This window comes from Seriola dumerili, unplaced genomic scaffold (assembly GCF_002260705.1).
Source record: "Seriola dumerili isolate Sdu_G_001 unplaced genomic scaffold, Sdu_1.0 BDQW01000024.1, whole genome shotgun sequence".
Lineage (NCBI taxonomy): Eukaryota > Metazoa > Chordata > Actinopteri > Carangiformes > Carangidae > Seriola > Seriola dumerili.
This window is the reverse complement of record NW_019174279.1, coordinates 536,051-678,283: the sequence shown is the minus strand read 5'-3', so window position 1 is coordinate 678,283 and position 142,233 is coordinate 536,051. Positions and strand designations below refer to the sequence as shown.

Genomic DNA, 142,233 nt, shown 5'->3' with positions numbered 1-142,233 from the left:
GACTATTGAAACTTTCCAAAGGGCGCTGATGTTTTCCATAAAGGGTTAGTTCACACAACTCACAAAAACTCAACAGCACTGTGTCATTACATAATGCCGTTCCACAACCTCAACCGCATGTTTGTCATTGTAACCATGACGACAAAGGTCCTCTAACCTTAACGAAGTACTTATTTTAACCCAAACCACGACCTTTTCCTAAATCTAACCAGTAGTGTTTGTGCCTAAACCTAAAACAAGTCGTTTTTTAACCTAAATCCAACCAAAACCTGGACTGTTTACAGCCTTAACTGCATGTTTCCTTTTATTACCATGACTACGAAGGAATAGGTACGCTATACGCTCCCACGAGTTGTATCCGAGAGTAAGGACAAATGACTGGCATGGTTGTTTAGCTTGGAGGACTTGTTGCGTTATATCTTGTTTGTTTGAGTGCAAAAAACAACAGTTCTCTGTTTTACAGGGGGTTATGTACACGTCAGTTTTTCATGGATTAAACAAACTATGTATGGGCTTGCATGAGATTTAGAGTTACTGGTATTGTACTTGTTTCCCACCGTTTCGAGTCGTTATGCTAAGCTCAGCAAAAATACTCTTAAATTTTCATTCCAATTACCTTTCAGTAAAGAAATGGCCAAAGGGTTTCAGAGAATACAATGCTTGTCCCGCACAGTTTATCCCATACCTAATTGCAGCCCAGCCCAAGTGGCACATATCCAGTCTATTTGAATTGTCACTGAATCTGCGTCAGTGCTTCATAGGAAATATTTTCGGGTGTGGTTTTTCACTAGGCATCGAGCAGCCAGAGTGGCAGTGCTTCCCTTGAGGTAAGGAGGTGATCAACAATAGATTACTGAGAGTTGGACAACATCATTAATGCTGTGTGCCAGCTCTCTGAAGCAAAGAGAACATGACCATGCCAGCATTCATAGAAAACTATTTCAACGTTCAGTTATTAACTGTCAAATAGAATGAGAAAGCTGTATTCGATCACACTGAACAAGCACACAAAGTAAAAGAAACATCTGTGTCTCATTTCTCTGGGAGCCAGAAAGTTGTCAGCTTTACTAAAAATATTTTGCATCCAAACAACAGATGCTAGTAAGGTTAAATCAACTGCTTTTTTTACTGGCAATTGTCAGTCAAGCACGTTTCCATGTGAAACAAAGCATTCGAGCTGCTGAGCAGGTGAGACCTCACATGTTGATGTGGTGCAATTGTTCATAAAACAGATCAAGTAATAATAATAAATAGAGTTACATCTTTTTCCTGTTTAAACACAGATTGAAATAGAGAGCTTTTCTTTTTTTGTGTGTGTGGTTGCTCATAGCATATTCACTTTCCTCAGCAAAACAAGAACAAGCTTAAATCATTTCTCATCTTTAAACAGTTTATTTGAAAGCTCTGGCATATGCCCTCTACAAATGAAGACATGAAAAATGACAAAATACTTATTATGTCATCTTCTCTGAACGTCTCTGAAAGATGATGATTCCGTGGTTTCAGATTTAGGTGGCATCAACATTGGGCCCAGAAGATAAAGAAAAAATAAAAAAGAGCTACTGTATATTTTGCCACAAAGCAACAGTTTTTTCTACACAGCTTTCTCCCCCGGTTCGTTTTGGTTGGCAGCACCTCTGTCTCTTGTTGTGTGAGCAGACAGACTTTTCAGATATTCTAACAGAAGGATAAGATATGTTGAAAACAGCCTACAATCATCTGTGATGTGAGTTTCGATACCGGCACAATCATTACCCATGTTTCATGAATCATTTATGTTAAAGGATTTGTATGAATAATTGAAAATTACACAATTAACAAGTTACAAGGAGCATGTTGTTAAATGGGTGCTGAACGGTCATTATCAGATTAGATTTAGGATGATTCTATGTTTAACCAACCCTCATAATTGCTTTATAATTTTGCATAAATGTTTCTGTTTAAAAACAGTTTATTGGACTTAAAGGCCAAAAGTCTCATTATAGAATGAATTTGTGTTTAAGCTCTAAAACTATACTCTCTCTTTGTGCTTGATGAGCTTCTTCCTCTCTGTTTCCTTCAGTGGAAGTCTCTGCACTCTCTTTTTCAAACACCTGATTGTGCTGTAATGTCAAGGGACTGTTAAGATGACGTTAGACCATTTATTTGTGATGAAGTATGCTGACATTGCTGAAAGAAAATGCCCAGAACATTTCCTCATTTCAATGTCACCCTCATTTTTTCCCCCCAATCCACATAAACCACATGCAGCTACAATTTACTGTGGTCTATATCCAAGTTATCTGCCATGAAAGAAAAATGAAGTAAATGACAAATGTCTTAAATATTAAAAATGCATGTGAAATTCTCCAAACATAAAAACTCTAAACTCTAAAAACTTAAGTAAAGCTTAAGTCTTACACATGGTGACAAGTCAAAATAATGATGATCATGCTTTGCTTGATATTGTGCAAATTCTGTCCAAACAAGTGTGCTATTAAACAAATGACCGGTAACCAAGTGACACACTGTGAATGTGGGGTTTTGGAGCCCCACAGAAGTTACCCACATCTCCCACGTCTCACTTCTCTCAATATCTGAAACCAGTAATGTGAATGGAGATGTACCAGAGGCTAACAAATAAATATACAGTAGATTGATTTTTACTTTTGGCAGCTATGTGGCCAGCTTCTTCCGAGAATCCTTTTGTTTACTTTTTGTGAAGAAGTGTTGCATTCTTCTGTTGGTCCCAGTTTTCCTGTTTTTCCTTTACACCATGTATCGCTGTCCTCAGCTAGGAGTTCCCCCTCATGTCCACTCTGAACAGACCCCAGGTCATCACAAACATGTGGCAAGATAACAAGACCCCCATTAACCAGGATCATGGCTCCCCTCAGGATATTACAGAGCAAGGCAGCACTCGTTCTGGACAATAAAAAATGCCCTGACACAGGAAACACAATAGCCTGCGCTGAAAAGTGACAATAAAAATGGCATGACCTCAAGCGCATGCTACTAAACTTAGACTGCAAGCAAATAGTGAATGGGTAGTGGAGTCATGAGGTCTGACATGAGAAAGTTCATTGCTCGCGAAGCTGAGATTAATGATAACCAAGATGACACAAAAAACAACGTAAAAACACCATTGTGTCCCCAACAGAGGACAAATAAAAATGATTCTTTACACAACAAAGAAAGAGCAGGCCTGGGATTCTTCTTATGATGAATGATGTAGGAGTTTTCATGTTGCATCTGACAGTGCAGTGTAATCAAATACGCTTATTCGCTTTCTCACTATGAGTTAGGGAAGAGGATCAACACCACTCTCATGTTTTTGCATTACATACTATATGTAGCTGTTAGCCTGGCTTAAGTGTTCCTGGCTCACATAATAAATGACTCCATTATTTTGACGTTTTAGAGGTGTTGGGAGGTGTTTTCGAACCTCAGCCAGGCTAGCCGTTTCCCCATGCTTCCAGTCTTTATGCTAAGCTAAACTAAACTGAGGTAAAACGTTGACTGACTCTAGTGCATATACTTAACACACTTAACACAGCCAGTAACAGTCAGAATCCGCAACGAACGTCACAGCAGTATGAAGGGTAATACGTTCACTTACTGATACTGAAGGGCAACAGTGATGTGATTGATTAGCTTAGAAGAAAGTGAACATTGTCTCAACTGAACTTAACTGATTCGAATCAGCATAGTGTTTTTGCATCTGTACTTATTCTAAGGTGGATCTGCTGCCCATTTCATCAATTAACAATCCCTGATACAGGAAGACAGCAGAGCTGAGTGACAAGATCCGCTAAGGAAGGACATTTGTGGGTAATGAGAGGAATGGGACATGTATTTTCCATGGCTGGATCCCTTGTATGTATTAAAGTGTGAACTGGCAGTACAAAGGATGGGCTGGAGGAAAGAGGACGCACATAGACACAATAAGTTGGAGAAGAAAAGCAGGCATTTTACGGTTTCTATATTTGTTCATTCCCTTTCTCTCTTCCTGGTCGGATTGCTCCCTTCTGACTTATAGTACGCTACACAGAAAACATTTATTTTACTTCACTGACACGACTCCTTTGCTGATTCTTCGGCCCAGAACTGATATCAGATTGGGTTGCGTAGCGGCTAAGACACTCTTGGCTCTCAGACATGGCACTTTATCTATTCCAGAGTCGGCTTTTCACTTTCCCAGCGATACTCCTCATTTTTCTGGATGTGTCCTTGGTGAATATACATAAATCTGCTATGCTAGAGTCCATTGCACTCCTGGCAAGAGGTGTGGTGTTTCCTCAAACTCTACAATAAAGGGTCAAATGATAGTCACAACCTCAGCTCCTCTCAATCTTGACACAGTACTCTTTGTGCTTACCCAGCTAATTCAGTGTATTTTTTATCCATTGATGGGTCACATAAAACATTTGTAATCAGAGCCTGATGTGCAGTAGATTTGCCAAGTCTTTGTTGAAAGTCTAGAAACCAGAACATACTGGCAGAGAAAGGACTTTATGAGAAAGTGACAGAGCATATTCATTATCAACAAAGAACGTCGCTGCTGAACTGGAATTTGATTGATTCCTGCAAAAAGGATTTGGTGTAGCACTTCATATATTCATCTAATGCACTTGGTTGTTTTACAAGACTGGTCATTGCCTCCCATGATATCTTTGTGCAGCTGGAAATACTTCTGAGTCCGCGATTAAATTTGGTTCTCAGAAGACGTCAGCGTGTTTGCTTTGGTCCATTAAAGAAATCTGATAATCTAGTTCATGCATTTTGTTTCCCTGGTCAGTTTTTCTCATCAGATCATAGACTAAAAATAGGGTTTTCCAATTAAAATTACATACGTGTTTAATTGAAAGTTAAAGTAGCTGAAATTTATTATTGTAAAATCTGAATAAATTCCTGTCCACACCCGCAGCAAACCCCAACAAACGGCAGCATGCCATGAGTGCGAGGAGTGATGCAGTTTGATAAAGTTTATGTGGTTTTTCCTAGGGGCAGCTGTTTAGGCCTCTCTGTTATCGTCCTGTGAGCACAGCCACTGCTACATACCCTGCGGCCCTGTTTGCCCCTGACTGCATGGCATCGGGTCACTTCTAATCATGCTAAGTGAGGACAAGGGCCAAGTCTGTGACAATAAAGGGTAAGTGCAGTAGAGGGGCATGAGCAGAGGAGTTAGCAGTTAACAAAGCTTTTAGCATATTTATGGCCCCCCAGAGCAGATGGGGGCTTGGCCTCAGCTCCTTGGTCATCAAGGGCACCCTGCCTGGGCTCAACACCCTGTGATCCTGCCCTGGAGTAAATCAACCACTCAAAACCCTGACAGACTGAGGGCTGCCCGGGCAGCCCATCGCCCCTGCACGACACACTACAGGCCTGGTGTAAATCAGCTAGACGCCAGAGAGAGGGAGAGGCACATGGAGGGAGTGATGGACAAAGGGCTCCCTTGAGGCCAAGGTCCGCAGAGACACAGAGCTCTCTGCCTCTTATCAATGCATGTTTTTAGTTGAGTTTTCTTGGGCAGACACGCTGGCAGACACAGAAATGTACTGCAGACCATGTTACAACTGGACAATATATTTTAAACACCAGTTTCCAGGCTGAAAAGATCATGACGTCTGACATTCTTTACATCAAATAACCATCAGTCAGTCTTTTTTTTCCCTCAATGAGCCTACCCCTAAAAACAGATATTTCTAGACACTATTTTAAAGTGGAAATCGAATGGATGGGCTGTTTATTTCACAGCTCCTCTTGTCTACAAGTCATGCCAAATTGTCCCTGAACAAGACCTCAAGTTGTGTCTGACAAATGAATGTACTGTGATATTTCTCTTGTTATTGCAAATCCTTACTTTTCCTGTTCTTCTTTTGGTTGTGAATATTTGAATATATGAAACACTGAAACTCATACGTGCATGATATTCATTGTTGTACATCTAAAAAATGAGGCCATGCCACGTTTGTGGCTCCTGAAAAGTTTGGGTATGTTTTCGCCCGGCAGGAACGACAAACTCAATTTTGAAGTGAACGGCATGAGAGGTCCATAACTGTAATAAACCACATATACTTTCGCAGTGGTTTTCTTAAAATATATTAGTGGTGAAATAGCAAATTCCTGTAAAACAGGCAAAAACATTACTGTTGCTGTAAATGATTTATATTCTGTATGTCACTGGGAAACTTTCTTTAACCAACCTTGCTTGACACCATCATTAAATGGTCCTGGGAATCAATCTAAGTGTGGAGTTGGTGAAAAGTGTTGAGCTGCTTCCTGTTCCCAGAACATCCAGACCATGTCTCAATGAGCTGACAGGAAGAAAGAGCTTTGAACTTGGAGCTTGACATAACCTTTGTCTTTCAGCTTGGTCCTACTCACTGATCCTCTTGACCTTGACCTTCTTGTCCCAACTTTGTTTCAGTTCTGGTAAAGAATAAATCATAATCTTTTTATCCTTTTCCCCGAAGTTAGCTTAGACACATCGGATTTTAAATAACAAGTTTATCCCCCTGCATTAATGTTTTTCCCCTAATGCACCTAAGTATGATTACTTCAGCAATGTACTACTTGGTTCAGCACATCATCACCACCGATCCCTGTTGTTGTGCTCTATCATTTGAGTTTACTGCAAATCTGTTTTTATGCCCATGAAGTTAATTGCCCAGTGGGCGAGGTCCCTGGTGTGCAGTGGTCTCCCTCTTATAAAGTTCTGTGTGTTCAGCACACATTTCCGATGATGGTACACATGTTTCAGATTAGAGGGAGAGAACAAACACACAGCAAACAAAGGAGCTGTTCAAATGTCCAAAATATCCCATGTGGGCAAAATAGAATCAAACCTATCTAGGACCGCAGCGCAGTGACACAGAGAAATGTGGAGAATCTGACAGCTAGCATTGAAAGCCATGGAAAATCACTCAGCTCACAGCCAATAAATCATAGAAAATGGAGCACTATTGCATTTGACATTTGGAAACATTTCAGTTATGATAGTGAATAAGTGAATATTATAGGTCCAAATTCGGGTGATGGAATTTGTCAGAATTAATTTACCTTGAGTCTTGCCTCTTGTGTGGTTTAAGACAGACCCCCATGCACACTACTGCAATTTATTACAAGAATAAAGATATCACAGACAGTGCAATGACAGAAAGAGGCCTGGAGAGAAGTGGGATGAGAAGCGGAGGGGGTGAGGATGAGGATTCACTTCGCTATGTTTACAGACGAATGCTAGAGAGCAGCACAGCGTAGAACAGGTGGCCATACATCACTTTGAGTGGATTAAACGTACATAAACACACATTCACACATTCAGACGCACAGAGTTGAGGGAGGTGCTTGGGTTCTGTTTTGATTCCTGAGCACAAAAAGATTTTAACTACTGACTGTAACTTGTTGAACATAAAAGTTGACAGGAGCTGATTTCTCTCCTGCCTGTGAGGTACGAGGACAAGGGAGAGTCATAACTCAGTTTAAACTGTTGGGAGACGAAGCAAAACTTCTTAGACTGAAAGTTTTCCTGTTGTAGGACGTTTATGTTGAACTATTGTCCATTCATCTTCTCTCCAATGGAACCTCCCGAGCTGTTCCCTGTCTTCAAGACTGAACAGATGGACTGCTGTTTTTTCAGGGAGCACCTTTCCAGAGAGCGTGTATCATCAGCTTGGCGGCTGGATATGTATATTTTAACAATTTCTGAACCAAAACTGGAAAACAGGCACCATGAAAAATGAAGTTTTTTTTTTTTTTTGTAAAGTCACTAATCAAACCATTTTCTACATCTGTTGCAGTGTGTTGTCTCTGCTTGTGTCGGCTTGTGTTTCAGTGCATGCTCTGTGTCAGGACACTGCTGCCACTGTATATCACCAACACAGTTCTGATCCCATTGTTGTGGTCTATGGCTATCACTAGCTGGAGTCCCCCAAGCCACATCTAAGAAAAGACTATTTATCACTGGAGAGCAATGCATACCCCAAGTTAGCTCTCACACACTGAAACACAAACACACACACACACACACACACACACACACACACACACACACACACATATAAACACACATGTACACATACAGTAAACTGAGCCTACATTGCGGTGTTCTGGAGGCTTCATGTGACGTGTCACTGTACCACACAGGTCACGTCCTGACTCTCTCTGCTGTGGTTTGTTCCAGCTGTGTTTGAGGTCGGCTAAGTACACAGTTCTGTGTGAACTCGCAGTAATGTGTCGGCACAACCTGACCTGGAGGAGGTAGACATGTGAAACCATGTTTAGTCCTGATCAGAACCAGTTTGCATGCAGGTGGTTTTTCCTGTGCACTCTAGGAATCACTTTAAAAGCTTTTATAGGGAGAGAAATATTAAAACCCATTTCCTTTAGCTCAACGCTTTGGACAGTTCACCTCCGAAACTAATTTTCGTAAAGATCATCAAGACCACAGAAGTGTGCAGTTGCTGTGCGAATATGTGCGCACAAACATGCATAATCACACACTTGCTGCTGGGCGAAATCACAAGCAGATGGATTAGACATCTACTGTAACATGGCAGTGGTCTGATGCACTCAGATGAGAACCCAGCCCACCCCTGTAATTACTATCAGACACACACACACACACAGACATATACTAACTGGGACAGGGGAACACATGGGAGACATTAGCACTGCCAATAGGGCCACACATGTAAAGTACAATATGGCTTGCTTATACAGCAATGTAGACACGATGATGCTTTACTCATGTTGATTTATTAATTCATCTGTGGCTTAAGAAAACACCACAGTTCTCATCTCCTCCCAGTTAGACCCTGAGGCATTCACTAACTCCAAACATAAAACACTTAGTGTTCCACTTAACTGTGCAATACTGCAGACTTCACCTGTAGAAATGCAATGATGTCACTGTGTGTGTGTGTGTGTGTGTGTGTGTGTGTGTGTGTGTGTGTGTGTGTGTGTGTGTGTGTGTGTTTCTACTGTGGCATATAGAACTGTGAAAAGTGTGAAATATAGTATTTCTTCACATCATTACATTGTACACCTACAATTAAATCAAGTTATAATAAAGACAAGGTAATTGTTTGCATGTCATAAAATAATGTAAAAAAATAAGAATTTAATTGTATAGTCTATAGTCTATGGGTTTTTTGGTCTGATCAGTGATATTTAATTTACAGTAATATTAATATTTGTATAGTACATATTTGTTTGGCTGAATTCAGCAAATGACCTACTTGATATTTGACTGAATGAATAATCAGACATAAAAAATAATTGCTGATTATGTTTCTGTCCATTTTTTTTCTTTTTCTTTTTTTTTTTACACATTAGTTTTCCATCAAATTATATCCTTGGAAAAAGATAATTTTGCACATGTGAATGCATTCCTTGAAAACAAAACTCAGTAACTCGGCTCAGTGACAACCTTTTTAAATTCACTTGAAGTGAAATGAAGTGTGATGGAAACAAAATGCCCTTTAGCAGTGGAATGTTTGTGGAGTTTATGCCACAGAAAACAAAACAAATCCAGCATGACCACTCTGAAAAGACTCAGACTGAAATGACACATCAAAATTTTGAGGGAGAAAATGACCACATAAAATCCTCATATTTCTCTTTTTCACCCGGGCACACAAAACACAAGGGTATTTCAGTAAAAAAAAAAAAATCTTCATTACAATGTTAAAAATGCAAATGTGCAAGGAAAAGAAACAAATGAAATTTCACATGGTTCACAAGGACGCGCCTGTCTACATTGAAATCTATTAAAGAAGGCCCAAAACAGTTTACCATAATACAATGTAGTGACAAGACAAGACATGTTTTCATAGACCTATTAAGTAACTGGTTCATCTGAGGTAAGAAAACATCCCTGTGGTACACTGTGAATGTACGGAAAACTTGTTTCTCACAAAATGCTTTGTAAAATGATTGAATCCTTGAGACATTCGTCATGTCCCAGGCAGCTGATGAAGGCCATACAGACTAGAACACCCTTGCAAGGAGGACAGTGTGCAAGCGATAACAAATATAACACAACTTCAACTCCACCAACACAGAGAATATGGAGTATGAAGAATGTATCACCTGTGGAAACGTGCTACAGCATCTTGCGTTACCTCACTTACCCCTTTATGCACATAAACACTCAGCATGTTGTAGAACCATAACTATATATAAAGACTGAACAACAAGCCCACCACGCTTTGCACATGTAAACTTAAACCTGTGATGTTCTCTCTTTAAATCTCACTCCACTTGTTATTCTACTGTCAGGATGCAGAGCGGCACTGAGCAGCAGTGTTAACATCACACCACCGCACCCTCTGGGATTTACACTCTACCTTCCAACAGCCTATAAATCTACAAGCTCCTCACACACAAAGTAGCAAGATTCATTAAACGCTCGTTCTCACATGTGAATACATGCGCACACATAAAGTTAAGATGGACAGCTTTGCCACCCACTAAATCCTGTTAGCCTGGTGTGGTCTGTCAACTAGCTTTACCTAAATTATGATGTGCAGAAAACGCAGCCACATACGTACATATTATATCCTCCTCCTATGTGATAAAAGCTGTCAAGTATTGCTTAAATACACAAAAGATGGAGGGCGAAGACAGACAAGAGGTTTACATTCCTCTCTGCCGCTCAGCCTTATAGTCACAACATTGTGCGAATGCATCGGTTTATTTCCCACCATACATGGTTCATCCGCGGCTTGATAGTTTATCTGACTTTTTTCTGACTCCTATCTGTGAGCCTTTATATCAGCTCTCCAGAAGAAAACCAACAAAGAAAACAGTGTGTCTGTTGGCTACCTGATCAGAGCGGTGCACGCTGCAGGTCTTCTACTCACTAAACTACAAGGCCTGTTTCTTACTGTGACACACTTTCCTTTTTGTTCAGTACTTTTTTAAATTCAAATACCCTCCAGTGTCTCTGGAGAGGTTTCACTCAAGGTGACCCACATTTACTAGTTAAGCAAATAAAATAGACCAGTGTCTGCATCTTCCTTCACTTTCTGTGCCAAGGGTAACAGCAATATCTCTCCCGATATAGATCTGTCTGTTTACACTTATAACACTGTTTGGAAGGATTGCTGGCCTTTGCTCCGTGCAAGGCAGAGATGATATTTTAATTAAGTCCTTTGTGTATTATTGCGTGACACTGGAAATAAACTTCCTCTGAGATGTAAGTATTTGGCACTGCTCACATTTTTGACATCCATCAAGTGCAGCAAAAAAAAGTTACATAAAGGACTGATGCTTTGCAAGAAACAGTAGTTTTGAGACTTTGGAGTGGCTTATTGGACAGTGCCATTATGCAAGGTCTGTCTGAGCTGCACCCTGATTGCAACACAAAAACTCCCAGACGTCTTCAACACATACATCTGACTGGTTCCCAAGCTGATTATGCAAAACACAAAGACAATGGATAACATGTCAAACATGTCAAACTCTGGTCCGGCCAATTTCAACGTTGGTAGGGGTTCAGTGAGTCCCTCCACAGTCTCCATTATAATAAGCGGCTTCGTGGCGCCATCTAGAGGGCGACAGCCCCTGCAGCTGTGAACCAACAGAGGGCGCTATCTAACAATCATTGAACAGAGAGCACGATACCTTCTCTGGCACCGGAAGCCAGGAGGCATGGCAAGCAATATGACATAAACCAAGCCATTGATGTTGTGTAACTGCACGTTTTGTAAGTAATCTCTGTTACTGTCGCTTCGGTTTAATGTAACCGACATCACTGATAGCACAGTCACTGGATGCCGTATGAATCTCCGTCTGTAGCTGCACTGAAGCCGCTGGTCTCTAAAGGATGAACAGCTGATGATGTTCGGCTCACTGTTAGCTTAGCAGGTTAGCCTAGCCACGTAAACAATGGAGCTGTGTGAGAGAGTTTAATGTTTCTGTCTGAACTTCATGTGAATGTTTTAACGAACTATCTAACCGCTTCTTGTAGGACAGTCTTTGTTTAGAAGAGGTATCAGAAATGTGTATTTCCTCGTTTCTACGCTTCGTACACAGCATAATCAGCTTAAAATCAGTCACCCATAGCTAAAAATCAGACGTAACAGGTTAGTGTTTATCAGTTACGTTAACGTCAACTAACTAATTCAGTTCTCAATTAACATAACGTTTTAGGGTGTAAGTCTAAGTTGACCAAAAGTAACGACATAAAGTTAACAGTATGTCTTGTATTAAAGCAGTGCCAGGGGAGAGCATCGGTTTACATCTGGATGACCCACTGACTGACTGACAGCCTGCAGCTGCACCATTATGCCTGTAGAAGGTTCAGAGGAGCAGGTGCCCACCTCTCTCTCTAGCCCGGCCAGTGCTGCGCTCACCCCGGGAGGGACTGAGGAGGATGGAGCCACAGGGGGCTCAGCAGTCAGCTCTTTCCCTGAAAACAGTCAGGGCTCTGAGGCTGCTGCAGCCTATCCTGCCAACACTGGACCTGGGGAGAGCAACAGTGGTGAGCTATGCAACCCCTTTGGACAGATGACAGAGAAGAAATAAAACAGACACACTTAAGGGTCTTTCATGATAGACACAAAGTCAGTTAATGTATTTTCATCTGTTCATGTAGCTGGCAAGAGGTCTGGGGCCTTGTTGCAGATTGACCGACAGCGTATTCAAGCTGCATCTGCCAGTTCTGGAGCAGATGAACTCCAGGGCCTTGGGGTGGCTGTGTATGATCAGGACGTCCTGGAGCAAGGTGTCCTGCAGCAAGTGGATGAGGCAATCCAGGAGGCCAATCAGGCTGCGGCTAAAGCCGAAGCTGAGAAGGAGTACCAGTCTGTGCTCGATGATGTCAGGTGAAGGACAATAACTGCAATAACAATTGGGATATATTTTTTTCTATGACCTTTAAATGAAGATCATACTATTTGTAGCAGTAGTAAAAGTATAATGATCATTCAGTTTCTCCAGGACTTAGAGAAGCATATTTGACTGACTTACTTGACGTTGAATTATATAAAAAACTTAACTTTAAAGTCTTTGGTGACTTTAAGTTTATCACTTAGTAAGCTCGGATGAAGAAAATAAAAGATGAAAAAAATCATTTTCTCCACTATCGTCATAGAAATTTGTTTTTGATTTCAAAATAACACACCTTAATGGCGCTGACAAATCTAACTCTGTTTTTTTAATGGTGTGTGTTTCAGGTCCGTTACAACATCTCTGAAACATATCAACAAGATTATTGAGCAGCTGTCTCCCTATGCTGCTTCCAGCAAAGATATCAGTCGGAAGATTGAATCTGTCAAACGACAGAAAGAAAATAAGGTAAAACACTGCACATGGCAAACTGTTAAAGTAAAATTATACAATTTACATTATAATGTGACATAACTATAATATTGATAGAGACTGTGATGATGATGAAGACACTTTTTAATTCAGGAGAAGCAGCTGAAGAAAGTCAGAGCCAAACAGAAGCGACTTCAGGCCATTTTAGGAGGAGAGGACACCCAACGGGTGGAAGCAGAGCTTTTGGCAGAGGATGATGAAGAGGAAGGTGAGGCGCTTTTCATTTTTGCCCTATGATTTCTTTCTGTTTATTGACAAAACATTGTTCTACCACCCAGTCATTACCACTGGGGGTAATCAACACCGAGTCGCATGAGGCAAATAAAGTGCTGGTACCCTGCTTTCTATAGATAATGTGAAACCAGGGTCATGTCCAGCACTGCCCAACATTTAGCAAAACAAAGCAGAGATGGAAACAATGCAGAGCACTAATACCGTTTGCTGTTATGGTGGCCAAGAAGGCTATTCTGTGACATTCCCTGTTTAGGGAACTGACAGAGAAGATTGTAAGCAAAAGCATACATATTTGGTGTTAAAAAACAGGCTGTTTAGAAAATATCAAAGTTACCACATCTTTGCATCTTTAGTGGATTCCATTACTGACACTTCCACCAAAATATTTGCCAGAGGCTGTTGAAAGATGTGCAGATGTGGCAGCTGAGTTTCTTTTAGTGTTGAAATGTTTTTATTCCCCTAGATTATATGCTGCCACACAGCACTGTTGACCTTTAGAGGTCTGTTCACTCTTAGGAGTAAAAACCAATACATCCGGAGCCAAAATCCACTGTGATGTACAACATCAAACCCTTCCAATCAGCTTTCAATAGACACTTCTTAATTTTCAAAACCGCATTCATTTGCTGCTATAATAACGATTTGTACTAATCATTTGACTGCATGACGTCAGATACATAGCCAGTTATGTTTGATATGTCCATTATGCTTTGTTTTGACAGAGCTGAATTTGAACCAAATGGAAACCACCTCGACATCATTGTGGGTTGTTGCTATTAGGGCAACATATTTGAAAGTTGCAACCTACAAAGAGTAGTGTTGCAGCTGTCTCTTTTCAAATGTGATTCAGTGCTGATTTAACATTCAGTCAGAAATTTCCTGAACACCAGTTGTTTATTATCAGCTTGAACAAGCAAATATAAAAGAAGCTGCACACTTCGAGGTACACTGTAGAGTTTCTCATAAATAAACCGCTATGTTTACGTTCGATCAGTAAAATGTATTGTTGTGTAACCTTGAGGACTAACGAATGTGTTCAGTGTATTTCTTTCCTCCAAAAAACAATCTTTTGAATCCTGCAAAATCTTCTCACACGCACACGTTTGCCCTCATATGCATAGCACTATTAGTGGTTAAAAAAGATAGGTCTGTAACTAAGCCTGTATGTGTGTTCTACCAGAAGCCGGGCCATCCACACTGGGCAGCATGCTCATGCCAGTTCAGGAGACCGAATGGGAGGAGCTTATCCGGAAAGGTCACATGACTCCTTTTGGAACCCGAATCCCTCAGAAGGAGGTAAAGAAGGAACCTCGGAAAGTGATGCTCGCTGAGAATTCCGCCTTTGACGAGTACTTGGCGGACCAGGCAAAGTTGGCTACTGAGAGGAAGAGAGTCCCTCTACTAAAGAAGAAGATGCGCTCTGGACTCAGCCCTGATGGAAAAACTAACAGAACTGTTCTCTCTTCCAAGGATAAAAAAATAAGGAAGCGCATGCGAAAGCTCCAGATAATTGCTCTGAAGGCCCATCCTAAGGCTCGGCCTAAGGCTGAGCCACGGCTTCCTAAATCAAAGAAGAAGCATCACACTGAGGGAGAAGAGACAGACAGCGAAGGGTCAGAGTACCTGCCCTCTGATGAAGGCGTTGATCCTGACCAAGAGGAAAGAGAAGCCATGGAGGAGGGCTTTGGGGAAGATGACGATGATGAAGAGTATGACTTGAAACCATACAAGAGAAAAACTGAGGGAAGAGGGAGGAAGAAAGTAAAGAAAAAGGAGGACAGTGAGGAAGAATACTGTCCTGAGAGTTCAGATGAAGAGGAGCATGGGAAGGGTAAAGATAAAAGATGCAAAGATGATGGAGATGTGGAGTACTACAGACAGAGAATAAGGTATGATCATTGTTCTTGCTGTTTTAAACTTGTATAATTAGTTCATTTTAACCCCCAGATTAACATAGGTTATGTAACTTTAAATATTTTGTAATTTATTTACAGTTTGTAAAGAGCAGATTTGTACTTGGAGTTATGGTTGGATGCAAAGATGCAAAAAGTTTTCATGTGTATGTCTTCTTCTAAAGAGAATGCAGACATCCTGGCCTGTAAATGACATGCTCAACAAACACCAGATTGAGCCTTTAACTTTGCATCACATTTGTAATGGCAGTGGTGCAAATGTGCTATTGTTCTTCCCTTTAGTTAAGGAGAAAGCAGTTGTTTTCTGCTGGCTCCATAGTGCAGAAGGAGAGTTAATCCCAGATGAGATTGGCAGCTGTTTCTTGACTAAGCAAATTCACTCCCTGCTCTTCTTCTCTCTCTGCTCTCACACTGGCCTAATTATCCTCCTGCACATGGTTTTATACACTCACTAACTGTAATGCTCAAATTAATGGAAGAGCAGCCCTAATGAGATTTCATATTTATAGCTGCCAAATAAATTGTGTTGGCATGTGTCCTTTTTCTACACTACAGTGATTGAATGTCAATTCAACAGCATAGACACGGCATGGATGGTGAGGCCAGCTTATATGAGGAATGATATTATTAGAGCGGATGGTATTTGTAGTTGGATGGGGGGTGGAGTGGGGGCAGAAAAGTGTAATTAACTGAACCAATGCTTAGTCTTGACTTAATTAGAGAGTGTGGTCTCCCAGGCCCAGCTAAAGGACCAGTTTTGTGGCAGGGTGACAGGACCAGGCCCAAATGAAGATGGATTCTTATCCTCTGCACCTCACACCTTTCTGGGGAACTCGCACTACTAATTGTCGGTATCAATCTTCATTTGCTCCGCGACGACTGTGCCTCTAACTGCCCTCTCTCCTGCACTATTAAAGCTGTTCTCCTTTACATTTCCCTTTTAGCTATAGATGTTCCACCGCTCAAGGGAAAAACCCACAGCTCAAAACATTTGCTGTCCATACACCTGTGTAGGCAACTCTTAAAATAAATCACTGAGTGCAGAAGGTGCAAATGGAACATCCATCCATCCATCCATCCATCCATCCATCCATCCATCCATCCATCCATCCATCCATCCATCCATTCGCTATACCTGCTTACCCTGTGTAGGGCTACATGTAGCTGGACCTATCCCAGTGTACACAGGGTTGCTGGGTACTTTATACCCTGAACAGGTCGTTATTGTGTCATCGGGCTTATACCCGTAGAAAAAGAAATCTAATCCATCATGAAACAGAATTCCCTTGAAATATCTGACTTTTTCAACTTGGATTATCAAAAACCAAAACCTCAGAGTTTGAACTGACCGTGGGAGCCGTCAGCACTTCAGTGTTGCTTGACAATATTTGAGTTCTTTGTCTAAAGATTAAGCAGGTATTTGATCTTGGACTTCTAGCTTAGCAAGTTACCTTTGTTTTACTAATATTGAATAAATACATTTTACCATTTAGTGTGCTATAACTTCAGCATATAATCGTTGTCTTACTAGGAGATGGAAGCGACAACGTCTTCGAGAAAGGGAGGAGAAGAGAGAAAGAGGTGAGGACCTGACGGACGACAGTGATGCAGAGTTTGATGAAGGGTTCAAAGTGCCAGGTTTCCTCTGGAAAAAACTTTACAAGTAAGTTTGATTTGATGAAATTATAGTTATCTCAAATAGCCACACAGTCGGTTAGAAATGTCATTAAATTATTGTTGTCATGTGAGGAAGTGACTAATAGTTATAAAGATCATCTATGTACTTTGTACATATTCTGATATATTGCGCTACATCAGACCCTTTGCTCATACAGATCTTTATACTGATTAACTAAAGGTCATTTGATCAGGAAACCGTAAATCTTTTTCTTATAATGCTACAATGGGTCACTAGTAGATGTTGGCAGAAGTGAGTTTGTCTGTCTGTTGTTTTAAAATACTTTTAAGAATAACTGTGGCATCACTATCTGTTTAGCTTAGTTGATAAATATAGATTTGCCTAGCCAGAGATCCCAAATTCTTATTGCAGTTTTCATTATAACTTCTATGGATATTCCCAGACGTGTCTTTCTCAAAGCACCATGTTTGTCACAATTTACCCCGACTTGTGCTTTTGTTCTGCCCGAGTATATTAGTAATAATAGTAATCTAATCCATTGTTAATTCCTGTATGAAATTTCCTTTTGGCTTTCAAGATGAGCTATAAACCATTGCTAAATCTGGTAGGGATTATGGAGTTTACTCTGACAGATTTCAGTTGAAATATGGTCTGATTACCAGGCCACCGCGTCATTTATGTACATTTCAGTGTCCATGGTTGATGTTTGTGCATACACCTATATCACATTGTCAGGTACCAGCAGACAGGTGTGCGGTGGATGTGGGAACTCCACTGTCAGCAGGCAGGTGGCATCCTGGGAGATGAGATGGGATTGGGTAAAACCATCCAGGTCATCAGCTTTCTGGCTGGACTGAGCTACAGCAAACTGAGGACCAGAGGTTCCAACTACAGGTACACACACACACACGCAAACACACACACACAAACGCACAAACAAACTGTGGCCAGAGCCTGTGTGTCTGTATGGTATGAATATTTGATCAGGGGGATTTCTGCTTGAGAGTGTTCATCTGAATTATTAAACATGTTTCAATTATCAGACTCTTCACTTTCTTACTGCAGACATCAGAGAAAACACTGACACTGACAGTGTGTGTGTGTGTGTGTGTGTGTGTGTGTGAGTGTGTGTGTGTGTGTGTGAGTGTGTGTGTGTGTGTGTGAGTGTGTGTGTGTGTGTGTGAGTGTGTGTGTGTGTGTGTGAGTGTGTGTGTGTGTGTGTGGGTGTGTGTGTGTGTGTTGGATTGTGTTGTGTGGAGTCAGTGTCTTCATGAACACTTAAAGTGAATCTTGGACTCAAGAAGTGGGAGTCGAGCAGGCATAGGGCAACAAATCAACAGTGGAAAACATGAGGCAGTAATCTGGTTTTACTGCACAAACGACACTCATGCACTTAGGAGGTGGAGCTTCCCTGATGGTCAATACTCTGTCTGCTATAGACGCCCACAAATTGATTGCTTGCAAACTCAATTATGGCCCAGTATCAATAGCTTCCACCAGGCAGAGGTTCATACTAGCCCATTAGTGTCTCTTTGTGCATGTGTGTATGTGTTTGTTTGACAAAGCTCTTGTAAATCTTCACAGAGGAGCTGAGCATGTGGTCATGCACCTTCTTTGATTCATGTATAAAGCACAGAGAATGAATGGAGCAGTAGAGATAGACTGTATAGTCGGGCACTCAACTTCCTCTGTTGTTCACATGCCAGAATGCATCACATCATGTACATGCAAATATAGCACATTACCATACTTTAACCCATCTGGTTTCTATAATTTTGCATAAAAATGATGACTCTAATTTGCTAATGAAATTTGCTGAGGTCGGTGAAAGTTATATGAACCCTGAGATCTCTTGTTTACCCGTTTTAATCCCAGGTTTGGAATTAAACACGTACCTACTGTGTGTTTGGTCTTAGGTATGCTGGTCTGGGTCCCACAGTTATCGTGTGCCCAGCTACAGTCATGCACCAGTGGGTGAAGGAGTTTCACACCTGGTGGCCCGCTTTCAGGGTGGCTGTTCTACATGAAACGGGCTCCTTCACCAGCAACAAGGTAGACGTGTGTTTGTGTTTGTGTGTGTTGGATTTTGATTTTCAGAATTTTAGAAAGTTTTTCTTCCGGGTCTTTTTTCCTCTGGGGGGCACTAGAGGTCTGTTTATGAAACATTACCTCCAAACCGTCTCCCCTCTTCCCCTCTCTGACTCTCTCAGACACCTTCTTCTTGGACACTCTTCAAAGTACAGGATACTAGAGATGGTTCAGACTTGCACTGACTGAAACTTGTACTGATGAGGTTTGTGTCTCCTTCTTTTATTTCTGCTGCAGGAAAGGCTCATTCCAGAGATAGCATCATGTCACGGTATTCTGATAACCTCATATTCCGCTGTGAGGACAATGCAAGATGCCTTGCAGCGGTACGATTGGCACTACATTATACTGGATGAGGGCCATAAGATCAGGAATCCAAATGCTGGAGTTACCACTGCCTGCAAACAGGTATTCACACACGTTCAGTACACACACATTTTAACCACAGCACCTGAAGGGTCCAGTCACTAGTAATGAATGTAAGCTGTGCAGAGTTTAAAGAGTTATAAACCGCTTTTGAAATTGTATTATACATTTTGCTGGTTTAAATACACACAGTTGTCAGTTGTGAGTTTGTTTTTCTACCTTTGAAAGATGTTTTTGCTGCTATTCATTCTTATACTGCAACATACATGTGCACCATATTTTAAATGTGTATGAATGTAAAGGGAACATTGTCTCTTTCCTCTCTGTAGTTTCGCACCCCCCACAGGTTCATCCTGTCAGGCTCTCCCATGCAGAACAATTTGAAGGAGCTGTGGTCTCTGTTTGATTTTGTCTTCCCCGGCAAACTGGGAACATTACCTGTCTTCATGGAGCAGTTCTCTGTGCCGATCACCATGGGGGGATACAGCAATGCTTCACCTGTACAGGTACAAGCATACCCAAATGCAGATTTTGCTCCTTAATACTTCTTCTTACTTTGGGGTACAATAAGGGATATCGGCCCCATTTGAGACTTGGAATATATTTTGAGAAGATTAAAGCAAAGGGAAACAAGGAATATGGCTGACAATAAGAGTGTCTTTGTGTGTTATCTTGTTTTTTGGTACAATTTGATTTACTGACCATTTTCATTAAATGTTAGAAGAAAATACATTTTTAAAGTAACACAGTTACTTTAGAAGTAGAGCAAAAAGCTACATGGCTTATTTCCATTCTAGTCCAAAGTGAATAGGGAGTGGAGGAAGCAGATGCGCATCGTAGAAGTCATCAATTCATACAGCAACCCTTTCGGTAAATCTGTAACTGTAGCATAGGGAGGGTGCAATGAAGGGCTAAAGTGTCACTTGACAACACTAGTCCTACACATGCACATGAGCACAATTTTGGAGAGCCTGGTGGAAGCAGGTTAGAAGGAGCGATAGAGGAACAACAGAGCCATTAAGTGCAGTGCAGGATAATGTAGGTGCATGCAAAGGAACTTCAGTGCATCCCTAGTGTGTGAGAGAGAGAGGGAGAGGCTAAAGTGGAGAGCCAGTGAGCTAAATTGTAGCCCTTTGTCATTAGTGTTCAATCGTTAATAACCCACTGACTGTATGGATTTAATTATTTAAGCCAGCTATTGATGCTTCTTCCGCTGTCGATAATAAAAACCTTTACTAATTATTAATGTTATTAAATGGTCAGAGAGGGCTAAGCCCTGCTGCCTTATCCGCTTCTCCAAATTCTCAGAGCAACAAGCAGGCCCTCGGCTGATGTTCTTGTGTATGTACAAGCAGATTTATGTAAAAATGTGTGTGTTTGGGGTGGGGCTTTGTGAGCATGTGGATGTGGGATCAATTACTGAAGCATGCCCCCCCCCCCCCATGTGAATCCACTCAGCAGCTTGTGCAGGGATACCTGGGTCATCTGCTGCCCTCTGCTTTTTCTTTTCCACTCTAACCTCCATTGAGCCCTAAATCCCACCATCTTATTGTCCCCTCCAGCTCTGCCGAGGGTGTCTTTGATCCCTCTGTGGACCCCTATTGAGTTAATGTTTAAAAGGCTAACTGGCCTTTAGCACTAACTCAGGATAAGGTGTAGCAGGCCATTTGCAGTGGGGCTCCTAGTGTAGGGTGGGGCTGAGTCTTTCTAAAGCTCCCCTTCTGTTTCCAGTGGAGCTGGCCAGTAGTAGTGATGAAAGAGGAGGGCTCTGTCCCTCGAGACCAACAGCACTCTGATCAATGTTTAATGGCTCGTACTGCTGAGAGGGACAGGAACATGAGGGAGGTGATGATAGGAGGAGGGAGAGGGGCTAAACGACAATCACGCCCCAAGAAACACACTGACAGGTGTGAGTGTTTGATTGTTTGACACACTGAACTGCTTTTGTTTTAAGGCAGTTTGTTTGTGCTAAAAGGTTAAACTGTTGTTGACTTTCAGGTCCAGACGGCGTTTAAGTGCGCGTGTGTGCTGAGGGACACTATAAATCCTTACCTGCTCAGAAGAATGAAGGCAGACGTCAAGGCCAACCTCTCTTTACCTGACAAAAATGAACAGGTATTCATCATACTCTTAAGACATTTGACCCTTTTCTGTCTAAGTATTGACCAGCCTCTCATGCCTGGATCTCTTAACTGGGGAGGTGTTTTTCTGATTGGATGTGACTGCATGTGTCACATCTAAGGAGTATTTGATGAATGTGCATGGCCCTTGTCAGGTGAAGCCAGCTAATAAAGTCCTAGTAAAGTAAAAGGAGCAGGTATTCATTAAGGTGGCTGGTCTCTGGTCTGTCCTCGCGGTTGACGCTGGTTGACTCCTCAGTCCACTTCAGCTCATTAAGTCAGTCCCTCAGGACAGCAGTGGCTCCAAAAAACACATTGCTTCCCTCTAATTTCTCTTCTTGCACACTGCACTTCATCAAGGGGCTTTAAAACGGATGGTCACTGCTTATTACACACTTTCACACTGCCCTGTGTGTGTGTGTGTGTGTGTGTGTGTGTGTGTGTGTGTGTGTGTGTGTGTGTATGTGTGTCTGTGTAGGTTCTGTTTTGCAGATTAACAGAGGAACAGCGGCAGGTGTATCAGAGCTTCTTAGATTCCAAAGAGGTCTACCAGATACTAAATGGAGACATGCAGGTAAGTCTCACCTTCATAGTTAAAGCTGGTTCAGTTAAAGCTGTCTCACTCGGCTCACTCTATTCACTCATTTCATTCACAGGCATTTGTGTGTATTTTTATGCACTCCTGTACACTTTAAGATCGTCAGTGGCATTTAAATTTTTTTCGGCATGTAAATTTTGTTTAACTCCTAACAGCTTGACTTTAGTATTCCTTAAGATGCTCTCTGGAAGGAGGTTGTGCAGTTGGTCTTCTCACATTAGCCAGACCCTGGAGAGAGAGATTTGATAATTTATCACCACTGAACAAATGGATGCAGTTGGAGAACCAGGGGTGACCACAGCAGATTGCATGCATACACACACACACACACACACACACACATGCTCTTATAGACATATTCAGTGGTCACTCTCAGTCCATTAACCACCATTACTAATGCAGTGACCGTTGGGCCTTTATTGTCCGTAAATAAATTATGTAACTCTTTCCTGTAGACTAAAGTAAATGTGTTAATTTGTTTAAAGGTGCAATGCTGTATAGTGCAATGACATCTACCAACCTTTTATACCAGTTTTGTCACCTGGCAGAAACACAACCTTTGTTCCCTTTTGTGTGTGTGTTCTGAAGGTATTCTCAGGTTTGATAGCGCTACGTAAAATCTGTAATCACCCTGACCTTCTCTCGGGTGGCCCCCGGATGCTGAGGGGAATCCCAGAGGACCAGCTAACTGAGGAGGAACACTTTGGCTTTTGGAAACGCTCAGGCAAGCTGATAGTGGTGGACTCACTGCTGCGTCTGTGGTTCAAACAGGGCCACAGAGTCCTGCTCTTCACTCAATCTAGACAGGTCAGGAACTCGTTGCTCTGATTCATCTATCAATGACTTTGCTTAAAACGCAGTTAACATATACACATAATAAATATGATCCATTTTTTTTAGAATTGTTTGTAAAAAATGCCCTCAGATGGATTTTTGCATAGGCTTCAAATGCATATCTGAAATTGTCATGTCACTTTATGTAAATGTTATCTGTGTATTTGCTGCTGACTACCTACAGCCCGTGTCCCTGTGTGTGTGTGTGTGTGTGTGTGTGTGTGTGTGTGCGTGCGTGTGCGTGTGCGTGTGTGCATGTGCGAGTGAGCGAGGCCCCAGCTGTTGCAGTCAATACCAATGAGATTATACCTCAGAGGGAACCTGAGACCCTCCCTGTCGGTATCTCTGTCCATGTAATATTAATCTGCTCTAATCCTTTTAGAGATAATCCAAACCTCAGCCCCTCTTTCCCTCTCTCTGTTTCTCTCCCCGTCTTCCTTTGCTCACTGTCTTTCTGTTGTCTTTATTGTCTCCCTCCTTTCCAGATGTTGGACATCTTGGAGGTGTTTACGAGGGAGAACAACTACACGTACCTGAAAATGGACGGCACTACCCCAATAGCTTCCCGACAGCCGCTCATCGCTCGGTACAACGAGGTAAGGATTAGTCATCCCTAATGGCTCTGAGTGGTTCCCCTGAAAATCCCATCCTGAGGGACAAAAATGCTTCAGTGGAACCCTCCTCACCCTGAGGTGAAAACACTAATTGACAGCAATCTGTTGTTCAAAAAGAATGTTTCTTATTGACTCCACTGAAAAATGGACATGTGAAAAATATCACTTAGAATTATAGCAATGAATGTGAATCTTCAAAGAAAGATTTTAAAATTATAACTAATTAACAGTGATCAAAGCCTCTGATTCTGTTCAGATTAATATGTTATTATCGAATCCAAAAATTTCAGATGAATATTTACAATTTATTTTGGCAATTTTAAAAGATTTCAAAAGATGTTTTTTTTTCTCTGTAGGAAGAATCAAGTATACAAAAGCCACGTTTTGTTTAAGCTATTTGATTCTCTTGAAATAGAGTATAACTTGAGAGAACAGGATATTACTGTTCTTATATTACATAAAATTTTAAGTTAACAATTTACCGATGAAATTTATTTATAAGGTATTACTCCAAAGTTATTCTCAAAATGAAAATAAAACGGTGGACATTATTTTTTATTAATCACTGACATTTTTTTTCCCTTGCCTTTCTTTCAGGACAGATCCATTTTTATCTTCTTGTTGACCACTAAAGTCGGAGGCCTGGGAGTCAATCTGACTGGAGCCAACAGAGTCATCATCTATGACCCAGACTGGAACCCCAGTACTGACACACAGGTTAGACACACACACACACACACACACACACACACACACACACACACACACACACACACTCACACACACACACACACAAATAATAATTAAAATAAAACATTTACTAAGTCCATTATTTCTCATGAATTTTCATTTTACTTAACCAGCTTTATTTGTAAAATTAAATTACCTATTTTTTCCAGATAGATACCAGCTTTTTTCACAGTTTTTGTCCCCTTGTTCAATAAAATTAAACTATTCCAACTCTGCGTTTCCTCATGTTTTTTTACTGTGCCTTTTTACCATAATCATTTATTTGAATTTATTGTGTTGTTCAAAGGCACGGGAACGAGCATGGAGGATCGGTCAGAAGCAGCAAGTGACGATCTACAGACTGCTGACTGCAGGGACCATCGAGGAGAAAATCTACCACAGGTCTGACAGCAGTGTTTTTATGTTTGAATTTACACACGTCCGTAAACATGACATTTAATTAGAGAACTTACAAAAAAAAAAAAAAGATTAAAAATCCGGTGCCAGCTTTTGTGCTTTCTCTTACCCAGCCTTCCATATTAGTTATCTTTCCATTGACTTCACACATCCATGAATATTGGTAATGCCATGACTAATTGCTCACATCACTGCTGTATTACTACTTGCACTATCCCAGTTCTCAGTAATTGAAAAGCTTTCCTGCATTATTAAATGGCCAATCTAGGACTTCTAAACCGTTGCTCTGTTTGGTTTGTGTCTGTAAAGTGCTTTCAAACAGCAAGTTTGAAGAACTGCAGGGATTCTATTTTGATACCTACAGTAGAGCGGTTAACTAATTTTCTCATCCATCAGCCAAACTACTCTGTGGTGACAGAGGATCGGGGTTGCCTGCTGAGGTAAAATGGTAAATTATACACAAGTATCTAATTCTGTATTTTTATCTGTTGTAATTCAGGCAAATCTTCAAACAGTTTCTGACCAATCGTGTTCTGAAGGACCCCAAACAAAGACGGTTCTTCAAGTCTAACGACATCTATGAACTCTTCACCCTGTCTGACCCTGATGGAGCTCACGGAACAGAGACCAGCGCCATATTTGCAGGTTAGTATGTTTTTCTTTTGTCCTTACCGGAGAAGCATTTTATTGTACAAATATTAGATCATATAAATCTCTCCCTGAAATAAGTTTGAAAGAATTCACTTGATAAGTTTTGTTTTTTACCCTCAAACAGGTACAGGCTCTGATGTTAAGGCTCCCAAGAAACCTGAGAGGCCAAGGCCATCTCACACGGTAAACCATGGCAGCCATGCACATAAACACTCCTCAGCAAATCAGAATAAAACCGGTGCAGAAAGCAGACATTCCTCAACAAACATTCCTGCATTAAAAGATGGTAATACCTCTCTGTGCAGTAACAACTCTCAGGGTAAACCAAATGTTGCGACGGACAGTGAAAGCACCAACCAAAATGGGGTGGATGTAGAGCCAAATATTTCACCAAATATGCAGCGTACAGGACAAAATAACAGAGAATGGGATGCGACCAAACCATCAGTCAAAAACTCAAACTCGCCCAGTTCTCACCAACACGGAGACAAAGAGTCCGCTCTGACTAGCCCACAGAAACACAGGGAAAAGAGGAAGCACTGCGACTCAGCGCAGTCGGATAAACAGAAACATAAGAAACGCAAACACTCCCACGATGCTCGGTTTGAAGGCCACCGCATCTCTCACTTGGTGAAGAAAAAGACCTTTAAGAAAGCGGAGAATGAAGACAATGAGACAGAGGACCAGAAGAAATCAGATGATTATGTCTTGGCAAAGCTCTTCAAGAAATCTGGTAAGCTTCTTTTACACAAACTCCATCTGTCGTATCAGATATGGTTTATTTAGTAAATCTCACAAATGGTGCGCCTCGTTTTTTTCTTATTCATCTTCCTTGGTCTTCTTCAGGTATCCACAGCGTGATGCAGCATGACACCATCATGGAGTCCTCCAACCCTGACTATGTTCTTGTGGAGGCAGAAGCCAACAGAGTGGCCAAAGATGCCCTGAAAGCGCTTAAGGTTTCTCGCCAGCAGTGCAGACTGTCCTACAATAGACCCCCTCCTCCACCTGCAAGGTACACAGTCTCACGCTCACACGGTGGCATTGTCCAGAGCTTCACTAATCTCACTTAAAAGAAACATATTTCAGTTTTTCCCTCGTTTGCTCACTCAGGAAACGGTTTGGACAAAAGAAGAATTCTCTCCTGGTGGCACCTTCGGTTCAGTCTGTCCCTACTCCGAGCAAATGCAAGGTAACAGCAGTGTTATTATGAAAGGATGTACAGTATATTTCTGCCAGTTATTTTTTATTTGTGAAGCTACGTGTAAATTCATAAATTTTTCTCTTCAGGATGCTGCTATTGTAAAGAAGTCTGCGTCAAAGAAGCCTGGTTCAGGAGCTCATTTTAGCGGGGAGGTGGCAGAAAGTGACTCAAACTCCGCCCCACTCTCCTCCTCTTCCCTGCTGGCTAAGATGAAAGCACGTAATCACCTCAGTGTGCCCTCCAGCCAAGGAGAAGAAGCAGAGGAGGAGGACAGCTCAGGAGCTCCAGCAAGTAGTTCCACCCCAGTTCCGCCCACTGAGCATGACGAGCTGTTGGTGGATCTGCGCAACTTTGTAGCCTTCCAGGCGAATGTGGACGGACAGGCCACCACCCAGGAAGTGCTGGAGTATTTCAAACCAAGACTGACCCAAAAACAGGCACCTGTCTTCAGAGAGCTGCTCAGGAGCATCTGTGACTTCCATAGGAGCTCTGGTCAGGAGGGCATGTGGAGACTCAAGGAGCACTTCCGCTGAAACACAGATGAAACCGGAGTAAAGGACTGAACTGTGATGCATACTTGAGTACTTCTAGCCTGAAGAGTTCTGTTTCTTTGTCAGTCAAAATGCAGAAATACATCGGTCACACTGTATAAAAATGGATAACTTCATATTATTACAGTTTGTTATGAAAGGACCATATCGTAGGAAAGTCATTTTACAGTACCATGGACTGTTGGGTTATCTGATAAACTCATCTGATTTTACTCATCAGTTGATTATCAGTTAACTAAGTCCTGAAGCTAAAGTCTGTTGCAATGTTTAATTTATTTCAGCTGCAGTATGGGTTGGTTTGGGTTTTTTGCTTGTTCAGACAGTATTTCTGTTGTTTTTGTTGATTGTTGTCCGTACCTGCTTATACTTGAATCCACTTTGTATTTGCCTCGAAGTTAAAACTGTATTACCTAATGATTTCCTCAATAATGATATTTTTTGTTCACTTTCAATATTTGTACCTCAACGGTGTCATATCTTGTAATATGTTTCTGTAAAATGTAACAGGGGAGTAGTGTCTCATTTTATAAATATAACCTAATCACCATAGGATTTGGTAGATTTTATAATGACTAACTTTTCATAAACTGTACACAGACATGGTGGGTGAGGTGGGCTGGGGTGGGGGCTTCAAAGTAATATTCAATTGGCCTACCTCCAATTATTTATGAAACATTGGCAAAAAGAAGAGTCATTTAAACGCCATGTTTTATAAAAAAAAAAAAAGAAAAAAACGATGCACTGTTTACATACATTGTATGTAATAAGCATCTGTAGCTGCTTGCATTTTTCTATTTGGGTAAAGGAGGACTGGTTGAATTAGTCCAAAACGAAAAAAGTACTGTATTTTGAAGCCTTTAAATAAAGTTTACAGAGCAAAAATAATGGACGGTTTTGGACCCATTTTCTCAGTTTGTGGTAAATTTCAATATTTACCACAGTAATAGTGGAAAATATGGAAATGGTGATTTTAATTTGATACATCAAAATTGGATATAAATTAAGGTCATTCTCCCAGAAAGATCATTTGAGAGTTTTACTGGAGTGTGGAAGTGTGGTGCTGACCAAGGTGCTGAAATGTATCCGGTAGATAAACCTGTAATTGTGTAGAGATGGGACCCAAAATCTGCAAAACTTACTGAAAGTTTACTTGTAAAACAGTTTGTAACCAGCGGAGATGAGAGTTTAATTTCATTTAGTCATTTAAGCAATCATCAGAGGCTAGAGAGGAAAGGCGCTGACAGGAAGTACGCGCGCGCACACACACACACACACACACACACACACACACTTTGGGCCTGCACTCTTGTCAGAGTTGTCTAGACCAAATATTGGGATAAAGTTATCAACCGTTATTTGATTTCAATTTTCTCCACGCACCTCGCCGAGGTCATAATAACAACTTTATTTTCAGTGGTGCATAAATTAATTACGCGCATTTAATAACTAAAATATCATTATATTCCCCCTTTAATAACATAAACGCTGCACGCCAGGGAAACCCTTAATAGCGCGGGGCCCTGTAACTGGCCATTATCCGCCTGTAATGATATTACAGAACCAATTACGCGCCATTAGAAGGGATTTTCTGCACTTTATGTGGTTTAGTCCAATCCCGCACTCCTCTTCTAAATTTCAGCTGCTTCTCGAAGCCTCATTTTGCCTCCACCTCAGAGACGCATGGCGTCTGCGCTCTGCCGTCCCTGATGCGCTTTAAAACTAATTGAAAGGGTCCCGCAGCAGATCATTTATCTGAGGAAGCGTAATAAATCGCAGGACCCCTTGCTGTGAACAAAATCAAAAATTTGGCCTTGTGAGTGTTCTACACGCGCAACCCCTTGTAAAGTGGACCCCCTAACACACCCTGACGAGCAATTAACCCACCCGACAGTCAATCTAAAACCCAAAAGCAGTCATCCTCCTTTTTTTAATATATGAAAGAACCAAATAAAAAGTGCAGCGGGTATGTGTGCATGTTTATGGTTAGGGAATATGCTTGACTCTGGAATAACAATCACTTGTGATGAATTTTTTTGGCACCAGAGCAGAGCTGCCGTTTGCCACCCTGGGTATATCTCCCCTGCTCTCCCCCTCTGTCTTTCTATCTTTCTCTGACACACACACACACACACACACAGACGCACACACACACCAGGAGTTGGGGGTGAGAGAGACAAAGCCGTGATAATCCGATTAGGACCAATTAGGCGTGAGATTCTGCGACACTAGCTGAAAGCCTTAACACTCTGTAGACAGTTATACAGTTATAGAGACATCTGGACACTCCCAGAGAGAGAGAGAGAGATGTGAGTGTGTGTGTGTGTGTGTGTGTGTGTGTGTAGGAGAGAGAAAGAGACAGGGGGAGAGAGAGAGCGAGAGAGATCTGGACACTCCCAGGCAGAGTCAGAGAGTCAGCGGAGGTGCAGCAGCCACTTCTCTCCAGAGCGGGAACTCACTCGCATCAGCATCCTCACTGCAGGTAGGACGCGCTGCATCTTCAACTTTGAATCTGCTGAAGGTCCCGCACGGTGGCTCCTCTTCTTAGGACGATTTCATGTGTTCATTTTTTTTCCACCACAGATCTGATCTCGCACTGTAGCAGCTTCTGCAGCCGATCTGACAGTCCGGGTTGAAACTTTTCCTCTCTATTCCAGGTTCAGTTTTGCGGCTCAGAGACGCGCGCCAGGATGTTCTACTTCCACTGTCCGCCTCAGCTGGACGGAGAGTGCTGCCGCTCCAACACATGTAAGTTTCCCTTCCTTGTTTTCAGTCGATCCCACACAGGTGCGAGTTTTTTCTAATGTCTCTCTTAAAGCCGGAGTCTGTAAAGTTTTGTGATGTTTCGGCTGCGTATTTACGCGCACAAAGTGTGTGTTGTTGTAGGAGAACCGAGTCAGGCCTCTCTTTCTTTCATTTTTTTTTTTAAATTAAGATGAACATCTTCAATTAATAATGACAATAAAATGACACAGGCCTATAAAAGAAAAACATATTTTATCCAGTAACAAATTAAAAGATTTTCATCCTCTAATCCGCAGCCAGCTGATCGTCAGAACAACATTGTAAAAAAAAACGATATTTCCCCTCTTTAAAAATTAAAAGTGAAACAGGTCGGAAGCTTAATGCATCTCTATAAACATTTCTGTCATTTTCTCTTTGCCACAAATTCAAAGGTGGATGTAAAGGGTTAAGTCTGATATTCCCTCTGCCATGTCAATCTGCTGCGTGTTTCGGTGAGAAGCGCTGGTGGTTTGGCCCCGGGGCAGAGGGGGCGTTTTGTCCCGGGCACAGATGTTGAGTGTCATGGCTCTTAGTCCGTCATGGTTCCCCTCAGACACCCACAACATCAGTGTTTCATGCAACTAATGGAAATACCAAATGTGCCAGAGAATAAATTCCCTGTGTATTTGGCCTATATACAGAGTTCTTTTTTCTGCATCCCTTTTTTTATTGACACATGGAATCCAAGTTTTCTTTTTAACACATTTGAATTAATTTAAACACAAACACGGAATTATAAACCTCAGTTTTATTAAGACAAAATTCTCTTTTTTGGACTTTTTTTCCAGTGAATTCCAGCGGTTTTGCCAACCACGCCGCGGCTGATTTTGATGATGGATTTCTCCGCAGAAAACAGCGCAGAAACAGAACAACATTTACTTTGCAACAGGTAATTATTTTCCAGGACAAAAATACAGAGAACAAGAAATATGTGAAACTTTACTCAGAGCGAAACAGTCACGTGGAACTGGATGGAATGAATAAAACACCAGACAAAGTGTTTTCAAAATTAAGGACTTTGTCAGAGACTTTCCAGTTATCTATCACACACCAAATAATAATAATAGTAAGGCCTTTACAATTGTTTTTGATACGGTAACAGCATAAAAGAAAATAACATAATTGCTTCACACATATGAAAATAAAAACACAAGGTTAGGAAACCTTTAGAAACAAGGCCTAATATTTGTGCTTTTAAGGATCATGCATGGGCATATCTGTAAACCACTCACTGTGTGTATGCAGGCAATTTGATATTAGGCCAAGATTAAGCCTGCATTAGACTACTTTACTTTTTCCATCTCATAGTATGTTAAGCTTATGGGTTTTATATTTTTCACCAGCATGGACCTGGTGAGGATAACATTAAGGAAGAGAAAGAAAGAAAGAAAGAAAGAAAGAAAGAAAGAAAGAAAGAAAGAAAGAAAGAAAGAAAGAAAGAAAGAAATCAATTAATAGAAAATAAACTAAACAGCTTAAACTGGTGTTTTGCAGTTGGAGGCTTTGGAGGCTGTCTTCGCTCAGACTCACTACCCGGACGTGTTCACCCGAGAGGAGCTTGCCATGAAGATCAACCTGACCGAGGCCAGGGTGCAGGTATGGCTGCAGCACTGTGCGCACTGTGTCCTGGGCACGTTTGACCATGCGAGAGAGGGTAAATTAAGCCACTCTGTCATTCCGGCGATGCACTTTAATAACATCAACATAATGGTGAATATTAGATTAGCTTGATTAATCGGTCATTCATAATTAACCAGCGATAATGGTCCTCACTAATTTGTCCGCGTCTCAAAGGTAGGAATACATCATCCATGCAAGATCCCTTTTCCCGTAACGCAGAAAGAAAACGATATGTGCTTTAAAAGAGGGAGAAGCCTGCAGCCTCTAAAACTCTCTTTCTCTCTCTATCTTTCTCTCTCGCTCTCTCTCTCTCTGTCACACACACACACACACACACACACACACACACACACACACACACACACACACACACACACTTCAAAACACAAACACACACCAGGAGGAGAAAAAAAAAAGCCTTAAATTTGGTAATTTATATTCCGCTCCTGCCCTGCACATATGCGCGGTTATAAACTTGGCCAGATGTAATTAAGTTATGTGTCCTGTATGTAATTTCCTGCATTCCAGATTTGCTTTTGGGTTTTGTTGTGCGCGCAGATCTAATTGTGGGAAATATAATAGTTTGCCTTTTGTTCCCCAGGGTCATCTTACTATCGCTTAAACCCAATGGCGGGGTTGATAATGGAATCCAGCGCTGTAAATTAGGGATTGTAAACAAATTATTCCCCTCCTAATCCGATTACCACATTCCTATTATTAAATCTGAACATGAATCCACCGCAGTATGCAGGGATATTAAACTTACATTATTATTAGAAAATAAATTTCCTTTCTGTTGTAGTGTTGTTGCCCCCCTTTTTGTAAAGTGTCAATGGGCCTCCCCCGCATTAAGAGCATGCAGCAAATTGAGATTAATGGAGCAATTATAGCCCATTCAGAGATGGGTGTGTGTGGGGGGGCGCGACTTCTAGCTGGAAGGTGCAGGGGTGAGATAAGTCCATTGGTTGTATTGTTGTCCTGCCACCAAAAATGTTGTCCTTTCTTTATGCCGAATGAATGCATGTGTTTTGTTTGGCTGTTGACACCATTTATACCTCCCATACAATGGGAGGGATGCAGAGCACATGCACACGACTCTAACCTCCATTCACACATCATGATTAATGCCTGCTAGAACCAAGTCCTAATCGAATCTGATGTTGTCAAACAATCACTAAATAGGGAAATAAACGACTTCATCATAGCTGCCTCTCTCTCGGGCAGCACAACTGTCAGTGGGAAGTCATTAAAATATGATAATGAAAAATTGCTCAATTAAATGTTGTTATAGGCAGTGACCTTCATTCGATTAAGATACCAGAACTTGGCGAGCCTATATCTTCTCAGCTGTGTGGATGGTGAAGTTTCAGAGATAAGTCAGGGACTGTGGGAAAATTAGAGCGCTGGCGTGACACATTCAAACACCTCTTGATGTACAAGACAAAACGAAGCAAATAGAGCATTTGTTTCAACTTAGCTAGACCTGTTAAGCAGACAGAAAAAAAAACACAGATATGAGTGAATATGTGTGCTCGGAGTTTGCATTTGTTTGTCTGTGATATGTCAAAAGAGCGTACAAGAAGAAATTAAGAACTTGATGAGAACAACTTTGGTATGGATATAAAGCTACACTCAATAAAAAAAATTAATGGATGCAAATGTGTCAGGACGTGCAGCGATATTCTAGTTTTAATTAGTAATTTAATTTAATTGTTTTGCTTTTTGTCTTCCCTTTCTTTTCTTTTTCTTTTTTTTTTTTATCATAGGTTTGGTTTCAGAATCGCAGAGCAAAGTGGAGGAAGACGGAGCGAGGGAGCACAGACCCTGAAGGAGGGAAAGAGCAGATGAGTGAGGGCACTCCTCCATCTCGCAGCATCAACTCTCAGTCCCCAGTGGACCAGAGCAGAAAACAGAAAGAACCACTGGAGATGCAGCAGAGGTAAGAAAAAAAACAAAAACAGATGATTGTTGTGGCTATTACTGTTGTGAAACAGTTTCCTATTGGTGGGAGACAGAAAGGTTGCAGCTCCAGATTTATAGTCTGGTGGATCTGAATGATGGAAATGAATAAGAAGCAATATCCTCTCTGTCAATAACTGCCAAAACAAATCTCTGATAGTCATCTAGGTCATTTCTGTAGATTCCACAATGTTCTTAATACACTCATCCACTTAAACTGATTGTGAAACAGTCAAAGCCACAGAGAAAGCAGCTCTGCGGTGCACAGTAATTAGAGAAAAAGTTATAAAACAGTAGATATTACTAGAAATGTACGTGTGTCAACAGAAGAATTTGTCATCTTATGATTTTCTCTAGATGATTAGATACAGTATGTCTGTTCTCCCCAGTATCAACAGGACAGTGGGTCCTGGTGGTCCCTTCTTCCCATCTTGTATACCAGGGACGCTGCTCAATTCTGCCACCTACGCCCAGGCCCTCTCACAGGTCGCCACACTGAAAGGTAAATATGATTCTCATTAACTGGTGAATGGAGATGATGATGATGATGATGATGATGAAAATCTCCAGTAATCTCACCACGAGTCCACTTTTGTTGTTTTTCAGGTAATGGTTTGTGCTCCTGCTGCGTTTCCGACCCCATGGGCCTGTCCTTCCTGCCGCCCTATGGTTGTCAGGGCAACCGCACAGCCAGCGTGGCCGCCCTGCGCATGAAGGCCCGTGAGCACTCGGAGGCCGTGCTGCAGTCCGCCAACCTGCTCGGGGCGGCAACTGGGCCCGGCGCCGGCGTGGGAGTCCTGTCTGGAGTCGGAGTCAGCCCGGCCGGGGTGGCGAGGCCCACGGTGGGTCCTGCCATCGAGGTGGGAAGAGGAGGAGACAGCTCCAGTCCCAGCCCGGTCAACAAGGTCCCAGTCCTGGGCAGCAACCCTGACAAACACCCTCAATGCTCCAAGGAACCACTGGAGAAAAAGTGAGGCGCTGGACGTGGACATGGATACTCTACATCTGTGTGATTGTGCCTGTTATTACATCTCTACTCTACTCTACTCTGGTCCTATGAGCAACTAAGCACAACTACTGACTGACTCCAGAAACAGCTGGGAAAGACTTTGCTGATATCTACAATATATGGATGCAAACAATAAATATTTATTTGACAGTAAATTATTATTGTTTGTGAGAAATGCTGAATATCTGGGGCCTTGTTATCCCCATTAAAGCACAAGTGTGGTTTTGGATCTATATCTGTCGTCATGCACTCTTGGACTCTATTTGATGGATTAACATAGAAACAACATGTGTGCAACAAAGACCTATTTGATAATGTGAATTTAAGTTCCTCTTGTTTTCCTAAAGAGGACAGCTTACATTGTGAATGTTGATGCATGTAAACTGTACGTGTAGAACTAATGGCAGGACAGCGAGGATTTTGCAGGAGTTTGGCAAAACAATGTTTTGCCATCAGGTCAGTAATGGGCTCAAACAATCGTCTCTCATTCTTTTGATTTTAAAGTGAAAGTGCACTTTAATATTAATCAGCCATTTTCAGTGTAAATGTGTACATGTGCCAGAATACAGTATGTTCCTGTGTGAGCCCTGCGCAGGCTGAAACAGACTCAAGTGACAGAGCGGCGGTTGTCCCCTCCACTCTGTTAGCACATCTGTAGCGCCAGCAGACAGGGAACACACCAGTCCTGTTTTGACATGTTCTTTAAAACAATTAAAGATGTAGTCGCTCATGTTCCTCTCCTGTTGCCTCTCGCTCCAGCCATCTGTTCTGATACATTATTTATCAGCTTCCCTTAAAGCCGGGAGAGGAGAGCAATTGTGACTCTTATTATTTATTTACTTTTAGGAACGCCTGCCCTCTCTCTCCCTCTCTTCCTCTTCTCTGAGCAGTTTTTAATAAACCCCATTAAACATGATATATGCTATTTATTAATGTTGAATTTACATTTTAAAAAATATCATCTCTCATCACCTCAGGGCTCTTCACGCAGTAGTTTATCACAGGCAATACATTTGTTGATTCATTATTCCTAAATATCTCTCCGCACTAGAATGACTCTTGAATAAAGGATCAGCTGATCAGACACAACCAGTAGTTGGCCTGATTCAATTTGCGTCCTTGAGGATTTTCGGGAAATTACTTTTGATAGTCAATAACACAATTAAGTAAACTACACACACATTACCATGAATAATTGATAAGAAATTATGTATTACCATGAAGTACTGGTTCAATAATTGATGAGGCGACACCCTGGTGACACAGAAGAGGGAGATAATGTCAGAAGTCGTGCCAGGTTGTACACTTGTGTCCTATTTTTCACTATGTGTTCATGTTGTAAACACCTTAAAAATACTCCAATAAAGTGACACTTTCACGGACTATGAGTCACCCACTCGTGACATTAACACTTTTTAAGATTTAACAGGATTTTTATTGTATTGGAGCGCGCTGAAAAACACACACCATAATAAAATTGGCACTTTTGAGGCAGAAATTTTCCAAATTTAGTCAGAATAAAATTTTAAAATCAAAACCTATTATGGCTTTTTTTTTTTATATATATATATTTACTATCATAATATTGTAGGCCTGTTATATAGCAGGTACTCTATCTATTCATGCCCCAAATAATGTTACCAAAAACATCATGTCCTAATATAATGATTTTGCTTCAAGTGCATGAGAGAGCTCCACAGCAAATATGTTAAGCCCTGTGACATGGCAGCTAATGATAACACAATATCCTTATACAAATCAGCTCCTTTTCCTAAAATGTACCAATATGGACAACGGAATCCAGCCAACTCATACAAAAGACGTGAAAAACACATTCAATCTCTCCAAAATTGAATACAGTAGTTGTGGAATTTAATCATTAGCCAAAACAAAGGATGCTGAAGTTATAATGACTCCGATCATCATTAAGTTCTGCATGGTGCCCATAATTCACTGCTTTAATATTTCATAAACAAGTCAAGTTGGTGTTGACATTCAGCTGTGCATGTGGCATCATTGATAATTTTCTGTCACCTAAAAAAAGTCCTGAGGCGGTTTTGTGGAGCATTGTTATATCAAATTAGCTGGAGAGCGGCCAGAAAAGCAGACAAACATGGTGAATATGGGGGACAGCAGTTGAACTCTGTTCTTACAGTGCAGTTAATGGGCTTCTTTTGTTGCAGTAATGAAATATTTTTTGCAGGGATGTGGGGAAATATGTCCTGAAACAGGGAGACGTTGTGCACATGCACCCATCCACAGACACACACGGACAATATAAGGCGCACAGAAAAAGACAGTATGCTAAAGAAAGACACACATAGGGGCGTACATATAATTCTTTTGCCTGACACTGGGTGCAACACCTACATTTTAGAATTCAAATGCATTCAGGCCCGATCCAGTGAAGGACCAAAACACAATATCATCTCTGCTTTTAATTGCTGCAACAGAACTGATCAATAACCCAATCAATTAGAATCAATTAAGCTCATCTCTAAATGGAGATAATACAAACAAAGCATATCTTAATGCAGCAAGTAATGTGCCTGTCTGCTGTCTCCCACATAACCACATCTCTGCTCGTCCTTACTCAGCACAGGGAAGAAGAGCATCCTCAGCGTTTGTGATCGATGCTTACAGTCCCCAGCAGCTTCACAATTCACAATACAACTAATACTAAACTATACAGCAAAGTTGTGCAAAAATTATTTATATATAAAGTTGGACTGATACTGTATATATATATATATATATATATACACATATATTTCAGTACAGACCAAATGGAATTGGATGTATGTTCTTGGTTTGTCCACTAGAGGGACACAGTGAGCAGGAAACTTGTCCAGACTTCCCATAACAGGCTTTATATCAAACCTCAATGGGAAAATTGAGCAGTTTGGATAAACACACTCAGTAATTTTTGCTGAGGGAAGTCTTTGTAAATTAAATTTTATTAATCAAAACAATTTTTTAACAAGTGCTGAGCATTGAGAGCCCGAAAGTAAGTAGCAAAACAAGATGATAGGCCCCCATATCAGCAAGTTGCAAATTCTGGATGATGATGTTTTGAGATGTGAAGCTGATTATCTCATGAAAGGAATCAAGAGATGGATGTTACTGACATTCAGAGTCCAGTGTGGAGAGAAAAATGGTGGATGGGAAGGTCGTGTGGGTGCAGAGATGGAGTTTGTTTAGCAGGGAGGAAAGAGATTAGTTAAAAAGGGATTACCTCAGCCTTTCCCAAAGTTTGGTGAGCTGTATGTAAAGCCATCTGAGTGACTCTGTGCGTGTGTGTGTGTGTGTGTGGGCATATGTGGAGGAGTGCGTCTCCATTAAGGCCCATGTGTGTGTGTCCATCATCCCGCCTGCACCCGCCAAGAATCCCACGAAACTATCTGCTACAGCAATCTCCTATTATAGCAGCAGGCTGGAGGAGTAGGGAGTGGGGGGTGAAAGGAGGAGGTTCAGTTCCTCCCCTTCCTCTGCCTTATGGCCTTTTCTGCTGGGGTTGAGCGAGGCTGTAGCCAGGGGGATTAAACAGTGTTATAAGTGAGTGTGAAACTTATATTGAAAGGAGCGTCTCAGATATGAAAAATCACAGTGAGAAGAAAATGAATGATAAAATGTGACAGATCTGTTCAAATATTTCAGTCTTCTATTCAATACAAAGCTTCATTCAAGTCTATAGTGATAATAGCAGGTGGGTGGTGACCAAGTGCCACTTGTTGACACTCCATATAGTGCTTGTCAATTTTGTTCAGCGAAGAGGGTGGCACTCCAGTGTGAGGCAATCGAGTTATTTATGTCTCCCATCGGGGGGCACCCAAACTACAGTCCCCCCTCCACCCCCACCTACACCATAATAACACATCTTCAGGGAAGGGAAAAGGCTTTTCTCCTGGTTTAGACCCCACAACCTCCTCAGCCAGTTGTAACATTGTCCCAGTTTGCTGACAGTTAGCTCTAGCTGCTAATTGCCAACAGCTAGCTGTCCAGATTTATAAATAGTTGAGAGGCTGTTTGTTTCATCCGTCTGACACTCGACACCAAAGGATCTTGCAAACCCGCATGCTAGTTGAAGCCCTCCTTCTGTCCCCAACGGTGGACACTCTCTCTAGGACAAGTCCTCTATTTCTGTCTGGTCGTTAGCCCCCCGAGTCCCGCTGCCTTCTTCTGGTCAGATGCTCAAAGACTTGACTGTGGACTATAAAGAGGTTTTTGCTTTGGATTGTTGTCAATAGGAAGAGCCAGAGCTGCCAGTGAGGGCTTGTGTGGGGTGACAGGGTAGGATTCGATCACCAAGGCCTTCTTGAGGAGACGGAGCCTTCTGAGGAGTTTACAATAAGGCTCACACTATGGATTATAAAACCTGAAAGGTAAGATAAGAGCTCACTCTACATTGTTGCTCATGTTGAGAGAATGACACAAAATCACAATATATAAAAAGCCTAAGAGAAAATTTTAAACAATAGATATTTAGCCTTCTATACATGCATGGATTTTGAATGCATGAATGAGTTTCATTTTAAGAGTTAAAATTAAATATAAAGACGTGAAGATAAATGTAAATATATGACAAAATTCCAGAAAATACACATTTGCTCACTAAAAGTATTGTGCGGTCTTTAACTCCACTGACAGAACTTGATTTTATTCCACTGACAGTCGCTGACATTTATAAATATTTAGTTGTATCCTTTCTGCTCTCAGAAGTGACAGATTTGCTGCTGTTCAGTCTTCGCTTGGACCACAGATCCTCTGAAAACGAGGCCTCTTTGGTGTCAAATTTTAGAGGCCAGTCCCCGGACGAAAATAAACCTGTCACATGCAAGAATAAACAGAAATCACCCTGACAGTTGGACATGCAAAAACTGCTCAAATTAGGGGCAGTTACATCACTTTTGAATTCTTCTTTTGATGGAGCAATAGAGTGACACAGAAATTAGAAGTCAGAGTCTTTGTATCTTGAATGTTTTCTTACTGCTTTCCATCAATAAGAAGAAGATGTTTAAAGTGTGTGTCACTATAAAAAAACATACCTTCGCCTAAGTTGTTTTCTGCTTAAGGAGAAAGGTGTTGCATGACATTTTAAAACTTCCTTTCATTTGATACTGACTTAGCAGTACAACATTCTGGTGTGTAGCTGTTCTGTACATGTGTATGAGATGGCTGGCCTCCAGGTCAGAAGATATTAATGAACTACTGGATATTCTGAGCAAGGTGACGGCTGCCTGGCAGCTGCAGTTAATTCAGCCAGAACATACCCATTACGTTACCTTGTTGCCTCTTATTGGACAAAGATTTTATTTAAAAAGCACAGTACAACAGAGGGAGTATGAGATAAGAGGTTGGAGTGTGTGCTGCATTATATCATTTTTATATTTTAAATCCAATTCATTATAAGTGCAGCTTTGAGGTCCACCCATAAGCAATGCACTGCAGCCAGCTTACTGGTGATGAGTGAGAGTAACAAGGATAGGACAGGTCATGATGTCAACAGTCACAAATATGTCACAGCACTCCCCCATGGGCTTGGCTGTTTAAGAACACCACTAAAACCTAACTCATACTCCTGTAATTTTTGAATGCTTTATAAACTTTGTAAACACAGCCTTTTGGTGATGTTAATGTTTTAAGTAGTCAAATTTAAATGAAGTTGGTTTTGAATAACTTAAATGTCACATTAAATCATTTTAGATGACAGACTGTGTAAACCGGCAATAAACATCCTAACTTTACCTCTGAAATCTCTGTTTAGTAGCACTTCTACATAAGGATATTTTAATCCGCTTTCCACCTGCTCTCTCCGTACTGTAAAAAAGGTTTCACTACAAGATTAGTTTTCAATGTAATGTTACAGTAGACTGGTCATAACCAGACTTTTTGACTCAAAGACAAAAAACTTGCTGGAAGTCCTGTGTGTGTGTGTGTGTGTGTGTGTGTGTGTGTGTGTGTGTGTGTGTGTGTGTGTGTGTGTTTGTGTGTGTTTGTGTGTTTGCTCAACTACGGTTGCATTCTGCTTTCCCAAAATAACTCACGTGAGGCTGTCTTTACTGTGCCTAGCAACAGTGTAGTTTTATTCACAGCATGTCTCTGAAGGTCACAGTGATTGAGTGGAAGGATTTACAGGGCTGTTTTCAGAAGCACATACAGTACATTGCTGCGTAATGCAAAGGAAAAAAGCTTCGCCTCAAGGCCAGCTATCATAAATTAAGCACCACAACAAATGAGGTACAGTTTTCAAATGAGAGAAAACATTGTGTGTATCTAAGGCTTTGGAGTAAGGTTGAAATACATCACACATCATGCCAACACTATTTTACAACTGTTTCTTTTAGGATGAATGGTTATGTGAGAGCTTGGTCAGATCCAGCCTAACGCTCCTTTCTCTTCTCCTGTAGGAGAACAACAAATTCCAGGATTCTGTGGACAGAGGCCAACTAAAAGGCACAATGCCTTAGGAGCAACTGGCTGCACCAAGTCCTGACCAGGGGCCCCAAACTCTGGGTCCTGCAGCTCCAGCAGCAGACAGAGTGTATAATTTTGAGGTCTGTGTTCGCATGAATGACTGAGCAACTGAGGACAGAGCTCTTTGTTAGCGAGCCTGCATCATGACCTCAGTTGAAAAGCGGCGCTCAGGCCGGAAGAGTGGCGGGCATCGTAAGCACAGCGATGGAGGCTACAGTGATACTTCCAGCGGTGGGTCGTTTCTGGACGAGACTGACCGAGAGGTCAGCACTCTGACAGATCGAGCATTCAGGAGTCTCTGCATTGGAGATGAGGCTGTTTATAATGACTCAGACTTGTGTTCATCTTCACCCTGCAGCCAGAGAGACAGACAGCTGGCCTTTAGCCAGAGTGGCCAGGACAGAGACAGAGATGACACAGAGAGGGAGGAACTTAAGAGAGCTGCCCATGAGAGCTTCACCCTCAGGGTGCAGCAGTATGGACAGGACTGGATCCATGGAGGAATGTATGGGGCTGAGATCCACAGAGATCCTCAGTGGGAGGTTTATGGGGAAAGGACACAAGGGAGGGTTTCTGCCACATTCCAGCACTCCTTTGTGGAAACCTCTCAACAGGAGAAATCTCTGAGGGAAGAACAGCTGTCTTTCCTCAGCAATGGAGCCACAGAGTTGAGTTCACAGCAACGCAGAAGCCGCTCCAGAGTTTCGTCCCTCATCAGAGCTTTTAACTCTGAGGGACACAGGGATGGAGCAGGGATGGATGGTAAAGTCAGAGAGTGGAATGATGACACAAGCTGGGACAAATCGGCTCTAATGAGTATCCAACAGGAACTTTCTGAATTCTCGACATCATACCAGCAAAACTTTAACAGTGATCATTTCCCCTCATCTGGCCCCTTCTCATCCCGAGACACCAGCTTCTACTCCTCTGAAGTTGCAGCAGTGGCTCATATGAATTCTGCATCCTCTTTCATGAGCGCTTCCCACAGTAAACACAGCATGTCCACCCAGGTCAACTGTAACTCTAACTTCTTCATACACAGTGAGTTTAGTCCCTTCAAGGTATGGAGGGACCATAACAGGTTTCCTTTTCGACAAGGAGAAGTCTCAGGGTTTATGCACTGCTCACAGTTTCCTAAATGGTATGAGACACCAATGTACAAGGAGCTTTCACTGGAGGCCCAACCACAGGGTCATTATAGGTTGGAGGAGAGGGATATCAGACATCCAAGGAATAAATTGGCACCAGTGGGTCCTCCCACACCTCCACGCTCCACGTCAACATCCACAATGCTGCAGAAAGCTGCGGCCGTGGAGAAACGCTGTGAGTCAGAATTGATAGGTCATTACCCTCACAGGAAGCGGACACAGAGCCTGGGAACTAACAGGCTCCCATCCCAGCGTCCGTCAACTGCATCACCTACCATCGAGATGTCTCGACGTGTCCGAGACACCATCAGCTCCGTGAAAGCCCTCCACCAAAAAATCAAAATGATGACGGAGCAAAATGTGGCAACAGCAATGGCAGCAAATCAACAAGGAGTACTTCATAGCAATGATAATTTAATTCCCATTGGCAACAACGCAGTATCAGTGGCACCAAATGTCAGAAGTAACACAAGTACTACTGCCTTCAACATCAGTCAGCTGCTCACACCTTCAGTCCATGCACATCAAGAGGCAGAGACGTCAGAGGTCCGACAATATGCAGTTTCGCCTCAACCTGTGGAACATCCTCCAGTCCGAGCTGAAAGCAGGGGAGCAACACCTGATGTTAGGCTGTCCAGCTACAAATCCAGAGCCACAAGCCTGCTCTTCAATCTCAAAGACAACAGGAAGAGAGTAAAAAACACTTACAGTCCTACCAAATTTAAAGGTTTGGAAAAACTGGAGAAAAACAAACCACCCTCTATCCAAGAGCCTAAAGACACTGTAATAGACATCCCTGATCTTCCAGATCCAGACATTCAGTTTACCCATGTAGAGGAATCCACCAGGACAGATGTTGCTTCACATCAATATGCAAACCAGTATCAAAACCCCGGATTGTCGCTTGCAACACTAAATTCTCAACCTGCCACAGCACATGCAGGCCAACATTCACAATACACTTTAAGTGATTACCAGAAAGCTCAGATGCAAGGTGAGATGGTTCATCACTCCAGGTTCACTGGCTTCATACCTGAAAATTACACCACCAATCAGCTGGCTAATGGACAGAATCTCCGTGAAGACTTATTGTCATTTACTCCCTACAAGCAAGGGATGATAGATAATGTGGAAACACTGGGAGGGGATGTATACAGGCTTAAACCATCATATACAGCTACAGAAACACCAAGGCTAAATGCTGACAACAATCAAACCAGAGAATATTTAATAAGTAAGGCAAATGCTGAGCAACATTTTAATGAAACAGTGGGAAGGGAATTCACAAAGGAGGATAGATATCAGCAGCTCAAAGACAACAAACATGATTACAGTAATGTGTCCTCGCAGGATAGGTGGAGAGAGACAAGCAGTCAAGACACAGAAAAGCTCAGTCTGAAATCAGCTAACTCTCCATGGAAACAAGAGATAACCACTTTAATCGAAAAAGACCAACATGCACAGGCTTACCAAAGAGCAGCCACGCTAAAGGAGGAACTAAATATACCCAGAGACAAATACAGAGGAGAAAATCAGCAATGTATAAATAAAGAAATTGAAAAAATAGAGCTGAGGCAGAGTTTTGATCCTGGAACATCCTCTCATAAAAATACTGGGTTTGTCAATCCTAACATTTCAAACCAGCTGCCACAATATGCTCCATTTGGTACTGTAGAAAATCAAGCCTATTATGCACAACAGCAACCTGTAGCAATTAGGGACAAATATGTACCTCAAAAGTATTATGGACACAATGAGGAAAATGTGATGAAAGAAAATTATCAGCCACAGAATTATAATAGATATACTGATCAGGAATACAGTAACCAACACAGCTTCAATTCTAATAAAGATAAAACTTTGCTCATGAAAGAAACAAGTCAGAGAAAACAATGTACGCCAGTTCCAAAGGGACATGAAATGCAAAGTCTCCAGCCAGTGCAAGCCAAACCACAGTTTGAACATAATATGCAGAAAAAATTATCTAATCCCGACAATGCAGCTGCTCTCACAATGGCAAACCAGATGAAGGATAGACAGTTTGTTGAGGTAAAGGCTGAACAGGCCTCAGTAGAACATATAACAGCAAAACACGCCCAAGCAGAGCTGGCAAAGGTTCAGCACTGGGCTCAAGTGGAGCAGCCCAAAGCAGAGTCGGCGAGGTTAATTTTAGCAGAGCAGGCTGGTTCAGAGAAAGTCAAAGCAGAACAGGCCAAAGCAGAACTAACAGAACACGAGAGAGTAAAACAGACTAAAGCAGAACATGTTAAACAGGAGAAGAGAAAAGGGGAACAGGCAGATCAGTCCAGAGAAAAACAACCAGAGCGTGCAAGAGAGGAACAGACAAAGGTAGAGCAAACCAGAGTACAGGAGGTAACAGAAGAGTCAAGAAATATTACAGAGGAAGCAGGAGTCACGCACATGAAAGAGGAGCAGGGTGAGCAGGTCAAAGCTGAACAAGCTAAAGCAGAAAGGCTAAAAGAAGAACACATAAAAACTGACCTGGCAAAGACCGAGCAGGCAAAAATACAGCAAGCTGTACAGGCCACAAGAGAAAGGATCAAAGTGGAGCAAATTGAGGAAGAAGAGACAAAAGCAAAACAAATTGAAAGAGAGCAGAGAGAGGCAGAACAAATCAGAGCAGAAAAGGTTAAAGCAGAACAGGTTCAAACAGATCTTAGAAAAGCAGAACAAGCTAAACAAGAGCAAATAAAAGAGCAACCAGCTAAAACCGAACAAGAGAAAACAAAGGAAGTTGAAATAGGAGGGGTCAAAGCAGACCACATTAAAGTTAAGGATATTAGACAAGAGAAAGCTCAAGAAAATGCAGAGCCACCTACAACACAGATACGTAAATCCAAAGAGGCAAAGGTTAAAGAGAGCAAAGCAGAGCAGACAAAGATGGAGCAATCCAGCAAAACAGAGAGCCTGCAGGAAAGGTTAGCTAAACCTGCGGTAAAACTAACAGTGATACAACAGGTCAAAAATCAACCAGATAAAGTTGAACAAGTTAAGACAGAGTTAGCAAAAGCTAAAGCAGAATTGGCCAAAATAAAGGAGAAAATGAGAGGAGAGCAAAAAGAGAAAGTCAGAAACTCTATCATCATAAAAGATGATGACATTACAAATAAAGATGTGAGGGGAAATATGAATAAAAATGAGGATCACAAAAAGAATGATCAGGCAACCCAAATGCAACAACACAAGGAAGAGTCAGTTATCAGCAGAAATGGTAAAGATCAAGCTGATACAGGGGCTGATGAATTTTTAAGAGAGAAATATGTTTTGACTAATTCTGTTTCAACTAACACAAACAAAGTGTCAACTGCTGGACACAGTTCTTCAAATGATGCCAATGAAACACCAGCTCTATCTCTTGACAAAGTTAAGACAGTGAACAACGAGAAATCAAAAGATAAACATAGTCCTACGAGCGGATTTGCAAAAGCTAGCACAGAAAATAAGGAGGAAGTAGGCGGCTTTAAATCCACTGAGGTAACAGACAGTCACTATGTTTACAGTGAGTCATCCAAACAATTCAAATTATCCAATGCTAATTATTTAACTACCCATGTAGATAATAGAGAAAACTGTGACACAGTTACTGATAAAGTGAAGGATGACAATGTTGAAAAGTTGGAAAAATGTGACCCTGTGAAACACACTGATGTTTCACAGCGAAGAGTTTCTGATTTGACTAAACTGGTTCCCTTTGAAAGAAAACATAAGTTAACCGAGCACAGTGTAGGTCCAGGTAAAGATTTGCATTTTATCCCTCCCAGAGCACTGTCCCATAAAGAGAGAGTGCAGACCAAGCAGGAGATTCTGACTTCCAAAATAAAAGCTCACGCTGAAAAAGAGATTTCAGCAATTAAAGAAAAGGGTTTTGCCCTAAGAGATGGTTTTATGTCCAAACACCCTACCAAGCAATTAGCAAGTATTCAGAATAATAGTATACGACAGAGGCCACCATCACAGGAGGTGACTAAAAAGCATGAAAGCACAATGTCCAGTAATATAACACCAAAGCACCAGATGGAGCTTTCAGGAATACAGATGGAACCAGTCAAGTCTGTGTCAACACCCGGCTCTGCTACAATACCAGTAAAGTCTGAAGTAACCACCGGTCAGCTAGTAGACCAATCACACAAACAAGTTGAACCAGTGAAGAGCAATGGCAGTTTATCAGAACCACCTGAAGATGCAAAACAGACAGGACGTTATACCACAAGCACAGATGAGGGCTTGGTAGAAAATCAAAAGAAAGAGAATCAATCAGGAATTAAGTCGCCAATGCCAAGTAAAGAGCAAGCACCAAAGAACAACCAAGGAAAACAGGAAGCAAATCATGGAGCAAACTCTGGAAAAGAGAAAGAGGGACTTAAAGGTAATCCTGCCATAAGCACTGACCATCTGAACAAGAAGAAAGAGGATCCATCACAAGCTACAGTTCAGGTCAAAACTGAAAGCTCTAAACCTTTGACAACAGAAAAGCCTGAGAGTAAGCATGACGCAGGTGATGAGGACTCAGCACCTTCACTACATCTTGCCTTTGGTCAGAACAAGGTGCCTGTGGCTGACGACTCCTTGCAGATCATGGGAATAATGGTAACAGTACGAGAAAGACAGCCATCTGAGAGCAATGATCATGTGGATGACAGCACCCAAGAACAAATACATCCAAAGGAGAAAGAGTGCAGTAATTCAGAGATAGATAAATGTCATCCCAGCTCAGGTCTAGAATTAAGTAAAGGAAATAAATCTTCAAAGGAAGTGAGCGTAGCAAAGGCAAAAGACAGAGTCGTACAGGAAACTCATCCCACAGTGATGGAAGATCAAACTAAAGTTGATGTAAGTAATCATCCTGAAACTTCAACTCTAAGGACAATAAAGAACAATGTGTCTGAGAATGTTATTAAGAAAGAGACTGATCCCCAGGAGAGTTCTTCTATAAATGCAAGACCCAAAAGGGAAATACAACTTACAGAACCACTGCCTGAAAAAGGTGTGCCATCCACAGTCACTGCTAAAAATAAAGTGTTGGCTGAAACTCAACCCCTTCTCTACAAGCAGGACATAATAGCAAGAGACATGAAAGACTACTCAAATAAAACACCAAGAGAGAGCTCAGCAAAGAGTATGAAGAAAGATGAAGGAAAAAGGAATACAGAAGACAAAAATCCACCAAAAACCCAAACAGCACATACCAATGAGAACGTCATGGCCAAAGTGGAGAACACAGTAATCAACGTCAAGAATGATTCCAACAGGGCTGATGCCGAAACTCTGATAAAACATGATGTCAAGCTATTAGTGAAAGAAGATATGACAGCTGTTGTAAATGCATCCAACAACAGGAATATAGATGGCAAGAGTGCACCCCTACTGGAGAAAAAGAGCCATGACTCAACACCACCAAAGTCAGTCAAGAAAACCACTCCATCTCACCATGTAAATGAGAATCAAAAAGGAAATGTATCTCCAAAACTAAAGCATGAAGAGACGCACTTTGGAGAATATAATGAAGTGGACGATGATGTGCATATAGACAGCATTGCCATCAAAGTTGTGCCAGCAGTAACTGAGAAGGACAACCTGAAAATGGTAAGAAAACATCATGTCACAACTGTCCCTTCTGATGTGGTTGTAGCTAATGAACATAAACAAGTTGCATCATCTAGTTGTGAAGAAAACAATAAAGACAGAACCAAAGTCCCCACTCCAGCATACAATGAGAAGCAGATGAAAGAAAACTTAGAAGACAAATTAGGCGGACAACAGGAGCTGTCCAATGAGAGAAAACTGTCCGGTTCATTGAAAATCAGCAATCAACAGAACAGCATAAATGATACAACTGAGAATGCCCAAGCTGAAAACGGAAATCCTGAAAAAGGGAAGGATAAGGAAAGTAGGAAATCAGTAGTTGAATCAATGGAGGGAAACTACTTTCAAGTGCAAGGGGTAGTGGAAACAAATAATGAACCACACAATAGTGCAAATGTCGGAGAGATATTAGATACTGTTTCAAAGGAAGGGGAATTTCCAGGTCTACTACCAAACAAGGCGGCTGTCAGCAATAAACCATACAAAGAAGTAAAAAATGAAGTCTTTGTGTTGGATCAAAGTAAAAGGAAAACAGTGGAATCAAGTTCAGTAAGCGCTCAAAATCAGAACATAGAAAAGAAAAACTGGGAAACAGAAGATAAGCTGGCTTCAAAACAGAGTGATGGTCCCACAGAGAGGCAGAGTAATAATGAAAGGATGGAAGCAGGTCAAGATAATCACATCAGAAGACATCCCACAGTGAGCCAATCCACTTTATCAGCAAGGGAAAGACAGAGCTCAAGAAATTCACATCCAACAAGGGGAAATTCAGTCAAAGATAAACCTGAAGTTAAACCAAAACCAAAAGAAAGGGTATCCACAATACCTGAAATATCTGCAATTGCAGACTATGCCAGATTAAAAGTAATTGTTTCAGAAGAGCAGGAAAACACAGTTCAGGAATTCCCACCCAACAAAAAGGAAGGATTCTTCCCACTAATACAGACTCGTCACAGCAGACGTCCAGTGTTCAGTGCTGACCCAAAAGACATCTCTGTGAAAGAGAAAAGTTTGCCAAATAAGACAGAGGTGAGTGCCAAAGTGAACAAAGAGACCAAAGCACCAGTATTTCCCATTACAGAGAAAGAACACCAAAGGACGGGAATGTTCAAACTGGGAGAAAAAGAAAGACAAGAGAAAATGGTTTTGGATGCCACAGGTGTATTAGATGCTGGGGCAAAACATGCACAATGTCTCAAAGAAAGAAACAAATTGCCAACAACCCATCTCAAGAACCAGGGAAGTGAAGAACAAGTGGCTGGAACTGATACTCAAAGACTTTGTCAAGTAGATCAAGGTATTCATCAGCCAGACGATCCTTCCTTGCAAGAAGTCAACAGGCCAAGAAACACGTCTGTGTCACAACACCTAAAATCACTTGATAACACCAATGCTAATCAAAAACCTGAAGAATTTTCAGTACCATATTTGGATAAAAACTCTATGCCACAACCCACTTTAGGGCAAGTGCACAACATAGAGGTAAGCACAACAACTCTAAGAAAAGAAAAGATTGAAAATAAACTGGCTAAGATGGGAGAGGAGAGAAAAGAAAAGCTGAGACAAGAAAGGCTTGCAACTCAGCATGAAGCAACCACAGCAAAACAGTCAGAGGAAGAACAGGTCATAGAAGAGGAGAAAAGAGCAGAAGACATGAGAATAAAACACATTATAGAGGAGAGTAGAGCTTCTCTGGCTGAAGAAGAGAGGAGAGCCATTCAGAGAGAAGAGGAGAGGAGAGCAAAAGAAAGGGAGGCCATAGCTATTAAGATCAAGGAGAGGCGGGAAAAACAGAGAGAAGCAGATAGAAGAGCAGAAGAAGAAAGAAAAGCTAAACAGATAGAGGAAGACAGAGCTGCTCCAAAAGAAGAGGAGATGAGAGCTAAGCAAAGAGAAGAGGAAAGGAGAGTGAAAGAAACTGAGGAGAAGAGAGTTAAGATTGAGGAAGAGAGGAGAGCAAAACTGAGAAGGGAGGAAGAGCGGATGAAAGAGAATGAGGAGAGGAAGAGGTTGAAACAGCAAGAGGAGGAGAGAGTTGTGCTAGAGGAGCAACAAAGGAAAGCTGCACAAGAAGAGCAGCAAAGAAAAGCTGCACAAGAGGAACAGCAAAGGAAAGCTGCACAAGAAGAGCAGCAAAGAAAAGCTGCACAAGAGGAGCAGCAAAGGAAAGCTGCACAAGAAGAGCAGCGAAGAAAAGCTGCACAAGAAGAGCAGCGAAGAAAAGCTGCACAAGAGGAACAGCAAAGGAAAGCTGCACAAGAGGAGAAGCAAAGGAGAGCTGCACTACAGGAGCAGCAAAGAAGAGCTGCATTTGAAGAACAGCAAAGGAAAGCTGCTCAAGAGGAGCAGCAGAGGAGAGTTGCACAAGAGGAACAGCAAAGAAGAGCTGCTCAAGATGAGCAGCAGAGGAGAGCTGTTAAAGAGGAGCAGCAAATGAGAGCTGCTGAAGAGGAGCAGCAAAAGAGAGCTGCGCTACAGGAGCAGCAAAGGCAAGCTAAGCAGATTGAGGAGAAGCTACTGGCTGAAATTGAGGAGGAAAAGAAGAGAGCTCACAGAAAGGTGGAGGAGAGGAAAGCTGCTGAAAAAGAGAAAACAATTATTAAACAAAGAGAAGAAAAACAAGCCAAAGAGGAGAGGACAAGATTACTTGAGGAAAGCCAAGCAGCACTGAAAGAGGACAAGAAGAGAGTAACACAAGAACAGTTGCTAGCTCAAAGAGAGGACGACATCATGGCTAAAAGGAGAGAAAACGAAGACGAAGAAAAGTTTGCAGCTCAGAGGGAAAAGGAGAGAGCCACTAAGATGGAAGAGCAGAAAAAAGCAGCACAGAGAATTGATGCTCTCCAGTACTATGCCATCACCTCAACAGAATCAGAGAGGAAACCAAAAGAAAGACAACTATGCTCCCCTTTACCCTCCCAACAAAGAAACAATCCATCAGGACTTGAAGAGTCAGGTTCCCACACAAGGCTTTATAGGCCACGTAGCTCTGCATCTCCAGCTCCATCTCTGCCCCGCTCCAACACCTCCTCTCCTGCTCTGGGAGCCAAGCCCTCTATGTTCAGGGTGAAGGATAATACCATCAGAGGTTCCTCTTTCACCAAGTCAGTCAAACCACGCTTCCATAAGAACTTTGGAGAGGATTTCCGAGTTGGCTCACCCATGGAAAGGCTGTCAGAGAGAGGAGAGGAGGAGCAGGAGATGAGACACATTGACACGGGGTTAAACAGACTCACTGCCATCAAAGAATTTTCAACTTTTCAGCCAGCATCCTCATCACAGGATTACGCAGCCCATCTCCCACAACACAGGCCTTACTCCAGGAGGAGCATTGTTCTGGATGAAGATGACTCCCGCTCTGTCATCAGCAACATGTCAGAGGATGTGGAGAGTTTTGCCACCAGCGCAGCGGACCTGGCAGATTTACGAGGCCTGTTTGACTACGACAGGCCAGAGTCAGCTTGTAGCTTCAGCAGTGATGTTTCTCGTTCTTTGGGCAAACCTCCAGCTGTTCCCCCAAAGAGTGAGAAAGCATTGCGCAGGGCCAAAAGGTTGACTACTCGGAGGATAAAGAAGGAGTTGTGCAAATCTGCAGCAGACACCCCTGCTGGAGTTGAGAAACTACTTGAGGAAGTTCCCAGTACTCCTCCCTCCTCCTCCACTGAGGTATGCTCCCCCAACCACCATGCTGTGGCTTCCCCTCATTTTTCCTCACCTATTTCCCTTGCTCATGCCCCAGCTTTGGGGTCTAGCTTGCCTTCTTCCCACTCAGATCGCCAATCCTCGCACCGCTCTGCCCATGCTTCCCCTCATGCCACAGGTCCTATCTCCCTCCCAGTTGCCTCGCCTCATGCTGCTGCCCCTGTTACCCTCCCTACTGCCTCACCTGCTGCTGGCCCTGCTTCCAACAGTGCTGCTCCTAAAACAGTTGTTCATGTTCCTTCATCTCCCACTCTCCACCATACTAGCCATCCAGCTCCAGTGACACAGTACCATGTAGAGACAAGCTACCCCCAGTCCTACCCACTGACCCAGCGCAAGGTGCTGCAAGACCTCGGCTCTGGTCAGTATTTCGTAGTGGACGTACCTGTTCAAGTGAAAACAAAGACTTTCTTTGACCCAGAGACAGGAAAGTATGTTCAGCTGAATGTGCGTGAGTCTGGCCAGAGCACCTCCCGACCCCAGTCCCAGCAAAAGTACCCACAGCCTCAGCTCCAATCCCAAGTGCAGGTCAAGCCACAACAACAGCCTCTCTCCCAGGCCCCTCCAGCTGGCAAGCCCTTAGCGCTTTATCAAGGCTACCATGGTTATTCCCAAGGCTACCAACCTGCAGCTATCAACTCCGTGCCCCCCCACAGGTCATCAGCCCCTGTGACTCTCTACCAGGACCAGGACCAGCCTGTCAGGGAGAGTCACAGCCACGGTTATCCAGCCCCTGAAATGAGACAGAACTCTGAAGGGCATCGCTATAGCCCAGAAAAGACACCATACATGGACACAGTTAATGATACAGAGAAAACATATAACACAGTTTACAACACACATGGCTCATATGAGGCATTCCCAGAGTGTGACACAAACAGCCAGCTTGCAGGAAGCTCAGGTTGTGAAAATGATAACTCAGCCCACCCACGATATCAGCCCCGTGATATAATAACTATGAGTGAACTGGAGGATTTTATGGAGCTGTCTGACTGGTGAGAACAAGGACGGAAATCTTTGACTCAGAAGTGTTAATTATGTTATAATAATAATGTAAAGAAGACAAGAAGCTAAATAAAGTATCTGATAAAATAAAGATACCTAAAAGTGCAGGATGAATGGATTCTTATATGTGGGATTTTAAGTATTTGTAAATGGCTTGTTCATGTGAAAATAGTCCCAGAATGTTTTTGGATTGTAGTTTTAAAAAGTCCCTGTGACATGCTGTTAAATTACTGCTGATGATTTTGGAGATTCACTGTTGAGGTATTTATTGTGTTACAGAGAAGTTCACCATTCCATTTGACTTTTGAATGTGAGAAGCTAAGATATTTTTCTTGTGTATACAGTGTGATCAGTATCCCATTGCCTCCTAGACCTAGAAGTATGTTATCATACATTAAACAGCAGCATTATGTCAACAGTGTTTAGTTGTAGTGGTCTCTGCTATAAACACTGGCAGGCCTGCTTAAGTTTTAATTGTTTTTTTTTCTTGTTGGAGAAATCCTACTCTTTGCATTTTTGTGATGCATGAAACATTTTTAAAGCCACAGCGTCAATCAAGGATCTGCAGATGGTATAAAGCATAGTTTGTGTATTCAACCACTGTTTCAAAGTGAAAACATGGTGATGTGACTGTTTCTGTTTTTAAGGTTTAATTTCATACAGTAGTCTATTTTTAAAGTTGGAAGTTTGTGAGAATGTTTCTGTGTTGCTGTGAAACAGAGTAGTGCGGACATGGACTTGCTCAGGCAATTAAAACAAATTTCATTCTACAAATATTTTCTCTTCATAATGACTGTCTTTCAAAATCACCTCGTAAAGGTTAAAAATAAACAAAAAGGAAATATAAAAGGTTTTTGCTGGAGCATGATTTCATTTTACTGCTCAAAAAGACTGTAATAACAATAACTGCCACTGGCATCCTGTTCTGACTCTTGAAATGTACCCTGGGTCTGAATGAATCAAAATGAAGAGTCCTTTTACTGAGTGCATTATACAAAGTGTTATTGAGAGAGCACAATAATATGTCCTGAGAGAGTTCATAAACACAAAAAAGAAAAAATAACATTTTGTTGATAACATTTGTGTGTATGTGTCTTTTCTGTTGCTGTATGAATCAAATCCAAATGCTTAAATCTTTGCCTACTATACCTAAGGGATCCAGTGATAGAAATAATACAGTGCTTTGATTTCCCTTGATTCACAAACTCAGATTAAATGTACACGGCTGTGGTGAGAACGCCTGAATATATACTCACCAGCTTCAAAGTAACCTCAAGTATTGTTGTCCCCCTGAGGAGCAGTAACTTGCTTTGACCACTGCAGGGCAGAGGAGAGTGATTCCTCCACTGGAGAAAAGACTTGAACTTCAGACTTAAGTAAAGGAAAACTTGAGGGAAACCCCAAGTAAAAGATGTAGTTAAGAAGACATTTTACATTCTACAGTCACCGTAACTATTATTTTGACATTTTTACATGTGACCCTGAATTGATAAAACTACTACTAGTACTGTACTAGTACTACGACTTAAACTTAGTACAATACAATTACTTCTTTTTCAAAACAAAAGATTTTGACAAGGTTAGAAAAGTTTGAACCACCGTAATCAACCCAGCCAGTACATTTTCCACTGAATCCATCCATCAAGAGAATCCTACATACAGTAGGTCATATGTATGAAGGGTTAAATCTGTTGTGTAATTCCATTTGGCTTTGGCAGAGCTCAAAGCGCCAGCAGAAGCCCTGCCTCAGCAGTTTAGCCTGCCCAATAAAGCAGCAGGCTTCATACCACTGGGACAGTCTGACAACCACAGCCAGAGACAAGCCCATGCCACTCTGTCCAGCAGCCAGACAGGGAGAGGTCCCAGCACACACACGCACATCCACATCCACATCCACATAAATGCATGAACACATGCGTGCAGGCTCACATATATGAACACAAACATTTCCTCTTTGTTAGCTTTATGGGGAGGTGCAAGATGAGCATTACCCCTTGACTCTGAGAGTAACTTGGGTAATGGAAATGCATGTTCAGCGCTTTATTGAATATGCTTCTCAAAATGACACACAGTGTGACAGGCGCATGCACACACACAAACCACGAGATTTGACCATCGCTTTAGAGTTCTGGGGTTTTGGGCCATGGTCCAAGACTCCTCACAGAAACACAGGAAATGACATTTCCTACGTTTTGCAGGACACACAGAGAAATAGAGGGAGAGGGAGAGGGAGAGAGAGAGACAGTCAGCGAGAGAGTGAGAGAGAGAGGACTGGGAGAGTGAGTGGGAGTTTCTAAGTGGGAACAGAACATTTACTGTTTCATATTACACAGAAAAAAGGAGAAAGAGGAGAAGAGTTAATGGTGGGTAAGGGCTCTGGTGGGTCGTGTAGTCAGGCTCTGTTTTGAATGTGGCTGCTTGTGTAAGTGCTGTGCAGTTGTCTGGGTTTATGGATTCGCTGACTGTGGAAAATGTACTTCTCTATAGTGGTCCTTGTCCTGACTAAGGCTCTGGTCACAGGTAAGTTTACCTTGTTTACATCAGTATAAACCAGTAAGAATGCGAGTGAGCAGGCAAGAAAGGAAGAAAGAAAGAAAATGTGTCTAAGTTGACCTAAAATCTAACATACACCACTGTGAAACTGTAAATTTTGAGATTGTTATGAAATTTTGGCACGAAAATCATGTCAAACATACAAGAGTAAACACTTCCTATTAATCATTGTTTCTACAACAAACAAAAGTTGCTAGTACAATAATCATTAGCAATATTAACGTAGCAGGTCTTTTGAAAACTTGGCTTTGTTTAAAATGAAATCGCTCGGAGAGTTAGGTTCGTTCTATGTGATCAGAGAAAACCTCAGTATAATTTGTATTCTATAAAGTGGCATAAAGTGGACCTACAACTCCTATTTCCTGCCCTATAATCTTTTGGTTATGTTCAGTTTTGTGTTATGTTGGTTTGAGTCCCTATTGCTGCTTTTGTTGTCACATTAAATAGTGGCGCACAGACCCTGAGGGAGATTTCCCAACTCACACAGCAACAAACAAACAAACAAAAAAAAAAAAAAAAAAAAAAAAAAAAAAAAAACAGCAAGGCAGCCCAGATGTTCCCTGTTATCCTGTCGTGTTTCTCTTTGCCTGTTTCGGAATGTACCGTCCTGAAGATGAATGTCTCCCACCTGTAGATTCTCTTTGCCTGTCTGATCACACATATTGTGTCCAGACACCATGTCTCCTCTAGACAGACCTGACCCAGCTGGCAGCAGAATAAAACACGAGTACCTCCATGCTGGTCTAGTTTTCTCATTCTTAGTCCTCTTATGCCTTCTAGGTATTATGAACTGAATTCCCATCCACTGATGGAATGACATATATATATATAAGTAGAACCAGCGTGAGCTCTAACACCATAAATCCCAGTGGCCACTGTGGGTGTGCATAGAAAGTTGCTTTGTCTAAATGCCACAATTATGTTCAAATGGGAGGAAATCAAACATCTCGCAAAAGTGAACCCAGACATTCTCCATGTGGGACACATTACCAACTGTTAATTACTAATTTAAAAAGCAGGGAGGAGTCACTCACTCTACCAGATCTTTGCACTCTTGTTTGGAAAAAAAGAATATTTTATGGTTTGGTTTGTGTTATTGTGTCAGAGAGTGCAGTACACGCAGTGCAGTGCGGCACACAAAAACAAAAACTATATTTAAAAAAGAATAAGTAATAATGTCAGCTGTTCATACTGCCTGTATTGTTTGTGTCTCTTGTCAACAGAGGTATGTGACGCCCTGAATGTGACAGTGACCCCTGGACCTGTTGTCATGGTAACAGAGAAAGACAACTTGACCCTGTCCTGCCTGGTATCTCAGAGGAAGAGGAGCAGCAGCGTCCTCATCCTTCGCTGGTTCTTCTCTCCTCTTGCGGCTCCCACTCTCGCACCTCCTCCCCCCTCTCCATCCCCCTCTCCATCCTCCTCTCCTCCCCCTGCTCTCAAGCCCACTCAGTTTCTGATTGTAAAGATGGGCATAAAGAAAATTGAGATATACGGGAACTACACCCGTCGTTTCCCCCAGCCAAAGTTCTGTCTGCATGAGGAAACGGAGGGAGAGCTGTACCGGCTGCGGATATTCAATGTGACAGGGACGGAGCAGGGTTTCTACACCTGTAAGGTTCAGGAGATCCACAAACACAGAAACACATGGAGAGCATCGTCCAATGGTACCAGCACCACACAGCTCACAGGTAACTGAAGGTGTCCTTGAACACATTGTGCTCTTCATGTGGATAAACAAGACAAGCTGCTTTTCTTTTCCTTTTTTTTTAAATTAAGCATGTTAGCCAAGTGCTGAGGGGTTTGAGGTCCTTTCTCCACAAGCATCCTCCCTGTCTAGGTGTCCTTGATTAAGATGTTGAAGCTCTGCAGCACTGGGGCTGTGTCCCCTGGTGGAGGGCAAGTCAAAAGTGAATTAGGCAGTGAAACATCAACAAAAAATATTAGTGTTTCTAGCTTTTTGTTAGATCAAATGCAAGAGAATTTATTAACCTTCGCTTAGTTCAGGCAGGCGAGTACAGAAAAAGAAATTTGTGTACAAGACTGTGCACTGAGCTGTCTAATACTTTAGCTTTTTTTTTTTTTTTTAATACCTTTGCGCAACCCTGGTCACTGACAAGAGAGGAGCGGATGTAAGGCAAAGGGGATTTCTGGTGCTATTACTCTGAAAATGCTTTCCATGGAATTCTCCTTTCCAAGGAATCCCCTCACAGCCACACACTATCAGTGGAGGCATGCTGTCCATGTTATCTGGCAATAGAAGTGACAGATTAAACGGAAGAGCAACAGTTTTTATTGAAGGACCAAGGGCAAAGAGAAATGTGCAGCTTGTGTTCTTTGACTCTAGCTGTGCTATTCGCTCTAAGTGGAGCACTATATGTGTTTGAGTGTGACCCCAATCCTCTGGCATTTCCATCTCAAAACAATGAGCTCACACAGCCAAACCACACTCAACAATATCACTCTGTGTGTTTGAGCATGAGGAGCAAAAGGTAGAGTGTTGCTGAGCTGGCCACGTTCAAAAACTCTGAATTACATGACGTCAGCATTCTGGGTTCACTTTTATGCAGGCCTCAGGAGAAAATTTACTGGAGAATTCAGCTGCAGTGGAACTTATTTAGTCCGTGCCAAGGTTCCTGCAGAAATCAACAATAAACAACCTGAGCAAATCTGGTTAAGAACTAATTTGAATCACATGCAGCAATAAATACTTCTTTATACAGAACAATCTTTTACCTGATTGAACTGGATTGACTGCTGGGAAGCCATCTGTCACTGTTGGCTGCACACATTTAAGGGGCTATAGGTGTGGCTACACCTGACTGGGTTGCGCAGTTTACCTTGAGCTAGTTGTATGCCTAGAAGTTGAAGTCAGACTGAGCCATCTGACAACGCCCTGCCCTATATTCAGGGCAATGTCCCACTAAGGAAGCCACACAACCTCAGGCATCTCCGACATGCATCGACCACAGAACCAGAAACACAAGAGCTGACATTATACGGGTAAACAAAGAGAAAGCAAAGTTTTACTGTAACTGTAATCCAGGGAACCCCTCAGTCTGCAGATCTCAGAGCAAAGGCTACACCCCACGGAGATCACTGGGCCTTAGTCAAGAGGTTTTGCACAGAGAGGAGATGGTTCGTCTTCTCCCACATATCTAAAATCTCACTTCTTTCAGTGGATGGTTCACTTTTTTGAATCCCGCCTTCACAGCTGGACTGTGGGAAAGCAGATGAACATAAATCTGTACTTGATGGGTTTTTGGCTCTTCATGAAAACCTTTTTTCATAAACTCCTCCTCTGTGTGTACCTCCCTAACAGCCAACCTGTTAACCTCGGGCAGCGTACACTAATCAGATGCAGGGTTTAGCATGTGGCTAACCACACTGTGAAGGTCGTATGTGCGGTCCACTTACATTAACTGCTAACGGCTCACATTGCCAAGAGATGCGTGTTACATAAAGCCTGTCGCCTCAACAAATGAGCGAGCCCCGGCGACAATTTGTCTTTTCCTTAGGCAGACATTACTTGTACTTTCATGGTAAACTGTGGGTGGACAAAATAATAAAACACCGCAGACTGGCCCTCTATAATTACCGTAGCATTGAATTTACACAACTCAACAAAAATTATACATTTAAGATTTTGAAAAGAAAAACATATTGCAGGGCTCATGCATTGCATTGCATTGTTGTAAAGCATCTCTCTTATGTCTATAATCAAACTTGTTTTTTAAGGCTTACTCCTGGGTACTAGATACATATTTTAGAAAACATCTAATTGAACACTGGCCACAGTATCTGGAAAAAACGCATCACTTGTGGCGCATTATCGAAAGTGTATCTTGTAAACCTGATCGCTGATACATCTGATACAGTTTTTGTTGCCGCTTGGTCACAACACAAAAGCCATTGTGTTGCTCCCTGATATTAATTAATGGTCTGGAAACAGGCTGGAAGTCAATTAGAATTAACACCTTATCATTTCTTATTAATATGTTTATCAACCTGTGTTTAAAAGACGTATTAAAATCTCATTATGGGGAGCAGGGAGACAAAGTAATTTATGTACATAGCCTCTGTTCACTCTCCTTGTCAAATACCCCTGACCTATACACAGCCCATCATTCACTGGCACATACCGACGACTTTTTTATTCATTCTCTTATCACACATTAAAAAAAAAAAAAAAAAAAACTGCAACATTAAACAATTGTGAAGTGACCAACAAAAGGAAGTGGAGAAGCAGAGCAACAGGGAACCCCCCAAACACTGTCCAAGAACTGCACTGCAGCCAGGCCTGTGTGTTTTGTGATCATGTGTGTGTGTGTGTGTGTGTGTGTGTGTGTGTGTGTGTGTGTGTGGTGGGTTTGGCTGATGCTGCAACAGACTCTCCCTTCATGACAGCGGTTTTGATATTTCTGGAAACCAGAAATGTCAGGCTGTCTGCTGTGTTGGTTCAGTGCCCTCAGACAACAGCAATTTACAAAGATTTTTTTTGTCTGGGCACAGTTTTCTGATTTTGCTGACCTTTTTTTTTTTTTTTTTCTTTCTAACAATTGTTTCTCCAGTGCACTTTACTCTTGATGATGGTAGCAGTGAAGGACTGTGGCGTTTATTTGCAGGTACTTCTTCACTTTACCATATACAAGTTTGATAAAGCCACTGTGCCGATGATTTTTCTCTAAGATTATCATCTGTCTGTGTTGTGAAGATGTGTATCTGTGCGCTGTGCTGATCTGCTCACTGGGCCTGTTGTCCATCTTCCTGTTCACGCTGGTTCTCACTTGCCAGTACTTTCACAGAAGACACAGACTCAAAGGTAAAAGCATCATTCGTTTTCCTACAGTAACCTCACTTTTATAACTTTATGTTTTGTATGCAAAACAATACCTTGACGTCTTTGTCGACATGATTTCTTTTTTTTCTTTCTACAGCCAGTTACCTCTTGGTCAAATGTCCAGAAAGCAGGTACAGTATGCTGTAAAAATAGTAATGAAACAATTAATTAACAAGGATTAACTGCCCATATTTTATTTTATGAAAAACATAAAGCATGCTATTGGACAATGTGCATAATCAATTAATGGATAAACGAAAGTGTTAGATGTAGCCCTAATTAATACTCCTCTGCTCTGTACAGCTCAGGAGAAACTGTAACCAGCTCCATCAGTTCCTCCAGTTCCTCCCCAAGAGCGCAGAGGAAAGACATAAGACAGAAAACTGACAGAAGAGTCACAGTAACACCACCTAAACTACCTGAAGAGCCACCGCCGCACATACCAGCCAAAGGTGAAGTGACATTTTGAGAGCAGGATGTGACTTTTTAATTCTTTAAAAAAAAAAAGGGCCATTAGGCCAGTGGTTCCCAACCTTTTTAACTCCAGACTCCTCATCACCTGCTATGGCCTCAGTGTAGAGAGGAGTTGTAAGAAGTATGGAGTGTTTTTTCTTCTCAGGCTGTTTCACTTAAAAGATTTGATGGTGTTTTAAAGGCCTAGAGAGGAAAAAGTGTCCAGTATTTCAAAACTTCAAGAAAAGTCAGAAAAAGAGCCAACCCCCTCAGACCCAAGCTGGGAACCACTCGATTAGAGTGTCAATATATTTTATGCAGGAAAATAAAATGGACTGAATTCTAATATGAACATCCAAGATGAGACGCTTTTACAATCTAATGTGTTGGTTCAGAGGGAGGACAGTAGCTCAGAAGTTAATAGTGTCATCTCGCAGCGTGGAGGGACCTGGTTCAAATCCCAGTCTTTGTATCTCTGTGCGGCACTTGAGTTTCCTCTCAAATTCCAAACACATCGGAGGCATTAGAGTCAGGGGGGGCTGAGGGAGGCCCCAGCCCCCCGTGATGCTTAGAACAGGAATTAACGGGTAAAGGAAACAATAAAAAAAGGCATCCAGCAAGTAAAAAAGCAGAAAGTGACATCTCCAGCATAATTCAATTTTCCGTGACAGAAACAGCAGCAGAGAGACTGGGAGACCAGCAGAAAACAAACTGAGGAGGAAACTTAAACGCTATATTTGGGTAAAATCCTGCGTATTGTCTGAGGAAAATTCCACACTGACACTGGAAATGGCAGAATGAAGCTCTTACTTCTCTTATAAGCTTCCCTTTGACTATATTTAATATAAAGTGGCTGCGAAGGATGATTTTGACTTCAATCACACTTTTGTATTTGTGAATTCATTCCTCCTGGCTGCTGTTTTCAGTCAATTAAGGTTGTATCTGTTTTTCAGTGCCTGTTGCTGCAAAGAGACCTCAAAAGCCCAGAAGGTTAAAGACTCAGCCAAGAAGATCTGCTGCCGTAAGTCACCTTGTTGTCACCCATCACACAAGCTCAGTTATTCCTATGCCCACTACTGCCATAACACCATTATTGAAACATATGCATTTAATGTATTTGTTAAAATGTATTTATTAACATTTTGAAAAGATGTTTTTTTTTTTCATGCAGAGTTGTTATTGAGATATGCACAAGAGGGAATTTGTCTCATGACTGCATGATTGTCTACAGGAGTTTATTGCCGTCTCTTCATTCAGTTATGAGCTTGATAATTCTATTTAGCTTTATTGCTTCTCAAACACAATTATTTATTTAGAGTGCTTCATTGGTTTTATATCTACAATAAAAGTGTCAAACAAATATATATACAGAAGAAAACTACTCAAACTAAGGATCATCATCAGTGCCTCTGCTGATGCCGTTCGTGTGATTTTGTAGTGAAATGAAGATGTGAGCATTTCTTTTGCACGCACATACTGATTGGATTAGTGTAACTAGAAGGATCTGAGGACGTTGGATAGGAGTCCTATTGTATCAAATGTTTGTTGAGTAAACTGAATGTTCCAAGAGGTCCTGCAAACCCTGTAAACACATACTTTCTGCAGCTGAGAAGCACTATTGAGATGTTTACTACGGAAAGTGGAATAATACTACTGTTTGCTGTGAAAGATTGTATGGAGACAAGACACATACACTCCCTACATACACTTCTTTTTTTTATGGGGAAATCTGAAATGTTTATATCCACTATGCAATACTTTCCTCTCTTGCCTTATCTCTGAGCTAAATTCCTTCCAAGATCCTCTCATCCTTTCCTTCCCTCCCTCCTCTAGCCTCGAGTATCTCAGGAGGACAGTCTGACATACGCAGAGCTGGAGCTGGTCAGACCGAGGCCGGAGCCCCAAGCCTCCTCCAGCCCGGACCCCACACCCTCAAGCCCGGACACTGTGTACGCTCAGATCCTCTTCCAGGAGAAACAGCTGTAAACAAAGCAGCTTGGTACCTCCCGAAAGTGAGGGCAGAGATTCAGCTCTCCGAACTGAACTGAGTGGCATCAAAAAGGACTATATTTATGAACTATCACTATGGCATTTAGCATTTGTTTTTTGGCTGTAAGTACGCTACAACTGTCGGCAAATGAGGCTTTTGTGTTTCCTCTGTGCAGTCCCATTCCAGCACAGCAATTTTTGGGTCTTATAATTCTGTTGTTTAGTTTGTTGGCATTGCTGGCCTGTGAGCCAGATGTTTATAAGAATGCTCTTACTGGTAACTATTCTGTATAAACTCAGGAGACTGTGTGGAAAGAAACTGTTGTCCAGGCTCTCTTGCTGCAGTGTCATAAAGCCACTGTAACACTCAGCCTTTAAAAATGCATTTATAATTACAGTACTAATACACAAAATGAATAAATATATGCCTGGGTCTGACATTCAGAGAGTGCAGCCTTTGATTCTCATAAATGCTGTTTTTAATTAACTGTTGAACTGCACTTTGTCAGATTTTTCGGGGGTCACACAAGCAAGATCTGTTTGAGACGACAAAAGAAAAACACCACCAAAATATTACAAACAGCTGTGGTGCATTCAGCGTCTGACATGAGCAGCAGCACAGACTGAGCAATGAGAAATGAATGACTTCTGTAATGTATTAAGAGAACACAACTGTTTTCTTCTTTGGCAGAGAGTTCGATGAGCAGATCACACGCATCTGTCTGATAAGTGTAAGGCTACAGCCAGCAGTCGTTAGCTTAGCTTAGCATTAAAACTGAAAACGGGGGAAGCAGCTAGCCTGGCTCTGTCCAAAAGGTAAAAAAAAAAAAAGCTCCAACTAGCACCTCTAAAGCTCACTAATGAAAACATGATGTCTAGTTTGTTTTATCCATCTAAAAAGTGTAAAAACATCAAGTTGCAGTTTTACGGGGATTATGTAGGGGACAAACAGAAACTGCACAGGGAGTCTTCTGCCTCTGATTTCACAGCAGCTCAGACATAAACAGCAAACATGAATCCTGGAAGCGGCATTACGCTCAAGTACCCAGGAAAGGTGAAGGGTGTAGGCCATTTTGTGAAGGTCAGTGTGTGGAAAAAAAAAAAAAAAAAAAAATGGGATGAAGAAAGAGGTGCACGGAGAAAGAGAATGATGCACATCCACACCCATCTCTCTTTGAGTGGGAGAGATCGAGAGAGAGAGACCATCATCCCCCACAGTTCAGACTCACTGACTAGGATGAACCCGCTAATGACTACATTTATTCAAATTAGACTAATTGTAATCATGGTTAATAATTAGCTTTACAGTGCATTATAATTGGGTTAGGCTACAAGATGGTTCTGCCTAGGTGCAATAATTTATTTGATTTAATTATTCTGAGGAACCCAATGGTTTGACATTTCATATCATAAAACCAGCGGTGTAGAGAGAATGGAGATGGCCGTTGTCTTTAGAGAAGGTCATTGCTCGCTCTCTGGGAAAATTATGAGGACTATTTTCCACTCTATTAAGCTACTCCACTTAGCACAATTAGCCACACACACAAAGGTTAAAGAGAGAGACCTCTTCCTTTATGACAGAGAACAGTGGTGCATGTGCATGAGGGAGCAAGCGAGACGCAGAAAGAGGACGAGCGTCAACAATCTCGACAATCTAACATAATTTAAAATGGTAAGTTATTTATTGGAACATTAGTGCATTGATGTGGTGAGTGTCAGCGTTGTACTTTTCCACTGAAAGATGATGATCAATGTTTAGAAAATCTCACACAGTCCCCCTTCAAATGGGTCAGTTTTGCCCAAGAGTGTGTCATCGAGGCCCTGCAGTGATTACAGAGATTAAAACAGTCTGATGTGGCTAAAAAGGCACATCTGTCCTTGGTTCACCATAAAAATGCACACAGAAAGCTGTGACAAGCAGAACGGATATCCCAACAAGACCCAAACACATTTTACATCACCCACAACACACACACACACACACAGACAAACTACACATGATCACAGTAAACTTGTGGAGGGGAATGGTATAGGAAGATTTTAAAAAAATAAAAGTCAAATACTCATAAATGCCACATTACAATGCAAATTGAAAACGTGAAAAAACAACAAAGGAAGTCCAGGAAACTATTCACAACTAACTAAACATCCTGAATTGTTCATACCACAAACATTTACCAAAGCAAAACACGACAACCTCATAGTGTAAAACGCTGACATGTGTGCAGTAGTTTTCAAAGTATTGAACGCTTGATGTGCAATTCGTGAGAAAAGGAACTGCTCCAGTCCTACAATACTAGTAGAAAACTGCAGCTCTCAGGGAACATTGGCTGAGCCTGCACACGCCTGGTCATCATTCACGAAATTCCTGTTGCTTTCAGCTTAAAGCTGCCCAGTTCAGTCACAGGTTTCTGCTGTGGTCCCTAGTTAGCTCTGCCAGAGACCCAGAGCTAACTTATTTTTAAGAAATGGTGTGTGGTGAGTGTTTTCCAATATTTCTCTCATCCAAATCAATCAAGCAGTTCTGGGGAATTTGTCCTTCCACTTTCACCTGTATGAATCCGAGATGAAGTAAAATAAAATGAAATAAATTAAAGTCCTAATGCCAGTCATAATCAAAATGACAGAGACTCGCATGAGAAGATTTAGACAAATGACCATGAACAGTTTTATTCAAATTTGTTGAAATTCAGTATTTACAGAGAAAAAAAGGGAATTAAATACTTAAGTAGATGGTAAAATATTGTCTGAGACTTGAATGTATCAAATATTGTAACACTTGTATCCCTGAATGCACACACAAAACACTGATGAACTTCCTGTGTCAGTCTCTCTCTGAGAGGATAGAGGCTGTATGGAAATGGAGGCTGAAGGCATGAAACTGCTCAAACATTGCCACCTCTCACTCACAGGTCCAGGTGAAAACTCTGCCCCAGGCATCGCCCGCCAACAGAGTAGCATGGCTCCTACACAGGAGAAAGTAATGCAAATGTATTCTGTTGTAAAGCATGCAATAATAGAAAAAACGAAGATGAGCATGTGAGGCAGAGTTGTAGAGAATTCAGCCAATATTCAGTTAGCTCCTGAAGTGTACAGTTTTAGTATCAAAATATTTAACCAGAGACTAAATCCCCACCTCTCTTGAGTGGGTGCATGATATTAAGGTATTTACTATACCTGGACATGGCCAGAGCTGTGATGGCTGGATTTTTCTTGTAGCGGCGTTGGGACACAGCCTGACTTCTGTTCAACTCTTGACACAACACCAGATGTCTCTCCCAGCCTTTAACCTGGCATGAGCTACTCACTGTGGATACATCATGAGAATACATCAGCCTCCACTTATTACTGAATCACAGGGCAGGTGTCCACTCTGTCTGTAACTCTGACCCAGTGGTCCCCACAAAAAAAATGTTCCTCTGCTTTAACACTGTATTTATCTGCGGTCAGCAGGCTGTTAAAAGGAGAAAAATCCCTCAAATATAAATGCTTCAGTGTTACGTAAAGACTTGTCTCAATGTAATTTGCAAAGCATAATACTCCTATGAGGTGACGCGAGGCTGTAACCAATGTATGCCAAATTGGATCTGGGTATTATTGCTTTCTAAATTATACACGCACACACACGTCAGCAGAATTACTCATCAGTGTTTACTGCCTCTATGTTTAATAACTTTATAACAACATAATTCCAGCTAGCCCTAACGCTAGTGAGGGATGGGGTAAGCATTATAATCTCTCATCTGGAAATCATGCTGTCTAGCTCTAAGATGAGCGGTTATAAATAATCATCTCACACTTCAGGATTTATCTAATTAGTTAGTGATAGGTTTCTTTTTGAGACATGAAACTCTTTGAGCAGCTGCATTTTAGTCAGTCTCACAGTTGTGCTACTGTCAGCCACTCCCATTATCTGTGTTGTTATAAATACAGCACCTACATGCATATCTGATCCTACTGCCAGTAACATTACCGTCTCTCTCTGTTCGGTCTTGCCCTGGGGACACAGGCTCTTCTGGAGGGCCAGGTAATTGTGTTCTGGTGTACTCTGTCTTCCATATCTGTATGAGAGACACATAACGAGTTGCAAAATCAGACATAATTCAACATAATAACAAAACACACTCACATACGCACCAGCACGCGCACACACCCCATAACTCAAGGTAATAATAAAGTAATAATACCATTTGTGTGTGTGCTGTGCATGTGGCATGGACACCCACTCCCAAGTGAAGCCTAATTTGGAGTTTGCTGCTTTGATTGCAGAGAGGCATCATAGGTTTATATTAATCCTAGGCATAAACAGTTACACACACACCCACATATACACACACACACACACACTCAACCCATATACTGTTATTAATACGTTGATGGACATCCAAGCCGCTATCTGCAGAGCTAATGCAAAAGTAGCGACTACACAGAGCAACCTCTCCTCCCTATGTACAAGTCGTACAAAGAGAAAAAAAAAAATCACCTTTATGATGCCATCTGCACAGCCAGTGACGATGACGTTCCTGGCGTCCCACTCGTGTCGCTGTGTGAAGCTTACACACAGGATGTCTGCCTGAGGCCCACAGGAAGTGTCAGTGCAAGTCAACAGCTGACCCTTCATGGTCCACAGGTAGAGCAGAGGTCCCGCACATGACGCAATCTCACCCTAGAAAACAGCAACATGGTGTTGACACCCATGTGCGCACAAATATACACAGAGATGCACAAAAAAAGCAAAACACACACAAAGAGGATACACATGCCATCAACAATAAGAATCCTCCCTTCCTCATGCTGTCAGCTGAATGAACAGTGTGCCAAAAATTACACAGAACAAAAGAAAGGGAGGAGAGAGATTTTGAGAGGAGCGAAGGTAGAGAGGATGATTAAGGAGGTGGACTTACGGTGAGGTCATTGATAGCCAGTGCAGAGACGCCGGTTGTGTGTCCTGCTAACTGGGTGATGTAGCTTAGCTCTTCCATATCCCACAGGATACAAGTGAGGTCACGGGAGCCACTTACTATCAAGCTGTGGACCTCTGACACCGCCAGACATGTCACTGAATCTGTGTGACCGTATAACGGCTGTGAGGAAAAATTGGGTCAGTGTTATTCTGAATGTGTGTATACATGACTATGTTTACCAATACACTCTGGATGTTACTGTTAAATCTCTGGAGCAAACAAACACAGAGACAAACGAACCTGTCTGAGTTTCATGTGAGAGAGTTTGTCCTTGTTGACTGCTACATCCCACACACACACCCCGGAGCTGGTTCCTGCGGTGATGACGGTCGTCGGGTTGGGACAGGCTGCGCACAATGTCGCGCCCCAATCACATAAACTCTCACACACAGCAAAGATCTAGAGATGGACATACATAGCACCGTCATGACATGGTTTATGTGTGTTTGGATTAAGTGAATGAGTTTATGGATATGATACTGATTAGCTGTTGGTGTGTGTGGCTTGACCCAAACCCAGTGAGATGCTTCATATGTATGAGATAAAACTGGATAAAATTTCAAGTAAGTTTCCGCAAATGTGTTTAAGACTGATACAGAGCACTTATCAATAAAAGGGAGTAAAAGTTGTATGTTGTTATAATGTAATGAATTTATCAATCCAATTCTCTCATTTAAAAACAAGTCCATGCTTCATGGATGTGCAATGTGGGCCTCCACAAGATTTGAAGTTGTCTCATTTCAATTTGATTCATGCAACTAGGTGGACCTAGAGGGTTGTGCGAAATTGAATGTAAAATTAAACTACTGTGTAACACCACACACGTACCTTCTCTGTGGCATAGTTTCCAAAGGCACAGCTGTTGTCTGGGAAGCCCCAGCTGAAGAAGCAGGTCGACAGAGGGGACAGGAGGACCCGGTTTCTCTCCAGGACCAAGACCTCTTTTTCCAGACACAGTATTTGACCCACTGGGCCTCTTGTCAGCTCTGCAGAGGGGTTTACAGTGTTATTGAGCACGGGGCACCGTGAGTAAAAAGTTGAGAAAGAAAGTAAGTGGCCGCTTTTTTTTTTTTTTTTAAAGAAAATTGTCAGTTATACAATATGCACCCATAAAAAGTAATGGTGACCTCATTCTGCCTTTTGTGTACCTGAATAAACTTGCCTGGCCAAATAAAGGTAATGGCTGTTCAGAAACATCACATTAAAGAGTTTGGTAGCTCAGTAAACTTGTAAAGAATTTCATTAAACTGACCACAGAAAACTGGGCAATTAAAACAGCTATTCCCAGGTTACAAAAAGCTGAGCAAGACTCTCTCCTAGGGGGACACCAGCATCCTGGAAGTTGTACGTGCGTGTGCGTGTGTGTGTATATGTGGGCGAGGCAGTGAAAGAGCGGCTGTAATTGTGCCTGTAATTGACCTGTACATGCAGGAACAGGCAGAAATCATTATATCCTTTCACCAGTTCTGCTTCTAAAATCCCCAGAAAGAACTCGTGTCTACATTAGTCTTAGCGTTCCTCCTCCTATTCATCTCTATCTGCTTATTGATCAGATCAGACACTCTAAGATTTAATATGAAATGTAATATGCAGGAATCTCTCCCTGAGCATTCGCAGATTCATCTCCTCTCCCTCAGTGGGCCTGTAGGGATATTCAGATTATTAAGTAGGGCTCAGCGGAAGAGTCATCTCCATATTGTAGCTCTAACAGATAGCTCCTTCTACCCTTCCATAGTGTAAATTAATCTATGGACATTCTCGCTCTGTTTCAATGATTCCCTTGAGACCTGGGTGCATCTTGTATATAATAATTGACATCAAACGGTGTGAAATAAAATAAAGGTGGAACAATATACAATAATGCCAAATGCAGATGACTATAATTGATTGAATTTAGTTTACTCAGCAGAAAATAGCTTTGTTGATTCAGTTGTTTGATATCCATTGTTTACACGGTTATATTATAATACTTTAATTTCAGACCTTCATTTAAAGGAATAGTTTGACATTTTGGCTGAGACTATGCTAAATATGAAGCTACAGCCAGCAGCTGATTAGCTTAGCTTAGCTTAGCATAGCATAAAGACTGATAACACGGGGAAACGGATAGCCTGGCTCTGTACAAAGGTGAAAAAAAATATCTGGCTACCAGCCCCTCTAAAGCTGACTAAGGAATATGTTATATATATGTTTAATACTGTATGGAAAAATAGTGTAAAACCAAGCTTTAAAGGTGTTGGTAGCCGGTGTCCACCTGTTTCTAGCCTTTGTACTAAGATAAGTTAATTGACTACAGGCTGTGGCATAAAGTGCACAGACATGAGAGTGGTATCAATTCCTTTAAGATTAAGATAATTGAGGTCCCTCTTTTATTATCTGCCTGTACCTCTGAATGGCTGCGCAGTAGTCTTCAGTTTATCCAGTTTGAAGAAAAATGGAGTTGGATGGGGTGGTGTTGATCCTTCCTTCTTAGAGCCACTGCGAGGTGGATGTGGTTTGGTGAAGAGCTATGGAAAAGAAGCAGGTGATTCACAAAGAAGAATTATTTTTAAAAACAATATGACACACCTACATGCAGAAAGTCTTTTCTGCTTCCCCAAGCCAATTCTTTTTACCTGTTTGGGAACCTGGCCAAAGTTGCTGACGTATCCCAAGATTGTGCTCTTTATGAGGGGGTCCTTAGAATTCTGCCAACCTCTCTGGGCGTAGAAGTAAGGATGGAACGTGTTGACACTTTCTACAGCAGCTGGACCTTGTTGCCGATACCCAAAAATTAGGTCGATCCACAGGTGGAGGTGGGAACTCACATAGTCACTTTCCAACACCTAAGGCAAACAGTGCAGGAGATTGTTGCACAAACTAAGAACACCTAGTCAACTACCATTACAAAACTACTATGATGCATTATGCAGCAGTGCAATGAAGCAATACAGAGGTATGCAGTGCTCATTGTTATTACAGTGAGACTAAAACCATCAGTCAAACTCTTAAAATGAGAGTTTAGAAACACAAAAAAACTTATAGCAGAATGCACAACCAATCAAATTATTCAGGTACTGTATGATTTCTTCCAAAAGTCAATTTAGAAGTCTGGAACAGCAGGAAGCTGCACAGCTGGGTTATGAGCATATCTTCATGTTAGAATTAAAGAATGATTTCAGTAAAATTACCCAGAGATTGGTTTTGAAGAGTTAATAAGGAAAAGTGGGCATTATGACCAGCCATACCCTGCACCCATTCTTAATAAACCCATCCTGGAATAACCGAAAACTAAAAAAAAAAAAAACTAAAAAAAAAAACATCATAAGGAGGATATATTGTCCTCAGTTAATTTGTCTATGGAAGAAAAAAACAATCTTCTAAAGTCACTAATTTTATGAGAATGCTAGGCAATATGAGTAGTTCAGTAGATTACAGAGTGATAACCATCATAGTTGCCCCAGGAATGGAAAAAGGGAGGGTCACACTCTGAAGAAATCAGACCAACAGAGAGGAAAAGAGCAGAGTTATACAATAACCCCACACAGGGAAGGAGAAGAAAGAGCCGAGAAAAGAGAGAGAATATTCAGCCCATAAACAGCTGGCAGAAATAATGGCATTATGAAAAAGACTGTCTTGTGCCTGCCCTGAATAGTGTTAAATAGGCTTGTTGTCCTTCATCATCTGTCATCTAAACTTCTTTGCCTTTTCATGCAATTTCTTGATAAGAAAAACAACTGCTCCTTATATTTGAAAACAGTCAGTACTAAAAGAATTCAACTGAACCAAACTCAGTGGCACAAGATGGCCTTTAGAGAATATCACGAATATGACAGTGGCTGTTGTGAATAAGATCTGTCTCTTATACTGTGGTAGAAAGAATGGAGACAAATAAATTGGCAGCTACCAGCACTGTTACAGTGGATACTTATACTACTTTTAAGATACTAAAACAGTGCATTTTCTGTGTACATACATCTGTTAGTATTGACAAACATTATTAGGTCTTATGGGAAAGCTCCCTGTTTGTAACAGGCCAGACTGGCCAATTGTAACAGACAGGCATGGTGGGGTCGGGGGTCACTGACCTCTCGATGGATTCTAATGAACTCCTGGGGGTCACCTTTCGCCCAAGGAGGCAGCTCCACATCTCCCAGAGCAGTACCATCCTCCAAACAACCTACAAAGATATGGACATATAGTACATACAGCATTCTGGGTCACATCACATCACAGTGAGTTTTTTTGCCACTGAGGGCACTATGGAGCAATGTTTTGATGAGCGGTTCCCCGTTTTGTTTGTGTGTCAACTTGCACATGCATGAGGACACGCATGTACTGTGCGTGCATTAGCACCTGTGTTATGCGATACCTTTAGAGGATAAGGCTGGTGATATTGTATTTCTTTAAGACCAAACCCAAAATAAAGTGTACTAAAAAGTATTGGCTGTGTAGCCTGAAACAAATAAGGCTAATTCCTCTGTGGCACATACCTCCATTGTTGTCCAAAAACTATTAAAAACACATCAATGACCCAGATGGTTGAAATAGGTGATATGTTTCCTCATTACAATGAACATGTGCACTGTAGTTTATCTTATTTTTATTTTTTCAGCCCCAAATACAACATCCTGCTGCTGTAAATGCTCATTAGACCATCTCTTAATATGAAAATAATGAAAATGCTTCACTATTTACTCTTGTACTGTATGAGTAACGTTTTTCTAAAAACTACACTACCCAGGTCAAATGGGCTCAGGGCTGAAAGTCACAGATAGGGTAAGAAAGTCAGAAAGTACTCAGAGAGAGACACATTGCTGGCTTTGGTCTGGACAATAAGAAAAATAAGAATATTGCTAGCCTAATCCTTTGAGTGCATTACTAATACAATTGTCTGCACAAGGCAAATATCTTAACAGGAAGTTCATACTTTGAGTCATTCACTTAGATACACAGAGGATGATTTTTGAGTCTGACCCAGCTGGATGTGGTTAGAGTTGAGCAGGAAGTCGGACAGGTAGAAGAACTCTGGCATCAGCTCTCTGACATCGCCCATGTTGTCTCTGGAGGCCGACTCCCACTCCTTCTTTACACTGTGAAACATCCGCTCTGGGATATCAAACCCTCCCTGTCAGGGAGACGAGGCACAACACTGTCAGATCCTCTGCACACTGTTGAACTAAACTTTGCATATTACTAAAGTAGTCTGCAAGATTCTGTGCTGTGAATTATATTTTTTTATTCTTCATTGTATTATGTAAGGGGGAAAGATTTGCTATTTGAAGAAAGCTTTTCATCTTTCTGTAAAATTCCATAATCTGTAACGGAAATCTCATGAGAGAGAATGTAATTTAGAGTAAAACAATTACCTCAATGAATGAAAATAGCATATATACTGGTAAACTCAGTTAGAGATGTAAATTCAGTTATGGATATTACTACACACCCGTTACACGCTTCAGAAGACAAAAAGGCACTGTAATGCACCAGACTAACATTTTTATTGCTTTATTCTGACTATCAAATGCATGCCTTTTCATTCTAATCAATTGGAAGCTGCATCATAAATTGGTAACATCTGTGGCTATTTGCATTGGCTTCTTTTTGATGCTTTCTGTAATTATTTGCATATATATTGAAATCTCCCTATAATCTGCTTCCATACCAAAAGCAGCACTGAAAGAGGGTCTGGAGTGCTGAAAATAGCTCATATTAGAGTCATATTATTAGCAAGGTTACGTTCGAAAATAAAAAATGACAAAGTGATGAACGTCAATGGGCATCTGGAGCACTGGGTTTGCAGAGGGGCCTGTGGGTTAATGAACAGACTGAACAGACTGATACATTTCCTTAAGACAAAACCTACAGTGATCAGCAGTGATTACATTCAGGAAGTGATCCACCTTTATATCTTATACGTCATACATTTATCACTTACTGTAATGTGTGTATACATGTATATTTGTATTCATGTGTGTAAGAGTATGCAGAGCTTCAGTCTATTAGATGAGCCATGAATTGATGCAACAAAAATGGTTGCTGTCAAAGGTTCAGAAACTCATCCAGTAAATTTAGCATTTTAATATATATGATTCTAAGCTTTTAGTATTGACCTCTCAATGAGCTGATAAAAAGTATTGTACTTTTACATGTGATGGATGTGTTTATTGTTACTGTACAAACCAGTAAAGTGGTTTCACACAGAGAAAAATACTTTCTATTCAATGCTATTCTTAACTGCAGAAGTTTCTGTGGAAATAGGTTAGTCAGGCAAGTGACCGACATACCTATTAAGGTCACATCCACTGTGTGCTGTGAGCCACAGGATTTTATCTAATACCAGCTTATTGTTTCAAAGGGCAAAAAAATGACAGTTTTCCATCTGTGAGTTTAGTCTGGATATTTTATTGCATTTCCTGGTGTTAAAGGCCTCACCTGCAGTGTCTGGAAAGTGTGTGAAAACGGCTCTATCCTGACAAGGAAGGACGCCACGATGATGGCTGAGGAGTAGTGGGTACAGTAGTGGCATCGTGCTGACAAATCTCCTAGAGAGTGAACCATTTTTAAAAGGACACACAGTGTGCTGAATAAAAAGTACAGTGAATAGAAGAGGTGAGAAGAATGAAGAGTGATAAGACGAACAGATACCTTCACCCTCGCTGTTCTCTACTTCTTCATATCTCTGGATAAACATCTGCTTCCTTTTCTCTGTCTGAGCTCCCATTGGCTTAGACAGATCACGGAAGGTCGCAGGATTTGAGAGATCAAGTGTCTATTGAGGAGTAAATACGATGGGATGAGGGTAAGGAGAAAATATACACACCACATAGAATATTCGATAGATGTTATATACATTATACAATGGCTTGGTGTAACAAAAGCACTAACAGTTTTATTACCATGGTGCCTGAACTTCAATATAAAGGTTATCTGTGTTGTGTGAGATCCTACCTCTGACTGGTAGTCAGCTAGGACCCAAGGGAACACTGGATACTGCATCAGGTCATTGTATGTCCTCCCAGCGATGGTGTTCAGATGCATCAAGTACTCAAAGTTACTTATCTCCCCTTTCTAGAGCACAGACAAGAATAATATAAATACCTCTCTAAACACAGGAATACATTTATAATCAAAACTAGAGCTGGATTACTCCTCATGTCATATCAACATTTGAGCAGTCATTCATTACTGATGTGAAAGGAGTAAGAACTGAATCTGTGAGCACAAACAACTCAGACAAAAACAAAATGGATGAAGAGCCGTGTTTATTGCATTACCTGCCATTTAACAAGGGCTGTCTTTTCAACCACAGGAGTCTTTCTAAAACACAATAAAAACAAATACCTTGAATTAGCATCAGAGGTTGATCACTGAGCAGTGCCTACCAACACAAAGTTTTTTTTTGCTTGCTCTGTTGCCTAGCAACCAGTGTTGAAATGTAACACAGCAGAGTTCAGAAGCAGCAGAGTGGAGGTGAGTGAGTGATTCAGGAAACAGAAATTGTGTGTACACAGCTGTAGGAGCAGTTATGGGATTGAGGCTAGCTACAGTATGTAGCATAAATAGTAAGGATGTAGCACATGGTGCCATCTGTAGGCTCTGAGGAAATGTACTTTCAGTAACACTGGAACTCGTGTGGTAGTCTCCATCAGCAAAGTCAGCTACTCTAAAGAGGAAGTAATATTTTCCTTCTACAGTGACTTTTTAAATGCTATGCTTTGATATACAGAGGTTATTCATTACTGGTCAAACAGGAACAATAACTTTCTTTCAAATTTCTGTCACAGAACAGTTCACTGATTTCCAAGAATAATCAGTGATTTCCTGCTTCATAGCTAAGACAAACATTAGTTTCTTCTCCTGCTGTTTTTTATTTCATTTTACTAATGTAAATATTTTAATAGGTATCCATTCAAAAGGAGGCACACACTTAAAAGTTGCTCTTTAACAAACTGCTGAGCACAAAAACTGCTCATTCAAAATACCTTGTTTTCAATTAATCTACCAGAGTGTGTGTTTAGCCAAACAAAACATCTAAATGACAATGTTGCTGAACATTTTATCAAGTATTTTACTCAAGGAATACCTATCTAAACTTGTTTCATCTAAGTTGGCAAAGCATTCAACTGCTCCTGAAATCTCTTTTCCCTCTGTGGGCCAGTAACATGGCAATAAAGTCCTGGCGCCAAGCACCCCAGTTGCTAAGTAACGCTATTAAACAAGAGGAACCTGGACTTTCTCTGTTTTATGTGGGGAGGCTAAGGAAATGTTGATATACACAAATGGTGCATTCCTGACCTTTCCTCTCAACTTCACCAACATAATTTGTGAGACAGCATTACCAGGTAATATTAATACAACTTCAACATGTTGACCACGCTGGAAATGTAATTTACAGGAGGGAGAGGCTTCGAGCTGAATGGCCGGTTCACCGAAACTAAAGCTGTTGGTGTGTTTCAAAAACTGACGACAATCTCATCACTTGATTGAGGCCAAATCAGAAAAAAAGAAGACAAAATATGGTGAGTACATATTTTAATTTATGTTGAAAATGTAGATAAACATTTTAAACAAGAATACAGTAAGACACCAACTGAAAAATAGACATGCATACCGTAAATGGACCAATAACTCCTTCCGTTGTTCAATAACTCCTGACCAAATTATTTTGTAAAACTACACTAAATCAATCATTGCATTTGGCCCTGTATGTGTTATCTAATTGCAGGCAATAATTTCATGCAATAGTTTTCTATAGGAGGTTATAATGGGAACAAGCACCAGTGGATAACCTCTCTCATCCTGAGGATGATGAATGAGGCGAGAGAGGGCCTTGGGGTGTAACACAGACACAAACAGACACACACCTTGCTCTTTTAGACAAGGAGGGGAGAAGAGCGAAGCCCTCATCACACTCCCAACACTCCCTATCTATCATTTATCAAAGTCCAGATTTGACTCTTTGTGTACATGCACTCTAGTATAGTGCATCCATGTCTGTCAACACACTTGCATGTCGATGGCCTACACACACACACACACGCGCACACATCTTCCTTGCCTGAAAAAAGCCAAGCAGCTCAATCAGTTGAATGGTGAGGGAGCATCAGCACTCATTTGTTTTTGCTGTATTATCCAGTGTCGCCTCTCTCCTATTGTTCCCCAGCATTAGCCTTAATTAGAGAGTCGTGCTCTTAAATACCCCCATGGGCAACACTGGGTGAGCACGCACTAGTGCAGACATAACACTGCGACACACACACACGTGCACTCACAGAGACACACACACCGCTCAGATTCTCATTCCTCAGAGAGCATGCTTTGCCTACTGCCCTGGGCCATACATAAGCCCTTGTATCTGAATAAATCACATCAGCCTTACACACGCATACTTACACGTAAACATACACACAACACATTTATTTGCTATAGCACTGTGTGGCGGTGTAGATTAGATAAATTATTGTAAATCAGCCTCTTGGGGGCAGCTATCACAAAAGTGAAATTGAGCAGAAATTTTAAACTGAGCTGTGTGTGTGTTGCAGTACCATGCCCAAAGGAAAGGGAGCCAAAGGGACAAAGGTGACCCTCAAGATTGCCAAAAAGGCAATACGTATGACACCAGATGGACGGCGCAGACTCACCCTTAGCAACATGGGTATAACCATCTTCCCAAAGTGTCTCCTCAAACTGACCAACGTGGATGAGTTGGACCTCAGCCGCAACCTGATACAGAAACTCCCAGATAACATCGGGAACTTCTCATCACTGAGATGGCTAGATCTACACAGCAACAAGCTGGAGTCTGTTCCAGAGTCCATCAGCAACCTGGTGGGATTGACCCACCTCAACCTCTCCAACAACCGCCTAACCTCTGCAGGTTTACCCTCCACACTGGGTTTCCTCACCAGTCTGAAGAGTCTCAATCTGGGGATGAACCAGCTGGACACTCTGCCTACCACTATGGCAGCTCTAGGCAATCTCCAAGAGTTAGGCCTATTTGATAACCTCTTCATCAACCTACCAGAGTTTCTGAGCGCCCTACGAAACCTCACTAAGGTGAACATGAAACGAAATCCTCTATCGTATGCTCAGGGGGATGCTGAGGGGATGCTGAAGGAAAAATCAGAACCAGAGGGAGATGTGTACCTGGTACATGAGAGCAGCCTGTGTAGGACATGCCTTAAAAGATGTAAAGAGCAGGGGGAAAGGCTTACGAGAGGAGGAGGAGGAGGAGGAGGAGGAGGAGGAGGAGGAGGAGGAGGAGGAGGAGGAGGAGGAGGAGGAGAAAGGAGAGGAGGAGGTGACATGTTTGAGGAGAAAAGGATAAGAACTTATGCAGGACTGATAGCGCCAAACTCAGTCGCTACAGTCAATCAGGATGCGTGGAGAATAAGGAAGGTGGAACACAAGACAATCAAATGACCAAAGAGCTGCTGGCATCCTCTTAAACTACAGAACAAATGGAACCAATGTCATTTTTAAGCAGGCACACAAATTTTAATTATATGTGCATAATATCTATCTATATGTCACACAACTATTTTTATTGATGTATTTTACATTTCAATAGATGAAATAAAAATAGTGATTACATGTAATTGTCTTGAAATATTGCTGTTGGATGACTGATTAACTGATGACACTTACCTGGCATTAGCAATGACCTCAGCAACCCCTCTGCCTTTTAATGCTGGCACTACTGTGCACAACCTGCAGGAAGACAGAGAAAGGGAAGAATAAGGATCAGGGTCAGAATATAAAAAATAAAAACAATTTTTTAAGATCCAATCTTTATAAATGTGGTACCTTTTATATGCAGAGACGTGGTCTTTATTCAGGAATACCAGGAAGGCTGAGTGTCCATTTTTCATAAAGACCTCGATAGCATTGTCCTGACAGACACAGTGGCTCTTTAGTTACTCAGGCATGAAATTTCTGTGCAGTAGATATTTTTATCTCTTACATCCCTTGTAAACCCAGACTTAACATGTACCTTGACTGATTCTTGATTAATCGAAAACAACTGTAAGTAAAATACACAACAAAGCTGATTTCTATTTGTGCAGAGACAAATTTGAAAAACTAATGTGAATGTATTCAAGCTAAATCCTGTATAGACAGAATCTGGATATAAGATGCAAGTTAATTCAAGGTATCTCTGGGAGCATTTGGATGTCTGACCTCCAAAAGGAAACGCATGAAGCGGGCCTCCTTGATATCCTCATAGAGCCAGCGTCTGCAGCGAGCTGATGGCAGCTCTTTACTCAGCATGGTGGAAATGAAGGAATCCCGCACACTGGCAGAGACAGAAATAGACACAGAGAATGATGGATAACGAATTGAGCCGAATGAGTGGCTATGCTTATATGTTTTTCTGTAGCTGCACACAAATACACGGCACACACAGGTGTACCTGCTAGGATGGTGTTTCCTGCAACAAACATCCCCAGTAGGACTGAGAGTGAATCCCTCACACAGGAGCAGGCTCTCCTTCCCAAACAGCAGCACCCCCTCTGTCACTCTGAGGCCACTCACCATCACTACACACATCTTAGCCTTTACCTACACACAGAGAGAGAGAGAGAGAGAGAGAGAGAGAGAGAGAGATACATTAAGCCCTATGTGAGAGGCATAATACACATCAGCACGTTTCTCTCCTGGGACATGACATGGCAGCAACACAGGCACTTCAGGCTTTACTTGATTGATCATTTTAATCACATATTTTAATCATTATTAAAAAGACACAGTTGAACACTTCATTATCAGAGCTGATTGATGGGGATGAAAAGACCCGGCCCCTTTTTCAGCAGTGTGACTGTGTGTTTCATCCAGTGCCAAAGTGGACCCACATGCTGCTTTCAGCGCCGGTTGTAGCTAATGCTAACTGCATTGTGATAATGTGTGGCTAATTCTATTGTCTCCCCTCATTTCACAGTGAGTGTGTGCACCTGGCTGTCTCTCTGTGTTGGCCCCTCTGCAGGCCCTCTGGGACACAGCGCCCAAAAACCATATGGGGCCCCAACATACCCGCAGGCCCCTCACAATTTATACTAATCAAATCAAACTCCCTACCCCCAGACACGGAGTCACACACTTGGTGGAGGAGGAGGCCATGCCTGGCCATTATTAGGAGAATTAATCACTGCCACACACACAATAGGAAACCTGCTAAGTGATCAGAACCTCTTGTCTAAATGCACACATAGAGACACTCTATGATGGATAATATCACTTGTCATGTAAAAGGGTTTAAGAAGAGTCAAGGTGAGTGAGTCTCAGCCACATGGCACAGAAATCTTACATTAAGCTATATCATGGTCAGATTTTGTGGCAGTTTCCATCAGTGAACATAAATTGGTATCAGGCCTACTGTCTCTAACAATGACTAGATTTCAGAAAAAATTGTTAAATTTATTGTTATCAAACATTAAATACATAACAATAAACTTGTTTCCTTATCGCCTTACTGTGCTCTGGACAGATATGCGTTATCAGTCTGAGGGTGATTTAGCTGATGATGGGAAGAAGGAGAGAAAAGGAGGACTTTTATTGACTGAGAGCCTAATGTCAGACCATTGATTTCTCCCCATACACATTACTGTCATAATCACACTATTGGCGCTGGCAAGCTAATTATGAGTGGGTCTCCCTTTGTGTGTAACTATATGTGTGTGTGTGTTAGTCCGTGTGTGTGTGTGTGTGCATTTTTCAGAGCTAATGACTGTGTTCATTTGACAGGAAGCTCAGCAGGACTCACACAATGAACCACTGCAAGACAACAGGACACACAAGCACACATCACACACTTACTAAGCGGATGTAAGACAGCTTGCATCACCTCCTACTGTTTTTATTAATACTTCTGTCAGAAACATTAAAAGCCGCGGCTGGTTGCCGGAGCGATGAGAGTCCCTGTCAACATGTGCTTTGGTTTCTAACTCACTGGAAGAATGAGAAGAGCTGAGCTGGGCCTCGACATTAAAACATTACACTAATGAGGAAAGATGAAATTCTGATAGCAGCGCTGGGCTATTGGAATCCCTCAGTCTACATCAGATAATTATGATTGTGAATATTAGTAGGGTGGGAAGGAGCTGTGTTTGTGTTTATGCATGTTGTTTTTAGCCCAGCATACCGACAAACCCTCCTGTGCTACAGTACCTCCTCTCCAGGGTGCAGGTCCTGCAGGATGATGCGTATGTCAGTGCAGTCTTGTGTGTGGGAGCAGGGTTCGGGGGTTAAGGGGTCAGGTGGACCCTCAGTCACAGCAGGGGTCTCATTTAGAACTGGGAAGAAGGTCAGGTGTTCACAATCCTGTCCTCCCTCTTCTTCATCCTCTTTAGCCTCTGCACCAACTTCACACAGGATCTTGGGCTCTGTTACAAAGGAAACATATTTTTCCACTGAACTTACATCCAACACCCACATTGTAGCAAATAAAGTCAAACTTAAAAAAGGCAACACTACTCTTAACCTCTGTCACCTTCTGTTCTGTTTTTGATGTCCTCAAATATGCCAGTCCTTAAACCCAGACTCAGTGTTCCCAGCACCTGTTGTAACAACATATGACACTGTTAAAGGTTAGACTGCGTACTATATGAACACTAAATAGGACTCTGCTCTAAAGTGAAAGGCTGTACCCGTCTAGTTCGTCTCAAAGCTTTTCTGCGGATGCGTGATCTGGTCCGGTTCGGTCCTTCAACAGAGTCTTGCACCCAGTCTCGGCTCAGTAGCACCCCTGGGCCAGGGCCGAACACAGCTCTCTCCCTCAGCAGCTCGGCCTCCACATACAGCCACTTGGAGCTCACTCGCTCCCACTCACTGGCTTGTAACTGCGATGTAGAAACAGGCCCAGGATGGAGGTAATAAATGAGACAGAGAACATTATTATGCATCTAATTTTGGCTTTTTAACAACATTAATTTCAGTATATTCACAGTAACATTTATGTCAAACCTGTAAGTGGTTTGTCCTCATATTCTCAAACATGCTGTGGCCTCTGTGTCGATGTGACTCCATGCAGGACAGAAACTCCTACAAAGAAAGGAGAGTAACCTGATGGGTGCAAATGAAAAGAGCGGGTTGTACAATCGCTCTTCCTCTAGCTCATATTGTACACACACAACACACATTATGTTCACAGAGATTGTATATTCATAATGGTATTGTTGTTTCCTCATGCAATTACAATGCATTCATACAATTACATCTGTTCTAAATTGCATTCACTGGGCAAAATAAGCTAGTGGCTACAGTGTTACAATAACCCTGTCTGGAAATGTAATCATTTGTTGGTGTGATCTGATTAACATAAACATTAATATCACTGAGCCACGCCACAGTCAAGGGCAAGGTAAGTGTGCATGCGCCTTTATTGTGTGTGAGTGAGTGTGTATGTGTCGATTAAAAGAGAAAAGAAAAAAAAAAAGAAAAGAAAAAAAAAATAGAAAAACCCAAAACAGAGCCGTGTTGACACTGCAGGATGCTCATGTTCAGCAGACACACTGGGATCATATTCTGACTGTTAACTGCTTCATTAAGCCCATCATCACAGCAGTGCTCGCTGAGAGACTAGTGAAACAACATGTGTCCATCCTCACAGCTGACCCAGGAAAGCCATTTAATTGACTGAATGAACATGCAGTAACTCTTTATATCGAGCCTTATTTACAGATGTTAATTCTGTGTTTTGCTCTATAACGCCATGAATGCAATAATTGATTTCAAGTACATTAAAAAGAAAACAACTTCTGTAACGCAAGAGATGCAGAAATTCGACAATTTCAGAAAAAACCCATGCATAAAAGTTGAAAACAAACTTTGACAAGCCCTCTGGAGAATGAAAACTGTTTCTCTAAATGACTGACTGCCTATCCAAATGAGAAGTTGTGCAGAGAAAGAAATAAAGGAGTAATTTGAGGGGAGATTATAGAAATATTACAGACAGAAAAGAGAGTAATAATGAAGTTTGCAAACTAGAGCCGTGTTGTGACAGATAAACAGCAAGTCGGCGTCATCATCTCCTAATTTCATTCCTTCATTTGGCCAAACATAAGTAATATATAGCATTAATTACCCTATTTAGCAGATAGGAACCTCATTGGCTTTTTAAATGTTGCATTAAATACATAACTCATCTCTTCCCTCTGCAATTAACATCAGAACATCACACTCATTTCCATTTTAATGACTTCCCAACAATACGCCACCTTTGATGATAAGGCAACATAATGTCAACTTCATTCTGGGCTGGCAGTGAATGTGTAATGAACTTAACGTGATCATTAGTGCTGTTAATTATCTTTCTAATATGAGGACACAGATATGATTATGGAAACTGCATTCGCTGATGAAATAAATCTCTAGAAGGATTGCACTGAAGCTTGACTGAGGACACAGTCTGCCTATCAGTCTCTATATTCTCATTCATTACCTACAGTAGGCTTTAAAATTATTTTTTTGTTCAGTAAAAGTAGATATCTGAGACCCGGAAACTGTGCCCCGTGCTCCGTAGAAATGCATTCCTATGGATCCAGTGACTGAAAAGAGACTCCCCATAAGCTCATGACTTGCCAAATAAAAGGTCATAAGTTGATGATCCAGAAATTAATTAATGGCTCACTTGTTTTTTCATGAGGATGAATGGAAAAATGAGCAGACTGGCTGACCATTACTAAAGATTTGAATATCATTTTGTGAACACTCGCTGAATGCTGCAACCTATTCAGAGCAAAGTGGTGCAACACACTGCAGAGAGGGAGCAGGCGAACGTCCCTCCCTCTTCTTCCCTACCTCTCAGATGGAAAAACAATTCATCACCCTCTCTGATAGCCTGTCAAAGACTGATATGATAAAGAATAACATCAAATGAATAATGTTTTCATCAGATTGGTACCACTATAATTGCCAACCCGATTTCTGTAGGCAAGAGACGTGCACAAACAAGAACACACACACGCAGACTCACACACACTTTGTGGGGGTGAGACAGACACACAGACGCGGTAATTTCATGCCTGTGTGCCTGAGTAATATGTCCCCGCTCCCTGCTCCAGATGGCTCGACGTCTTAAGCGTTGTGGGGGAACTAATGATGTGGGCCACGTGTTTCGGGGGGAAAAACAACAATAAACGCGTCTTTAACCTTCAGCAGCAAACAGTGTGTTGTAGTGAGTGTTCCCATGGATAGGCCTAACAGATATCAATTACTATGCCCACTCAGGGGCAATCAGCTGTGATAATCCAAATCCATTTAAAGAAATAATCAAACACCCCCACAGGGCTGGACAGCCCACAGCACAAACACCAGTGACTTTGGGATGAGTGTTTGGGCACAGCGCTCTGGGATGCAGGGTGCACCCGAGAAAAGGTGACACTACACTCCTCAAAGGGAACAACCATCATAAGCACACACATCTCTGTGCCCAAAAGAACCAGAAACACTGAGGTCACATGAGTATTTTATTTACCTCTACTGTTACTGACTCTTTGCCAAGTCTGCCCAAAGCTGAGCGAACAGCACTGCTGATCATATCAAACTTCTTCTGGGAGCTGCTGGCCACCTTCTGCTTCTGAGACTCTAAAACGATATTTTGAAGACAAATAAAATTTAAATGTCGAGAAAATCTTCTCCCACTGCATTTTTAGTATGGTGAGAGCTAACCTCTGTGTAGCTGCCAGGCTTTGTGTGCCGTCTCCTCCCAGAGAGGGCTGATATCAGTCATGCTGATGGACCCTGTTGTGCGTGTTGCTGAGATCTCTATCTTATAGGTCTCTTCAAGCGTGTGTTGCCTCTCCGTCATGACCTTTGACCAGCAGGCTTCCGCCAGGGACACTAGTTCTCTGTCATCTGGAACACCTGCACACACACATTTTTTCTTTCTCAAGTAACCCAGTAAACCTCCACAGACTCCACACTCCATGGCAGGATAACATGATGAATGTAAATAAACCCTCACATACTGGCCCCTCATACCTGTGGTGCTGTCTGCTCTGTTGCTGAGGCATGCAGAGTCTCTGGCTGTAGTAGCAAACAGGTGGAATGAAGTTTTCCTCTTCTGCACTTTTTGCATCAGACATCCAAAACCTTGAGGGTAGCTACAAAAAAAAAAAAAAAAAATGTGATTATGTGAATTAAAAGTGAATCCTAGTTTCCTGGACATGTTATGTGGGTTCTGGATTCACTACTACCTGCCAGATCGTATCAGTAACAGACAATGAAGAAGGCATGTGATGAAGTTCATGTTTGCATTGTAAGTTGCCATGACAACATCCCAGCGTTCCATCCAGGTCTGTAACGCCCTGATGACCCTTTCCTTTTCTTCATGGGAATGACGCGGTTGAGACAGGAAATAAAGCAGGACTTTATTGGTGCATGAGTAGAGGGCTGACACTGTCTTCTCTTTCTGACTTTGGCCTTTCTCCAGAACCTAGAAATATACAGTTTGTTATCTGTTATTTTTCACATTTTCACAATCCAGAGCTCCTATTGATTAAAAGGAACTGTGTCCACGTTGACAATTAAATTATTTTCAACTTCAATTTACAGATTAACATAAATTTTCAGTTTGAATTCAAATGTGAGATTTATGGTGAAAACATTTTATAAGCATCTATATGAAGTGTCTCTATGACCCTGTTCCAACCTGACATTAACAGGCGTCTTCGGTAATTCCATCACAAGTGGGCAGCTCTAAGTATGTGAGTTGTTTTTAGCTAGTTTGACAGGTCCATTGTCGATGTGTTTGTGAGAGAGAGCTAGAGAAAGGGAGTGGGGTAAAGAGGGTTTGAGCAAGGGGTTGCATTGAGCACAGCACAACAATGGAGTATGGCTTTAGCCATTTGAAATGGTAAAATATTTTAGTTTCATTATGAAACTGTGGTGGGACTAATCAGACTGTGGAAAAGGACATCAGTTGAGTAGGTGGTCCTTCAATGTGGCATTCACACTGTTAAAAGAATGTGGCCACATGTGGCCCGGACCACCTCAAAATGAGTGATCGGATCTCAATGCGTCCTCAATGCGTCTTGGGTGTGTTCACGCCTGCACTTGTATGCACACCTGTAAGTTAGAGCTGTCCACATGTGATTGGATCACGGAAGATGGACATTAATACCAGGTCAGAATAGGCCAATGTGTTCATCTCACCACCACAATCTGATCAGCGAGGAAGTTGATCAAACTCTCAGAGTCTCCCAAGAATGTTCCACTGTAAAGTTTCTGCAGCAGAGTCTTACTAAAGAGGACCACGTTCTCCATTAATGTGCCCATCTGTCCTTCAGGCCTCGGATTTGAGCCTGAGGGATACAGTAAAAAGTCATGCGTTCAGATAAGAGAATTTTCTGCATGGACACAGTCAGGCCAGTTACAGCCATGAGGAAGCCATGCATGGAAATTCTACCTTGTGAGTTGAGATGAGTGTTGTTTTCTTCCTCATGGCTGAGCATGTGAATGATGTCCATCATCAACTCCAGCAGCTCAGTGTGGAAAGTCTCCCTCTGTTCCAGCAATGCACCATTAGGGGAGAACTGCAACATTTATATAGTTTATTAGTTAGCAAACAGAATCTAATTACTCTAACTAAATCTAATATGATTTGAAACTGACGAACAACAGAAATGTGATGACTCTTTCTTCTGTTACGTCTGATAGGAAACATCTTTTGTAATATTATCTCAATTGTAGTTGTTAGTGTTGGTGTGTGTGCATCCAGGTTAGTCTTGGCTAGCTGAAACCAACATTACAGGAATCTGTACTTGTTGGCCTGTTGTTTCACTCCATCCTAATGGTGACTAATTTTATCAACAGTACCTTGTCTCTTCCTTATTCAGTAACTGAGCAAAGAGTGGCACCTTCTGGAGACATGAGAGTTTTGCAGTATTGTAGTATAGTGAAGAGCCTTTTCAGTGGGAATGCACTATTGGTAATAATATCTGGAGTATTTATGTGTGTATGTGTATATACAGATATATAGGTGTATGAATTCACCTCCAGCAGCAGAAGAAGGGGATTTGTGTTGGTGTTGGCAGAAACGTTAAGAAGACTGTCCATTAGCAGTATTCGGATGAAGTCGCACACTGGCTTCCTGGTTTGATAATTCCTGAATGTGTCCTCACCTTCACTCATCAGACAGGGCTCACCGACACCCTGAAAGAAGTGACCACACCAGTGAATAAAACCAGAGAGAGTAGAACTGTAAAGGTTTCATGAATCCAGAGTAACACACAAACCTCTGAACCGTCCAGAGGGTACACGACTCCAGCGAGTGCATGGAGGAACTCTGGAGATGCCCACAGTGGGTCTCTTGGCCGCAGGTTATGGAGAAGACAAAAGAACTGCATCACACTTGCTGGGAGCTGCCACTCCCATGATGCATCACTGCCTGACATGTGCTTCGTTGGAGGAGCAGGCTGTTAAAACACAAAAGAAAAATGTGTTACACATTATCAAGTTGTGCCAAATATACTGAGAAAATGCAAAGTTATTACATTCTTACCTGAGTAATTATGACTTTGACTAATTCCAGCAGTATCGTAGCAGCTTCAACACAGAGCTGCTGAGCTGGAGTGTTTGCTTGGCTGTCAATCAGTGACTGCAGGTTATCATCCAAATGCACCTGTAGATGACACATTATAAGAACATTATGCCTGGGATGATTCAGACGATCATTTAGAAAAATTTTAAATTACCCACCTTTCTCTCAGCAGTGTGACTGTTTTTTTCCCCCAGCAGCAGAGCAGCCAGGGCTTCATACACCTGAGGCAGGTGAGAATGTCTGAACAGCAGCTCCTGCAGAACATCAAAGCCTCGACATGTGGTGGTGAGGCACTCATAAGACCAAGAATGGGCTCGCAGGTTGTCTGGTGACAAGGCAAGAAAACAATGATAGAAGACACTCAAAATATTCTAATAGTTTTAAATGACTGTGAATTTATGACATTCAATAAGACTGAAAAAGTAAGACTAAAAGTATTATTTAAATATTAAATAAAACCAAAATATAAATATAACTTATATAATTAGGTGTAGAATATCTAACTATATAAAAATAACCCCAATTTGATTCCAATGAAAGAGGCAAAATGACAACATTGAATTATTTCCCTGCTTCACTGTGACAAATTATTCAGTTTTACCCATGACAGCAACAGGCTCCTCCATGCCTTCAATAAGTGTTCCAGGGACCACCCCCTCTCTGAAGCTGCTCTGCTGGTCTGGACTGGACAGAAAGTACGTAAGCAGGACGAGACCCAGTTTCAAGGTAGAAGGGTGAAGGTGGGGCTGAAGGAAGAGCAGGAACCAATCACTGCCCAAGGAATCAAACACTGCCTTCTGCTGACTAGTGGGGAATAAGAACATGACAGACTAATTCAGTTAATGCTCCTGTCATGACATTATGGCACATGAGATACTGGGCAAATATGTAGACAGCAACAGATGTTACTCACTCTTTGATTAGAAGGCTGTCTGAGTTGAAGATTTCACAAAGCACTAGTAACAGCTGGTTGCGGATAAAGATGAGACTGGCTGGACCAGAACTCTGAGCTACAGCACAGAGTGGACATGTCTGGGTCAGTACCGGTAAAAACTTGTGTCATCCATGAGACATGGAAAGTACTGTATAAGTGGTGTTTGTGTGTTATATGTTGTACCTGGTGCATCCTGGGAAAGATCACTTTCAGATATCTCCTTGCCTTCAGTCATGTCACTAAGAGGAGGGAGCGTGTAGATGAGAAAGAGCCCAAGTCTGACCAAAGAAAAGGACATATTTTAAATACACAGCTATACATAAAAAAATGATAAATCTGATATCTTTATGTGTAAACTGTATGACAGGAGCACACACAGAGTGTATTCCCAGTACCTGCTCATGTCCAGAGGGGTGAAGTGAGCTTTCAGGAGAGATGTGATGACGCAGGAAATTATCTTCACCTTCCGAAAGGTCACAGCAGGATCCGAAAGCTCGAATAGCAGCTTTGGTAGCAGACCTACAGTGTGCATGACCTCTGCATTCCTGCTGTCACTGTTGAGGACACAGAGAGAAAAAACAGACAGAGCACCAATATCAATCCCAATCTGTTCCCACAGACAGATAATCTAATTCAGCAATCCATGCACATGTTTAGTCATGCTCTTCTCTTCAGCCTCTGTGACTGATTCTGTTCAACATTCCCTCGACTATTTCTGTTGCACATTTCTGTGATATTGATGCCAGGCTGCTGCAGATGTTGACAGAACAGCCGATAAAGTTTGTCATCAGTCCTGAACAAGAGCCTCTTTATTGTGTTACGCAACCTGTTGGTCATGTAAGTTAATAGCAAATTAGATTAAAGCTACAACATAGTGGTGCGGTCGCACGCTGATAGCTGTGGAAATTACCTCGAGGATTTCAAGATTTCAGCAATGTGGTTCAGAACTGAAAGGTCCAGATTTTCTGATGTGTTCTGCCACACCTGAAAACACAGTACAATGATAGAGCAACAAAATTGTAACAATTAGCTTCCAGACGCAATTAAAAACTTTCCAAATTAATACTGGTTGGACACAAAAATGATCCATTCTCTGCATGCACTGAATGTTATGGATGCTCACCTCCAGGTCACACAGCAGATCTTGAAAAGCAGGTATGTTCTGTAGGCAACCAGATCCAGAGCTCAGCTCCACTGAACTTGAGAGATGCAGAACCAACTGAAGAGTTCTGTAGGTGACCAGACTTCTCTTCATCTTCAGCAGGAAAGCTAGCAGCTACAGGGAGAGCATATTACACACAAGAACAGGCCACAGTAAGGTAATAGATTTTGATGGTTGTTTACACATAATGTGTAGCTACTCCAATGATTTCAAACATGATCCAACAGACCTTGTATCCGTTGATGCGGTTCATTTCCTGCTGCATGGCAGAGTTGGTCTCCAGCACAGAAAGAAGAACTTTAACAGCTGCATACAAAGAGCTATCATCTGGAGCCATTGCAGCTAAACTGAGAACAACTGCAGGCCCACCAACATACAGGAAACCGTGGGATGCACTGCTGGGAGTGAATGTACGCACACCTAGAAGGAAGAGGCTGTGAGCTTAGTAAAAGTGCCTGCAAGAATCTACTAAAGCAGAAATAAACTTTTGAAAACAGTACTTCATTTACCAAAATGTCCAACCAGCGCTGCTCCTATGGTGCGAGATGTACCACTCAGGTGTTGGCTGATGTTTCGAGCAAGGAACACGGGAGTGGACTGATCCCGAGATGTTATGCCCATCTGTAATTAGAAACAATGATTGCTACTCTGTGTAAAAACAACAAACACATAGTTTCAAGGTGCAACCTTACCTCTTTAGCAATCAGTCTGCAGTCCACCTCATTGTAATCCTCTCTGATCTGCACAACTGTTGTTAATGTAGAAATTGCTGGGTTGATGCCAAATGAAATCCTCTCCTCAGGAACCAGCCTGAGAGGGAGAGCCTCAGAATCTGGATTATGGCCTGGACACAAACAGAGAGGCAAGAAAACATAGTTGGTGAACTAGAATTTAGGCTAAACAAGGTCCAACCTGTCACCATAACCATGTAATTAATTTTATTAATTAGAAAATATTTATATATGTCAATATGTATTCCTTCCCATGAGCTGTTAAGGTATTAAGTTGTTGGAGTTGTTCTGCAGTATATACTGTGCTTCTATATGGAAGCACATTATCTGTTTTACAGAGAAAATCGATCATGCATGCAATGAGCACCATGGAAACATAATTTGTTGCATGCCATTGCATGGGTGAAACAAAAAAAAGATTTTAAAAAAATCTCTGATCAAAATTACATTCATTAAGAATCTAAAGAGAAATGTTATCTTATTCTAGGGTCACATGTTTCTGAAAAAAACACAACCGATTCAGATTCAGTGTGCATAACTGGACAAGACTCTTATCCAGGGTGACCTACTGGAGGTAGACAAAAGACATTCTGTCGAAATCCTGTGAAATTCTTGCACAAGATCTTGTGACTCACCTATGTTGCGCAGAGCCTGGAAGTTGCCTTGGTATGCAGTGCCTTTTGTGTATATGACACCCACTGCCTCAGGACTCAAAGCCTCTTCAAACAGGTAAGAAGGACCCACTCGCCACACTAGAGCAGCGTGCTCCTTCCAGAGAGCTGGCGTTCCTATCAGTCCATACACGTCAATCACAGCTGTGGGGTCCATGGAGACATACTGACCAGGGAATGGCTTAATGTACCTCATCTAACAGAAAATGCACAGGCATGATTTTTTCCATTTATGAAAGTGTCTATGATACATTGATATTTAAATGCCATGTTGGACCTGGAATCAGTTTAATCATCAGCCTCTCTTTTCTTGTCATACCTTTCCGGTCCCCAGTGCCTTGCCGTTGAAGTAGGCTGAGGTCACACAGCTCTTCTTCACGTCTTTGGCCATCACCACAGCCAGATGGTGCCACTGACCTGGGACCAGTATGCTGGAGCAACGGAGTCTCAGTGATGTAGGCAGAGAAGTGGGAGTAGAAACTTCTGGCTCCATCATATCTGTTAAAACAGACATGGAGAAACACAATCAGTCAATCAGCATGCGGTATAAACTAATCATGTAACTATTCTGCAGGACCACTTTAAACACAGCTGGTAAGAAAGAGCTGACAGATGATAAGAAAAGCTAGAAAGTTGAACAAGTTCCTTTAATTTCTTGACAATCAATAACTGTTATGTAAAGTTCATCAAGAGCAAATACTGACCAAACTGTTATTGCTCTTACCCAGGTATGCTAATGCCTCCTCCTCTGTGGAGATAACCAGGCAGCCGTCATAGGCTGAGAAGGAGATTGACAGACAGATGTACTGTTGTTCAGTCCGAGACATGTGGCGAACCACTGACAACAGACGGATTGGGTGGGAGTCACAGGCTGAACTGAACCTGTTGATCTGGAACCAGCAAGAAAACGAGAGACCAGCTGTGGGGGGAAATCCCCTGCAGTCTAAAACATAAAAGGAAGATGATTAGACATTTATTCAAATTTATTAACACATTCATTATCAAACATTTAGATTCATCACTTACCTTTTCCAATTCCACCTGTTGAGATTGAATCAGCAGTCACTCCTTTCACTGTAGCCAGAGAGGGCAGGAAAAGGCAGCTGGGAAGCATACCGTCACATGCCAGTAAATTAATGAATGTGTGAATAACTGATGTTCTTACATTACATGTACAATAATACTCTGTTGATAAGCTAAAGCATCTTTTTTCACTATTATATACATCCATTTTTTTATTCTTTACTGTTACTTGGTGCTGCAACAATAGGTTTTATCACTACTCTAACTGGGACTGCAGGACTACACAGAGAACCAAAAAAACAGGGACTCACCCATATCCGCTCTCACTCATGTCAAACTCTACAAAAGCAGGTGAGGAGGAGACCCGGTGTGGTCTGAAGGTGCGCGGTGATGTCATGGACACCAGACTGATAATCTGATGGGCAGGGACTGCAGAACCAACAGAGGATTCACTGCAAGTTGTGGACTGTAACAAACTGAAGGTCCTCTTCAGTGTCTTCACTTTAGATTCCGATGAGGGATCTGCCTCTGTACTATGACCTGATTTAGATAATACCAAAATCAAATTAGCGATCTGCTGATTTTTGGGTATGAAAGACCAAATTAAACATCAAGTGAATTCAGTAAAAGAAGCATGCAGGAAACAACATAAGAATAGTCATTGTCACAAAACAAATATATACCATTTGATACAGGAGCTGGCTGTGGTTTTGTTGCTGTTTTGTCTACCAAGCACATAAGAGGGTTTCCCAAACACAGGAACTTTCTGAGAAAGAAAAAGGACAGCTCAAATACAGATTCTCATTTGCACAAATATTCAGAAAAGATTTTAAATGCAAACAAATTTCTTCATCTGCATTGCACTATATAAATGCATGTGTCTGACCTGAAGTCTGAGTGTGTGATGGCCTGGGAGGAGAGCTTTTCCAAGATCCGTGTAATTGGTAGATGTAACGGGTGGTTTGGAGACAGCAACATGCTCTGACAGTGGGCCAGGAGTGTGGAGACCAGCCCCCCCTCACACATTATCTGGCGGTTTCGCTCAGGTTTGACCATGGCCTGGACATGGTGTGCCAGGGAGAACTGGACCTCCATGGACAGCTGGGAAAGATGGAAAGAAATTTGTCTCATACTGGAGTCCTACCATGTATTAAATAGTATGTAACATTAGGGACTGTAACATGTTCAGTCAAGAGAGGTACCTGTGAGTCTTTAGGAGTAAACACTGCTGGAAGGAGAGTCATTATAATTCGGATTGCTCCTGGATGAAGAATAATATGATCGCAGGTGAACCTACTGTGGGCCAAGCCAAAAGCACAAAACAAAGAAAAATATGGGTTGATACTTAAAGATAACATATAGACTCTCCTTATATTTAAATTTGAATGTAGAGAAAAACCACATTATAGGAGTCTTCAACAACCTCCAAATGGTTAGAAATATCCACCTGTAATGAGACTCTGTGCAGACCGTAGAAATAGTTGATGCTGTGCTTCTGGATCTTCCCTGTGTGTCCACAACTGACTGTGGGCTTGATCCCAAGTGGACAGGAGGGGACCCTGAATGCACTCCTTCATGCCCTGCTGGTCCATTTTGTTTCTCTTTATCTACATCATACACATCATCAGGCTCAAGTCCCAAGTTTAACTCCTGAGGAGAGTAGGCCCCAGTGGCGAACTGGTCGAGATAGGACAGCAGCCTTATACATGTCCGAAGAGTGACAGGCAGACTGGGCTGCGGTGTGGTGGAGGGAGAGGAGGGAGTTTCAGTGGCCTCTGCTAACTCAACAAACTGGTGGAAGCTCTTTCCAGGAGACTGGCTGTCCCCTGCAGCCTTGGGACAGGAGGTTTCCTCTCCATTCCACCTCTCTTTCTCAGGACTTTCAGCGTGGAAGCAGCCCAGCTGGAGCAGAGCCTCTGCCAGCCTTTCGTAAAAGCCACCAGTCTCAAAATGGTGTGCATTTACTGTGTGAAGATGCACAGCCAAGGCCAGGATGTGAAGAGCGAGGAGCAGGAGGTCCAGCAGCTGCTGATGCCCCAACGACTTCCAAACTTCTCCCTGTGGAGGGTCAGACAGAGCTCCCTCCATGTCGATCACCAGAGACAGTAGTCCGGTGAAGCCTCCTGCTCTCCTGAAGGCTTCCCAGCTGTTGGGGCTCTCCAGCACCTTCAGCACAGACTGAAACACAGAAGGGACAAGCCAGATAGACCACTTGGACAGTTAACATGTGGGATCACCAAATACACTTAAACATAATCATACATGTGACAAAGCAGATTCTGTTTAAAATACTTTAGAAAGAATGCATTTTGATAGACACTAAGCTTGGCTCGAAGTCTCAGCTTTTAAAAGCGTCTCCCTCGTCAATTAAAACAATGTCATGAAAAATAGATGAAACATATAGATATATCATAAATCATTTCTGGTAACTAGTTTTTGGAGGTGAACAAAATCAAATTAGGTTTATTCAATTTAAAGAGCTAATCCATCAGGTAGGTAATGTGTGAGACAGAACGCAGAGGGAAATGTGATTAACTGAAACTGGAGTAATCACAATGGCTCTCAACACTTGCCAACCCAGGTTGTACCCAATCTGATTGCCACTTGCTTTAACCATGTTAGCACAAAGCGCGCGCACACGCACACACCAATTCATGCATGCACAAACAAGCACTCTCAAACACTCACACACATTGAACACACACGATATCTGCAAGTAAGTGCTCCTCTTGCTCCCATCTATAAAAACGGACACATACAGTAGGTGTGTAATTTAGTTAGGCTTAATCACATCTCTGTCCCATTCACTGATCTGATAGAGGTTGCAATCTTCATAGTGCCACAGCACAAGGCTGCTGGCCTAATCAAATTGGTCCAGAGTTAACAGCTAAACCTGTTTTAGCAAATCAATCTGCATTTGTCTATAATGTAATCGGGGTCCCACATGCTAAGAAAATAAATTCACTAGCTTATTATGTTTTAAGTGCATTACAATTTGTTATGATTTGATGTAGAGTGGAGACTACATTCACTATATATCTGGAAGTGTGTTTGGTGTTGTCAATGACACAAGTACCTGCAAAAGGTCCCACTTCAACCCAAGCTCCTGCTGTGTTGAGGAGCAGAGGGCTCCTATGGCTGTACTCATGAACTCCTCGGGGTTAATCTCAGCTAGCTGCTCCAAAATGCTCAGAGTGGGACCTCGATACTGATCCTTATCCAAGAAGATCTTTATGTAGGGAACCATACCAAGGTCTCGCACTGAAACTGGAGTATACACACAAAATTAGCCTTAAATATGTAAAAGAAACACAAAATGATTCCAGATGGTGACAGTGTAGGGAATTTAACAAAAAAAAAATGGACATGAAAAGAAGTGAATGTGTATACCTGTGTTTTTTATCGAACGTAAAGTAAGAGTTGACACAACTTGAAGCATACAGGTAGTGAGCAGCCTCTCACTTTCTTCTACACATTGCAGGTCCTGGGGATCTAAAGAGCACAAGTACTTCAGATGCAAATTACACAGTAAACATAGAAGGTGAAAAGTGGTTTTGAATGTGAAATGTGGCTGCTGAGTCACACCTGCAGGTCAAGGACAAATGTCCACATGCATTAAATGTAAAAATGCACTGAATCAGGACTGAGTTTGCTGCTCAGGTTCGCTGTAATGACATGCTGTTCTGCAAACAATCACTCTTTGCACAATCGTGATTACATCAGAAGCTGAAGAAATAAATATGTTGGTTCATACTTATTTCAGAGGAAGAAACAACTCCAGCCTTCCTGAGAATCTTAGCTCTCCTCCGGAGTTCCCCAAGCAGCAGCTCCAGAAGACCCCAGTCACTCAACACCTCAGCCAGCATACCACTGTGCACAGTCATCCTACAGAGAACAGAAGATCGATTTTATTCAGCATACATCAAGGAAAAAATGGGTACAAACAAAGCACTGCAATTTCAGGAAATACTGTATGGATCTTGATGTGAAAAAAACATATTAATATTAATATGTTAATGGTGTTGAGATCTATGACTTTGTACAGTTTGGTGCAAATCCAGATAATAATCTAGATCCAGATAATAATCTGGATCTGACAGAAGTGTAGGATTGTTTGGCCTTGGCAGAGGTATGCGCTTTACTAGTTCAAATAGAAATACGCTGTATTTATACCTAAACTTGACAACTCCATCCTGTCTTACCTTTCCTGTGTGTATTTGTCTCAATGATCAGACTAACCAAGCTGTTGCAGTACCAATGGGAGAAGGTTATGTTTTTGGCTATTTCCCATTTAAACTAGCTTTATGAGTGTCAGCTGACAGGAAAACAACAAATTCCGACTAATATCAGAGGATTGATTCAGGACAAAGCAGCAGTATCCTGAACATGTGAGTAATATCTTACCAACTCGCACTGCTCACCTGTGAAAACACTTAAGAGCCACCACTCCAAACTCTATCCCCGCCACCCCTCCAGCCAGTGTCCCAGCCCAAATCTGCTTCAGCACATTAAGCAGTGCACGCAGGGTCTCATGGGGGATGTAGTTCAACTTAAATACCACCTGTAGGGAAAACCCAGCATTTAATCAGACCTTGTATGCATGTTGTATCAAAGACCAAACAAGCACAGGGAGTTTACTGTACACATTAGAAGTTGTACCATCTCTAGAAGCGTAAAGAATAGTTTTTGGACAGGTGCTGGTTTACGCGACACACAGGCAGCCACCTGAGCCACCGACTGGACAGTCCACTCCAAGAGGAAGAAATTGGCTGGATCCCTCTCCCATATTGTCTGCAGGGTTCGAAGAAGCTGGCAGCACAGCAGAGAATCCTGGGAATGCAGCAAGGAGGCCTGAAGCAGGTGGAAGGCCTGCAGGTTCTTTACTGCTAAGCCTGGAGACAAAGGAACATTAGATGATGGCGAAAAAAAGTCTGAGTATACTTAACTTGTTAAAGGAGGTTTCAGCCCATTGAAACAAGTCAGATTGAAAAGAATACAGTCTGCATATTTGATTATCTTAACTTTTTGAAGTGGGAGAGAACGTATCCTGGTACTAGTCTGTCACAGACAGTTCTGCAAAACACTATCAGCCTGAGGTCAATTTAGCTAAAAGATGTTTTGAATGTAATGCTCGATTTATCTGATTTTACTACGGCAAGAAGAAGGAAAAGGAAACTCAATAAATCACAAACAACCTTTAACACACAGCACATGCTGAATCCCAGAAGCCAATTGAGTTATAAATACATAGACAGATTGAACAAACAACATAACATGCATGAAAGCAAAAGAAAAGTAAGATAATCTGCCTTGATAGGGTTTGTTTGGTGTACTGTCAAAATATTAAGAAAAGGTCTTAGATTTGGGAGCCAAAACACACTTGTGTTTGTTGTAAATAAATATATACCTGGTTAGTAATAGGATTCATTTTCACATTTAATCAAAATTGCATCAGAATAAAATCAGATAAACACAAAGCAGTCCCTGAACACTCTGCTGAAAAGAGATCTACTCCTCGATTTGATTGATGTGTCCTGATTGTGTGTGTCTGTGTGTATGTTTGAATGGGTATGTGTGTGTTTATTATGGACACTCTATTTATGAGTGTTGGATGGAGGTGTGTGTGCATCTATGATAGATGGCTAGTTGCTGTAGGCCAGTGTTGAAAGGATGTGGGGCATCCTAACAGAGTTAGAGGGGAAGCCTCCACTTCATCATCCCAGACATAATCACCTCAGCTTCCCGTTAACCTGAGGGGTGTTGTGCACTGCAGTGGGGTAGCGGTGGGGGAGTAGGAAGCCAGGGTATGTGGTGAATCAGGGAAAGGGGAAAGTGGGTGGTGCAATTTGGATGGGTTATATCAGGGCAAAAGTGCAAAGGAGTTATGAACAGTGTGGTCATTTGGGGGCGACCCCCCCCCCCCCTTTACGCCTACCTTTGCTGAGCTATGCAAGTGATAATAATTAGATAGTTTGGAGTATGCATTTAGAGGGGATTGTTCCGACTTTATCCTCATGATACAATCAGCCATTAGAGTTAATTAGGGAGTGGTGCCCAGAGAATAACAATGCAGAACTTTTGTTGAAGACTTGACCTACCTTTGGTGAGTGGTGGATCAAACTTAAAGCTTGGAGGCTGGGGGTTGGTCACACAAAGAGCCACTTTCAGTTCAGTTTTTCCCAGCAGGGTGAAAGACGCAATGAGAGCCAGCAACTCCTCCACGGGCTGAAACTGATCCACGGACACACCCTCCTCACAGCTTATGATGGTATAATGATATGAGACAAGAAAAAAAAGGGTAAGTTAAATGAAGAGCAGAGCGAAATAAAGATTTCTCTGTACTGAATCTAAGAGCAGAAAATTACACATGTGAAATATTTTGATGTCTTTTCTAGGATGACCTATTTACTACTAATCCTAAAATCACATAGTTGTTTCATTCTTTGTCAGTTCATGTCCTTTTATCTCACCGTTTCAGGATGTTCTCAAGGGCCTGGTAGCCGTTGTTGGTGTCAAACTCAATGAAGAGGGCTGTATTCAGGGAATAGGTGTCTCTAATGAAGCTAAACACAGCCACAGCCACCTCAGCTAGCAGCGGTCCTGAGACGTCAGCACTGATGTGCAGCAGGTTCTGGATGCAGATACGCACACAGTTCTTACCTAATGCGGGAAAGGCAGTGTTATTGTTAAGTGAGGTCATAGAGCACAGTCAACACACAGTTGACCCAGTTTTCAGTTCAAGAAATGACCGCTTAAGAACAACGATATATTCAATGTGAATGATACAGCAAAGAGCTATTGTCATGTGAGCAAAATATCCTGCAGGAAAATACAGATAATGATGTCCGAAACAAATCAAAGTAAACTTGTGTACAAGTTTATTTGAGGGACTCATCTGTGCTGATGGACACATCATGTGAAACATACTTGCAGTGCGTCTGTTGTTGGGCTGTGCGGTCATGTGTCACTGTATAATCAACTCATTACAGGAATAAAAATATCTGGCAGCACAAATAACTTCCCAAACAAAATCTAATTATTCACTTTGTGTGTAGCCTGTTTCTGTTTTTCTGATTTGTCCTTATGTGTTCAGTGTCATTGGTGGAATAGAATCTAATACAGAAAGAAGAACCATTAAACAACTATGAGCTTAACAGAAATGTGACTTGTCTCAATAGATTTGAGTTACCTCACCTAGCAAGCTCGGGACGGTGTTGCTTGTCGCTACGGCAGAGATTGCCTTGAGGACACGAGAGGCCTGGTGCCTCCAGGAAGCGCTAGTCTGATCCCATAGTGATGTGAGGCCAATGATAAGACACTGCAGTTCCTGGGTTTCCACCATTCGCTCCGCATTGACTGGCTGCCTACAGAGCTGAAGGAGAACCTGGAAAAGGGCAGGGGGAAGAAATGGAAGGTGAAACCAAAACATAATGGAAAAGAATAAAAGCAGCACAGAGCATAGACAGGTAGAACATGATGAAAAATGTAAAGAGTAAACTGAGGCTATTGCTTCAACTGACCTGTGTTAGTGGCTCCTGAAAGGTCTCTTCTATCGCCCTGTTCTCCTTTTTAGCTGGAAGGCAGACTAGCAGGTACAGACATTTCACCAAAGCAGCAGGGAGCCCTGGGTTTATATAGGAGAATATATCCTACAAACACACACACACACACACACACACAAAAGATGACAATCTAAAGTAAAATGTAGGAAAAAAAAAATATTTTCAGAAGATATTTACAGGTATGGTACTTATAATAACAATAACCCATATTGTCCCAGTTTTGGGAATTCTGATGCATTTTGAAGGTATGTGTGGATTTATCAATATGGTGTATATCATCTATTTCACTGTCCAATGCCAGTCAAGGACTTAACATAAATAATGGCAATTACCCCATAAATGACTCCCATCAAATACTGTATAAAAAGGTTGTTAATTAAACAGCATTGATCAGCTGAAAGTGTAGCACTATCAGTTTAACTCTGAAAATTCACTTCATTTTAAAAGTAACTGTTAATTATCACTCACTGAGTTGTCAGCTGTCAGCAGTAAAAGGGACTTTAACAGCAGCCATCCTGGACTTTCTCCTACTTCACATTTTGTGTCCTCGTCCAGCCTCTGAAAGAACAGCACCACCTCTTCACGAGCCGCCTCTGAAAACACAAAGGACTTAACGTTTACTGAGCCATGACCCCTGAAGACTAAGGGTCATACACAAAGACAAAATATACAGCAAGACTGCTACATACTATAGCTGCTTCTCTTCACCATCTACTGCTGCAGAAATCATTGAAATCTAACTCCATAAGTCAGTCAAGTACTCAAATAGAGAGCGACATGCATATCTGAAAAGGTTGTGGGTAACGATGTGTTCTCATAAAGGGTTTCATTTCTATTTTTGGCAGGTACAAATTTTTGGGCTACACAACAGCTGTCAAACTGTTAAATTATTTTAATATGACAGTAGTATGTACATAAAAAGACCTGCTGAGCCTACATTTGAGAAAGAAAAGTCACACCTTTGTTTATTTAAGTAGTATGAAATATCTACTTCAGGCACCATCTAACACCTTATCAAACTTTCACCCATACCAGAGCTTCATCAAAAACAACCCCAGAAGTATCTATTTCCCTAAAAACTGAGTAAGACTCTTGCTGCATTCTCTAAAAAAAACTCTTTTGCACACAAACATACAGAGCAAGACAGGAGAGAGACAACTGACAGAAAATCAGCCTCTTGAAGCATCCCAGCGTCAAGAAATGAACTGTGTATGAGGTGTTTCCACTTTTCTGTGAACACACTGCATGTACTTTGGCTTTCCATTTTTGATAAAATGGTAGAGGTGACATTTACAACATGAAACAATTTAGTGGAAAAAAACCCACAGTACACTGAAAAAGCAGAAGTAGACAAATGAGGTAGAAAGTCCCTATACCTGGAAATAACTGTGCAGTACATGCTGATATGAGCGGTTGTTTGTACCTGCAGGCCTTTCTGCCAGTCTGTTGTGGATGTTATGGATCACAGTGTCAGCGGTGAGCGCTGCAAGCCCCTTTACGTCCAAGTCTTCAAGTCTGGCACCATCCTCACAGACCTGGGATCAGAGGGGAGAATGTCCATTTTACAGAGATACTGAAGAGCAATAAAACAACTGTTCTGAAAGGTTTAATACAGATGTTGACACCGATGTTGAAAAACTATACACATACTGACAAGTATTGTCATCTCAAGTATTGAGTTATATGGAGGTGTTTTTGCTCACCCAATTTACCTATATCACTGAGAGTATTAAGGGGAAATATAACCTTTATTAAAGTAGAATTTATTATTAAACTGATAAGAGGTTTTAGGACTTTACCCATTATATGCTGTATCTGTACATTATGATATTCAGTGAAGCAACATTAACACATTATAGTTGGATCTCAAGTGCTTTTGCTAATGCGCTACAGTATAAATAATGGAGGGCAGTACGTACTATATGCTCTTTTCAGTTCCATAAGAGGATATCGCATTTCACTGAGTTTGCTATTCTTAAGTGAAGCCCTGAGTTCTGGTCAAATCTCTGGTCATGAGGCTTATCCGTATACACACACACACACACACAACCCCACACAAACCAAAGAGCGATTACGTCTGCAGCTGTAAGCCTGATCAATGGTGTTACTTACACACACACACACACACACACACACACACACAGATCAGTTAAGGAATTTTCACAGAGTGTGTGCATGGGCAAAAAAACAATGGGAGGTATCTTCATAAGTGTGACGCAATTGAGGCACTGAGAGTGAGAAACTCCACTTCTTTCAATTAATCAAAGTGAGGCCTGAAGCTATGGATGTGAAGCACTTTTCCATTTCATGTGACAGAGCAGTAAACTGTATTGTTTTACCAAGAGACACATTCATTCAAAGGACAGTGCAGTAGTGGGATCAGCTGAGGCCCAAACATCTGACTGCCAACTCATGTTGTTTTAATTGTTCATTCAAGCAGTCTGGAACAGTGTTTGAAATCAGGGAGCCCTAAGGCATCCATTTAACCTTTTCAATGTTTGGTAATAATTAGAAATGTGGCCCCACTTTAAATTCTCCTGCCATGATCCATTAATGATTCTCCAGTTGACAGTCTCCATTTGTTTAAAGAGTTTTACAATAGAAAAACTTCCACTTCAATCATAATAGAAAATAAATAACTCCCTTGGTTGACTGATGAACTGTAAAATATATCTCTGAAAATGATAAATGAAAGAACAATTAGAAATAAATAGGCCCACATTCTCGTCCCGCAGGTCCATACCTGTATGTAGAGAGGTAGGACTTTGACCAGATGTTGCTTTCTCTGCTCTAGAAGATCATGGTCAGTTCTGTGGTCAGAGCTTGAGTATGTGTGAATTCCCAGCTCCACTAGTTGTTTTCTGAGCACTTGTGGGAGTTGAGGATTCCTACAAGAGCCCTCTACTTTCAGCTCCTTCAACTCCACAGAGACAGGTAGCTCCCCTGAAGCACTCAGCTCTCCGGTTTCCTTATTGATCCTCTCCCCTTTAGCAGTCTGGTCCTGGAGGGGGAAACAAAGAGTGTGTGAAAAGTGAGAAATCCTCAAACTGTTACATCTTTTTTTTTGGATATCCTGAGTTGACCTAATATTCAAAATATCTTTTAATCATATTTCCTCAATCTCCAACCAAACCCTCAGCCCTCCTCCCCCACCTGCTGAGCACACTGTCTACTTTGAGAAATCACCAGATAGAAGAAAAGACCACTGTCATGTGCCACTCTCATTAACTAGTTATCAACCTCTGCAAGGGATTCGTATAGTATAATTGATGGCCAATTTTCAGTAATTGGAAGAATATAATGCCATTAAATGCCATCTTTGAAAGCTGAAACCACAAATGTTGAACACTTTTTAAGCTTCAAACCCTCCACTGCATGGACTATATTTACCTCTTTTATACCATCTAGTCATATCATTTCCTTTTCTCCAGTGCAGTGTTTAGTCACCAACAGTAATTGTGCAACAGTTTGCTAAAAATAAACAGTCCCGTCCCAAGTACAGGAAATTTGGATATTAAAACAATTGAATGTATAAGACAATTTGAGGTTCACTATGCAAAAGATTGAGAATCGGGATGTTTTGTTCTTACAAAATCAAATAAATGTCAAGTCAAGCATTAGTCAAGTCACCTTTATTTGAAGCACATGTTAAAAAACAACATAATACTAAGGCAATCAAATCAGAATAAATCAAAAAACAGTGTCAAAGGTATAGAAAATGAATACCCATCAAGTGGATCCAAACGTGAAAGAACAAAAATGTGTTTTAAGCCTGTATTTAAAGGAATCAATGGACATGGCAGATTTGATAGAGAGGGCCATGTTGTTCCACAGTCTAGGGGTTGCAACAGCAAAGGCTCGGTCAGTCCTAAACTTAGATATACAATGCGGTAAAGCCAGGCGCCCCAGGTGAGATGACCTGATGGACCTGGGAGCCGAATATGGGATTAAAAGGTCATATAGGACCTTAAAAACAAGGAGTAGGGTCTTGAAATCAATCCTGAAACGCACTGGAACCCAGTGATCTTCAGAGGCCTGAACAGGGTTAATATGGTCTCTCTTCCTGGTGCCCATCAGGAGTCTGGCAGTGGCGTTTTGGAACAAATTGGAGGAGGGATAGGGACAATTGACTAATCCCAGGTTACAGGGAATTTCTGTAGTATAAGTATGGGGAAATGAAGGCATGTATGACTTTCTCAAAGTGTTTGAATGAGAGAAAAGACTTGATTTTGGCAATAATACAGAGCTGGGAAAAGCTAGCTTTTATTACTGCACTGACCTGCTGGTCAAATGTTAGGGCGATGTCAAATATCACACCAAAGTTTTTAACAAGGGAGCACAGGTTGCCTAGGCAGTTGGTAATTGATTTGATGGAGTCAGAGGGGCCAGTTTCAAATGTGACACTGATAAAACCCAAGGATGTTCAGGTCCACTCAATAGTGCCCCTAATATTGATAAAGCTTTGGATACTGTGACATTATTATTCCTCTATAGTTTCCTAGTCTGTCCTTCACACAGGAGGCTGCAAATGTAAGTTTTACACTTCTCCATGGCACCAGGTGTAGAAGAGGAGTAGACATGTTAGTGTTCGACTGAGGCTTGACGAGAGGATTGTTTCCACATTACAGTGATATTATTTTGGTCACTCTCTGGTTTGAGACACGCATGATGCACAATGACGGACATTTTTAGAGACAGACTGCTAAACTGATGAGCCAGAGCTGGTAGACTCAGTAAAGCTGGTACAGTAAGTACACGGAGAGTCAGTTCTCATTCCACAGAAATTCATTAATACTTTGATGTTTCCTCATGTGAGTAGGTTCTGTGTGAAACGAGTGTGTGTGAGAGACCGACAGCAAGAAAGTGCAAAAGCATCCAAAGTCACTCCTTCCTGGAAAAACAGCACATACTTCTATTGTGTTTTATAGTTCCATATAAATTTGTCAAAATGAAAATGTATTCATGGGTACATGCATACATGACTTTTCAAAAATAATAAATGCAACACACAGTTAAGTCCCCATATTCTTACCTGTAGTTGTGTAAGAGCCATCTGGGAGTTTTCTTGGAGGAGGACTCTGTCATCTGTGTTGTGTTATTCCAGTGAGTGAGTGGTCTGCCTCTGTTCCCATGTCAGGAGGAAAAGACATGCAGAAACCTGCTAAGACATGACTAACACCTACTGTGCAGACCCCTTCTGTAAAACTACCCGCCCCTTACTAATCTGCACCAAGCAGACTGAACTTTGAACAAGCAGAGTAACTCACATCAGCTGGCTCGGGTCATGTGCCTTCTTACTTCCTTAGAGAAGCAGAAGTGAAAAACTCTTGTTTAGCTGGTTGGTTGGGGCCCTCCCACTGCAGCCCAAAGAAGAGTCCCTTTGCTTTTTATAGACATGTCATGTAAGGCTGGCATGATTATGAATCCCTGTAACAGATGATTCACCAAAGAAGGAAGCAGGCGCAGCTTATATGTGGGTAATTTGAAGCCTTTGACTTATAGGTGAACAATTACAACAAGCTTCATTTTGTTTGTTTGTCTGATGATAATAATTGGAAATACGGGCCTGTTTTACTGTTATAGTGTTTGAAATGTTTAGTGAAGCAAGAAAGCATCCTGACAGTCTTTTAGTGTTAGATGTTATTTTAAAAATAGTAAGTAGTAGTGGTAAAAGAAGGGTCCGATTAGAGTTTTGTTTTTTCTTAATATTTACTTCATATATTGAGCTTTCAATCATAAGGAGTATATTGTAGTTTGATTGAGTTTAATTGCACTGAAAGTGGGAAAGCAATGTTTGTATTGGTGACAGAAAATCACAGCAATACCATAACTTAGCTAAACAGCGCCATCTTGTGGGGTTTAATGATACAGAAATACGCCGACAACAGCCAGATATTGGGAGACAAAAACACTGTCCTAAGGTAAATGTACAACCGTAACAACCGGTCAATCATGTACATTTTACTTACTGAAGATATGTTAGCAGTAAAATCACAGGTGTAACCAATGGCATGATGACGCAGCTATATTAGTCGTGCGCTGGTATGGTGCATGCTAACTCAGTGGCCATTTGGGCACTAAAACTGAATTAAGCCAACATTAATGCAATTAATTACAATTTTACCTCATATGAAAAGTCAGTGCGTCTACACTGAAAGCAGTATGCAAACTTGTAATTACAAAAAGTGAACAAAAATAGTGTGTTGTCACTGATTAACATTTAGCTACCTCCACCTGTAGAAAGTCAAAGCACCTCTCTCTGGACACTGGCGAGCTCGATGGAGAACCGTTCCTCATTTTCAAGCCAGTTTATTCCTTGTGCCGGTGCCTGCTCAATGTTGACTCCAGCCAGTACCTCCACTTCAGTGATTTGAAAACTTTTACCCTTTCATGCCCAAAAAGTTGGACTTATGCCAGTGTGGCAAACGCTGTATGATTACCTGTCTACCTTACAGGCGAGTTTCATAAGAGGCACGTAATCACTAAAAATGATGCATTTCTTTCAAATAATAAATAACACATTTCTTGCCATGTATAACTTTACGTTCTAACTATATCTTTACGTCTAAAACGTGTTTATACTCTGTAAATAAAGTGTATGTAATTTTCAGGCCATAACACGACCATGTTAAGTCGTGAAACACTGCTAATTAACGTTTGGGTGTTATCTTATTTATAGGGACCACGTGTTTTGCTGGCGCGTTGACGTCATGGGTCATGTGGCCAGCTCTAACCAATGAGGTGTCCAGGGCGTGGTCTGCCCAATCAGTTTAGCACAATGAAAGATCCCCGTTACTTTGCTAGGAAAGATGATCTCCCTTCTCGCCTTACATTATGATGTTGTAGCGCTTCGTCCGAGGAGCTGATTTTGTTCCCGTTGCAGTTTATAGCCTGTGGAAATAATAGCAGGCTGCTCCCGTTGTGCACTCACAATGCATCCGATGCCTATGTGCTCCGTTAGCGGCGGAGACATATTTGACTGTATACAGAGAGGAAATGTTGAACAGTGTATACAATTCGTTCAAAGTGATCGATCAGTCCTCAAGCAAAAAGGTAAGATGCAATAACAAGTTCACATCTTGATTAGGTCTGTGTTGCTATTTTATTAGTGAAACTACAGGCCACTACTTGCCACTGTGTTCCTGTGTCAGCACATTTAGCCTGTAATTGTGAGTGGTTGTATTTCCTGATTTGTTCATAATAAAGCCAGAGAACCGCAGATGAACATAGTACACTAAGAGAACAAACCTGTTATACCTGTTGTCATGTGTCTGTAATACACATCTGTTGAAATCTGCATCATATGAATAGATTAAGTTAAAATGTGCAAATTTTATAGCACTGAACAAGTATCATTCATTCATTATATTTTGTTCAAAGGACGACTTTAAACTTAATCATGCTTCAGTGTCTCCTGATGTGATTTTTTTTCCTAATGCCAAGGGGAAACCTAACCCTGTTGCAGCTCATCTGTGAGATGGTCTGGCACAGATCTAGATGGACAGATCCTGTGACAACCCAACACAAAGTCACATTGTGCCAAAGGGAACCCTAACCCAAGCTCCAGAGGGTTTTAACGATCAACAGGCTAACACACTATGCATTTGTGTCAGACTTATCTTGTTAGTCTCAGGGACTGCAGATCAAATTTGAAGGTCAGTATCTTCAAACCTGACTGTGATCATGTGCTTGTGTTTACCTTCATTCAGGCTGGGGTGGTTTCACCCCGCTCCACTACGCTGCCCTCCATGGTAACCGTGTCCTGGTCGACCTTTTCCTTAGTAATGGAGCTGACCCTAACCTGACATGTGATGCAGGACAGACAGCCTTTCATTTTGCCTGCAGGTGAGCATTGGGTCTGTAGTGTTAAACAAATGTGCCTGGACTCTCAAGGTGTAATAACAGTTTGTACTTTATTTACTCTCCTTAGGCAAGGAAACATCTACATCATACACCAAATGATGCAGTATGGAGCTGATTTACGCCTCATAGACCTGCAGGGAAAAACGTCACTGCATCATGCAGTCACTGGGGGCAACATGTGAGTGGAGGAAACAACACATCTTAGTCTTTTTTTGTCTTCTCTTTGTGTGACTACACAGTCACACACAAATATATTATGCACACACTAACTGTTAGTTATCGCTCCCAGTGTTGCAGTGCACTATTTGTGGGAGACGGGGATGTTCCGATTCTCAGACACAGACATGTACCAGGTGACACCCCTGCACCTGGCTGCATCCACAGGCAACACAGAGGTGGTCCGGTATTTGCTCAGAGACCAGGTATGATACAGTCTTCACTCTCTCAGGCACTCATATGCTTTAGATGACGAACAGTATCACACGGGGAATTATCTTACAGTTTTGAAACGTGGTAAAAATGTTTTTGATGCTAACATTGAGCCAAATGAAAACTGTTGCTGCAGCAGCTGAGAATTACCATGCAGCCAAGAATGTTTGACATTACTCAACTTTTAGCTGCTTTTAGTCACTTTTAGCTCATTGTTTTGGTTCTCAAGATTAACCTAACCCTCACACTCATGAACCACCCACATAAAAATGTAGTCAGCCATTATCAGCAAATAACCTCAGCTTAATACCTGTACACAACCCAGCATTAAAATACCTAGAGTAAAAGCTTTCTAAGGTTTCCATGTACACTGAGTCGTCAGTGTATAAAATTAGTTACATTGAAGGCAATCCTACAAACAGCCTCACAGTAAAAGCTGCCTGTTGGGTGCTGATTCAACTCTATGATCATTTTTGTGGCTGCAGTATGTGGTAGCATTGCATTGTATTTCATTATATTGACATAAATGTAACCAGGGCCCAAAAGCCCCCTCAAACCAGAGATAATTTGAGCTCATACACTTTGAAATGGGACAAAGATCAGTGGAATCTTAAAGATGATTTTGTGAGGCAGGTCTCAGCGCAGATGTGACCATCTTTCAGCAGCTGTGGCCACCTTTTAGCAGCTGTGCACCTCAACCCTCTTGTTTGTGTCTCAGAGATGTGCTGTGGATGCAGTTGACCAGCAGGGAGCGACAGCGCTTCACGTTGCAGCAGAGAGGGGAGGAGTGGAGGTGTGCTGGACACTGCTGCAGAGAACAGGATGCAGGATGCTCCATCAGAAGAGCCACAGCGGCCTCACACCACTGGATCTCTGCAAACAGGGGAAAACATTTAGGTGAATCTGCTGTCTCTAGAAAAACGTGGAAAAACACTGGCTGCACAGGACTGTAACACCCCTCTGTGCCTTCAAAATATACAGTATATTTGCTTTTCCAGATTTTACCATTTTCTCTTGGGATACTAATGCTGATTAGAACATGGCTATACTGTCTATTTTTCTCTAGACATCAGCAACTCACCAAACTACTGAGTCGGCACATTAAAGAGCCAATACACCACAAGCCAAGAGAGTCTCATGGTAAATATTACTCTGTGGCTTTCATCATTCATTTCAATAAAACAAGGAAGTAATGATGATAACAATGGTGATGATAGTGGAAATGTATCATTAAAAGTGTTGTGTGTGTGTGTTTATAAGTTGATTATACATGTTTTGCTTTATTTTTCTCTTCTCACCAGTTTTATACTACTGGACGCTATTTTTTCCAACTCTGAGTGGAGCTGCCATCCTGCTAATAGCAGCCATGTTGGGAGGCTATGGGGGTCTGATCTGCAGCTTGCTCTTCCCCTGGCTGGCTAGAAGCATCTTCACACAATACCACCGCATGACCACATACCAAAGGTTTGATGAAATTTGCAGAATGTGACATGTTTATCAGGAAATCAATGTATTTTAGTGTTTGCAATAACAATAGTTTGTCCATTCCAGGTCACCCAACCCGATCTACTTGGGAACCCTTATAGCGGGCCTGTTCCACTCCCTGCTCTGCTTCTATGGAAAAATAATGCCTAATATCCTTAACAGAGGTAGCACACATTAAGTCTTACACCCATGCATGTTTTTGGATCTCAGTGTTGCTTGGTTTGTCATTTGTCTGGTTGTCTATAATTGTACTCAGTGAATATCAAAACTAAATGAGCATATTGGACTGATATTTTCAAAACATCGTTCATACTCAGCAATTGATGAATTCTTTGCATTTTGAACAACCTACATGTTTTATTTTTCCATTCAAAGTTGTCACTTGGCCAATGCTCTCTTAGTTGTATTGTGCACCCAAATATAGACAATACAGCAAATGTAATCCAGGATTTTTGTATATTGATATGACGAGGGTTCATCCTTAACCTTTTGAATGTGTGTGGCCAAACAGTCCTCTGGTCCAAGTGTCAATGGTCCACTTCTCCCTAGTGCTCGGTTTGTTCTGTAAGGTTCTGACACAGGACCCCGGGACACTGGACAGAGCGGATGCAGATCCTCGATTCTCCTGTATCGCTGACCTGGTTGAGAACAACCAGAGCCCTCACAGGTTCTGTCCATACTGTGAGGTAAGACATTTGCACAGGTCATGATTCACAGAGCATACACCCATATTTACCTGTGTATCCAGGTATCTAACTATCAGGATACCAGTCTTTTCTGTTTGGATGTACACACAGGTCTTCCCCTCCTATACACCCCTGTTAAAATTTCAGATGTCAAAGCAGCCATGCATTGTATCTAACAAAAAATAATGATGAAATATTTATGGTGATTAAGTCAAGTTGACCCACGGTGAAAGTAAAAAGCAGGAAAGATAAGCTAATCAAACACAAAACCCTTGTGTGGTTTTGAAAAAAGTTGGCAGTTAAGTTTAAGATGCACATTTTCTAGTTCATGGGCTACGTTGTACAAAAAGTTACATTAGTTTTTATAGGTATGTTGCTGTGCTTCACACCCTGTCTTTGCTTTCCTCATAGCTGTTTCAGCCTGACTACACTAAACACTGCAAGCTGTGTGAGGTGTGCATCAAAGACTACGACCATCACTGCCTTTTCCTCAACCGCTGCGTCGGCCGGGGTAACCACCGCCTCTTCCTCTTCTTCATCCTCTCCATGGTGATTGCCCACCTTCTTTTTGTTGCCACGGCAACAAGTTACCTGTACGACAAGATGCCTGCTGGTAGTCGAAGCTTGTCACTGTGGCTCACGTTGTTAGGGCAGGAGTTCTGGGTTGCGGTCATGATTGTTATGAACACGCTGACGCTTTTGTGGGAGGTGTGGCTACTGACCGAGCAGTTTGATGCCGTTGCCACAGGAACGACCACCTACTTCAGACAGTGTGAAACCTCAGCACGACAGAGGTCGCTAGGACAGCGCTGGGTTATAGTACTGTCATTTCTGCTGGAGGGTCAAAGACGAGTAGGCAGCGGACAAATACGAGAGGACAAAACTGCCATAGACATTTAAAACTGTCAGTTTTTGTCGAATGCAGCTGTTTCATCATCGGTCACTTACAAATCTACATCCTCAGTTTAGAGTCTTCGGTGTGCAGTCAACTTTGTGATAATGTCCTCTTTAGATTCAGTAACTTTCGAATGCCATATAACATGTTGTACTTGAATGTAAAATTTGATCATAACTTAATATTTTATTTTAATATATACAGTCGACTATACAGTAGATTTGTGAGCAGATCTGTCCACCGTGGCTAACAGGATAACTAGCACTAACTGTTTAGTCGTTCACCTAGTTTTTAGAGACCTCACTGAACACTTTTAAGATAACAGTGTTTTTGATTAACTTGTTGGATAACATTGTTCTGTGTGTAGTACTGGATATTTCCAAAACTGTGTTTTAGCAGGGAACGCCTCTGATAACATGAACACTCACATTCACAACTGTGTTTTTCTACTCCGCATCATCAGACTTTTTTAACATCGTTGTTAATCGTTGCTTTAAATAAAAGCATAAAGCATACTGTAGATCAAAGTTGTGAGGATTTGCGTGCTCAAAACAAATGACACGTTCTGTGATTAGCTCGTGATAATGGTTAATAGCAGGTGCACTGAAAGACTTTGTTCCTAACATAATGTCGTTACCTCGGCGACCTGCTCCCAGTCATTTGTGCCATGACACTTCCTCTGCTCTCACTAATGGGACGTGCTCTTTTCATGCCTTCAATTACACATACTCATTTCCTATGTGTCCCTCAGGACCATATTTCTAGATTATAGATGATGTTCCCCACACCCCTTTAGAGGCTGGTGTGTCTGGACTATGTGAGTGGCTATGTCATGTGATATAATTTAGTGTCTACTGTACCGCCTGTAATGCATATGGAGTGGTTAAGATGAGTGCATGTAAAGCTTGTGAAACTGAGTGCTTTTACTGTATTTCTCTGTCCCTGGATCAGTGTTATTGTATTTAACTGGTTGCCACTTGTCGATATCCCAATATATTTTATATGTACTGATGTATTTTATCTTTGGTGATTAGTTTCCAAGATGATACCACATTTGTGCCATGATGTGTTTTTTTATGCTATAGAAAAAATATGTTTAATAAAAAAAAAAAAAAAAAGAAATCACTGAAATCTGCCTTTTAGAAAAAACTGAACTCTCTTCTCTATCTCACTGTGTAGCTGGAGAGAAACAAGCTTTTAAGAGCTTCTCAGATTCAAAGCTTGTGACCTTCCCTCACGATTTACATAAGCAAATCTCCTAACAGCCAGAGCGTTGCCTTTTGCCCTGTTACGAGCAGAGCAAATATATAGTAATAACATTTAAAAAAGAATCTCATAATATTTTCTGTACAGACGTCAGCAGTTTTCACTTCTCCATCAAGCCAGCGCACTTCCTGAGTGGCAGACGAACTGAAAATCCAGATGACGAGGACAGCGGGACAGCATCGCACACCTGTGTTTTATTTCTCTGGAAACGGTATCAATCACTGCAGCTGCTTCGGGACTGTGTGACGCTTTTCTTGTGCAGCACAGAGAGTCTGGCTCGAGGCTGAGAGTCGTCCGGTNATCGAAAAAAAAAAATATTTAAAAAAAAAAAAAAAAAAAAGAAATCACTGAAATCTGCCTTTTAGAAAAAACTGAACTCTCTTCTCTATCTCACTGTGTAGCTGGAGAGAAACAAGCTTTTAAGAGCTTCTCAGATTCAAAGCTTGTGACCTTCCCTCACGATTTACATAAGCAAATCTCCTAACAGCCAGAGCGTTGCCTTTTGCCCTGTTGCGAGCAGAGCAAATATATAGTAATAACATTTAAAAAAGAATCTCATAATATTTTCTGTACAGACGTCAGCAGTTTTCACTTCTCCATCAAGCCAGCGCACTTCCTGAGTGGCAGACGAACTGAAAATCCAGATGACGAGGACAGCGGGACAGCATCGCACACCTGTGTTTTATTTCTCTGGAAACGGTATCAATCACTGCAGCTGCTTCGGGACTGTGTGACGCTTTTCTTGTGCAGCACAGAGAGTCTGGCTCGAGGCTGAGAGTCGTCCGGTCCGCCCATCCGAGATGACATGGCAAGTAATACTCTCATGACTGTCTTTACTTCCTGCCATCTATGAGAATCTGTTCACATCAGCATTCCTCAGGCACATGTCACCAGTGTGTTGATGGCAAGAATAGTAGTCCCTTCTATTTGGGTATGTGAATTACATTAGATTTGTGATTATCAATTAGACTGACATTTCAGTATTGTCATTGTTTTATAACCCTGAGTGGTCTTTGTGTGTGCTGTGTGTGGTGTCGTGTGTGTGTGTGTGTGTGTGTGTGTGTGTGTGTGTGTGTGTGTGTGTGTGTGTGTCTGTGTGTGTGTGTGTGTGTGTGTCTGTGTGTGTGTGTGTGTGGCTTTTAGAAATGGGCCCAGTGGAGAGGGATTCACTGTGCAGAAGGGTTCACTGCAATGAAACCATCCAGGGCTTCTCTGGCCGGTGAAAAACAAAAGGAATCAGCAGGTAAAGCTCTGTTTTTAATTTGTTTTGCATAGTTGGTCATTGTATCAAGCATGCTGACGATCTATGTTGTTGCCTATGATTCAGCCGGCTGGCTATCTGAGTTCTCATTTAAACTGAAGCTCTTGAGTTTTTATGATTTATGGGTCCACACCATTTCTTGATCATCTCTATAAGCTTTCTGTCTGTCCGGGTATAAGTTGTTTTAATTTTCTACAAATCAAATTGGCCAAAGTTGTGTCACTAACGTACTGCTGCTCCCTTATAAAAGCCTTCATAAGGGGCTGTGCATAGTATTGACCATCTGCCATTGATTGATTGTTATGTGTGAGCTGAGTAGGTTATCTTTTCATATGAGAAACCTCAGTCAGCTCGCCCTTCTATAGCTCAGTCTCTGTACTGCATTTGAGTCTCATCCAGCCTCTTGAGCTGCAGCATTTATCTGCTTTATCACATCACTACCAGACAGAATAGCAACAAGAACATCACACCCTTGAGTGCTGTGGCTTTCACCATACAGATTCCTGAGCGGTGTGGCATTTCCCCTCAGACTGTAAATCTCAGCCTGTGTGAGTCATGATCAAGTCAGATTTTGTCAGTTTTGAACACATGTCCACCAAAAATTATCCATCCCTGCCATACATCTGCAAGTGTTTAGAGGTACAGACAATACAATGACACGTCCACTTACTCTGCATCAGTCTTTTAATAGTGAGAATGGTGTCAGTAAAATCAAATGTATTGATCTGAGGTTGTACTCCAGCTACCGACAAGACCATAATCAAATCTCCATGAGCAAAGAGCTGGAGGGACTGTGAAGACTGGGGAGTGATGGGGGAGTCAATGTAAAGAAATGGGTGACAAGACATAGGACACACAGCCAGACATATTTATAGACGGTGAGAAATTGATACTGAAAGTGTGCAGCAGAAGGCAGGGAGACAGATTGCAAAGGAGAGAGAGAGTGAGGGAGCGAGAGAGAAAGAGAGAGAGGGAGTGGGCAGGGCTCTAGGTATGTGAGAACAACAGCACGCCGGGCCAGTGGGACAGAGAGAGAAAGACGAAAGGAATTAGAGGAAGAAGAGGAGGGTGTATGGTTAAGTGCTTGTAAGCGTGAGTGTGCATATGTGTGTGTGTGTGTGTGTATGTGTGTGTGAAATCAGATGGAGACAGTGTCCAAGTGCAAGACTGTGAGCCGGAGGAGAGAGATGCTCGAAGAGGATGAGGAGTAACAGGGCGAGGCAGCAGCGTGAGGCGCTGAGTGTGTGTGTGTGTGTGTGTGTGTGGTGGAGGAATAGTGTGTGAACAGAGGGATGCAGTCATGTCTCTGTGAGAGGGAGCAGCACAGCAACGGTAACCATGCTGAGCCCCAAGATAAAACAGGCACGCCGGGGTAAGCACGGTCCCTCCTCCCCTTTCTCCATCCCTCCTGTACGCTCCATCTCTTTTCTTTCTTTTCTTTCTTGCTGTCATCTCTTTCTCCTCTCCTCTCTTTCTCTGTCTGCAGAGCTCCATCTGACCTGCTGTCTTTGTAATAATAACATCTATATTGTTGTTAGTGCTTTCATTGATAATGACATCATGAGGTGTAACAATGCCAGACTTGTGACGAATATCCACACCAGTGTCATCCTGCATCCCGGTGACTATTGCGATCAGCAATGACCTGACTTTTCTTGCATGATCTGAGGCTTTATCTGCTGTGCTCATTGAGAGTTAACAAGCACTACTACAGGGTGATGTAATCCCCCATATCTCTTGATTATACCGTCTTCATTCATAGAAGATTTGATCGAGATGGAGATCACTGTGGGTCGTACTAAACATGGCTGCTGGAAGGATAATTCTCCCTGTGACAATGGTCTGTATCCTGGCACGGTCGCACCTGAACACATGACTACATGGGTTTTGGTTTTGAGCAGTTGACAGACTCGGATATGAGCGGTGGTGAGGGGAATGCATGGGCTCTCCTCTGGAAATCACAACAGCTGACCGTCAAACATAGTTCCTCTAACGCTTGGTAAATTCGCTTGTGACCACATAAGTCAGGACGCCACATATGCATGCCTCTCACATGACTGCATGGAGATGAATATGGAAGCTGCAAACCAACGGTAACAACTCCTGGCACTGAGATTATCATGATGAGTATAAATACTTGCTGTGCTCCTCACGGCAGGTGGTTGCTATAGACAACCAACGCACACTGCTTCAGGTGGCTGGGAGGAGAGCATCCACATGACTGCTGTTTCAGTGGCATTGCCACCCTGACTTGACAAAAGTCTGTGAGATTTACTGATCTACATTTTTTGCATGAAAATGGCCACAATAGAGTGAAGTATTGGCCAGCAGCAGCTTCAAGAACCCATATTGTGTGCTTGTGCTTAGGCAGGGCTTCATTTCTCCCCTGGCTGTCCTTGTCTTATTCTAGACCAGCTGTAAAAATAAGACCATAAAAGCAGAGTAGCCACTTAAGTTTGCTTGCCACGTTTGGTGCGCTTGCCATCTCTCTTTTGCTGTAATGGTATTCTCCTTTGGTTGGATTCCCAGCTCTGCTCTCCTCTGACCCTTTTATGCAACATCATTCAGGGCAAATTCAGACAGCAGCACAGTGCAGGATCGGCACTCAGAAACTTGGATATCAGACTCGAATCCTAAGCAGTTAAGTGGAGTGTGAGTCTTACGGGAAGATGTTATTGGTAAAAACCCTGAGTAATCAGATGTGACTGAGGCTTCTCGCCACTATTTGTTTGGCCGAATAATTGTTTAAGTGTAAAAATACAAAAAATGAAGACTTATTGTCATTTTATCATTTCTGTAAGATTTCATTCATAAAACAATTTTTGCTGCACCACGTTAATTACAATCATTGTTAATGTTAATTCCAATTATTACAAAATATTATTATGGTCTCATTTATGGTAGCTCATCCATCCATCCATTAGCTATACCGCCTGTCCTTACAGGGTCGCGGGTTGGGCTGGACCCAATCCCAGGGCTGACATATAGAGACAATACAAATCTAATATCATTAATAATCAGTGCAGTTATAATATAATGTAAGACTGACTGACTGTATATATATACTCAGGTACTGTACTTTTACTTTTCAGTATTTCATTCAAATATATGTTTTACTTTAAACTTCTACTCCACTGCAGTTCAAAAGTAAATATTGTACTTTTTACTCTTTTTTACAGCTCTCACTAATGTCTTTACAGATGAGGATTTTACAACATAAGATGTTTAAAAAATATTATACACTGTTACAGATTAAACTACACAAAAGTATATATCAGATACCAACTCAACCAGCTACAGGAGTAAAATGCTGCTTACACATCAATGAATCAGTAAACATAACTCAATAATGAAATATACAAGGTCACAGGGGCAATATTTCTGCATTAGTACTACTTTTATTTTTGATAATTTAAGGGTATTTTGCTAATAATAATTGAGTACTTTTACTTGATTAAAATTTCAACTTCAGAACATAATGGAATATTTTACATTTTACATACATACGTTGTGGTATTCCTACTTTAATTAAGTGAAGGATCTGAATACCACTACCTATCACTAATGAGCTCATAAAACAGTTCATTCGTAACATAAAAGTACTTTAGTGAATATGTAAATTATTTTATTAAATGTGAGGTGATGCCCTTTGAGTGACATTATATCCTGGAAAGATAATTTGAGTCAACAGTTCTTTGCTGACAGTAGATTTTAAAAAAAAACAAAAAAAACAGTTCCTCTCTGAGATTTAAAGATGTGTATACAACACGGCCACATCTGCTGTATTTTTAGATCCTGCTATGTCTGCTTCTGCTGTCACCATACAGTTTCATTAATGACGTGTTTCACGTGCTCTCCAGTCTTTTCCCTTCCCAGCAATCATGACTCTGTAAATGAAGGACATCCAGAGAGGGGAGAAATTAAATGAAGAGTCCAGACAGAGAGCTGATAAGTAAGAGAGAGGGAGAGAGAGAGAGAGAGAGAGAGAGAGAGAGAGAGAGAGAGATAACAGGAAAGAGAAACAGAAAGAGAGATTTCAGTCCAGGCCCTTACAGATACCTTCCCTGCTGTCCTCAGCAGAAAGCGAGATGCAATTAACAGGAAAAAGACGCCATTGATTTCTCTCTTCTCTCTCCTCTCCCTGTGCCTTCTGTTTATCTCTCTCTCGCTCTTTCGCTCTCGCCCTGACTCCCTAGGGATCACTCTACTGTCGCTGTTTTTCTTCTATACCTTTGGCATACAGATGCTAATATATAATCCATGCTTATGATCAGTCTATAGCACTTAAAATGCAACGTAATATGAAACAAAATTCCTCTCTGTACAGCAATGAATCTGGAAATAATATATGCCCTTATTAATATCTGAAACACCTTATAAAACGCACTGTAATTGATAGATGGATTTCATCTTAAAGCAGGATGTCTTTGCTACAAAATGGAGGCTGTGTCTTGGTAAAAATTACTTAATAGGAAATCTGGATGCGTGGTCAAGCCTGTGGACTTAGCCGCACACATGGGAGACTCCTGTGAATAATGATTGTGGATCGTCTCTGTGAATTCTTAGAATAATAAAAAGAAAAATCCCAAAATAATATGTATCCTCTGTCTCGATGCAACTCTGTCTCGTTCGTTTTTTTTTTTATCTCTCTCTGTCTCACTCTGATGCTCTTAATCTTGTAATCTTGAAGGCTTCTTTTTGCTCACTTTCTCTCTATGTGTGCTTCCATGCAGCACGGTCCAAGAGCATGGTGCTTGGAGAGCTGTCTCGGGTGTCCAGGCCCTGCTCGCCTCTGGATCAGGAGAAAGCACTGAAGGCAGGCTGGCTGAAGAGGCAGCGGAGTATCATGAAAAACTGGCAGCTGCGTTGGTTTGTCCTGCGGACTGAAGCTCTGTATTTCTACAAGGACCAGGATGAGACCAAGGCACAGGTGACATGCACAAAATAATGTATGTAAATATAGAAGACAGTTACCTGATGTCACCTAATGCCCCAGGAGGTTTGGATTGATTTTGGTTCAAAGCCTGATACATATTTAAGCTTCATGAATTTATCTAATGAGTATTTTCGCCCAGGGCCAGCAGATCCGATGTGTGTTCTCCAACTCTGAAAATAGCTTATTGATTCTTTAAAATGAGGGTGACAAAATGTATTTTGTCGCCCTCAAGTAAAATAAAGCATTTTCTGTGTTATGTGCCATAGCCATTCATCTTTCCTGCAAAAAATCATCCGACCCCACAATCTCCATTTGAGTCTTAGTGTGTTGTTATTGCCCTGACACACACATTGATAAAGTGGTAACTCGCTGCCCTGTGGTTCTCCTGTAAGCACTTAGCCGATGACCTCTGACCGTCTCTGTGCTGGATCAGAAATGCATGTACATCAGGAAGCGGCTGAGGGATTAATAGATGAAGAGATGTTTCCCTGAGTCATCTCTCCGTCCATCATCATTACCTCCCTCTGTTGGGCAGATGCCCAGAGCCCAGAGTGCTCAGAACTCTATAATGTTTAACATGCACTACACATCCAAGTCCAGAACCACTGATTGATTTCTTGTTTGGCCCTTGAATACAGTTGATGTGGATGTTTTCCTCATGCTTGCCTGCCTGTCAGTCTATCTGTCTATCCGTCTGTGTCACGCCTTCCTCTCCTTTCTCCTACAGGGTTGTATTCCTCTTCAGGGCAGTCAGGTCAATGAGCTGCCTGCCAATCAGGATGAGCCTGGTCGCCACCTTTTTGAAATAGTTCCAGGTGAGTTGGCGTGTTGACAACTCTGCTGTATAAGGAAGTCAATAGGTGAAGAAGTCTTGTTCTAGGGATGCTGAACTATCTGTTTACTACAGTGGCAAACAATTTCCTCACTTTAGACTAGACTAAGATTGTACGCTTCACTAAATCCTGATAAAGCACATTTAGAATATTTTCCCAAATCCCTTCTTTTTTTTTTGCAGAAAAAGACATCATGATCAAAGCTGGTTTGCACTCATGAGTTTTTGATGTTCAGAAAGTGCTGAAACCACAAATGGTGCAACATCAGTGCAAATATAAAGCTGATGCCATGTTTGCTGTAATGTACAGAAAGTTTCTCTCTGTGTTGCTTGATTCTGTATATACAGCAGCTGGTGTTCTCTTTGTTAACCTTATTGTGAGGAATGAAAAAAGAATAGAAGTAAATCAATAAGCTGCGTTGGAGTCACAGGCCATGGCGCATGCATGAAATATGCAGAATAGCAGAAAGGAATGTGATTGCCACAGGCATGTGACTGAAGGTTCAACAATGACTTCATTCATTTCTGCTCTTGATATGTGGTTGGCCTGATGACAGAGTGTGCACCACATCGATCAGGAGGCGTGGTCGGATGATTCTTCATAAGGGCTCAGTTGTAGCCCCTATTTCCAACTGGCAGTACAGGTTCAGCATGGGCGATTACTGCAGCAGGTTGACAGTTTATCCTGAGGATGAGGTTCCCATTACATCTTTCTCAGCTCTGATTATCAAAGAGGAGGATGTGTTGTAGAAACACTGTAACGCTCCTATATTGGAGCATTTTTGAAAGCAGATTGAACTGGTGAAAAGTATTGCATATATCTCCCTCTCTGGATTTCTGTGTTGCCAGGACACGATCCTGGTGTATAATTTCAATTTTGCAAGAGCAAGCATCTGGCAGCCTCTGGATAAACAGACAGTATTGCAACAGAGGTTCTGTAGAAAAAAAGCCTCTGTTTCACGGAAACACTGCACAGGAACAACTATGATATTTTCAGTGTCTGTGCCTGCCAACAGCGCCGTGTCAGTTGTCTCCTCCTCACTGAGACAAATGTATGTTCATATACATACTGTACATGCAAACATGACCTGTGTTCAGCAGATTCAGCTGAGCTGGAAGAAGGTCGACAGTCATGCAAACTATAAGCAGTTTGTAGTATATTGGGTAAAACATGCAAATACATCAGTGTGGTCTTTTAACATGTAAAATGGAGTCCAGTGTCAGTTTGTAGAGAAAGTTCGTGAAATAACAGAGTGAAAACAGACAAAGAAGAAAAGGTCCAAGACAGAAGGAAAAAAAAAGAGACGGTGTGCAGTGGTGCAGTTACTGGTGTCCACCGGGAACACTACTCTTTCTGGGTCATTGCTCTCACACAAAACACACTATGCACCACAGTGCAGGCCTTAAAAGCTGGTACTGATATACTGAATGTCTTACACAGTAAAGCACATGCAACCCCTACCAAATTCACTTAAAAAAAAAAAAACTCTGTCTTTTGGATTGCTTCCAAAAGGTTTCCATCGGTAGAAATATAAAAAAACATTTTATGATTAGCAAACTTGATGCTTTTAGAAATGGAGACATGCTTGCACCTCTTCAAAAGCAAGCGATTACAAAGTCACATAGAGGGAGATGATTTCACACAGTGTAATCAAAGCTAAACTAAAATAAACTAAAATGTCAAACTAAAATGTCAAACCGGGTGGTATCAAGCTGCGTGTGCCCAGAGGAAAGAGGCAGAGCTGCACGGCTACCTCTTTGTACTTTACAGGGGTGCTCGAGCTAATAAGGTTATTGAAAATACTGATGTTTCCATCTGGCAGAACCCACTTGTTTACAGTATTGTGATACAGTTCATGTGATGAGCAAAGTATCTTGCAAAAGTGGTATTTGTTTCATGTGTGATTCCACGTGGTTTTGAGATGCGCGAGTCATTTTGTCCTGTCGATCCAGAAAGTAATGGAATACGGAATTGTGTTTTCAGGGGGCGCTGGAGAAAAAGATCGGACAGGTTTAAGCCATGAATCATTCCTGCTGATGGCCAACTCTCAGAGTGACATGGAAGAATGGGTCAGAGCCATACGCAGAGTCATATGGGCTCCACTTGGAGGAGGTGTGGTTCTTAAACATATGCATATACACAGTCTCACAGTTATTAATTATTGTAATTATGCAAATAAATTTAACGAAACATCCTCAACTATCAGTTTCCTGATTGGTATCCATTTTCTGTGTTGTGTGTCTGCAGGCGTCTTTGGGCAGCACCTAGAGGAGACAATGTTGTACGAGGCTCAGTGTGGCCCCCAGCGACTGGTGCCCGTGCTGGTCGAGCAGTGTGCGTGTTTCATACGTGAGCACGGGCTGGAGGAGGAAGGTCTTTTCAGGGCCCCCGGACAGACCAATCATGTTCGAGAGCTACAGGATGCGTTTGACCGTGGCGAGAAGCCGGTGTTTGACAGGTGAGGCAGTGGGAGCAGGCTTTTTTTTTTTTTTCATCAGTGCTGGATATTATCCTTTATGTGCACTCTCTGTCTCTTACAGTACCACAGATGTCCACACAGTGGCATCACTGCTAAAGCTGTACATACGGGAGCTGCCAGAGCCTATAATCCCATTCTCCAAATACACACAGTTTCTCTCTTGTGCTCAGCTACTTACCAAGGATAAAGAAATGGTAATGAAATATCTGCCTGTCATTACAGATGTATTTTAAAACCTTAACCTTGATAGTTAACACATGTTTTTCTTGTTCAAGGGTATCATAGAGCTTGGCAAACAGGTGAAATCCCTTCCTCAGGTCAACTATAACATCCTTAAATACATCTGCAGGTATGTAAACACCATCATGTTGTCTCCTGTATTTAACAGCTAGTTGTTAACCTCACTAATGTGACAGTGATGGGTTTCATTATTGCTGTCATTCCCCATTCACTGTTTGATGACTTGTCACTCTGTCATACAAAGAAATAACATTTGCTACACCCACATCCCCGTCATCAGGAGATGTGACATCACATTGATTGACTCGGAGTGTGCATAATTGCACGTCTTCTCTGCCTCCTGCATCTATATAAACACCACAAGCAGAGCCCACACACAGCAGCCAGAATCATGACTCAGCCCCCCCCCACCCCTTTTTTTTCATGAGCTTGATTTTTACTGAAAGGAACAAGGAGTTTTAAACACTTTGAAGCAATGCAGTCGGTGCTGGGGGCTTTATGTGGAAAAACAGAAGGGTATACTCACACACTGCTTGCTGTCTGTGCAGGTTCCTTGATGAGGTTCAGTCTCACTCCAGTGAGAATAAGATGAGTGTTCAGAATCTGGCCACTGTGTTTGGACCCAATATCCTTCGACCCAGAGTGGAGGATCCAGTTACCATGATGGAGGGTTGGTGATAATGTCAACATATGTTAACCTGCAGCACAAAAAAACAATCAACATGTACATAGCCATGAAACATTTCTAGCAGGCGTATACTTACCGCAAGTGTATGTGTGTTTGTCATTATAAACAGGAAGTTCACAGGTGCAGCACCTGATGACTGTGCTGATCAGTGAACACTCCCGACTTTATCAACGTGAGGAGCCAGAAACAGAGACCAAGATCTCCCCGCAGCAACAGCTGAGTCCTCTCGAACGGTGCAAGGTAGAGTGGTTCTCACAAGAAAACACTGACCCCCCACCCTCCTCAGGCACAGGCTCCAAATCTCCTAAAGAGAAACTCCAATCTTCCACCCCTTCTTCAGACAGTAAGCCGACCACTCCAAGCCCCAGTACAACATTGGAGAAAGGTGAGGATGTTCAGCTTGAAGGGAAGGGCAAAAGTAAATCAGAGGAGAAAATGGACGGAAAAGGAGACAGCAAAATTGAGGGGAGAAGTGGAAGTGAAGTAGCTGTTAGCCCCAGTAAACAGTCTAAAGCCCTGCCCTCCTGGAGGTGCTCCTTCAAGGGCAGTGCAGCATCTGGGGGGTCGAGGGGGAAATTAGGGGGATCGGCGGGAGATGTGTCAGCAGCTGGTGGGAGCAACTGGCTGATGAATGGCCTGTCATCCCTCCGAGCTCACAGGCGCACCACCTCATCTGGTGAAAGACTGAAAGACTCTACTCTGTCTCTGAAGGATTCAACCCTCTCCCTCAAAGAGACCACTCTTTCACTCAAGGACTCACAGAGAGACTCTGATGAAGACTCCTCTCGAACATCCCTGTCTCACAGAGCCCTCCACCAATCCCACAGACTGTCTGCCTATGACAATGTTGCCCCCTCCAGTCTAAGCCTGCCTGCTGACACCTCCTCAATCTGGACGTCCTTTGAGATCTCACTGGCCGAGCCAGAGGGAAGTGACAAAGCAGTAAAAGCGGGGCAGGGTCAAGAGAGACCCACAGAGGTGACGGACAGTACAAATACTCCGGATCACAGTGCAAGTGGGACTGAGGATGATCTCACTGGGACAAACGAAGGTCTCACCAACATGCTGACCGAGCTCAAACTGGAGCTGAAGAAACAGAGGACAAGCTATGAAAGCTGCATTCGCAAGTAAGAATGAGTCACTTGTCATTTCCTGTCAAATAACTAATTCATTTCAGCCTGAGGTTTTATTTATAATGCCTTCTTCTCTTCTTTGAGGTTGGAAGAGTCCTGCTCTAAGTACCAGTCCCAGGTAAACCATCTCGAGGAGGACCTGGACCAGGAGAAGAAGAAGTTCCAGATGCTGGAGATCCGACTCAGGAACTCGGAGCGGGCACATCAAGACGCAGAGAACCGAAACATTCTCCTCCAGCAGGAGATGGAGGAGTTCTTTAAAACCCTTGGAGATCTGACCACAGGAGCAGCACGGACCAACTAGACCAGACCAACCTGCCTTCATCTGGTCCATCAGAGGAGGAGGAGCTTGGAAGACCAGCCAGCCCCAAAGCTTTGAAGACCAAATACCTCTTGTGCAGTACTACTTGCCATCGTATCCTCTTTAGTATGGCCGTCTTGTGCCTACACTGACCAGTGCCGGTGCCAAACGAGAACTCCTATGGACCAAGCACCTCTCATTTTACCATTCCACAAACGCCCTTACTATTATACTCCATAGGTCATGTAGCTAATTATTAATTGTCTAAATTCCTCTGTAGGAGACCAGAAAAGGCCTTATCAATGATATGAGGTACAGTCTTCCTTATAAACGTTCTGTTGATGTTAGAACTCGACAGAAATCTTGACAAAGGAAGAACAACGTGAGACATTAAAATTCAACTCTTTTATTTGCTGGAGTTGAAGGTACTGTAGACAGTTTCCATTTCTGATGTATATTATTGGTCTGTTAGTGAGGCAATTTCATATCCAAAGGCTAAAATTCACACACCTGGCCTTATCATAACACACCACAACAGGTCTTTCTCTTTACTGTCCGTATTTGGCCAAACCATCAGAAGACTGCAGTATCATCCCAGTAGTGCTGAATGGCTTTCCTTTCTTTAACTCTAAATGTACCTGCACTAAAACCAGATTTGCTCAGAGAAAACTCATGCGTAGTCTATTCTAACTTTTCTATTTTTGAGAAGATGGAGGGGAAGAAAAAAAAAAACCACAAAAAAGAGGAAGCCACAACAGTCATTTGAATTGTGGCCCAGAAAGGGTCAGGACATGCGTCACAATCCCCAAAGTGCATTCTGGGAGCTGATGCTAGGGGGTTACTGCCTGGAGTGCCCAACCATGAAAAGGGCAAAGGGACAGGTTGGGAATTTGAGCCATCAAATACATCCAAAGGTTACCGTGGCAGGTAGCAAATGCCTGTTTCCTGACTCTCAGAAACATACATACATCTACATTAAATTGTACAGATCAATTACCAAGTATACTAATCTATGATTATATTGCACAGAAAAAAAAAAAAAAAAAAAGAAACAAAATGCATATAAATAGTACTTCTGAATGAAATGTACATTACATTACAATAGACACCTCCTAGCTTGAAATAAATAAATAAATAAATAAATAACACAAATGCTGAAAAAAAAACTTGGATCTTTTTTCGCATTTCTTTCGAATGATGTGTGCCATGATATACATACTGTATCTTCAAAAACGTGTGGTTGAGTGTGTGTGTGTGTGTGAGGTAGAACTCAGAAAGACGCACCACAGAAGAGAGGAGCATCTGCCACGGAGAGGACTAAAAATCACTGAACTGAGTAAGGGCACTTAAATGAAATATCCTAAATATCAGACAGCAGTGAATAACGTCTGAAAGAACCTGCCATGAGGGTAAAGTGACTCATTTAGACTCTGGTGACAGTCCCCAAATACAGCTCACTCATTCTAGCCAGTGGAGTGGCCTGGATTAACCTGTTACAGCGCTAACAGTGGCTCGTTACAATGCCACATTTCTATTCACTTACATTCACCCTGTTCTTCCTCATCCAACAGACCGTCATCTACAAATTACACCTAAGTAAATAAACAAGTTAAAATACAGTCAGTTTACAGTATGCTATAGTAAAAAAAAAAAAAAAAGAAAAAAGAAATTCTTTGTCAGGGCAACAGAGCATTTGACCGCTTGTCAAGATACACACAATCTGAGGTGACATAATACTAAGAAATAAGTTAACCTGGGATGCTTTCTACAAGAAAGATGAGGAACAGTGTCAAAATAAAATCATCCATTTGCATTAGGATCAGAGATGAAATGTGCTATAGTCTACTTTTAAAAGAGAGAATTGGTGTAGAGTCATTCAAATGTCCCAAGAATAATACAAAAATGCCAAATGAACAATTCAAAAATATACTCAACATAATATTGCGGTGCTAACAGTGTGATAGTCGACTGTGTAGCAGTAGCTAAAAAACAGTAATGTGTAAAGTACACTCAAATCCCTCTCTTTCATAACTTACATCACAGATTCACATCAAAACATACTCTGATTCTTTGCAGCAAAAATACAGTAATAATGATACAATTTCAAACCACAATCATTTACAGCAGTATAGAAGGAGGGGAAATAAAAACAAACTGTACATTAAAAGCGCAGCTCTACAAACTAACATGAGAAGTTCCATTGGCCTAAACCCTTTCGTGAGGAAAGCTTTGCTCTTGTGTGTAGGTGTGTGTGTTTGTGTGTTATGCGTTTTGTATGTGTCCGTTATCTGCAGCAGGCCAGCGCACCCAGAGAGGTATGGCTGTCCAAGCTGCTGTCTGTTTCAGAGGTCATGGTGGGGTCACTGCTCGGGTCAGTGGGCTCTGTGGACATGGATGAGACGTCGTTGGCTGAAGAAGAGGAGGACGTGGGCTGAGGGGGGCTGTCGATCACTGCTGCACCTGTGCTGCGAAAAACACACGTCAACGCATAGGTTTCATTGAAATACACAGGAATCTGCCATTACAGGTACACACACACAGGTAAACAGTGTCTCAAACCTTAAATTCCTAGTAAAAGCTGATTGGGTCAAAAGATGTAAAGGTTAAAACTTGGCTAAATCTTTTTAAAAAATCTAAGTAAGACGTCTCAATTATTTAAACACTGATTCAAAACTGATTCAAGAACAAATGATTGAATTGGGCTAGACTCTCTTATACTTTCCCTGACAATACACAGCCTACATACTTTACAGTTACTATTTGTACTTTCAAAACACTTTGTTCTTTCTTGAAATATTTCAAAATATTGCAGTTATATTCTAGAAACATAAGCATTTAATTCTTGAATCTTTAATTCTTATGACTTTATTAAAAAAAAAAAATTCAACTTCATTATCATCATTTATTTACAAAATCTCATTATGGCTCAAATACACTGTTGTCCTTCAACAAATTTAACATCTCTTGGTAAAAACTTGCAAATCACCAAATTAGATCTTACAGTGCATATGTACGAAGTATGCAGTTGATTTAAATAAAATAACATAAAATTAAATTAAAAGTATTAGGACTATTTCATTATTCAATCAAACAGACTGAGTGTCCTCCTCTGGTAAACACCCATCATGTGCCTCTCACAAACAAAAATAGTATTGATTCACCTTAATTCATCCTTTCCACTTCCACCTCCTCTTATCTCCCAGAGTTATAATGATTACTCACCTAAAGGAGGTGGCTGGCCTCTTATCACTCCATTTTTTGTCCACTCCTCCCATTCACTCACTTCCTTATAAATTAGCTCTAAAAATGAAAGAACACAAGAAGGTTATGTGGGGCAGGGGAGACAGAGAGGAAGAATTGATGCTTGTATGCACAGTATGCAATACACTTTTTCTGTACAGTCAGAGTGTATTGCATACTGTACAGTCCAAACAGCATCATGTTTCTAATTTGGACAGGCTGTGCTGGTGTGACCCTTCTAAAAATGAGTGAGGGGTCATTATCACCTGGCAGGGTTTAGGATGAGCTCATCGTGCTGCACAACTGAAAGTGATATTTACTCACAATCTTAAGTCCTCCCATGCTCCGGAGACTCAGGTTCCACACAGTGGAAAACATTAACTGAGAGGTTTTAAAAAGGGGATTTCAATTCACGCCACGCACCTTCTGGCAACTATAGTGGAGACACAGAGCTCCTTCGGCAACAATGTCTGTAAACAACTGGCTGCATTTCTACACATTCACTGGCTCTCCCACTGGATTTCCTTACACATGGTTTATTTTTGTGCTTTCCATGAATAGAAAAAAAATCACGTCACTGCTCATCATAGAATCTGACCAGCTGACCGTTTCTATTTCCTTGTAAACACATCTGATTTGCAGAAATTGAATGCATGAACTATAGAAGAAAGCCCTAATAGTGACGAGTATTTGCATGGTAACATTTTTAATGTTTTGTTAAATTACCACGCTGGTTTAACTTATTTTCAAAATAAATGCACTTTATCGGTGAATGAAACCAACAGCACATCCTAGCACTGTGGTTAGTTCCCGTGCTGCCTCAGGAGTCACAGGGTAAATAATACACTGAAACTGACAGTGAAAAGTGAAGTGTTGAGTTCAGCGTTAAGATTCTTAGTATGCTGTCTAACCTTTCCACTCTTCCACGGTATGCTCCCTCTCGTCCAACTGTTTGTCTGGGATCTTCGGAGGGGGCTGAGAAAGAGAAAATGGCTTAAACGGCACATTGGTGGTAGATGAGCGATGCCAACTTTCCACTTCAAGTGAAGTAATTAAAATCTCATGTGACCCATTTAAGGATCATGCAGTCCGATCAGCGATCCACTTACCGCTTCCACTTCTGCTGGGTCGTACCAAACATTAATATAGGGGTGCTGCAGGGCCTCGTCTACGGAGATGCGCTTGGAGGCATCAATCACTAACATCTTGGATAAGAGATCTCTCGCTTGGCTCGCTGCGGGAAGAAACAACAAACAGATAAGATGCTGTGCTATTAATCACAAGACTACAAATGTGGTTTGATGAATGCATTCTTAACGGTTTGGGTTATGGTACGATAACACCGCTACCTTTCAGCTTGTTGTGATCAGAGTCGGCCGGGAAGAGCACGTCTGGGAAGAGTTTCTCGAAGCTGTATCCAGCATAGCGTGGCCTGTTTTCTACGTACGTTCTCACTGACTGGTTCAGCTTCATTAGGAAATCCTGAGACGGAGTGCCGAGCTGCTCAATTACTTTGTTCCACTGGTCGATGTCTGAAGTGTAAATGTTAAGGAAACAGCCCACACAGACACACCGTTCATTCCCAACACACATACTGCAACACCCCATCAGGGCAGTGACATTTAACCGTCTTTGAGGTGCACACACCAACAGATTCACATAGTACACACACACACACGCATACTGCAGCTCGATCACATGATCTATAGTGATACAGCCACTCATTATTTTCCTATACAGCTAATACTTGCACATACTCTCTTGCAACTACAGCCCTTTATGGTCTGATTTTGCTTTCAGTTCTCACAATAGGTGGGTGGAGAAGAGCAATGATGGAGGTCACGTTTGTCAAGTGGAAAACTTGAAAATGGATAGTGACAAAGTGACAGAGGGAAACTACCAGGATGGTGTTGGATCTCTTCACACAGAATGAAGTGATGACACGGTGATCAATCAATGACGGGGAAGGATACGATCAGTGCCGGGGAACAACACGCTTCCCCTGATCATCTCGGCCACTATGCAGCCCACTGACCATACGTCCACTGGAGGTGGATGTTGAGATGACAGGGAGGTGGACATGCAAACAAAATGATGAGAAAAAAAAAAAAAAAAAAAAAGCACAAAAAAAACCCCAAAAAACAACAGGCAAACTGAGAAGAAGGCAAACAGAATGACAGCGGTGTGATGATGTGTGGAAATGAAAATGGACAGCATGCAGAATCAGCCAGATATATAAGAGGAAGAGCAATGCAGTGTTGAGCAGATAAAAATGAAAATTGACACTATATTAACAATTCCCCACAGCCTGGCACAAATGATTACATTCAGTCCAAAAGCTGACGAAGGAAAGCACAAACACTTTACAACAACCGTTAAGATTAACAGTGCGAAGAAGTATTTAAAAGTCCCAAGGATACAGTCCCTTCCTGGGAAGAGGATTTTATGGCGAACCATTTCCGCCAGTATGCAGCCCACAGACCATATGTCCACTAGTTTAGTGGAACACGGTAATCAAAGCCAATAAGAGGTGAGAGGAATGCATAACAACAGGTTAGTTACACGTAGGAGGCTGGTTAGTGAGCATTTTCTTACAACAAATTCCCATTATGCACAGAAGCGGCTTACACAGTGTTAAAAGCAACATTTATCTCCAGGTCCCTGAATATGGGTTATAGCAGATCTGATACAAAACTTTAAAAGTCTTTTAAGTATAATCGTGTAACTGTGATTTTGAAACACTGAAAATCAAAAAGAGCTGACACTGTAGACTGTGACTGAGCGGCTGCACATAGATAATCACTAACCATTGGCTTGATAGCCCATGCCCAGGATAACCTCCGGCGCTCTGTAGTAACGCGTAACCACATACGGTGTCATCAGGAGGCCCGTGGCGGCCGTCCGAGCCAAGCCGAAGTCCAAAATCTTCAATGTACAATCTGACTTGACGACAATGTTACTGGGCTTGAGGTCCTACAGAGGAACACACACACACCAAAACATAGTTCATTTTTTATCAATAAGAATCAATGACATTGTAAAAAGAAATGTGTGTGCAGTGAGTGAAGGAGGGAAACGCCACTCTGAGACTAAGTGGAGCCCTGCATTACAGCATCTTGACTGGGTGTATCGTTCAAACAAGGATCGTTCAGCTTTTTAATTATTGTCTGTGCAAGTTACATGATAATAGAGTTCTACATTATCCATCATGAATCCATCCAATCAATCCATCTGGTTCCAGCTCCTGCTGCAGCTATTTTCCTAAGGATAACTTTTGTCATGTTTATCTGGACAAATTACGTATTGAAGTGTTTTGTTTGCTAGTAGCAAATGAATTTCAAGTTTAACAGTTTGCACACTAATCAAGCAGCAACATTTTACAATAATAATCTTTTTTTTTGTGAGATTGGCTGCTTCTTCATTCTAGTGAGGAATATTGTTTTGTTAAAGATGTCTCTTAACACATATTTTTTGTTTTGAGTCTCTCTTTTCATGATGAGGCGCATATGGGGAAATTATACATTCACCTGCCCTGTTCGATGAGGAGGTGAGAAGTCTGTATCGACTTGAATCAGCTTTTGGAGAGCTGCTTGAAATTCAGTGTTCGGTTCAGGGATGCCTCATTAAGAATACTTGCTCTGAAATTACGTTTTACAGTCAAAAAAATGACACACATTTACATTAACCCACCAATGTTCTTAGCACAAATACTTAAAACCTGTCCAATATATTTTTATAGGGTTTTGTTGGTAATTAAGGGGCTATATTCATCATCTAATAGTGTGCCAGTTGACCGTTTGCACTTCAGTGTCAAGTATCACAGCGGGTTTAACAGTTCCTCTTCAGAACGCTCGCCTGGCATCGGCCTGTGCAGCACCTGGCCAGCTGATGCTCACCCTATGAATGATGCCGGCAGCGTGGAGGTGTTTGATACCACACAGCATCTGATAGAGCAGATAGGACAGTCTCTCATGGTCCAGCTCCATCTGAATGACCTGGCACAGGTTGGCATCCATCAGCTCCATCACCAAGTACCTGACGGAGCAGAAACAGCGTTAGGCGAGTGTGGCAGAGAAGCATTTAAAGCAAACACACATGAGGGAGTCATTCGGTTTTATGAAGGACACACACTGTGCGCCCTACAATGAAAACAAACACACATGTTACTTACACATCTTGGAAGTCTTCTAATGATTTTTGGGGTGTAAATACATTTAGTAGGCCAATGATCTGTGGGTATAAAATGACATGAATCAGAATCACATTAAAGCATCATTTGAGTCACATGCACATTGTAAATCTAAAACAGCATGTCTCCCACTGGCGAGGTGTAGTGTAGCCGAGGAGATTTGCATACTTACATTTTTGTGATTGACACATTTCATTAGGACGAGCTCTCTGTACGCCCTCTTGGCATGGGTTTGATTCTGAAACGGCCGACTCAGCTTCTTGATGGCAACATTTCGTTCAAGGATTTGGTCATAAGCTGAGCTGAAGAACAAAGAGAGCGAATAATAATCAAGATGTGGTCACCAATGTCACTTCGATAGTCGAAATACTTCTGCATCGACAAAAAAAAGATTTTATACAAAAATGGTATAAAAACTTCTACTTTTCAAGGATTTATATGGTTATTTCTTGAGGTAATATTAAATTAGATGTTCTCTGGTTCTCGTGAATGCTCTGGTGACATTCAGTACATACAAAACATATTTGACCAAGAAGCTTCTGACTGAATAAGAATGAGGTTGAAACACTCACCAGACGATACCCTGTGCTCCTGAGCCGATGGGTCTTAAATTCTGGTATCGCTTCAGCACTGTGAATGTTGAGTCTCCAACATCTAGGCTGTAGAACTCTTTTTCTCTCTTGTTTTTGTTCATGGCGAAATCTTCAATTACTGCTTTCTGCGCATCCAAAAATGTCCTCTGTGTACAGAAAGACAGACACACACGGTTTAAATATTTTGTCGCGCTGGGACTACGCCACAGATCCCACAGGAGCTGCCGAGCAGACCAGGCGAAAATTAGAAAGTCAAATGAAAATCCCTGCTCCCGAGAAAGCAGATTAAGAGTAAAGGAGAAAAGACACTGCTGAATTTCACACTTGAGGCGAGCACTGCAGTTCCTTATCTCAGCAACTCAGCAAACACACCAGCATGGAAGATTTGATATCATCAGCAGGGGTGGCAGAACAGCAGGCCACGGGGAGGTCTACTCCATCATGTGAAACATGATTCTCAGAGTGACTCTGTCACACTGGAAAACCAAGCCCAGTGATAATTCCTCTCAGTTTGGACCCTAGCCCAGGACTCCAGCCCAGTTCTACAAGCAGGTCTTCCACAGCCACATGTTAACTAGGTCAAGTTGCACCAAGAGGCTGTGAGCCCAGATAAGACACAACACAGAGATGCCAATTTGTGAGCATGATGTTCCCGAACAAGTTTCATTTTGCATCAAAACAGAAAATCTAAAAAAGGAGAAAAACTAACATCGGCTTCCTTCCTCTCCTATTATTCCGTTCTTATATAAGCAACGTAATCGCCCTCCCCGTTCCTCCACTCTCCCGACACACAGTCCATATGAGGGTTATAATTGCCAGAATAAAATGAGTCAGCTCTCCTTCTGTTCCTCCAACGTCACAAAGACGTACATAACATCCACCTCCCTCACAACATGAAAATAGACATGTCACTTCTTTTTATACTTTAGACAGGAAGACAATTACGCTCATCTGAGTTATGATGGCTTGAATGATGTTGCAGTTAGTGTTCAGTACTGTCAGTGGTATGTAAGGCCATGTAGTAAGGTCATTATTTTTTTAAATAATGGCTGTCAATGAGGATAATTAAGGCCAGGTACGTGCAGGTTTAAAGTTCGAGATCTTCTGATCCCCTGAACTCCTATTTAGTCACAAACAGTGTTCATATTAATGTCCCTGTTGTGAAATAACTAGTATTGATGCTTACAAGTACATGCAGCATCAACAAATTCCCTCTGAATCAATAACACACAATTAGACTGCAGTAGTAGTAGTTTCCTGCAGCATCAGGACATGTGGAGCTTGTGAATGGATTTAAAAGGCAGGGAGCTGGAATACGTCTCTGTGCCAGAGTATCCTGCAAAAGCAGAAATACAACAGAGTCGTTCCTAGAGTGCACTGCCTTCTAATAACTTAACCTTTGTTTTTTTTTGAACAAGTTGCCTCAGCCTGATGATTTCATGAATGGCCTCCAAAAGCACAAACCTAAAGGTCAATTCAGCTCCTGGCAATGGTGGGTATTAACATCTAGGCCTATTATACAACATGTAACACAAACATATACATTCTTGGAAAACTGTGTCACCGTTTTACCACATATCAACACAATATACAGTGATACTGTGTGGCCTTCTTATCTATAACATCACACATTAAAACCAGTGACACACAGTCAGTGACTACAAACAGCCTCATAGGTAGAATCATATTGTGTCCATAGGTACAATACCATCTCATGTTCTGCCAGTTTACACGCACGGCACATCAGCTGATGAGGAAATACAAGAAAATCCCAGCCAAACACACATTTATTATAATCCACTTTATGCACAATATAACTTCTGGCACATATATATCCCGCTGTGCGTATCCAATGCAAAGCTAAGAAAGCGTTCTTGTCCCAGTCCACACATATATGCAAACTGTTCGCGGGGCTGAGAGACACAGAGATAAAGAAGAAATTAACCGGGAGGGGGGCACTATCGATCCGATGTTTATTTTCATTCGATGTCAGTGTGTTAACCTTGGCCACACGACCCCTGGTCTTGTCTTGACTGTCGACGGCAGCGGCAGCAGGCAGGTAAATGACTGCACAGCGAAGAGCCATGCATGCTAGGGCCCGAACAAGCCGGACCCTGCACAAGAAGACATTATAGCAGAGATAATAACAACCAATATCGTGATATGACGGAGGGCCTGTTCGTTAAACACAGTGCGCAGCCGGCTGGTGACACTATCTGCCGTCTCGATCTACACGCGAAACGCCGTGTACAAACGTATTTCACTGCAACGACACGCGGGGTGAGTGCTTCGGGTGAGTAACACCAGGGAAACACAATGTAGCACCCTTAAACAACAGCCGCGTCGGTTAAACGAGCGTGCACACAGCGGCATACGACCCTCCCCCACGGCCAAACAATAAGCACGTCTGAGGAGCAGAGGTGCGAATCCTCATCTTACCTCTTGTCTTCAGATCAAACTATGGTTTCCCCCCCCCGCGGTCCGATCAGCGGCGAAATGTTCCGGAGTAAGCGGGCTATTTGTTTATGCCGCCGATGAAGGATGATTTATTCCGTTGTGCGGCTTAAAAATACATGACCTCACCAAATTCACTTGCCTACGTTTCCATCTGGCTGCTACTGACAGGCCAGGACGCGCAGTGCGCACGGGGCATGCGTCCCAGTAGCACGTCACTCATCCACTGAGACACACCCACCACCCCCTCCATCCATCCTTCCTTCCGCTATCTATCTATCTATCTATCTATCTATCTATCTATCTATCTATCTATCTATCTATGTAAAGAACCGCTTCTGTTTAAACCACGGTAAATTAGATGTAATGTGTATGCCATTTATGCCTGCAGTCAATTTAAAGGACTGACTCTAGGCTCATTGAAAATATAGACCCAATACTGCATGATAAGCAGCCAGAGCCCAGGTAGAGACATTGGCAATATATCTGCCTGACAACACATTACACAAGTTATGATAACTGCAATGAACATTTCAAGTAAGTGGTGTAATGGAGGAAGAAAGATGAGGCTGCATACTTCTCCTGCTTTATGTTTCCTTAAAATATATTTATTTTGTGATGAAAAAGATATGGGCTGACAGGGCGTGCCATGGCTTTGTGGTTTATGGATCACTGAGCGCACAGGTCAAAAAGTCTTTCACATCTTTTCTGTAACTGAAACAAAATGCAATTGGGAACTGATAAACCCCACAAGCTGTCCTTGCTGCAAAAAAAAAAAAAAACCCCTCACAATGGAAATAGAAGGACAGCCGAATGTCCACACAAAGGACATATAGTGAATATAGTGAGTCATATGCACAGCTTCAAGCAGAATAGCCAAGTATACAGTATGTACAAATTTATGGGGTTCCATTTGTGTCAAAAAAAAAATATGTCCACATGATCTATGTCAACTGAACATGTGACTAAACATTTGTCTATGTCTATTCCACTTTGACCTGAACTTCAGTTGTGACAAAACTGTGTCAGTCTGATTGTCTGTGATTGCTCACATGACAAAACATATGTCTGTGTCAGTTCAGCGCCAGACTGTCTTGTACTCCGTGTGTTGATTGACTGTTTTGATCGACTGTGTTGATTGACTGCGTTACATGGCATCCCAATGTGTCGTCTCACTGTGTTGTCGTGTTGTGCTGTGTTTTTCATGTAGGCTACAACAACACAATCAAACGACAGGGAGTGCAACAAGATGACACAAGTACAGTCTGAAGTTGAAGACACATGTTTTGTCACATGTTCAGTTGACATGGACGGTGCACACGTGGACATGTTTTTGACACAAATGGAACCCCATATCTAACATTCATCTTTCATTCTTCTTTCTTTCTTTCTTTCTTTCTTTCTTCCTTTCTTTCTTTGTCAGGTCTGTATATTTCAATTATGCTGATCAGTTTAAAAGAAAATATAAATGTCTTTTAGATTTCTTCTGTCTTTTTAATGTGAACACAAAAATCTTTTTATACACAGATTAACAGACAACTAGAGTGTTTTCTCAATGTGTTTCTTACATTAGTGATGATGGTCTATGATCATTTGGTTTTTCACATAAATTCTTGAACTGTATGTCAGTATAGTGTTTGTGATTTACAGTATGCAGAATACAGTATTAAAAGGAAAAATACGTTTGACTCGTCACAGTCAATAATCAATAACATTACAGTTGTATGTTATTTAAAGTGAGTTAGTTAGTTAGTTAGTTAGTTAGTTAGTTAGTTAGTTAGTTAGTCAGTTAGTTAGTCAGTTAGTTAGTCAGTTAGTTAGTTAGTTTTCAGACTGGGTAACATTACATTTTGTGTGTCTGTTTCCAGGGTAAACAGTGATGCTGCAGTGATAATACATCGTTATAAATGAATGATGAGACTATAACTGCATGATCAGTGTCACCAGGGTAATATTTGGCATCTTCTGTGAGCTCATAGATCTTTATATCTCCAGCCCATATTAAACTGTGGACTCATTTGTGGACTACGACGGGCATAAGCTCTGCAGAAATCCATAGCATAGTAGTTAGGGTACCATCTATAGTACCATCAGTTCCTATACGCTACAACAGCGAAGGTATATGCACGGAGCCATGCTCTGCGAGGGCATGTGACTGAATAAGGACATTAGGTAAAATTACGTTAACTTCGCGCTGAGTAGTTTAAATTCTCCCTGCACCCACCTGACAGCCCTGGATGGTTGTTAGCCTATTTATCCTTGTCCCTGCCTGCGCAGATACCCCGGGGCCTGCAGAGACAAGCTGCGCGCAATAGACCTGGGAAGCGGCATGGATGAACGTCCCAGCACCGAGTCCCGCAGCAAGAGCAGGCTACTACGGCTCCTTACCCCTTGTTCGAAGAGAGCCCGCAGTGTTATGATCATCGTGGGGGAGCAGCCCTACTGCAGCAGGCTACAGTCCACTCGTTTGGCCGAGGTCGTTCGTCCTTCCCAGGCTTCTCTGTAGCGCACCTACACCGCTGAGGACCCACCGCACCTTTGGGCGTCAGACGGATTAGTTAAATCGGTGTAGCTGATCTCACGCCACCCGCTATTGGTGGCTCTGAGCTGTCGCTGTCAAACCGCGAGGCTAATCCAATTAAGTGTTTAAAGGCGAGAGGCTAAGAATAGCCCAAATTACAGTCAAAAGTTTCAGATCTTCAGCGTGGTGCCGGTGGTAATAGAGCAAATGAATGGGGCATCATGTATAGTTCATGTCACTGATGAATTACCTGCCAGAGCGGAGCAGCCTTTGGTGAGAGGACGTCAAAACAGCAATGCCATGATCACAAGGATTAATTTGGATCCGAGGTGGGAGCGCTGAACATAACACGAAGGATCAGACCGCTCACATAGGTTACATATGCTACCAGGTAATGTTCCTCTTCTGTATCTTCTTCCTCCAGTAGTCCTGTTTGACACTTTGCTATGTTGAGCTGTGTGTCTTCACATTCAGATCCATTTTGTCCTGTGGGATTTCAGATGAAAACTAATTCACTTTAGGTTCCTTAACACAAGATAAACACCAACAGGATTATGATGAGATTTACCTTTAAGAATCATAAAAATGCAGAGTGTAGCCTTCACATTCAGGCCTGTGAGGACAAAAAAAAAAAATCATCTTCTTGAAATGTGTTGTTTGTTAGAGGCTGCTTGTGCTGTGGCTACATAAATTGGATTCTGACCATAGTAGTTTAATGTCCATACTATGATGATACATGATTGTCACCTTGTAGTGAGAAAAGAAGGTCGTAAAACAGAGACCTAGATCCTCAAGAAGCATGTTGTCCCAAATTCCCAAGAATAACAGCACAGCTTCTTCTCTGTCTGTGTCATCATGTGATTGTCTGCTTAATGGCTCAGTAAGGTGGTTTGTCTATAACAGGATATATGCTTGAATGGAGCTTGAAGTCATGGTATGTTTTGCATTTTAGTCCGAACGTAATGAATAAAGATGCTTTTACACCTAGTGAGGCAAGGAGAAAAAAAAAAAAAACGGTGGCAACTGGTGTGTACTATGGGCATGGCGTCAGATTATCAGATACTAAAAATAGTTGGTTCTAGACAGCGAAAGACAATCCTGCAACTGCACCAGAGATGTTTGAATGAATGTCTTATAGTTCTCTGTGGTTCCATCTTAATCACTGAGTTTTACAGGTCGTGATTTAGGGAGGAGCTGTGATAGAAAACGAAAGTTTGATGGTGAAAGCAGAAGAGGTTAGACTTGATCCAGCCAATCAACATATCCAAAATGTAGAGGTAAAAGCCCCCCCACCCCACCCCCTCAGACGTCCAGCCATGCATGACGGTGTGGTGTAAATGTAAGTAGCAACCCAATAACCAGGTGCTTCACATCATCACTCCACAAGCTCCCCGCCTGCAGACGGACCACTCTGAGGGAGCACAGCGGCTAAAGTTTTCCTCAAGAGTGGATGGGTGGGAGCACCTGGCAGGGTTTCTACTTTCCTTTTTCAGTCCCTTCTACATCGTAACAGTAAACCAACGTGCAGGGATGCAGCAGGATGATTTTAGCCCACATTTCTCATCGATCTAATGATGTGATCGCTGATTTAAATGGCCTTGCGTAGTTTCAGGAGACCTCATAACCTCACAGTTTCTTGTAAAGCTTTCCTTGGGTTCAGTCAATCCGGGTGTCATGAGCCGAGGATAAATTCAGTGTAAGTGAAGGGTTTAATCAGGCCTAAAGTAATTGGGTTGGTGTGTATCACTGGGAGCATGTTGCTTCGTCCAGTATGTGGTTGGTTGTGACAAACCTATTGTATTTCTGTTCTGAACCATTTAGAGGAGCAAAAAAAATAAGAATGAAATGCATGATGGTTGGAGTGTCACAGCCTTTACCATCCACCAGGAACAACCAGTTTCTGTCTTTTGTTGTTGTTTGAGAAGAAGAGTTTCCACTAATGCAAGTTTATGCTGTAATCTTCCAAAATGATGGCAGTTTGTTTTCAAGTCTAACTGGATGTTCATCTAGATAAAATAATGATGTGCCCACATTTACAACAGCATATAGTCTTTTTAGATCATTGAGGGAATGTTCTTTCCAGAAAGCAATTATCCGAACCAGAAAGACATTTTACCTAGTGATTGATTCAGTTTTAATGTATGCATCTACCTCATCTAATGATGTAAGATGAACTCATTACCCGGGTCAATTTAAAGATTTTGACTTGCACATTTGCAAAAAAAGAAGAAAATGTGGAATATAGTCAAAATAATGTGTATTATACATATTGCATATTGATGCATAGCAAAAATACTAATAATACCCAAAGAGAGGAAGCTTGTCTTTGCTTTTCTTATATCATCATCTGTCTGTCTTTTTTTCCCCCTCTGCATTCCTAACTGTGTGTAGTTGTGCTAATACCCACACAGTAGGTGTCAACTAACTAACATGGGATCATGACACAGTTGCTGTGGTGAAGTGGCAGCTCCCTCAGAACCACCCTCGGGTCAGAAAAAAGCCTATTACAAAATGGGAGGGGCAGAGAGATCGAGGGGCAGAGAGATCGAGAGGCAGCGAGACCAATGGGCTAAGATAATCTAATCAGGGTCCAGTGCAAAGAGCTGCAAAGTTTCTCAGAACTACCTCTCAAAACTGTCTACGAAGACAAAATAGTGTTGACAGGCTGTTACGACAGCATTAATACTTTCACAGAGAGATGTAAAGAGGAACAAGAATTGTTGTAGTGAAGGCGATGAGAGAGGAAGTCCGAGGATAACGAGCTTGACACCCAGCAGAGAGTAAAATACAGTACAGACATTCATTCAACACCTGTAGATGTTTGTTTACAGAGCAAAAGCCAGAAAAAGGGAAACCTCTCCTCAGAATACGACCTTGAGCAAAGACTCTAATAAGTGATGTTTTGGGTTTTGATGTGTGTGTGTGTGTGTGGTGTGTGTGTGTGTGTGTGTGTGTGTGTGTGTGTTGTGTGTATGTGTGTGCAGGAATGAGTGCAGAATGAGCAGCACTTTTGTTACATTAGCTGAAGTACTGGAGGCACGAGGGGGACCTCTGCTGGAGGAGGAGGTCTGGTCCCTGCTGCTCGGCACTGCAGAGTCTTTAGTGGATGTCTCCTATAAGGGTAAAGCACTTGAGATAACCCCTCTTATTGTAGGCTCTCATACATTGTGTCTTCACACCATAGCAGCATAGCATTATGTTACTGCAATGTAAATATAACATAAACATTTGAATACATTTTTGTAGTATCTGTGTTTCCATCAGTGTGACTTCACCGTACAACTGTATCAGCACCATCATTGTATATTATGGCCTTCCTTCTGTTTTTTTCAGGTCACAACAATATGTGTAATATCATAAGCCCCACCTCCTTGCTGCTGTCAGCCACTGGTACCTTAGCATTTAAGAACTGTGGCCTATCAGATGATGTATCCACCTTCACTGCTCCAGAAATGCTGCAGGGCCGTGCCAGCTCAACCAAGCCTGCCATAGAGAGGGTCAGTGCATACATCCTCATTTCTGTCCTAAGACCTTACATGACAGCTGATGGCAGACTTGTCAAACACTAAAGAGTATCGTGTCATATCAGGGGTTATTTTAGCAGTAACCGTAAACTCTGCACTGACTTGAATTGATTACAAGTCACTGCTGTCATGTCCTGCTGTGTCTTTTCCCTTGGAGTGTAAAATCTCAGGATGTCAGGAGTTGAAGGACGACTGAGATGTAATCACGCCATCTAGTGGCCGAGCAAATGAACTTCGGCCCTGACTTCTGCACTTTGGAGCCCCAAATTATCAGCATTGGGTAGAAAAGACTCTAAAGTAATTAGAATAATTAAAATATTTACATGTTCATCTCGCACACACCTCCAACTAATCTGCCTTGACAAAAGCCTCATATTTGTAATCACAATTTGTCCCATTTATACAACCATAAATAGAGAAAATTCCCTTTTAAAGCCTTTTTTATTTACTTGACTGATAGGCCATTTCTAGTCTGTTCAAACTGTAATTGATATAATTGCCATTTATTAAAACATGCTCAAATTATTGTTGAGGAATTTAGGAAAGACAACTGTGTAAACAAACTGTGAAAAAAGTAGATTTAACAGACATATTCTACATGCACTTTGTCCTTTTTCTTGATAGTTTGATCAGTAGGTCTATTATATTAATGCCCTCTCAATGATATTGAATTTGAACTTCTCCAGTTTGACCACAATATTTTGTGTGTCAACAGTTTACATTGTAAATACCACACTTTACCCAGAAACGACAACACGCATAGTTGATGTCATTTCTCTTGAATGTAACGATAACGATAACGATAACGATAACGATAACGATAACAAGGATAGGGTTTTATATATGGTGCAAAATTATGTTTTAAAATATTAATTTGTCAAAGAGCACAAATACATGTATGTAAAAGTAAAGCTGGTTTTATTTTAGAATTAGCTGGTAATATCTGATTTCAGGTAAATGTCATGTTCTTAATCGGTTCATTTTGTTGCGCAGATGCTGGTGTATTCACTGGGTATGACTCTCTACTGGTCAGTTGATTTTCACCTACCTCAAAATCAGGTGGGAAGCTCTGATAGAAAGCTGCAGTATTTTATTCAGTGCCATCACAGTCTCACGCCTGAGTTATTATAGTTATTTTCCACTTTCGTTCATCTCAGCCAGTCCAGTTGAGTGACCATCTAAACAGCCTCCTCCTCAGCATGTGTGAGGACCTGGCCCACCGCAGGGTAAATCTCAACTCCATCCTGGAAGCCTGCGAATCTCAGCATAAAGCCTCCATCCTGCCACCGCCCGCCAAAGTCATCAGACAGCTGGTGGAGGAGGTTTTTCATGATTCAGTGAGTATAGGATACCTACAGTATGTTCCTGTCTGCTCTGCAAGCTTTTCCGCTTCTCACTCCATTGTTTATGTGTCAGAACTCAAAGGAGGAGTACTGCATAATAATCAGCATAATGACAAAAAAAAAGAAAAAAAGAATATAAATAGTATTGTTTCTTTTACTCCAGATGGACCACGGCTCTCTGCCTGACAGTAACGTCCCTTTGAGTGGCAGGAGCCAGATGATCAGAGAGAGACTTCATGGTGAGTCCGGTACAAATAAATGTAAATGGGGACAATACTTTCAGTGCAATTTCTGCAGAAACATTTTGTGATTCTGTAATGAAAATAAACCTGAATCATGTGTACTGCGCAGGGGAATCCCCTTTTGCTCTATTGCTTCTATTCATGTTATCATCATAAAGAAATGTGACCTTTAAGAAATAGTTGTTTACTTATTTGCAGAAAGTAGTTGCAGACAATACTTGTTTTTTTGACTCAAGATAGTGTACAGGTCAACAGGATTAAAATCTTAACCTAAAGCAAGCCCAGGATTAGTTTTCCTGCGAGAGCCAATAATCAGATACTGAGTGTTGAGGCTTCAGGCTAAACCCTCTGCCAGCCTCAGTTCTGTCCAAACATCTCAGTGTCTCGGGGGAGCACAGAGACGGACAGGAATCCAACATTGCTGTCATCTTTCATCTCTTACCTGGTTGACAGGAAAGAGAGGGCCATTTTCAGACTTCAGCGAAGGGAGTGCTGAAGGGAGACGATACTCAACGGACTCTGACTCCAAGTCAGGTACAACTGTGATACAGAAGAAAGCAAAACTGAAAAGAAGTCACAAAATGGTAGAAAGAAACAAGTATAATGCTTAAGAATACGTGAATATAATCCTTATTAAATGCAAAATGATTATGATTATGTGTTTTC

The 142,233-nt window shown here is 41.8% G+C and overlaps 9 protein-coding genes across 13 annotated transcripts in view; 7 read left to right on the top strand and 2 right to left on the bottom strand.

Annotated features, from left to right (window-relative positions):
* Positions 1-11,641: 11,641 nt before the first annotated feature.
* ercc6 (ERCC excision repair 6, chromatin remodeling factor) lies at positions 11,642-28,129 on the top strand. 3 transcript variants are annotated; one of them, XM_022763703.1, is made up of 22 exons: positions 11,642-11,689; positions 12,201-12,466; positions 12,581-12,809; positions 13,161-13,281; positions 13,399-13,513; positions 14,720-15,428; positions 16,984-17,115; positions 17,827-17,985; positions 19,008-19,143; positions 19,417-19,587; positions 19,875-20,051; positions 21,544-21,660; positions 22,144-22,239; positions 22,852-23,070; positions 23,583-23,693; positions 24,309-24,428; positions 24,748-24,842; positions 25,357-25,502; positions 25,633-26,241; positions 26,355-26,523; positions 26,622-26,700; positions 26,799-28,129. In XM_022763703.1, exons 2-22 carry the CDS (start codon positions 12,271-12,273, stop codon positions 27,243-27,245), a joined length of 4,353 nt encoding a protein of 1,450 aa, XP_022619424.1. In that variant the 5' UTR covers positions 11,642-11,689; positions 12,201-12,270; the 3' UTR covers positions 27,246-28,129. The 3 variants fall into 3 exon arrangements, with proteins under 3 accessions (XP_022619424.1, XP_022619432.1, XP_022619416.1); XM_022763711.1 differs by having other exon boundaries at positions 11,675-11,689; positions 12,198-12,466; positions 14,723-15,428; XM_022763695.1 differs by having other exon boundaries at positions 11,675-11,689; positions 12,198-12,466.
* A 1,821-nt stretch (positions 28,130-29,950) lies between these two features.
* Positions 29,951-34,597, top strand: drgx (dorsal root ganglia homeobox). The gene is made up of 6 exons (XM_022763555.1): positions 29,951-30,008; positions 30,833-30,933; positions 31,539-31,640; positions 33,431-33,603; positions 34,013-34,125; positions 34,230-34,597. Exons 1-6 carry the CDS (start codon positions 29,951-29,953, stop codon positions 34,595-34,597), a joined length of 915 nt encoding a protein of 304 aa, XP_022619276.1.
* Positions 34,598-54,857: 20,260 nt separating this feature from the next.
* On the top strand, positions 54,858-62,846 carry LOC111234952 (V-set and transmembrane domain-containing protein 4-like). Its single transcript, XM_022763206.1, has 8 exons — positions 54,858-55,085; positions 56,342-56,809; positions 59,690-59,743; positions 59,833-59,940; positions 60,056-60,089; positions 60,262-60,410; positions 61,365-61,432; positions 62,245-62,846. The coding sequence occupies exons 1-8, from the start codon at positions 55,037-55,039 to the stop codon at positions 62,395-62,397; spliced, it is 1,083 nt and encodes a 360-aa protein (XP_022618927.1). The 5' UTR covers positions 54,858-55,036; the 3' UTR covers positions 62,398-62,846.
* Positions 62,847-65,053: 2,207 nt separating this feature from the next.
* Positions 65,054-104,050, bottom strand: wdfy4 (WDFY family member 4). The gene is made up of 64 exons (XM_022762533.1): positions 103,999-104,050; positions 101,710-101,967; positions 100,390-100,501; positions 99,435-99,559; positions 98,925-99,053; positions 98,599-98,788; positions 97,875-98,064; positions 97,503-97,663; positions 96,064-96,296; positions 95,826-95,965; positions 95,159-95,289; positions 94,795-94,896; positions 94,481-94,671; positions 92,852-93,582; positions 92,607-92,700; positions 92,291-92,505; positions 92,088-92,170; positions 91,716-91,944; positions 91,408-91,484; positions 91,106-91,324; positions 90,701-90,879; positions 90,346-90,577; positions 89,672-89,823; positions 89,489-89,600; positions 89,209-89,399; positions 88,941-89,093; positions 88,728-88,801; positions 88,213-88,371; positions 88,001-88,095; positions 87,797-87,893; positions 87,485-87,687; positions 87,042-87,208; positions 86,845-86,964; positions 86,579-86,758; positions 86,337-86,495; positions 85,750-85,876; positions 85,497-85,645; positions 84,539-84,777; positions 84,324-84,445; positions 84,012-84,206; positions 83,818-83,927; positions 81,306-81,383; positions 80,990-81,181; positions 80,824-80,899; positions 80,511-80,725; positions 78,760-78,908; positions 78,528-78,642; positions 78,153-78,238; positions 77,994-78,056; positions 74,621-74,663; positions 74,295-74,414; positions 73,992-74,115; positions 73,779-73,888; positions 72,321-72,471; positions 71,432-71,523; positions 69,980-70,189; positions 69,751-69,871; positions 68,193-68,350; positions 67,605-67,763; positions 67,305-67,484; positions 66,884-67,066; positions 66,374-66,461; positions 65,578-65,707; positions 65,054-65,366 (listed from the first exon to the last, which is right to left on the bottom strand). The coding sequence occupies exons 1-64, from the start codon at positions 104,017-104,019 to the stop codon at positions 65,303-65,305; spliced, it is 9,753 nt and encodes a 3,250-aa protein (XP_022618254.1). The 5' UTR covers positions 104,020-104,050; the 3' UTR covers positions 65,054-65,302.
* Positions 75,801-77,905, top strand: lrrc18 (leucine rich repeat containing 18). The gene is given in 4 exon segments (XM_022762545.1): positions 75,801-75,865; positions 76,889-77,428; positions 77,547-77,647; positions 77,650-77,905. Coding segments are annotated over 3 exon segments (756 nt in total). The 5' UTR covers positions 75,801-75,865; positions 76,889-76,892; the 3' UTR covers positions 77,769-77,905.
* A 1,709-nt stretch (positions 104,051-105,759) lies between the features above and the next one.
* LOC111234981 (putative ZDHHC-type palmitoyltransferase 6) lies at positions 105,760-111,382 on the top strand. Its single transcript, XM_022763243.1, has 10 exons — positions 105,760-106,019; positions 106,676-106,811; positions 106,897-107,007; positions 107,119-107,251; positions 107,977-108,155; positions 108,325-108,398; positions 108,560-108,722; positions 108,810-108,892; positions 109,239-109,429; positions 109,841-111,382. Exons 1-10 carry the CDS (start codon positions 105,899-105,901, stop codon positions 110,327-110,329), a joined length of 1,680 nt encoding a protein of 559 aa, XP_022618964.1. The 5' UTR covers positions 105,760-105,898; the 3' UTR covers positions 110,330-111,382.
* Positions 111,383-114,128: 2,746 nt separating this feature from the next.
* LOC111235082 (rho GTPase-activating protein 22-like) lies at positions 114,129-123,502 on the top strand. The gene is made up of 10 exons (XM_022763404.1): positions 114,129-114,223; positions 117,585-117,781; positions 118,515-118,602; positions 120,604-120,732; positions 120,868-121,078; positions 121,161-121,293; positions 121,375-121,448; positions 121,888-122,009; positions 122,137-123,154; positions 123,245-123,502. The coding sequence occupies exons 1-10, from the start codon at positions 114,190-114,192 to the stop codon at positions 123,462-123,464; spliced, it is 2,226 nt and encodes a 741-aa protein (XP_022619125.1). The 5' UTR covers positions 114,129-114,189; the 3' UTR covers positions 123,465-123,502.
* A 345-nt stretch (positions 123,503-123,847) lies between these two features.
* Positions 123,848-136,355, bottom strand: LOC111235092 (mitogen-activated protein kinase 8-like). 3 transcript variants are annotated; one of them, XM_022763423.1, is made up of 12 exons: positions 136,326-136,355; positions 131,463-131,629; positions 131,063-131,192; positions 130,873-130,931; positions 130,598-130,736; positions 129,509-129,674; positions 129,122-129,193; positions 128,051-128,233; positions 127,811-127,935; positions 127,613-127,676; positions 126,684-126,761; positions 123,848-125,921 (listed from the first exon to the last, which is right to left on the bottom strand). In XM_022763423.1, exons 2-12 carry the CDS (start codon positions 131,582-131,584, stop codon positions 125,746-125,748), a joined length of 1,314 nt encoding a protein of 437 aa, XP_022619144.1. In that variant the 5' UTR covers positions 131,585-131,629; positions 136,326-136,355; the 3' UTR covers positions 123,848-125,745. The 3 variants fall into 3 exon arrangements, with proteins under 3 accessions (XP_022619144.1, XP_022619136.1, XP_022619153.1); XM_022763415.1 differs by lacking the exon at positions 136,326-136,355 and adding an exon at positions 133,923-134,022; XM_022763432.1 differs by lacking the exon at positions 136,326-136,355 and adding an exon at positions 133,923-134,022 and having other exon boundaries at positions 125,825-125,926.
* Positions 136,356-139,455: 3,100 nt separating this feature from the next.
* LOC111234186 (tyrosine-protein phosphatase non-receptor type 13-like) overlaps positions 139,456-142,233 on the top strand; it is a 22,410-nt gene continuing 19,632 nt past the window's right edge. Inside the window, exons 1-6 of the mRNA XM_022762150.1 lie at positions 139,456-139,579; positions 139,792-139,955; positions 140,976-141,041; positions 141,140-141,319; positions 141,489-141,564; positions 142,021-142,101. Coding sequence (XP_022617871.1) covers positions 139,456-139,579; positions 139,792-139,955; positions 140,976-141,041; positions 141,140-141,319; positions 141,489-141,564; positions 142,021-142,101 — 691 coding nt within the window. The remainder of the gene's footprint in view (positions 139,580-139,791; positions 139,956-140,975; positions 141,042-141,139; positions 141,320-141,488; positions 141,565-142,020; positions 142,102-142,233) is intronic.

Coding starts and splice junctions, on each gene's coding strand:
- LOC111234981 (XM_022763243.1), top strand. CDS start 105,899: ATGCATCCGATGCCTATGTGCTCCGTTAGCGGCGGAGACATATTTGAC. Junction 107,252..107,976: donor GGTATTTGCTCAGAGACCAG/GTATGATACAGT, acceptor TTTGTGTCTCAG/AGATGTGCTGTGGATGCAGT. Junction 108,399..108,559: donor CAAGCCAAGAGAGTCTCATG/GTAAATATTACT, acceptor TCTTCTCACCAG/TTTTATACTACTGGACGCTA.
- drgx (XM_022763555.1), top strand. CDS start 29,951: ATGTTCTACTTCCACTGTCCGCCTCAGCTGGACGGAGAGTGCTGCCGC. Junction 31,641..33,430: donor TGACCGAGGCCAGGGTGCAG/GTATGGCTGCAG, acceptor TTTTTATCATAG/GTTTGGTTTCAGAATCGCAG. Junction 34,126..34,229: donor ACAGGTCGCCACACTGAAAG/GTAAATATGATT, acceptor GTTGTTTTTCAG/GTAATGGTTTGTGCTCCTGC.
- LOC111235082 (XM_022763404.1), top strand. CDS start 114,190: ATGCTGAGCCCCAAGATAAAACAGGCACGCCGGG. Junction 114,224..117,584: donor GATAAAACAGGCACGCCGGG/GTAAGCACGGTC, acceptor GCTTCCATGCAG/CACGGTCCAAGAGCATGGTG. Junction 122,010..122,136: donor TCCAGTTACCATGATGGAGG/GTTGGTGATAAT, acceptor CATTATAAACAG/GAAGTTCACAGGTGCAGCAC.
- LOC111234952 (XM_022763206.1), top strand. CDS start 55,037: ATGTACTTCTCTATAGTGGTCCTTGTCCTGACTAAGGCTCTGGTCACA. Junction 60,411..61,364: donor GCCGCACATACCAGCCAAAG/GTGAAGTGACAT, acceptor TCTGTTTTTCAG/TGCCTGTTGCTGCAAAGAGA. Junction 61,433..62,244: donor AGCCAAGAAGATCTGCTGCC/GTAAGTCACCTT, acceptor TCCCTCCTCTAG/CCTCGAGTATCTCAGGAGGA.
- ercc6 (XM_022763703.1), top strand. CDS start 12,271: ATGCCTGTAGAAGGTTCAGAGGAGCAGGTGCCCACCTCTCTCTCTAGC. Junction 17,116..17,826: donor CTCTGGAAAAAACTTTACAA/GTAAGTTTGATT, acceptor TCACATTGTCAG/GTACCAGCAGACAGGTGTGC. Junction 26,242..26,354: donor AAAGCTCTTCAAGAAATCTG/GTAAGCTTCTTT, acceptor GGTCTTCTTCAG/GTATCCACAGCGTGATGCAG.
- LOC111235092 (XM_022763423.1), bottom strand. CDS start 131,584: ATGAACAAAAACAAGAGAGAAAAAGAGTTCTACAGCCTAGATGTTGGA. Junction 129,675..130,597: donor CTGCCGGCATCATTCATAGG/GTGAGCATCAGC, acceptor GTTCCTCTGTAG/GACCTCAAGCCCAGTAACAT. Junction 125,922..126,683: donor AGGCCAGCCACCTCCTTTAG/GTGAGTAATCAT, acceptor TTCGCAGCACAG/GTGCAGCAGTGATCGACAGC.
- wdfy4 (XM_022762533.1), bottom strand. CDS start 104,019: ATGGCTCTTACACAACTACAG. Junction 94,672..94,794: donor ACGTTCGATAAAAAACACAG/GTATACACATTC, acceptor TGTATACTCCAG/TTTCAGTGCGAGACCTTGGT. Junction 93,583..94,480: donor TGAAGTGGGACCTTTTGCAG/GTACTTGTGTCA, acceptor TCTGTGTTTCAG/TCTGTGCTGAAGGTGCTGGA.